Genomic DNA, 144,179 nt, shown 5'->3' with positions numbered 1-144,179 from the left:
ATTGTTATGGAAACAAAGAAACAGAAAGCCTTTAAACCTATATAAGGTGTAAACCCATGTAAACCCTCTATTGTTTCTTCTATGGTGTGTAAATACACATAGGTGTAAGATGTTTATAATGTTAACACATTAGCTTTCAAAGCATTTGCCAAATTTGGGACTTCTCTATGAAGTGGTATATTCCTAGATGAAGTTAAAAGAAATTCTCTTCTGATTCTTCCAGTAATCTTTTACCTAGGCAAGAATGGAGATTCATGAACCTATGACAAAATGCTAAATATGAAACCCCCTGGTCATTTTGAACAGGAGGTAGTGGTGTGCCAGAGCCTGCTCATACTGGCTCACGGGAGCTGATGGTTAAGTACTGAAGAATTTTGTGAGCCGGTTGTTAAACATAGCCATTATTAAAAATCGGATGATAGAAACTTACAACTAAACCAATTATGTTACAAACAAAGGCAGTAAATACTCAAAATGTATTACTTCCTAATTAACTTACTATTTTGTACTATTATCTATGCTCTTGACATAACATATGTCTACTGTCTCTGTATGGTAGAAACGCCATATAAAGTTGTGCTACTGTATATTTCTTCTCCACTCTGCCTCAGGGAGGCATGTTAGTAGCTTGAACTCCGTCATTGTGGAAGTGCTGAAGCCACAGAAACTGGCAAACGCTACATATCATGGTTTTATGTATTGGGGTATTTTTTTTGTCCGATGGCCCAGACTTCAGGCAATGATGGAGGAAATGTTAATAATGCAGATCATATTGAAAAGTATTAGATCTGTGGCTATTCTATTGTGAATAGCGCAAACTTTGGTGACAACTTCTTCTAGTATTTGCAAACTGGTAGGAGATTCAGCAGAGGAAATGTCCATGTCATTGATAATGAGTGAGGTTCCAAAGTATTTCTTCAGGGTTTTTAGTTTCATATTGTTTGTTAAGGTAAAGAAAAATTCTAACCAATGTTCACGTTGGAAATATATTCATTCATGGGTCGTAACCAGAGAACAATTGTGGACTTAAGATTTTGGCAAAAATCGACAAAAAGCCTCCTGTGAACATAAATTGGCTATATGAAATTTGAAGAAGAAAGGGTTTTAGAAACTTCATTACTATTTGTAATTTGTATGCTACACATTCTTTATATCGATAGAATTTATCATAAGCAATAAACATGCACACACACATTTTATTTTCTTCTAGAGAGTCTGTTGTCAAACGTACCAGTATACTACTGACGAGAGGCACATGCAAGCCTTATCCAGATTCCAGTTTATTCTCTCTCAGTTGTAAGTTTACTGTCTGCCTCTACGGGGCTGAGGATTGTCCTTCACCACTATCAGTTAGAGTATTAGTATAGGTAGTTTAAGAAAAGCATGTCTTACAAAGGCTGCTGGTGAAATCTATCGTGGAATATTAAAAGTCTTCTAAATGTCAATGGATGATTTCCCCAGAATGGACAAACACCTCATCCTGCAAATCTCTGGCAAACTTCCTTCCTCCTGGAGCACACATAGAGTGCAGGGTATTTATAACATCCAGGAGAGCTTTAAAAAGCCTGTTGAATTTTGTTTTCTTCTGGGTATAATTAGTGAATTGAAGAGCATGTGAAATTTTTCAAAATACTTCCTTAATCCTTAGAAGCTTTAGTTACCAGCTGTCAACGTTGAAAGTCTTGAGTGGTAGAATCTTGAAGAGATGTTTTCTTTATTTTCAAAATGTTAAATTTCTACCTTTTTTCTTTCATTTTTTCTCTCTACTTTTTTGGCGTCTCTTTTTTCTTGTATTGAAAATGTTCATTCATTGAAGACTTTAACTGAGAACAGAGGCATTGATGATTCAGAGAAACATAAGAATTCATGGAAAATTACCAAAAAAGAGCAAGAAAGCAAGGCATAACTTTAAAAATTATTATTTTAGATACTTACTGTGAAAGGGAAATGGAAAATGATATTTGAGTAATTATTTTAGAAATCTTTCTAACTTGTTTATGTACTCAGAACCCCTAGAACTTTAAACACTGTAGGTAACCTATGAAGAAGTAGTGGTTTCTAATATAAGAATGATGAATGGTTTAAAGGGCCATTCTATTCAAAATTTTATCTCCTACATGCTCCTGGGACGATTTGCCGAAGGGTTAATAAGGTACGTTTTGCAGACACTGTTAGACCATGCTTATCATTTCCAAGACAGTCTGTATGTGTGTGCGTGTGTGTGTGTGTGTGTGTGTGTGCGCACGCGCGCCTGTTGGTGTATATGAATGAATGTGCACAAGTACTTACAATAACTATCTTGAGAATCCTCGTGAGTCTAATTTCCTTTCTGGCTATAATTTGTGAAATGTTTTGTGACATTATACAATGGGAAGAAATTTAAAATAACAGTCCCTATTTGTTTAAAGCAAAAGCAGCTTGGTGCTCATCATGTGGTCAGTAAGGCAAAAACCACTTTTGCTTATTTGTTTGTATGAATCTAAATTCTTATGATTGTCCTAAGATCTGCGTAGTTAAACAACAGTTTCTGTTTTCCTAACAGCAGAAATGTTCTCTCAAGGATAAAATCGAAGTTATCCAACAGTCCTAAAGAGAAAAGTAAAGTAATAATCAAAAGAATGAAAAGTACCGTGATTAAACAGTTGAACCACCTTGATTAGTAAGCTGTTTGGTGTGTGAGATCTAACAGCAAAATAAAGGTAAAGAGAAATTAATTTCCTACTCTAACATTCAGAAGATATTCTAATATGGTTCTAGAAAAATTTCTTGCTGTAAGAATATTTCTGAGAATGAAATCGCTCTTTTTAAAAATTTTCTTGCATCGTAAGTCCTAAAAGCATATTAATATTTGCTAGAAAATATATTTCACTTTATTTTGAATGCTTCTTCAGTATATATTCTCTCCCTACTTTCTTTAGATGACACCTGTTACACGAAGCTTGGCAAGATTTAAGTTGAGGCTTGACACTGAATTGGTTTCCCCAGAAACATTTGCCTCTCTCATTTCACGGACCTAATGACAAGAAAAATATGCAAAATTGGTCACCTTTCCATTGATCCAAGTGACATCTTTGCTTATCTTTCACTTATTCTACTTTTAGATTTCTCTGGTTTTGAGACCCTTGACACATGAACTTAACTCATTGTTTTATCGTCTAAACAGTATGAAACTTGTCCTTTCACTTTCTCTCTTAACAGTGGGGGTAGGTCCAAGGTAAGCCAGAATGCCAGTTCTTGGGGGAAGTGTTGCTTATGAGTCTTCCTACTGGATTTATCTGAGGTAGGCTTTCAGTATTATATGATAATTTGCATCTCTCAATTCGGGTCTTATTTTTCATATGTTCAAGGAATCCCATGATTGTCAGGCATCCTAACATCCCACAAACCCAAACACTTCTTTCTTTAATAAAGAAACTGAGATCTAAAGATCTTAAGTGATTTGCCAACCTCATGAAAATAATTTGGAGCAGAGCAGAGAATAGAATACAGATTTTCAAGCTTCTATTTCTGTTATTTCTACTACTTCATGTGGCCTTTTCTGAGGCCTAAATCATCTTCTGTGTGGTTACTCCTTAGAAATTAACTAAATGCAAATCAGAGAATTTCAGTATTTTTAATATTCATTTGAGAGTCTTAGCTATTGGATTGTTAGAACATGTTCCACAAGTCATAAGTGCAGGGTGGATAAAGTTATGATCTGTGGCAATGATTACTGACTTTCTGAGCCCCAAATAGCCTCTTATGGGAAGAATAAAAATAATTCTAGGTTTTCCTGGATAGAATTAATTGTACATTACAAGTTCCTAAGATACAGAGGCATTTTGATTCAATTGGGTTTCTATCTCCCTTCCCGTCTCTCTTTTCATACCAGTTGAGGTTCTGCCACCAAAACATTCAGTCCTTGAATGATAAACCCCTTTGACTCCAAAGGGAGCCAGCCAGCTTGAGTTTATGGCTTTGTAAAGACTCTCACAACACTAGAAATGGAAAGTACTTTGGAGATAATCTCATCCACATCTTTCATTTTGCTGACAAGATCCAGAGAGTTGAGCTGGCTTGTTAAGACCACAGATATTGATGGTGCCACAGTTACAACCTGGGATTCCTACTTCATAATCCACTTCTCTTTCCACTACTCCATGATATAATGAGATGGTTAATACCCACAGATGGTCCCTGACTTACAATTTTTCAACTTTACGATGGTGAGAAAGTGATAGCATTTAGTAAAAAAACATATTTTGAACTTTGAATTTTGATCTTTTCCTGGGTTAGGGGTATGCCATGAAATTCACTCTCATGTTGCGGTTCAGTGGCAACACGTTGCAGCTCCCCGTCAGCCGTACTAGGGTAAATGACCGATATACACTCGCAGCCATTCTGTACCCATACTACCATTCCGTTTTTCACTTTCAGTGCCGTATTCAATAAATGACATAATATACTCAGCATTTTAATATTAAATGACTTCGTTAGATGATTTTGCCCAACTGTAGACTAATGTCAGGGTTCTGGGCACATCTAAAGTAGGCTAAGCCAAGGCATGATGTTCGATAGGTTAGATGTATTAACAATGTTTTTTTTGGGGGGGGGGGCTCCTGGGTGGTTCAGTTGCTTAAATGTCCAACTCTTGATTCAGGTTCAGGTCACAATCTCACGGTTTCGTGAGTTCGAGCCCCACATCAGGCTCTCTGCTGACAGCGTGGAGCCTGCTTGGGATTCTCTCTCTTCCTCTTTCTCTACCCCTCCCCCACATATGCTGTCTCTGTCTCTCTCAAAAATAAATAAATAGGGGTGCCTGGGTGGCTCAATCGGTTAAGCATCCGACTTTGGCTCAGGTCATGATCTCATGGTCTGCGAGTTCGAGCCCCGCGTCCGGCTCTGTGCTGACAGCTCAGAGCCTGGAGCCTGCTTCGGATTCTGTGTCTCCCTCTCTCTCTGACCCTCCCCTGTTCATGCTCTGTCTCCTCTGTCTCAAAAATAAATAAAAAACATTAAAAAAAATTAAAAATAAATAAAAATTTTTTTTGGACTTATGATTATTTTTAATTTATGATGGGATTGCCAGGACATAACCCCATTTTAAGGCAAAGAATATCTGTACTTTTTTTGTCCTAGGTAAGAAGTAGAAATTAAAAAAAAAAAGTGATAATCTGTACATACTGCAGGCATTTTTGTTTGAATTTACTATGAAACATGGATGCAGATATCTATAATCTCATTTATCCACATGGATACAAATATGGAAAGATTTTCAGTTTCATTACATTCAGCGAATCAATTCTTCAGCATTTTTCAATTATCACAGTAGAAGTTGAAGGCGCTGCTTCTATAATTATAATAGGTACGGTGGAAAGTTTTCGGCAGAGAAAACATCTCTGTTACATTAAATCAGTGATTATTCAATGAGAAGAAAAGTACAATCTATTAATTTGTTTCACTTTGCTCCAAAAACTTCGAGGCAGCTAAAATATATGTAAATACCAAAGGAAAATGATTAGGTGTATGTTGTTTTCATGGCCACTGTGTCAGGGGCAATTGTAAGTGCTCGTTTATTTCCTTTTCTTCCTGAGTATACAGCGTAAGTATATTTCCCAGCTTACCGTACCTTTAGATGGGTTCAGGATACTGAGTTTTGGCCAATGAAAAACAGAAGCAACATATACCTTAAGACCTGGTACCTGGTAACCCGTCTTATGATCCCCACACTATATCTCCTTGTCTTCGGCTGGACGCAGAGGATATAGTAGAGTAACACGAGTTCTCATTAAGGTGGTAAAACCACCTTAATCAAAGACATTTATGTTAATAAAAGACATTGGTCTCCAGTTTTCTCTTCTGTAGGGTGTTTGTCTGGTTTTAATGTTAGGGGATGTCTCCCTTAAACTGCAAATGATTATGGTAAGTGTAAGAAACAAACCCCTGTGGGGTCCCTGGATGGCTCAACTGATTAAATGCCCGACTCTTGGTTTTGGCCCAGGTCATGATCTTAGGGTTCCTGAGTGGGGCTCTGTGATGACAGCGGAGCCTGCTTGGGACTCTCTCTCTCCACTCTCTCTGCCCCTCCCCGGCTCGCTCTCTCTCTCTCAAAATTACTAAGTAAACTTTAAAAAAAAACACAAAACTTCTGTTGTATTAAGAGATTAGGTTGTTAGTTGGCATAACTGTAATGTAATGGTGGAATCTTTATTTCCTGGAAAACTTTGTGTATAATTAATATCATTTCTTGCATAAAGGTTTAGTAGAATTCATTAGTGAATCTTTCTTCTTCTTTTTCTCCTTCTCCTCCTCCCCTACCTCCCCTTACTTCGTCCTTCTCCCCCTCCTCCTTCTTCTTTAAATATTTATGGCACTTTTAAGGTTACTTTTTAATTGAGTGAGATTTGGTGGTTTATGTCTTTCATGAAAACCATGCATCGTTTTCCTTGCCTATTTACTTGTTTGTCTTCCCCATTAGATCATTATAGACTCCCTTAAGAGAAAGGCAACTGTACTTTATTTTTAAGATTCCAGATCTGAGTATAGTGTGCCTACACGGTAAACATTCAATAAATATTTCTTAAACAAATGAAGAGGCGGATGAATTTTTAGTGGGTCTGTGAGGAATTTCATAAGGGAAATCCAGAGATGGATCAAGAGGGATTAAGATAAAAAAAGAAGCAGAAGCCCACAAAGAAAGACAGCAAAAACATAATCAAGAGGAGACGAGGGCAGGGCATGGTGAGGGAACGGCGCAGTGTATATCTTGGGATATTGAGGTAGAACTTAAGCTGGATTAAGATAAGCCAGAACTAAGCCAAGGGGTTTACTGAACAGAGGAGCTTGGATATTAGTCTGTGTACTCTGGGAAGCCATTGAAGGTTTTTGAAAAGGGGAGTTCTAAGAACTCTTCTGTGTTTAAAAAGATGTTTCTGGTGGCACAATGTGGGACTGATTAGAGAACATAGAGACACGAGGCAATGAAAGCAGTTAGGACGCTGCTGAAATACTAGTTTATTGACTAAATATGGGGACTCCAACTTGGCCATGCTGGAGGTGCAAGGAAAAGAAAAGAGATTTTTTTTTTCAAAAGTAAGCTCTTTTTTTTCAAAAGTAAGATTCTTAAGATCTTTTCACTTGCAGCGGGGGTCAATGAAGAGATGACGGGTAATCCTGAGTTTGGGTGGACAGTGATGCCATTGACTAAGACACAACTTGCAGTGAAAGGGCGGTTTTGCTGCAAAGAGGAGCCATAACCACAGCCAAATAGCAGGTTTGGGGACTCAAGAAATTTGAAGAATGTGAAGCCACATGTGTAGTAGTAAAAGCCAAAGCCACTGAGATAAATAAGAACAGTGGATGGGAAGAAGCCCTAGGAATGGACGAAACACTCCATATGCGTAGAGGAAAAAAAAAAAAAAAGGAAAGCCGGTGATGTTCAGGCAGAAGGAGAAGAGACGAGAAAGCACAGAGATGTGATTGCCTTTCAAGAATGCCTTTCAAGGTAATGCTGCGGACTGGGAGTAGTAGAGCCATTAAGAGGCGAGAGCCATGAGTCGGGAAGATTTCCTATGGAATCTCTGCTTTAACGTCTGTACAGTATGAAGGCGATCTTACGACGTATCTCATAAGGCTGTTGCAAAGAATAAATGAGAAATAATACCGTTAAAGCGCTTCTTACATTGTGCGGCATATAGTCAGTCAGCAGTAGTATCTACTATTATCAACAATAGTAAAAGGTGCTGCAGAGAGGTTGAGAAAAATGAAGGTAGAGAAGCAGAGGTAAGTTTTGCTTCTCTGGAAGGCAAGGCTGGTTACAAACCTGTTGGGACTACTCTTACTCAGACATGGGGTTTTCATGTCTTTCTGGAATACAGATAACTTAAAACGCTCACCTGCAGGATGTCTGGATGGTGTGTGTGTGTGTGTGTGTGTGTACCTGAATAAAAATAGTTACTTCTAAATAGGTCTGATAATTTATATGAAAAGAGGTTCCAAGGAAGATATCAAGAAGGTTACTGTTTCTCTATTTCTTCTGGAAAGATACATGAATAAATGCCTTAAAGAACTGAATCAAAGGCAGATAGATTCTAATTTAGCTTTATTTCTTTTCCAAAAATTAACTTCTTTCATCACAGAGTATTACTTTTAAAAATGTGTATTTATTTTTGAGAGAGAGAGGAAGAGAGAGTGCGAGTAGGGGAGGGGCAAAGAGGGAGAGGGACAGAGGATCCGAAGCAGGCTCTGTGCTCACAGCAGAGAGCCTGACGCGGGCCTCGAGCTCAGGCGTCACAAGATCATGACGTGAGCTGAAGTCAGACGCTTAACCAACTGGGCCACCCAGGTGCCCCTACCATGGCATCTTACATTTCTTCTTATTGCTTTAAAGCAAATAAATAATTTAGGTTTTGATCATGATTTGAACTTCGGCCAGTTTGCTTATGAAACCAGCCAGGAAATCAACAAAAGCCAGAAGCCTCTGAATTTTCATGTTCAAATAGAATCTATACAGTTAAAAATCATTTAGCGTTTTGATTTATCATTTGATAGTCTAATCAAATTAATATTTAAACATTTTTTTTCTGTGGAGTTTGGAAAGCAAATTGTGAAATATGAGATAGAATCTCAAAAGTTGGAGCATCGTTCTGAAAAATGTAGTTTAAATGTCATTGAATGTATGGAAAGTCATTTCAGTCAGAAAAGAATAGCAGGCGTACTCAGCTACATCATACAGCACATACATAATTTACACACATGCGTCGTGGGTACTGATTCCTTTTCAGGGTGAATGCCCAAGAAACATGCCTACCTAGTAGAGAGTTTTAAGCTTTCCCACCTATTTTGTGATTTTGGCAAAGGAAACACAACTGCTTACTCACCTTTCTTTCTGTTTGGTTCCACATTTATTTCAGTAGAGCGAAATGACTGGCTTTCCTCCACGGCACCAACATAATGCCTCCAGAACTGAAATCCCTAGTTTCACTCTTCTGGCTAAAAAAAAAAAAAAGATAAAAAAACAAAAGCCATTTTTAAACTTTCTTCTTTGCTAACCTCTTAAGGCACAATAGCAGACCCTACCTTTGATTACTGATGCGGGTCTACTGTGGTCATCAAATATTATACAATAAACTGTTTACATAGCAGTCCTTTTTACAGGTTTTAAATCTTCCCAAGCTGCCAGTTTCTGAAGCTGAGTCTGCCAGCTGGCAGACAGAGAGGTGCTTGTGTGCTAGTTGATTGAGGTAATTAACAGCCCAAACTGTCAGAAGGTGACAGCAGGCAAAAAGTTCTTGCCCCGGGGTCACAGCTGGACTCCAACAACTTGCTCCTGATTTACCAGTAAAACTAATAATGTAAGTAATATTCGTATTAAATTATAAAATCAAGGGTCAAACTAAAATTCTGGTTTGTACCACAAATTCACTAGCAGCAAATTAGCGATAATGTCTTACAGTTACTCTGCCCTCTTAAACGACCGCAGGGAAAAATCAGCAAGTACCCATTTTGGCAACAATCTGTGGATTTGATACACTTAAAGAAGCAAAGTGGTGTCTTTCACTTGGATTTCTTTCCATAAATGTAGCTGTTAATAGGATATTGTTTAATGTTTAAGAAAATACTCCCTCCCTCCCCCCAGGCATTAACAGATCTTGCTTAGAGCAGGTTTGCTTATATGTTTGTGATATTGAATTTAGTTTTCACTGTTGTGTGTTTGGCTGAGCGCAGATATTAGATGATGCTTATCATCAGAGTTATACTCACTTAATTTTGCTTTGCAGCTCACATCGAGCCCTTTAATTCACAGTGTTATATTTTCCTACAGTGAGCTTGGGTGAGAGGTAGGAGAAGGTAGAGAGTAGATGGATGGATAGACACACAGATAGATTGATAGATTCAGATACACATCCTAAGCATATCTTGTAAAGTGGTTTCCATTTTTAAGGTATAATCATTATTATCAGAAACTTTTCAAAATTTTAAGAGAAAAATTCAGGGCCTGGCTAATTTGAATGAAATCTTAACTTCCCAAATTTTGTTATACCTTTCTAGCAAAAGTCACATTTGATGTTACAAGAGACATAAGCTATTACAACTCCATGTAAATATTTTCTTTCACATATCCATAAATTCCTAGACATCATGTAGCATCATAAACTTATGGTCATCTAAAAAACAATTGTTAGGTTTGTTTATTTATAAAATCAATAAAAATTACTTTTTAGACTTATCAAAGAAATTTCATAGGGGCCCCTGGGTGGCTCAGTCGGTTAAGCCTCCAACTTCAGCTCAGGTCATGATCTCACAATTCGTGAACTCCAGCCCAGCATCAGGCTCTGCTGTCAGCACAGAGCCCGATTCAGAGTCTCTGTCTCCCTCTCTCTCTGCACCTCCCCTGCACTTGCTCACTCTCTCTCTTCCTCTCTCTCAAAAATAAATAAACATTAAAAAAAAGTTTTCAAAAAAGAAATTACAAATATATGGAAAATTAACTTTTCTGAAAACGAGTCATGCAATGTGCTCAGTGTCCGCACAGAGATTTTAAAATGCACTTACAGAGGCGCCTGGGTGGCTCAGTCGGTTAAGCGTCCAACTTTGGCTCAGGTCATGATCTCACTGTCTGTGAGTTCGAGCTCCGCATCGGGCTCTGTGCTGACAGCTCAGAGCCTGGAGCCTGTTTCAGATTCTGTGTCTCCCTCTCTCTCACCCTCCCCTGTTCATGCTCTGTCTCTCTCTGTCTCAAAAATAAATAAAACGTTAAAATATAAAAAATAAAATAAAATGCACTTACAAACACATCGAGTCCTTTGAATTATGGTTCCATCTCTAGTCTTAGACATGTGGGGGACTGAGGGCAGAAATCCGGAAGAAGAAACCTAACAGGTTATCTTTAGTCTCCTTATCTTTGGAACCTGAATAAAGTAAAATACTAGGCTGAATCAAACAAGTTAGCCCTTTTCTAAATCTAATTGTTTACTACATATTATAACACTATGCTAAGAACTCTAGGAAGAAAAATAACTTTAAGATGTAGTTTCTACTGTTAAAGAAGTTTAGTGTCCAGGTGGGAATAGAAAGAATAAAATTATAAAAATAAACCAGTATGTAATAATTTAAGTTGTACAGTGAGGCTCATTGGATAGAAAGGCAGGTGAGAAAAGGCCCAGAAGTTGATAAGGTAAGTTTGCCTGGAGTGGAAGGGGCTGAATTTCTGAGGGTGGATTTATCTACAGATATTGATAAGCTATCAAAAGTTTTTCAAAAAGAGAGCACAATGATGAAGTTTTTAGAAATTAGTTTTGCAGTCAAGTGCAGAACAGAATTTGTTGAGCAACAGTAGCAGGTAGAGAAACGATTAGAAAGTTTCAGTGACCATTGTGGAGAAAACAGATGAAAAGATAAAGATATAGGAGAGCCTGGTTGGCTCAGAGGGTGAAGCATAGGATTCTTGATCTTGGCACAGCTCATGGTCTCATGGTTCCTGAGATCAAGCCCCGCCCCCCCCCCCCCCCCCCGTTGGGCTCTGCACTAACAGCAGGGAGCCTGCTTAGGATTCTTTCTCTCCCTCTCTCTGCCCCTACCCTGCTCTTGCTCTAAATAAATAAATAAATAAATACACTTAAAAAAGATATATATGTATATCTACGCAAAATGTAGGATCATTTGTTAGTTGGTTTATATCCCTCTTTGGCAAGTCACTTTTCTTGTACTAGAGGCTTTAAATAAACCTCTAAGCCTTTGAAGACATTTTATTGCCATTCCAGAAAAAGGTAAGACAACCATTTGAATGTCAGCACAAAGGATTTGACACCCGCCACTGAGTCCCCATCCAGGAAACAGCAGCGTCTCAAAGGAGGCTCAAAGGCGGGGGTCTACTAAGGTCCTGGTTTAGATGATTGCCGGAAGTCCTGCCTGGTATGTGCGAAATGATTAAGAACCATTCTGATACATCTGATACAGCCTGATATTTAGGAAGCTCAGTCTCTAATTCAGAAGACATCCTCCCAGACATAGCTGACCCTTCATGAACAAAACTTACTAGATAAAATTCCTTAGCCTTTTATAGAGCCTGGAATATAGTAATTTCAATCCAAAGTGAATATTAGAACATTGGTAAAGACTCTTAGAAATTATAATACTGATAAACAAACACTGGAGTTCAATTAGCCTAAATCTTCAAATGATTGAATTTTCTTTCTTTCCAATCAACTTCAAAAAGGTTTTTTATTATGGACATTTTTATACATAAAAATAAGGAGAAGAGTAGAATGAATTTCCATGTACCCATTAGATAGTTCAATAGCTATCATTTTGTCAATCTTTTTTTTTTTAATTTTTTTTTAACGTTTATTTATTTTTGAGACAGAGAGAGACAGAGCATGAACGGGGGAGGGGCAGAGAGAGAGGGAGACACACAGAATCCAAAACAGGCTCCAGGCTCCGAGCAGTCAGCACAGAGCCCGACGCGGGGCTCGAACCCACATACCGCGAGATCGTGACCTGAGCCTAAGTCGGACGCTTAACCGACTGAGCCACCCAGGCGCCCCTCATTTTGTCAATCTTAATGAAATCAATCTTTCATTTATCCCCCAACTTTCATTGGAAAAAGTTTTTAAATTGTTAAAAGTTAAGCTTTAAATATCATATCCTTTCTTCTGAAAATCCTCCAGACAAAAAAAATGCTCTATTCTTTCATTTTATTTATCAACTTTAAAAACTTATGTTAGGAATAATAAATCTTTGCCTATAAGTAGGATTTTAGAAAACATTATGTTTTTTAATTTGCTTATGTTTTTTTTTTTTTGTCATGAAAAACCTGTGAATGTGTGTATGTGTGTTCAAAATTATCATTCTTTCCTTCTTTTTTTTTTTTTTTTTTTTTTTGCCTCTTAGGCTCTAAAGTTCACCCGTGTCATTTTCTATTGCATATATGGTTTCAAATCCTACATTTGGATCTGATTAGTTTGGAATTTATTATGTGTAAAAAAGATCCAGTCTTAAGTATTTGCATATGATTATTCTCTTGACAACTGGGATCTTTTTGTTGACTCCTGTATCCTGAGATTCATCCAACTTTACATAACCCTTATTTCTGCCATTTTTGCTTCACTTACAATCTTTGGTCACTCGGTATGCCATTAGATTTCATTATAGTAAATGTCCCATATTAAGCAACTGGGATACAGAGAGGAATAATTGTAGTTGTTATAATCCCTATGGATATATAGACAACTAGACAAGAATTGTGATATAGCACATCAGGTCCCTCAGTATGAACTACTCTGTGAATACCATAGACAGACTGAACCTAGACCAGAATAATGAGGAAAAACATCCAGAAGGACATTCAATCTCACTAATTTTTAAGGATAAAGTAGGAATCAATTAAGGAAAGTGGTATTGAAGTTGCAGGAAAAGGACTCTGGATGCCAGTAAAAGGAAGCGGCATGTGTAACGACAGAAATCAGAGACAGAATGATACCTTCAGAGAATTGCCAGCAGTTTCCTATAACTGCAGAGAACACAAGACTGGAGACATAGCAGCTTGTTTTTATGGAGTGTTTACTGTGTACCAGCCACTGGACTAAGAATTTTACATGCATCATTTCTTTTAATCCCTACAACCATGCAAATGCAATAGTACTATTATATTCCTTATTTTGCAGGGTGGGAAATTGAGAACCAGAGACATGAAGCAACTTCCTAGAATCACACAGTTAGGTAGTGGTAGAGATAAGATTGGAATCCACATTGTCTGGATCCAGGGCCCACATTCTTCATGGCTCCACTGTAATGCCTTAGGGAATCTGGTGGGTCACCAAATGGTTTTCAGCAGAAGAATATGTTTAAATTTTAGAAGATCCATCTGGAGGAGAATGTATTAGAAAGGCATTGATAAGTGTGTGGAGATTATTTAGGACCTGAATGCAAGCTGGATGGGAAATGCTAGTTCTAGAGTTGACCTGAATGGTTATAATGGGGAGATACAGGGATGAAGATATTTAATAGGTGAGCCTATTGGATGGGTAAAGGAAGACTGGAAAAATGGATTTGGGTTTTGGCAGCTGAGTAAATGGTGGTACATTAGTTACTGAATAAGCCAAATGATGATAATTTCTAGAAAGAGCTACAACATAAAATTTGGGGTTATCTCGATGGAATGTACGGTCTATATGATCATTGGGGCAGCAGTTGGGAACCAATGAAGTTTAATTGTAAGATGATAACATTTAGTACATAATGTGTCAGATGATTAAGTTTATGTTGGCCTGACATGTTTTACCCAACAGTGTTACTTACTAATAGGACATGTGGGCAATGACCAAACATGACCAAACACAGATGTTCTCTAGAATTCCACAATATGCTGAACTGTCTTTCAGAGTCCCAATCTCTCAAAACATTTTTTGGTTTATAATCCTCCATAATACCTTTCCCTTGAGGATATCTGTAAGATTGTTGGGGATTATTTTTGCAGAATTGGGATTGCCCAATATTTTCTTAATGTAGTGTTTGACGAACATGTCAAAATAAAAATCAGGTTTTATAATTAGGCTAAAGAGGCAGTTTTGTAGTTAAAAAACTAGGCTTTTTGGTCAGCATTTAGTGGTGCTTACCAAATATGGTATTTGTTTAGAACATACTTTCTTTGAATATTCACGTCTTTGTGACTCAGTCTAGACTCTTGCCATTTGCTCCTTATTAGGGCTTTTGAGAAAATGTAGTGGGTAAAGAAGATAACTGTTCAGCTATTTAATGTGCTTTCATATAGAGTGGTGGTTCTAAACAGTTCTATAATAAGATTTCTTTATATTACTTTTTGTATACTCTAGACATTTCAAGGTTTTTTGTTGTTGTTGTTGCTATTGTTTAGATAGAAAGAGTGCACGAGAGTGGGGGAGAGGGGCAAAGGGAGAGAGAGAGAGCAGTGCAGAGCCCAACTTGTAGCTAGAGAGGACCCTGGGAACATGATCTGAGCCAAAGTCAGGAGTGGGTTGCTCAACCAACTGAGCCACCCAGGCCCCTTGTCATTTCAAGTTTTTTTTTTTTTTTTTAATTATACTGTACTTCATTATCAAGTTGTAACTTTTTTCCCATTTCATATCAGAGTTTCTGATCAACATGAAATAACCAATGTTGCCCAATGAACCAATAAAGTTCCAGTCTAAATTTAAAAAAAACATGACCTTAGGATTAGTCTGTGTAATTTCATCTTAGGTAAATGCAATATTTCAATTAAACAACATTAACAATGATTCACCCACTTTTATCAGTTAGGATTTGATTTGGTTGAACTTAACAAGGCCCAAAATAGCAGCGGCTTCAAATAGGTTTATTTCTCTTTAACCTAATATCCCAAAGTAAGGATCCTGGGGATAATATGACAACTCTGCTCCATGGAGTTTTAAGGAAAATATACTCACTACACCAGCATCCCTAGGTGTAGTAGGCCGATAATGGCCCCCAAAGATATCACATCCCAATCCCAAAACCCTTAAATCTTTCCTTATTTGGGAAAAAAGTCTTTGCAAATGTGAGTAAGTTAAGAATTTTGAGATGGAGAGACTATCTTGGAGGATTCATGTGGATCCTAAATGTATCTTATAAACGGAGGGAGAGGGAGATTTGACACATATACAGAGGGGAAGGTGATGCAAAAACAGAGCAGAGAGAAATTTGAAAATTTTGGTCTTAGAGATTGGAATAATGTGGCCATAAACCCAGGAATTTCATTCTCAAATTTGAATTCAAGGAACAGAAGATTCTCCCCTCGAGACTCTGGAAGATGCATGGCTTCAGCCACTCTGACTGGGGCCCAGGGATACTGAGTTTGGACTTCTGGCATCCAGAACTGTGAAAGAATAAATTTCTCTTGTTTTAGTTACCAAGTTTGTGGTAATTTGTTACAGCTGACACAGGGCACTAATACACTAAGAGATGGTACATAGTCTCATGGTTCAAAATGGACAAATATCTCACCTATTTTCTGAAAGAGAATGTGTAGACAGAGGAAGGTATACATCCGTTCATTCACTTACCCACTTCAACAGATACGTATAGCAAGCCTGTTAGATGCCAGGCATTGTTCTAAATGTTTGGAATGCACCAACGAAAAACACAAAGACTCCTCTTTCTTTTTGGACGTATATGCTAGCAGTTGAAGACAAATATAGATAAACCATAAGATAAGCAAATCATATATTATGTTAAAGATAAAAAAAATTCAATACAAAGAAAGAAAAACTATAGCAGAGGAAGGGGGATTAAGATGGTCATTCAGAAGTAAGGCAAGTTGCAATTTTAATACATTCATCATGGTAGGCTTTGTTTCATTGAATAGGTGGGGTTTGAGAAATGACCTGGAAAAGTGAAAGTTAACCAATACAATATATAAGATAAGAGCTCTACAGGAAGAAGAGACAGCTAGAGTGGGAATGTTGAGATATGAGAATGCCTTCTGTGTTTTGGAAACAGTAAAGAGGCTAGTGTGATGGAGTAGAGTGAAAATAGTAGACGATGTCAGATAGGCAAGGAAAGGACAATCAGGCGGGACCTTGCAAAGTATTGTAAGGTCTTTGATTATTTAAATGGAAGGTATGAGCTGAGAAGTGACATGATCTAAGTATAAGAAGGATCATTATAGCTGCACTGTTAAGAACAGATTGGTGGGGGGAAGGAGTAGACTCAGTGACCTAGTAGGTGATTTTTGTAATAATCCAGGTGAGATATAATAGTAGTTCACATCAGAGTTGTAACAGTACAGATGGAAATACGTAGTTGATTTCTGGGTAAGTCTCGAAGACAGAGCCAACATAATTTCTGAAAGATTGACTAGGAGTTCTGAGGGAAAAAAGAGGAATGAAAAGTGATTTCAAAGGCTTGAAGTTGGCCAACTAAAAGGATGCCGTACATGAAGTGAGGGTTTGTTGGGATGTGGGGAGGAGTGTCAGGGGAAGCCCAAGGTTTGAGCTGTTAGATAGCTACATAGAGATGTCAAGTGGGCATTTGACTATATGCATCCGGGAGGGAATCTGGGAGAGAGGTCTGAGATGGAAATATCCAGTAAGACTTTTTGCTTCCAGCAAAAACAGACTTTTTTCAGACCAAGGCATTTACCAAGAATAATTAGAAAATCTGGGCAAAATTTAAAAATAATTGTTTGTAGGTTATTGGTAAGCTAGTAAAGCAGCAAAGATCTGAGAGGATATCTTCAGACAGAAGTGAAATGATACTGATGGAGGCATGGAGACACATTAAGGGAACAAAACACAATAAAAGGTGAGTATGTTAATATCTCTAAACGAAGATTGCATGACCTTTCCTTTAGATTTGAGGTATTCGTAACATTAAAATATATCTTAATAATTACATAAGAAAGATGGGTAATTGGAGTTCTACTATTCTTGAGTCTTTGCAATTTCTGGAAGGAGGTGAAGTTACAAATTTATATCAGATTTTAGTAAGTGAGAAAATCATGCTATAATCTCCAAACTCATCACTAAAAGGAGTAATCTATCATTGAGAGCAAACAAAATAAGATAAAATCTTTGATTAATCGTATAGAAAGAAAGAGAAGAGGAAAATGGAATGTAAGACAGGTAGGGGGAGAAAAAAAAGCAAATGGTAAGAGAGCTGATTTAAATCTCAAGATATCGGGTCTTATATTAAATATTACATAACAAAGACTCTCATTTAAAATATATCAAATTCCTTAAAAAAGCCAACTTTGTGCTACTGATAAGAGATATTCCTCAAATACAAAAACAACAAAGAATTGAATTCAAAAAGGATAAAGAATCATCCACAAAGCAAACTAACGAATACCAACCTTGATTTTAGATGTTGTGTAATGATAACAGTTCAATCCAGCAAGATGATTTAAGAATTTAAAATTTGCATGCACTTCATACACAGCTTGAAAATACACACAGCAAAAGTTGACATAACTAAAAGGACAAACAGAATACCCACCGTCATTTGAGGACATTTTAACGTACATCTCTCAGCAACTGGTAAGATAGGCAGAAAAAAAAATCAGTAAGAATATAAATACAGTTCACTTATTGGATGGAATTAAATATATAGAGCACTGCACACAAGAACTGCAGAATATATATTTTCAAATGTAGCTGTCACATTTATCAAAATTGGCCATAAAAATAAATAAATACAGATTAAGTAGGAAATTTCTAACATAATCACCAATATAATTCTTAAAAGTACACGAGTTAAAAAAAAAACGGATGGAAATTGGAAAATACTTCAAACTGAATAGTAATGAAGATATGATATACAGATACTTTATGGGGAAATTAGACAGAAATTTATAGCTCTTAATTTATATATTAGAGAAAAAGATGAATAATAAATTATTTCAAGTATCCATCTCAAGAGGTTGTGGAAAGAGTAACACATTAAACATAAAGAAAGCTGAAGATAGAAAATAAAAATAGCAGCCATCACTGAAATAATTTCTTTTTGAAAATAAAATAAAACTGATAAACATCTGGAAAGATTGGTAGAGGAAAAACAAAAGTTACTAATGTTGGCTTGAAAGCAGAATGATCACCACATATTCTGTAAATGGCAAAAATTCTAAAATTTGGATGAAATGAGCTACTTCCTAGAAGAACGTGACCGATCAAAAACTAAAACAAAAAATTTAACAAATGTGAAGAGTCTTGGGGCACCTGGGTAGCTCAGTCGGTTGGGCATCCGACTTCAGCTCAGGTCATGATCTCGCAGTTTGTGAGTTCAAGCCCCGTGTCGGGCTCTGTGCTGACAGCTCGGAGCCTGGAGCCTGCTTCAGATTCTGTGTCTCCCTCTCTCCCTGCCCCTTCCACACTCCTGCTCACACTCCATCTCTCTTTCTCTCAAAAATAAATAAACGTTAAAAAAAATTTCTTTTTTAATGTGAAGAGTCTTATATCAGTTATGGTAATTGAATCCGTAATTAAAAGATTCTTTGCAACAAAGTTTCCAGGACTAGTTGTCTTTACTAAAGTGAGTTCTACAACACATTTAAGAAAGACATAACACCATTATTAACATATTCTTCTAAAAATAAAAAGAGAGGGAATATTTTCCAATTTGCTTCATAAAGCCAGCTTAATTCTGACACCAGAATTACGAGGCCTCACAAAAACTAGAAAATTTCAAGCCAATCTCTTATGAACATAGGTGCGACATTTTCTTAACAAAATATTAACACTTTATATCCAACAACATATAAAAGCGATAATATATCACAATGCAATTAGGTTTATTCTAGGAATGTAAGTTTGTCTTAACATTCTAAAAATAAACCAGTATTAATTAGCACATTGACAGAATAAAGAAAAAATGATATCCTTATAAAGGCAGATGCAGAAAAACGTTTGACACAATTCAACGTCCGTTTATAAAAAAGAGATATTAGAAAATTAGAAATGAGATGGAAACTTCATTAATCGAATAAAGGGCAGTTACAAAAGAATATACAGTAAGTATTATACTAAATGGTGAAACAGTGAATACTTTCTGAAATCAGAAACAAAAGGTTTGTGACATACAAATGGTATTCAAAGGCATGGTGCTTGATGATACCAGCCAGAGAATGTACATGGAGGAGAAGGGGACTAAGGTATGAGTCCTAGAGAACTCCAACATTAAGACATCGTAGAAAAGAGAAAAGTACAAAGGAGATTGAGAAGGAATTCTATATGAGGAAGAAAGAAAACAAGAGAACAAGTAAGGGAAAAACATTAAAGAAGAGGGAGGCATGAATTGAGTCAAATACTACTGTCCAGTCTAGATAAGGACAGAGAAATGACAACTTGAGAGCGACCTGGAAATCAGAAGGATGGTTGAGAGTGGTTGTTTTGGTAAAGTAGAAAAGTATTGGAAACAGTGAGTTTTGACATGTCTTCTGAAAAATTTTCAGCCAAGGGGAGAAAAGAAATGAAATGGTAGCTGGCAAGGTAAGTGAGGTAAGAGAAGATTCTTTTAAAAGATGGATGAAATGCCATCATGTTTTTGTGCTGACACAAAATGGTCTAGGAGAAAGGAAAAGTATTAGTGATCTAGGAGAGATGGGGAGAATTACTGGAATGAAACCCTGCAGAAGGCAAGAGGAATGGGATCCAGTGCATATGAGGGGCAATTGGCAAGAGCAAGAGATAGTGAGGAGGGGTCTGAGAGATGCCTACAGATTCCCTTCACACACCATTGACCAGAACTATAGTATGTGACCACATCTAGGTACCGTAAGGAAGATTGAGATTTAATCCTCATTCTCACTGGCTATATGCCCAACTCTCTATTATTATTATTTTTTAATTACTGAGGACGAAACAGATGGAAATTTAAGTGGGGAGCACTAGAATCATCCGATATACTAACATTTTCTCAGCTACTACAGTTTTAAGCATTGGAGAGACTATGGGCATTTTTTAGATTTCTGATATCAATTGATAATTCATTTACACGGAGATGGTTTTAACAGCTTAAGATAAAATAGAGGTGAAGGGAATTAGCACTTATTGAGTGACTTTTAGATGTCAATCCTTTGATAAATTGTCTCATTAAACCTTTAATTATCCCATCAGGCAGGCATTATCATGCTTATTTTATTGATGGATAACCTGAAACTCAGACTGGTTAATAGTTACTTGAAATTATGCAGCTAATAAAGTCAGACATACCCTTAGGCCTATCCAGGAATAAGACTAAACACATTATATCCACAGCCTTTAGATGTATTGGAAATATATATACTTTTAATTCTGAAATAAACCCTGTCCTCCACTAGTGTGAATTAACCTCCCTTTTTTGCTTTCCTGGCATTGCATAGATATCTATGCTATAACATTTATCTCATTAGTTTTTTTTTTTTAATTTTTTTTTTTAACGTTTATTTATTTTTGAGACAGAGACAGAGCATGAACGGGGGAGGGTCAGAGAGAGAGGGAGACACAGAATCCGAAGCAGGCTCCAGGCTCTGAGCTGTCAGCACAGAGCCCGACGCGGGGCTCAAACTCACAAACCGCGAGATCATGACCTGAGCCGAAGTTGGCCGCTCAACCGACTGAGCCACCCAGGCGCCCCTCATTAGTTTTTTAATGTATATTTATTTGTCTGTGCTAATTGTCTTTTCCACGCCTCTCACCCTTCCATAATTGTGTGATGAATTCTTTAGGAACTGAGATTCATCTTGTTCATTTTTGTATCCTAATTTTGATACAGAGGGGCACGGAAATAATGTTGTTGAATAAATGAGTGAATAAGTAGATATACTTTAAACCACATTAAAAGTTTTAATAGGACACAGAATGTGTCCCATTTAGAAAAAGATTGACATATCATGGGGCACCTGGTGGCTTAGACGGTTAAGTGTCTGACTCTTGATTTCGACTTGGAACATGATCTTCTGCTTCAAGAGATAAGCTTCATGTTGGGCTCTGGGCTGACGGCTTAGAGCCTGCTTGGGATTCTCTCTCTCTCCCTCTCTCTCTCTCTCTGACCCACCCCCACTCATGCTCTCTCTCTCTCTCTCAAAATAAATACATAAAAATTGTTTAAGAAAAAAAGGGAAAAAAAAAAGAAAAAGATTAGCATGTCAGACTACATTAAAATTAGGGAATTTCATTCCTCTGAAGACACAAGAAAGTATTACAAAAATTCCCAGGTATTTTCCAAACATCCCTAAAATGTTTTAACTGTTTCACTGTCATAACAGAAATTCATGTTACTTTAAGAATATTTGTGCAGTAATTAAGCCTTAACCCAGACAAAATGTTAAATTAATTGCAAAATGATAGATTCCATTACAAGGATAGCATTTCTTTTGCTGAAAATTCTGCATGAAATTGTTTCCTCAGTCTAAAAAGAATTAATTTATTCCTACTGGGACATCATTACCATTTTAAGTTAATATGCCTTTAATTTTATTAATACTCCCATTTTCGCAATCTCTTCTTTCATTGTTTTTATTTCAGAAGAAGTTAGTTCTTTGTGTAAGAAACATGTTTTAGTTATTTTCTTTGTGATTTGAAATTTAAAGCATTTATTAAAATTATTAGCTATTATGTGACTGTTTGGTAATTTGTGACTATTTATTTCCATTACAAAGTTTAAACTTTGTTGCCTTGAATTTGTGAGTGGAAGAGTCACTTCAGAAATGTAGGCATCTATTTTTTTTTTTTTTAATTTCAACCCATGGATCTTTGACAAAACCAGTTAATTAACAATATTTTCAACTTTTTTGACTTGGAAAAGCGGAACAAAAAGAAAGACTATTTTTTGAATCATGAGATATTTCCCATATGTTATTTTGTTAGTCATCAGACCAGTTTGAATATAGGTACTATATAACTAGATTGTCAAGATGAAAATTTTGAGGCCCAGAATATGTAAGTTTTTTGCCCATAGTCATAAGCTATTAACTTGTGGAGCCTGATTTTAAATCCCTAGATGTATTACCTCAAAGCTCATGAATCTGCTTTTGTCAAGGTCATCATTAACCTCCATTTGCCATTGTCTTTCTCTACCAATCAGTAGTATTTGGCAAAATTGATCACCCTCTCCTTCTCTTTCTTCCCCGAAGTCAGTTCCCTCTATTGAATGTTGATTTTCACAGACCAGAAATACAAAATAAAAGTAGAAATAGGCCCCAGTTAGAAGCGACAGGCCCGACCTCACATGACCCCTGCTATAGCAACTTGACCTGAACAAGAAGCATATATCCTAAAGGTTGGAAATTAGGAGGATTTTGATCCTGCATTACCCTGCCTCTGACCCAAGCTCTCCCAAGTTATAGAGTCATCCCTGAGAAGTAGCAGATAAGACACCTCTCCTGCTTCCCCAAGGAAGGGTATATCATCAGGAGAACTTGTTTGGATGGCACATAACCTGAGGATGACATTTCACACAAGGAGAAACTGGTACTGAAACATGGATGGAGAGACTAAGGTGTGACAGGACAAGTACAAGGAAAGAACATTTCCCTCCTCTCTGCTTATCAGATCCTGTCATGCAATCCTCTGAGCTGGGGAAGTACTGGCTAGTTCCTCTTCTTCAGAGTCCTTTCCTGCTTGTCTTCTTTTTTTTGCTTTTGTTCTTTCCTGAAAAGTTATCTTCACAGGACACAGACTATTTTCTTGAAGGCCTCACTTAGCTGCCTTGAGAATAACTTGGATAATGAGCTCCTAGAAGGTATTGATTTCTTTCCCACATTTAGTTTTCTTTTCTTTTTCTTTGACTTGTCTCTCTTAGAAGACTCACCATGAACCCCTTTATGTTCTTTCATGGTTTTGTCATATTCCCTCTGGTATCCTCAGCCTTGCAATCCCACTTGTCTTTCTTCTCTTCGGACATTCCCCTCCAGGTCTCGTTTGCCTTCTTGGAAAGTTTCATAATACTAATGTTAAGACTGTCTGACTTGATCTTTTCTCACTCAGGATCGAACCACAGCATCTATGCATAAATATGCCTTTTGGGGGGCACTGAGGTCTTTTACCTTCTCCAAAGGCTTCTTGCAACCTTTATGATTCTTGGTCTTTTTGAGGTGTTTCCTCTTCTTCTCACTCCAGGCACAGTCATCCTCATTATTGGAGGAACTGGCAGAGGTCTTGCTGTCAAATCTCTCTGCCATTTCTTCTTCCTCTCCTGAGCTGAATGACTTATTCGTTCCTTCTCTTGAGTCATCTCTACTGTTGATGGCATTCTCTAAGTAGGTATCCTTTTATCAAGTCCAAGTGGGCGTGGTGATCCTCTTCATCGCAGTTAGAGCCCTATTCACTGTAGTTTTGGTTTACCCTCTCTTCCAATATTTCATTTTTGATGTTGAACCTTTTGCATTAACAAAATCAGGTTCCCATGCACCTGCCTCTTGATGCTTCTGAAGGTGCCCTGCTTGGTCTCAATATCAAAGTCAAAGGAGCAAGTGGGGGTGAAGCCACAGGCAAAGTTGACGAAGGAGATCTTGTCAAAGCAGATGTACACGGGTGGCTTATGAACGTAGATAAACCTTGCTCCGGCAGATGCAATAGTCTTGAGCCTGCCTTACAGGAGCAGATGATGCACATGCACTGAGCCCCCGAGAGCCCTTGGAAGTTGCCTGGAAACTTGTGGTTGACCAGTGTTTTCATGACGCGAGTAACATCTCTTGGAGGCATCTTGACATGTTCTTGGTGATCTGCCTGTCAAAGGGCTTCTTCATCTCTTCCTTATTCGTAATAGGAGTCAAGAAAATGTCCTTGTTCTTGGGGAAAAGAAGGGTCAGGAAGTGGCATTAGGTTTGATCCTGCCTGATGGGCAGATTCAGGCTAATCACAAAAAGCCTCTGGTGCTGGTCGTTGTAGAGTAGCGAAAAGAGATTAAGTATCATGGTGTAGGGGATCTTATAGTCAAAGAACTTGCTGTGCAAGTGCAGAAGGTTGGGGTAGATCCAAATGTTCTCACGATCAAGAGAAGTCACACATTGCAGCTTCTGGAAGATGTATCTTCAATGCCTCCAGGATTATGTACATCTTAGCATGTATTGGGCAAAGGCCTCAATCAGGTCCATGTCATCCTCTAGGGTGGGAGACCCACAGAAGTGCACCTCCGTGAGAGAGATTTTGACATCAACATTCTGGTGGAATTCTGGTGTCACCTCATTCTTGCCTGTGGTGCACTGAGACATGTTGCTGAGGAGTATTTCAAAAAGCAGATGGCCACCAATGTCAAAGGAAGGCAGCAGTCCACCAAACTTCACCGTCCCTCAGCTTCTGCCCTTCATAAATAGGACCTTCTCCATTAGTTCGAGGCAACAGTGAGTTTCAAAGAAATCAGAGTTCCCTAAATCCTGATTCTCATATGCCATCATACTTGTAGACGTGGCTGTTCTTTTTGAGTAATTTAAGTCCATGATCCAGAACTACATTGTACTAGATGACCTTCCATTAATGCTCCAGCCTGGATGGTGTCCACTTTGCCTGTCTTGCTATTCTTAAATATCACACCCAGGAGCCTCAACTTTAGCCAATTAGCATTCATAGAGCCTTTCACTTCTGATAGGTACCTTGAACTCCTGACTTTCTGCCACGAGAATAAAGATTTGTCTTACTTGTTCCCCACTGTTTTTTCAAAACAGTACAGAGCCTATTTTGCACTCAGTAAATATTTGTGGAGTAAATGAAAGAATTAAGGAATGTAGGCCTTTCATAGAACAGCTTCATATGGATTGTGTATAGGTTTATGTCCCAGCTATGCCTATATATACGTCAACAATACCTCAGTAATAGCAAATATTGTTTCTATAAATGACTTCAATGTTTACCCTATCATTCACATAAAAAAAAAACAACTAAGGGCTTCCTGTTTCTGGTTCCACATGTAAAGAGCTTGGAAGTTGCCACTCTATCCTAATAACAAGTAAAATGCTGAACAGACAGAAAAATCAACAACTCTTCTAGGATCCAAAGGAGAAATGAGAACACAGGGCCCTCAAGATAGGAGAGACAGACAGGTGAATATAGAAAGTCATAGCTCACAGGAGCAGAGGCTCATGTGTGGAAATTGCCACGTGAACCAGGTATTATTGGAGCCTAACTGTCTTAGAGGGAGGGAAAAACCAAATTCCAGTCGCTCTAGCTTTCCATGTGGAAGAAGGGAATATCCAACTCCAACCCACTCTAGCCATCCTTTACCACTGAAGGATGGAGGAAAAAAACTAAGAAATACTTCTGAACTTCATAGTCCAGGGGTATAGGCTTATTAAAAGTCTGAGACCTAATCTCATGACTATAGAACACTTTCTCTTTCCCCACATCTCACCACCACATTACTAAAGACCTACTTACAGCAACTCCTTTTACCCAAGTACCTCACATGTGGCTCTTGAGAAAAAATTACACGGTATACCAAAAGGCCCCTCCACCCCCCCACAATTTGAAAAGATAGAACGAGTGTCAGAACCAGACATGGCAGGACTGTTGAATTTATCATACCAGGGATTTAAAAAACTATGATTCATATGCTAAGAGCTCTAATGGATAGAGTAGACAGCATACAAGAACAAATAGCGATTGTAAGCAGAGAGATGGAAATCCTAAAAAGAACCAAAGAAAAATGCTAGAGATAACAACAACAATGACAACAACAACCAAAAAACACACTATAACAGAAATGAAGAATGCCTTTAACGGGCTAATTAGTAGACTGGAAAGGACTGAAGAAAAAATCCCTGAGCTTGAGGATATGTCCATAGGAACCTCCCAAACTGAAAAGCAATGAGACAGAGACTGAAGGAAAAGAACAGAATATCAAAGACCGAGGGACAACTACAAAAGGTGTGATATACGTGTAATGGGAATTCCACAAGGGGAAGAAAATGAGAAAGGAACAAATAAATATTTGAATCAATAATGATGGAGAATTTCCCTAAGTTAATGTCAGACACCAAGCCGTAGATCCAGAGAGTTCAGAGAACACCAAACAGGATAAATATCAAAAAAAAACCAAAAAAAACAAAAAAAACAAACCTATACCAGGCAGATATTTTTAAACTACAGAAAATCAAAGCTAAAAATAAAATCCTGAAAGAAGGCAAAGGGAAGAAACACCCTGACTAAAGAGGAACAAAGATGTGAATTACGTCCGACGGCTCAAAAACCATCCAAGTGAGAAGGGAGTGGAGTGAAATATTTAGTGTTGAGAGAAAACAAAACAAAACAAAACAAAACAAAAACACCAACTAGTTTTTTGTACCCTGAAAAATTATTCTTCAAAAGGGAAGGCAAACTAAAGCCTTTCTCACATAAACAAAAATTAAGAGAATTTGTTGCCAGTAGCATTGCCTTGCAAAAAATGGTAAAAGAAGTGCTTTACAGAAGAGGGAAACAATATAGGTCAGAAACTCAGATCTACATAAAGAAGGGAAGAGCACTGAAGAAGAAATAATAAAGATAAAGTTAAAAACTTTATATTTTCTTTTTTTTTTTTTTTAACATTTATTCATTTTTGAGAGACAGAGAGAGACAAAGCATGAGCAGGAGAGGGGCAGAGAGAGAAGGAGACACAGAATCTGAAGCAGGCTCCAGGCTCTGAGCTGTCAGCACAGAGACCGATGCAGGGCTCAAACTCACGAAATGTAAGATCATGACCTGAGCCGAAGTCAGACGCTTAACTGACTGAGCCACCCAGGTGTCCCAAAACTTAAAATTTTCTTATCCCTAATTGATATCACAGATAACAGTTTGTTCAAAACAATACTAGTAACAATGCATTTAATTGAGAAACAATTTGGTAAACATCACCGTGTAAGTTTAAGGTGTGTAGCATGATGATTTGATTTACACATGCTGTGAAATGATTAACACATTCGGTTTTGTTAACATCCATCATTTCATATAGATACAATAAAAAGAAAATAAATCCTCCTTGTGATGAGGACCCTTAGGATCAACTGCATTAACAATTTTCCTAGATATCATACAGCAATATTAACTCTAGTCATCATGTTGTACATTACAACCCTAGAACTTATCTCTTATCACTGGGAGTTTGTATATTTTGACTACATTCCTCCACTTACCCCCCTCCACCCTCTACCTCTGGTAACCACAAATATGATGTCTTTTTCTAGGAGTTTGGTGTTTTTTGCTTTGTTCTCTTTTATTTTGATTTGTGTTTAGATTCCACATATAAGTGAGATCATATAGTAGTTGTCCTGACTTATTGTCCTATTATATTATAGGACAACTATTATAGTAGTTGTCCTTTCCTGACTTATTTTATAATGCCCTTAAGATCCATCCATGTTATTGCAGATGGCTGGATTTTTCTCATTTTTTATGCCATTGTATATATATGCCACATTTATCCATTCATCTATTGATAGACACTTAGGTTATTACCATGTCGTGGCTATTGTCAACAATGCTGCTATGAACATTGTGGCGGGGGGGGGGGTGCAGGTATCTTTTCAAGTTAGTGTTTTAGTTTCCTTTAGATACATTCCCAGAAGTGGAGTTGCTGGATCATATGGTAGTTCTATTCTTAGTTTTTTGAGTATCCCCATACGGTTTTTCCATCATGGCCATGACAATTTACAATCCCACCAACAATGCAAAGGAGTTTCTTTTTCTCCACAATTACACCAGCATTTGTTTTCTCTTGTCTTTTTTATGATGACCATTCTAAGGGGCAGGTGGTGATATCTCATTGTGGTTTTAATTTACATTTTCTTAATGACAGGTGATGTTGAACATCTTTTCATGTACCTGTTGGCCATTCATATATTTTCTTTGAAAAATATCTATTCAGGTCCTTTGCCCTTTTTGAATTGGATTATTATTATTGTTATTGTTATTATTTTTGCTATTGAGTTGTAGGAGTTCTTTGTATATTTTGGATATTAACCCCTTATCAGATACATGATTTGCAGATATATTTTTCTTATTCCAAGGGTTGTCTTCTTTTTTTTTAATTTTTTTTTAAACATTTATTTATTTTTGAGGCAGAGAGAGACAGAGCATGAGCAGGGGAGGGGCAGAGAGAGAGGGAGACACAGAATCTGAAACAGGCTCCAGGCTCTGAGCTGTCAGCACAGAGCCCGACGCGGGGCTTGAACCCACGGACCGAGAGATCATGACCTGAGCCGAAGTCCGACGCTTAACTGACTGAGCCACCCAGGCACTCCCCAAGGGTTGTCTTCTTACTCTGTTGATGGTTTCTTTTGCTGTGCAGAAGATTTTTAGTGTGGTATAACCCCACTTGTTTACTTTGATTTTGTTGCCTTTGCTTTATGTGTGATTTCCAAAAAAAATATTACCAAGACCCATGTCAAGGAGATTTTTTCTTGTTTTCTTCTATGAGCTTAATGGTTTCAGGTATACATTTAGGCCTTTAATCATCAGTTTTGAGTTAATTTTTGACTTTCATTCTTTTACATGTGAATATACAATTCTCCCAACACCATTTATTAAAGACACTGTTTTTTTCTCCATTGAGTATTCTTGGCTCTCTTATTAAATATTGGTTAACTGTATGTGCTTGGATTTGTTTCTGGGAATTTGATTCTGTCTTATTGGTCTATTTGTCTGCTTTCGTGCCAGTAATGTACTGTTTTAATTACTATAGGTTTATAATATAGCTTGAAATCAGGAAGTGTGATGCCTCCTGCATTGTTCTTCCTCGGGACTTCTTTTGCTATCCAGGGTCTTCTGTGGTTCCATATAAATTTTAGTAGTATTTTTTTTTTATTTCTGTAAGAAATGCCACTGGAATCTTGATAAGGATTGCATTAAATCTATAGATGGTATTTTAGCAACATTCAATATTATTTCTTCCAATGCATGAACATGGGATACCTTTCCATTTATTTGTGTCTCTTTCAATTTCTTTCATCAGTGGCTTGTAGTTTTCAGAGTAGAGATCTTTCATCTTCTCAGTTAAATTTATTCCTAATTATTTTATTGTTTTTGATGTTATTCTGGATGGAATCAATTGTTTTTGTTTCTTTTTCAGAAAATTAGTTGTTAGTGTGTAGAAACACTACTAATTTTTGTGTGCTAATTTTGTATCTTGCAATTTCACTGAATGCATTGATTAGTTCCAACAGTTTTTTAGTTGAGTCTTTAGGATTTTTTATACATAAAATTATGTCATCTCCAAATAGAACAGCTTCATTTCTTCCTTTCTAATTCTGATGTCTATTATTATTATTATTTTTTTTAATTTATTATTATTATTTTATCTGATTTTTCTAGCAAGGCTCTCCAGCACTATGTTGAGTAGAAGTGGTGAGAGTGGGAATCCTTCTCTTGTTCCCTATCAGAGGAAAAGCTTTAACCTTTTACCATTAAGTATGATGTTAACTATAGGCTTGTCATATATGGCCTTTATTATGTTGCAATGCTCCTTCCGTGTCTAACTTATTAAATGTTTTTATCATAAATGGATGTAGAATTTTGTTAAATACTTTTTTTGTGTCTATTGAGATGATCATATGTTTCTTTTCTTTCAGAAACAACCTATTTGATTATATGTGCTAATGTATGCATCTTACATATGTATATATATTTATACATATGCTTATGTATGCTATAATAAGTTAAATGAATGACAGCAATGATTCAAGGCATGGGAGAGAGGAATTAAGATTATTTTATTATTATAAGTTACTCACACTACCATGAAGTGGTATAGTGTTATTAGAAAGTGTTCTTAGATTTATAATAAATATATATTATACATTCCAGAACAACCACTACAAAAAGTTTTAAAAAATAGTATAATTTGTACATTAACAAAGGAGAGAAAATGGAGTTATATAAAATGTTCAATTCAAATGCAGAAAAAGAGTAGAAGACAGAAAAGCAAAAAAGAACAGGGACAACAAATAGAAAACAGTAATAAATATGATAGATATTAATCCAACTATATCAATAATCATCTCAAACACCAATGGTTTAAATTGGACAATTAAAAGATGGAGATTGTTAGAGTATATCAAAAAACAAGATTCAAATATGTGTTGTGTATAAGAAGCCCACTATATATATATCAAGACACATATAGACTAAAAATAAATGGATGAAGAAATATATACCATGATAACTCTAAAAAAAAAAGAAGTAGCTATATTAATTACACACAGAGAAAATTTCAAAGCAGGGAAAATTATCAGCAATAAAAAAAGACATTAAAGAATGATAAAGGGATCAATTCTCCAGGAAGATAATGATTTTTAACATGTAGGTGCCTAACGTTGGAGCAACAAATTACATGAGGCAGAAGTGCAAGGAGAAATAGATGAGACCACATCAGAGTTGGAGACTTCAGTATCCCTCTATCAGAACTGGTCAGATAAAAGAGGCAGAAAATCTATAAGGATATAGCTGAACTCAGCAACACCATTGTTCAACTGGCTATAATGGACATCCACAGACTACTTCATCAAACACAATAGACATGCTTCTTAAGCTCACATGAAACATGCAACCAAGGCAAACCACATTCTGGGCCGTAAACACACCATAGCAGATTTGAAAAAATAGAAATCATACAATGTCTGCTCTCAGATCACAATGGAATTAAACTAGCGGTCAATAACAGAAAGATGAGTAGGAAATCTCAAAACACATGAGTTCAAAGAGCACACTTCTAAATAAAGCATGGATCAAAGAAATCCCAAGAGAAATTTAAAAATATTTTCAACTCAATAAAAATGCAAACACAACCAAGTTTGTAGGATGTAGCAATAACAGTCCATAGGGAGAAATTTATAACATTAAATGAATATATTAGAAAAGAAGAAATATCTAAAATAGGTAAACTAAGTCTCTTCCTTAGAAACTTAAAAAAAATAAAAGCAAAGTAAATTCAGAGTAAGCATAAGAAAAGAAACAATAAGCAGATATCAATGAAATTGGAAATAGGAAATCAATCAACAAAATCGTATACTTGTTCTTTGAAAAATACATAAAATCAATAGTCTTGTAGCCAGGCTAAGTAAGAAAAAAAAAAAAAAAGAGAGAGAGAGACAATATAAATTACTAATATGTGAAATAAAAGAAAGGATATCACTACAGATCCCTTGGACATTAAATGGCTAATCAAGAAATGCTATGAATTAACTCTATGCCCATAAACTGATAATCTAGATGAAATTCCTTGAAAAACATAAAATACCAAAAGTCACACAAGAAAGAATAGACAAACTGAATAAGCCTATATTTATTAAATAATTTGAGTCAAAAATTAATAACCTCCTCAAATAGAAAGGTGGGGTCTAGACAGATTCACTTTCGAATTCCACTTCACATTTTAGGAAGAAAATGTATCAGTTATTGACAATGTCTTTCAGAGGACAGAAGCAGAAAGAATACTTTCTAACTCATTCTATGATGCTAGCATTACTCTAATACCAAAATCAGACAAAGGGATTAGGAGAAATAATTTCTTTTTGAGCATAGATGTAAAAATTCTCAATGAAATAATAGCAAGTAGAATTCAACAATGTATAAAAGGAATTATACACCATAACCAAATGACATTTATTCCAGGTATACAAACCTGATTCAACATTCAAAAATCAGTTTATGTAGGGGTGCCTGGGTGGCTCAGTCGGTTAAGCGTCCAACTTCAGCTGAGGTCATGATCTCATGGTCCGTGAGTTTGAACCCTGTGTCGGCTCTGTGCTGACAGCTCAGAGCCTGGAGCCTGTTTCAGATTCTGTGTCTCCCTCTCTCTCTGACCCTCCCCCATTCATCCTCTGTCTCTCTCTGTCTCAAAAATAAATAAACATTAAAAAAATTTAAAAAAATCAGTTTATGTAATCCATTGCATCAACTTTCTATAAAAAAAACCCACATGATCATATTAGTAGGTGCAGAAAAAGCATTTGACAAAATCCAACACCAATTCATGATAAATAATTTTAGTAAGCGAGGAACAGATGAGAATTTCTTCAACTTGATAAGAAATATCTATAAAAAACAAACAACCCCCCCACCCCGCCCCAAACAAACAACAAAAAATCCTTACAGCTAACATAATGATGAGATACTTGAAGCATATCCACTAGTTATCAAGAACAAGTCAAGGAGGTCTCCTCTCATTACTTCTTTTTAACTATCCTATTGGAAGTTCTAGCTATTGCAATAAGACAAGAAAGGAAAATAAAAGGTATACAGATTGGGAAGTAAAAAATAAAACTACCTTTGCTTGCAGCTGACATAATCATATACACTGAATATCTGGGTTTCCCAGATTCAAATCCAATCACGTTCATTGTTCACTTTATTTTTTCTTCCTTCTCTTTCTTTTTAACAATTGAAATATAACTAACATATAATGTTATCTTAGTTTCAGGTGTACAATATGATGATTCAACAATTCTATACATTACTCAGTGCTCATCAAAATAAGTGTACTCTATCTCCTTTATCTATTTCACCCATCCTCCCACCCATCTCCCCTTTGGCAACTGCCAGTTAGTTTTCTGTATTTAAGAGTATGTTTTGGGGGGCACCTGGGTGGATCAGTTGATTGAGCAGCCAACTCTTGATGTTGGTTTAGGTCACGATCATGGTGTCTTGGAATCAAGCCTCGAGTTGGCATCCGTGCTGAGTGTGGAGTCTGCTTAGGATTCTCTCTCTCTCTCTCTGACCCTCTTCCCCCTCCCCTGCTTGCTCTCTCTCTCTCTCTCTCTCAAATAAAATTCAAAAACAATTGTATTTTTTTGTGTGTCTCCCCTTCTCTTTATTCATTTGTTTTATATCTGAAATTCCACATGAGTGGAATGATATGGTATTTTTGTTTCTCTGGTGAGGATGTGGAGAAAAAGCAACACTTGAGTACTGTTAGTGGGAATGTAAATTGGCGCATCCACTGTGGAAAACAATATGGAGGCTCCTCAAAAACTTAAAAATAGAATTACTATATGATCCAGTAATTCCACTACTGGACATTTACCCAAAGAAATTAAAAACTCTGATTTGAAAAGATATATGTGCCCCTATGTTTATTACAGAATTATTTACAATAGCCAAGATATGGAAGCAACCCAACTGTCCATTCATTGTTGCCTATTATCTTCAGATGAAGATATAACAGACTCTTTAAGATTTTGTCCCAGTTTTCTTTTCTAGTGGTACGTCTCCCATTCTATATTCTAGCACCTCATACTTCACCTTTCCAAACTTCTTTCAGAATCCCAAACATGCAATGGTACATCTCACTTTAGAGCATGCTTATCTTATGCCTTGGAATACCCTTACTTTGGTATTTCATTTGGATACTACCTATTTATCCCTCAAAACTTAGCCTACAGGGCACCTGGGTGGCTCAGTCAGTTGAGCACCTGACTCTTGATTTGGGCTCTGGTCATGATCTCACGGTTCATGAGATGGAGCCCCACCTCTGGCTCCATACTTACAGTGGGGAAACTGCTTGGGATTTTCTTTCCTCTTTCTCCCTCACCTTCCCTCACCACTTGTGCTCACTTTCTGTGTCCCAAAATAAATAAATAAATATTTTTAAAAAATTAAAAAGAACATTTTAAGAAAGGTTAATCACATGAATAAATAACTGAGTGAACAAATAAAAATCTTTTCAAATTTAAAAACATTTCTCACATGTGTCTTCCCTCTCTTTTCCTACTGGCACTTTTCATTTCGGGTTTTATCCATTATAAGTAGAACATTGTAATAATGCCTAAGTAACTTCTTTCAATATGAGGTCCCTTCTCTCCCTACTTTTCCTCTCTACACACACACACAGTGTCACAGGGTCCTGGGACACACACACACACACACACACACACACACCTATTCTTCTATCCTGAGCACTATTACATTAGACTTTCTTAAAGATTCTTGTCTCTGTTCAATCCCTTAACTAACATCTTTCTGCCAGTTTTTTTTCCAGTAAATCTCTTTCTCCCCACTTGCATTAATGTAGATTATATTCATCTACCTCATCCGTGAATATGCACTGACTGTTCTTGCTCTGAGATTTGAAATCCTTTCTTCAGATGACTTCCTTCAGCTTGTATGTACACCTCAATTTTTATCATAAATGGATATATAACATGGATTATAACCCCAACTGAATTATTAACCCCTTGGGAGAAAAGCATGCATTTTAGATGCCTATAGCATTCTACAGAATAAAATTCTGAATTAAGAACACAGTATGTAATCAGCAATGATTTAGTGATTGATTCCATGCTAATTTTGAAAATCTTTATTGACATTTTCACTTAACTATTCTTAGATACAAGTACAATTGGATAGTCATGTGTTAAGGTAATCCATCTTATTTCAGTAAAACCTTGTGGATTTTTGCATTTTTGTTTAAGGTATACTACAGTGTTGATTTCCATGGATCTGTATGTATGTTTGATTACAGTATTAATATGTTAACAGCTTAAGATGTAAGACTGTAGAACAAAAAGGTTAAGCACGTGGGTTATGAGCACAAATTAACTTGTATTAATCATAGGTTTGAAATGATCCCTGGGTCTCATTCCAGCTGAATAACCTCAGACAAGCCACTGAATTTCAAAGTCTCAGTTTCCTCATCTGTAAAGCAGAGATAATGAGTTCCTAGTTCATAGACTACTGGGAGAATTAAAGGACAAGGAATGTCTTTCAACTTGTAAGAAAAGAACAGTCAACAGTAAAATGTATATCCAGGAAAACTATCCTTTAGGAATGAAGAGGAAATCCAGACAGTCTCATATGAATGGACACTAAAAAAAAAATGGTCACAAGCAGACCTACCCTTCAAGAATGGCTAAAGGAAGTTCTTTAAATGAAAAGGAAATGACAAATAAGGAATCAGGGAGCATCAGGAAAGACAGAACAATGGAAAGAGCAGAAAGAAGGGCAAGTATAATAGACAATTTTTCTCCTCATGTGTTTTGCAAATACATAATGCCCCTCTTTTGTCCATTATAATGTTTTAAATTTTAATTTAATTGGAATTTGAAATGTTTCTAATTTAGTTGTATTAATAGCAAAAAAAAAGACATAGAGCTTCTAAAATATTTAGTATAGTGCCTGACACGGAACATAAATGTTGATATACACTAATTTTTGTTATAAAGAAGATTTAAAGATCAAATCTAAACTTCTAATTTAATCTATGAGGAAAATGAGATCTAGAGAGGGCAAATGACTTGCTCAAGACCAATAGTTAATGAGAGAAATGGCCTGGATAAAATTCCAGGTCTCCTGATACTCAATGTAGTCTTTTAATGTCCATATTGCTTTGCAGGCTGTGGAGGACTCCCTGAAGGCCTTCTAAAGATGTTCCGCTTCCTCTTATTGTAGGTGTATAGTGCTCTGAGAGCATTTGATATGTAAATTTTTGAAACCGAAAGAATAAAAACATACGGAATCGTTGAATCACCATACAGTACCCCTGAAACTACGATAGCACTCCATGTTAACGAACTGAAATTAAAATAAAAAGTTTTTAATTTTTTTTTTAAAAAGAATAAAAGCAAAAGTATTTATCTCATCGTATCCAGTTCCTTTGTTTTTCAAAAGGAAGGGCCTAGAAAATTGTCCTTTACCGGCTAGTGATAAAAATTTCATTTGAATTTATACTACATTGACTTATATTTTCAGGTTGTAAACATTATTTTGAGTTAAGCATAGTGGTATTTCTATCTTACAGGAGTTCATTGTTCTATTTCAGAGGTTTCTTTTTAAAAATTCTTCTTGGAGTTTAGAAATGCTCATGGTTTTCCTCTTCGAAATAGATCTTACATGCAGTTTTAAAGAATGCTTTCTTAAACTATGAAAAGGATGACTAATTCCATTTTAAGTTTGTGGCCAAATGATGGAAAGCAAAGACATCCTCCAGAGAGTTTACCAGGGGGCTGGGGTCTACAAAAACCTTTTAACAGAGATTTGAAAATACAACTGTATTAATTATCAGGAAGGATACTTTTCCCCTAAAAGAATATTCAGCTATAACAATAATGATTTGTTTGCCTCATTTAGAAGCATAGATTTTTTTGAAAGGAAAATTCTTTTACAAGGAGAGCTAAGCCAACTCTCGTGCATATGTAAGAAATAAATCCCAATTCTTTCTTGTTTCTGTTTCTTTTTTTTCCCCCAAAAAATTGTATAAATGAGGAAGTAGTGCCAAGGACCTATTAGTAATAGTTATTTCCTAATTGCAGTGGGAAGCATCCTGCATGTTTAAATAAATATTGTTAACTCTGACCCCTCGCTTTGCCAGGACTGATAAGGCAATTGTTTGACCTATATGAAGCGCATACAGTATACACAGAGTGGAGTGCAGCAGGAAAACAGGAAACAATAAATCAGAAATTAGAGCACTGATTGTTGTAGCTAATTACATCAGGCTTCTGCTTAATTTCTCACTCTGTCATTCTAACCTGATTTTCTTGCCAACAGACTTTGCAAATTGCTGGTGTCACGTACATTCAGCAAATAATAATCCTTAGTTACTGTGACTGACAAATGAATGAGCAGGAGAAGATAGTTTATTATGCAAGGATGAACTGAGACATTCACCAGATACCTGCCTGGATGCTTTTTTAATTCACTTACCTACATGTGCTGCATGATGCATTTCTCCAGGAGCAGAGATTTTGGCCATCAAGACAGCTTAATTAGATTTGTGGTTTGGTTTGATAATATTGAGCAAGAAGAAAAGACGGTACTGTAAAGCGGAGGGAGGGAAGAGATTGGCTTGGACAAAGAGAGAGATAAAGTGGTAACTTAGCTATTTAAGTCAAATCCAAAAATAATATGTTTAGGGTGAGTGAGATTAGTCAGCATGTTATTAAAGGTTAACCTTGTCTAACATAGATTTGGGGAGCCAACTTGGTATTTTCAGCCTGTTATGGTTTGAGTATTGAAATTCTAAACCACATGTGTTAAAAAAAAAAAAAAAAAGAATAATACAAATGAGATGCTCTTATTCTGAATTAATTGATTACTCCCAGGTGCTACTTCTGTACGGAGATAATGCATGTCAGTTCAGTTTTCCTTGAACCCAGTCCTGGTGTTATTTAAATAGTCTAAAATCAACTTTCCTTTCCTTTTTTTGATTTTATAAAAAATCCTTAAAAAGTTCTGCTATAGACCCTGAAGATGGAATATGGAAGATCTAAGTGAAGAGAGTTTTCACTCTTGGTTATTTAATAAATTTTCATATTCTGGGTATACTCTCTCACCTTGTTATAGTATTTACTAATCAGATTATCCAACTGCTGAGCAAATCCCCAGCTAGATACAACTTCACCCAGGCTCGCTGCTTCTTTGGTGCTTAACAAAAATCGTATTACTTTTTTTAACTGAAGGTTCCATGTATGCAAGTTATTTAAAATGAAAACTGCTTCTCGGTTTAAAATCAAATTTACTTCATTCTTCTTTTCCCCTGGACTCTGACTTTACCCCTGTTTTGCTTTAGCATCATTTTCAGGGGAAGAGAAAGAGAATTTAACACTGAGATGTGAGGGGATCACACAGTGACAAAGGATGTGGCAGAGATGTAGGGTTCCATGTTTGAAACCACTGTTCCACTTGGTAAAGCAAGAGGTCAGAGTTAACTATTTACTTAAACGTGTAGGTGATGTCTTACATTCCAGCGATGAACTTGGAATGCAGGCCAATTAAGCAGCCCGGGAACTGTGGTAGAAGGGCCAAAAACTGGAGTATAACGTGCCAGCATTGCTGCTGGTCCAAAGGTCAGAGGGTGCAGAATGCTTCATTCCTTGTGTCTTCAAATTAATTCCCGTGTATAAAATGTTTAAACCTCTCCAAATCCCAAGCTGACCTTCCAAGAGTCCTTCTTAATGTCATTTTTTTTCATGTTTTCAGACACATTTTATAGATATATATTAAATAACCATCGTGTGCGTATTGTGCCATTGCATTCTTCCCACTGCAGGGGAAGATGTCTTCCACTATAGGGAAGACCGCTTAATATAGCATCCCAAAGTCATCGCCCTCAAGAGCAGTTGAAGGAAGCAAACTTGAACTTATAAAACAAGAATTAAACGACACAAACTGGAACATGATCTTCTAGATTCCTAAATGTGTGGTATTGACAAGGCTATGGAATTTAAAGAGACCAAATTTTTCAGAGAATGGAGACAAATTGACATGGACTTAGATGGATAAATAGCATTTGGATAGCTGGAGAAGAAGGAGGAGACATTTTAAGCAGAGAAAATTGGTTAGAAGAAGTGGGGGAAACACTGCAAAATTGGAAACAGGGAGAAGAGTGGTGAGAAAGGGGTAGGAGGTTGTTGGATGGAGAAGGTGGCACAGATCCTAAGTGTTACAGGAGGGATTAGATTTATTATTACAGGTAAAGAGATCGCACCAACGGATCCAACAGTGAGGGCTTGGGGTGTGGAAAATAGGGAAGAGAAAAGGCTGGAACTAGCACATCAAATGAAGAAATTATTAAAATAATCCAGGTTTGATGTGATCAGGGTCTGCTCTAGCTGGTGATAGTGAGAGAAAAGGAAAATATAAATTCAAAAGCTACTCAAAAGCAGAGATTGGCAGACATGATGACATTCCATGTAGATGAATAGAAGGGTTGAGTCAAAAAAGAGAGATTTGGCACCTGGGAGAATTATCTTTGCTTTGGCAAATATAGAAAAATTGGAAGAACAAGTGTTTCGATGGAGAGATGAAAGGGCATCAGTCTCCAGGGAGAGAAGGAGAAGGGACAGAGCTCTTTTCTGGTCTTAGCTGCAATAAATCTTCCAGATGCCTCATTCCTTATCAGTTACAGACATTTGTATTAGCACAGCTTGGTTTGTGTGAAGTGCACAGACTTGTCCCAAGACAGTAAGTACGACATCTGTGTGAAATGTGTCAAAACTAGAAAGGTGTGTGCGGGGGAGATGACAACCTGATGAAATATTATCAAACGCTACCCCTCAAATACCAGAGGTAGCATGGTATTCGGGGGCAGGGAAGGGCACATACTTTTACAAGAAGCCACCACAAAGAACTGTGCATCCCAAAAGGAGATGCGTTTCTTAGTTTCCTTTTGTCCTCATCAACTCTGGTCAGCTCTAATCTTAACTGTGCTCCAGGACCCTGGTTCTTGCACCTGCTCGGATTGGATCGGGTGTCAGATGCCAGTTGATTGGTATGTGACTGGCCTGTCTCCTGTTCAACTTTTGCTCTAAGTACTAGGCTTTGGGTGGGGACCAGTGTCTGACCTCATGCCACCCTCTAGTGATTGACTTCACAACTCCTGAGGCATCAGTCTCCACTGAAAGGGACTACACAGTCCAGAATGTATAAAAATAATCTTCTATTCTCTCCCACTTCTTTCACACCCATGCACTATAACATTAGCCATAAAAGGCTGATACTTTTGCTTATCACTCTGTTTTCACGGTCTTCATCCTCACTGCCTGACGGCTTGGGCTAAAACTCAAAGTGGAAGCACACTTCAACTTTTTGCACATATTAGCATCTAGGACCATTTTAAACTGTTGTGCAACAGAAAAGGGTACGATTGTGAATGGCGTGCCTTCATTATCTCGCGTGAATACAATAAGGAGCTCAAGCATATGTCCTTATCCAAGATGGTTCTTATTAATCCAGACATTGTTTGTAGCTACAGGGAGATTTCTGAAGATTCACCACCACCTTTGATTGTGATAGGAGCGATCCCTCTAAATGAATCCAAGATCAAATTTGAAGTTGACTTTTGTAGACGAGCCAGTTAGAGTTTTAAGGAGTCCATGGCTTGGTTTACAGTGTCCAGGGAAGCTAAGACTCGAGGTAAGTCATTAAGTTGTTTTCAGTTTTTACCTTGTGCAAAAGCCATTGTTAACAGAACTTATATAAAAATCAAGATACTGGGCCAAACTGTGCTTCTAGAAGGGAGGCTGGTCAAGGTTGGCCCAACTTGACATTACAGGAAAACCTGTTTTATTTCTCCCCTTTTCTTATAGACTTTAAAGCATTCTTTCTCCATGTAATTTTCACTGGTGAATGGTTTGCTGTAAATGGGGTGCACTGTAATAATTCAAAGGTTTGATTTCATTTATGATTCCCAGAATACCTGGCTTAAAAGAGCCTCAAAGCTTTCCTTCTTTTTTTGTTTTTTAACTTGAATTTGTAATATTCCTGCTTTCTTGGACCCTGATGACACCACAAATGAGAATATAACTAAAAGTATATGCTGCTCATTAGTGGAGCTCTAGCACACCTGTGATATATATATATATATATATATATATATATATATATACACACACACACACACACACACTGTTATATATATATATACACACACTGTATATATATATATATATATATATATATATATATATACTGTTATATATATATATATACTGTTATATATATATATATACACACTCTGTTTTATAGATATATCTATATATATATATCTATCTATATATAGATAGATATATAGATAGATATATACACATTGTCTATAAAAGGCTGGCCTAACAGCCTTAGGAAGCACTGCCGAAAAGAGGTTGCTTCAGGCAAGCTCTCTCTCGGGAAGAATATTGTTTTCTCCCAAAGAATATTAGTTCTATTAGTTTCTTCCCACGAGCGCGTGTGAAGAGAAGGAAAGAAGCTAAAAGGAGAAAAGCACAGCTCTGCCCAAATCCACTTAACCCCCCTCATGAAAACTCATTATTAACAAGAGTTTTGATCTTTGTACTTTGCTAATTTACTCCACACGCAAAGAAAACTCGATTTTAAGTGTGTGTGCCCAGATGTTAAAAGCAAAATTATTAGAAGCCGTGGTTCACCTGAAGACTCCAGGGGACTTCAGAATTTCCACACCTACCAGCTCCATCAACGACCTCCCTACTCCTGCAGCCACACCCCAAATATACATGTCATTTCAATAAGAGCAGAGCACTTGCTATGCAGAGAGGCTTAAATAAAATTAAATCAGTTACTTTCCAATCAGATCGTCACCCCCAAATCTTCTCTAGTCAGGGAAGCCGGACTCAACATGGAGGTCCTCTTGGAATGCAGAAAACAATGATCTCTGCCACGGTCCTGCTGGCTCCCACATGGATTCTGTTTATTGTCCTCATCTTCTTACCGACAGAACTCTGCTTTTGCTCAAGGGAGCGTGCCCAACTACAAGATCATCTTCCCAGGTCTCTCTTGCTCTTACAGATGCCATTTAACACAGTTCTAGCCAATGAGAACCAAATAGAAGCTTTGAGCAGAGCTTCTCGGAGAGTCATTTCAAAAGAGTCGACTGACTTTGTTCTTTTTTTTCTTCATTTATGGGCAGAAAATATAATGCTAGAGGTAGAGTACTCATCTTATGACTGGAAATGAGGGGGATGGGAGACAAAACCACATGCCACGGAGAGCCGGATAGAAAGAAGAGATGCAGGTTCCCGAAGGCACTGGAGAGTCAACATGCCATTCCACAAACACATAAAACTGTGCAGCCATACCGATTCCCAAATGGTATCGTCTCAGAAGTGAACTTTTCAGTAATATTACCAGACATGATCAAAAAAACACAATTATGCATGTATTTATCTTGAAGTAATAGATCCATCCCTGGGTTGAGATAATTAATATATTTATTGTGCACTGATTAGATATTCGGCACCTGTTCTTATGCCAATTCATCCAACCTTCATAGCTACACCAGTAGGTGAATGTTACTATCCACCCTTTTTACAAAAGAAGAATGCAATGTTCAGAGAGGTAAAAAGGGCATAGAGCTCGTGCATTGGATTTATTACATTCTCTTTCCACTGTACAATATTGCACTTTTAAAAAATGTTTATTTATTTTGAGAGAGAGCTAGAGGGAGAGGGGCAGAGAGAGAAGTAGAGAGAGAATCCCAAGCAGGTTCCACACTCAGTGTGGAGCCAGACACGGGGTTCAATCTCAAGACCGTGATATCATGACCTGAGCTGACATCAAGAGTCAGATGCTTGACTGACTGAGCCACGCAGGCACCCTTATCCTGGACACTTTTCAAATGTTTTAGATACTAATTCTTTCTTTATTCTGCATTAGGCACTACCCTTTGGCTTTATTTATAGCATCTTTTGTTTAAAAGTGTTTTCACTTTCAATGGAGACAGATATATCCATCTTTACACATTTTTGTGTGTTTAGCAAGGTGTCTGCCTTGTTTAAAAATTTTCCCTATGGGGCGCCTGGGTGGCGCAGTCGGTTAAGCGTCCGACTTCAGCCAGGTCACGATCTCACGGTCCGTGAGTTCGAGCCCCGCGTCAGGCTCTGGGCTGATGGCTCGGAGCCTGGAGCCTGTTTCCGATTCTGTGTCTCCCTCTCTCTCTGCCCCTCCCCCGTTCATGCTCTGTCTCTCTCTGTCCCAAAAATAAATTAAAAAAAAAAAAAAAGTTGAAAAAAAAATAAAAATTTTCCCTAAAAGGAAAACACTCTTTCCTGACTCACATACCAACTTCGGACACACAATGTAATTGTGTGGCAGGGACTCCCACCCCAACCAATTTTCCAACTCTCCCGACACCCACCCTGGTGTCTTATAAGTCAATTCTGACACCAGCTTCCTGGAGTTAGCACAGACCCCACAGGTGTAGGGTTCACTTCCACAACACTGCTCCCCACTGTAGATGCCAGTCACCAAGTCCCAGCCTCCCATAATGCTGACCAAGAGGCTACAAAATCAAGGGTTCCCATGACCCCTTCCTTGGGTTTGATAATTTGCTATAATGGTTCACAGAATTCAGGAAAGCATTTTATTTACTCTCGTTGATTTATTACAAAGGATACAACTCAGAACAGTCCAATGGAAGAGATGCATTGGACAAGGTATGTGGGAAGAGGCATGGAGCTTCTGTGCCTTCTCCACGTTCACCAGACTCCAGGCACCTTGATGTGTTCACCGACCCAGAAGCCCTCTGAGCTCCTCGTGTTAGGATGATGGAGACTTCATTACATAGATATGATGAATGATATCATTGGCCATTGGTAATTCCTGGCCTTCATTACACAGAACCCTACACCTGTGGGGTCTGTGCTAACTCCAGGAATTACCAATGGCCAATGATATCATTCATCATATCTATGTAATGAAGTCTGGGAATCCATTTCCAGCCTCTCTTCCCCAGAGACTAAGGGTGGGGCTGAAAGTTCTAACCTGCTAATCACAAGGTTGGTTCCCCTAGGAACCTGCTCCCCATCATTAGATGCTTTTCAAAAGTCACCTCATTAACATACACTCAGGTATGGTTGGCCAGACTTGATACGATAACGGAAGACACTCCTTCACCTTTGTCACCTTTGAGCTATTTCTAGAACTGGCAACAAAAACAAATATTATTACAAAGGATGCCCCTTTAGTCCTTTTCAGGAAATTACAAGGGTTTTAGAAACTCTGACCTGGAGCTGGGAACAAAGACCAAAATATATATTTCTTATATCACAATATCATACTCCTAATTCAAAATCATAAAGATAGAATCCTATAGTTTTATTTCTAGTGTGTGTCTAAAAAGAATTTTATAGTTTCACTGAGTCAAATTTATCACTCTTTTGCTTCATGACTTTTTTTTGGTATATTTTAAAGAAATTCTTTGCTACCTCATCATGAAGATGTTATCTAATACTTTTCCTCTCAAGATATTATTGCTTTGTTTTTTATATTTAGGCTTTTAGTCCATCTGGAACTCATTTTCATATACAGTATGAGGTAAGGATCTAATTTTGTTTCATTTTACCATACAGATAAGAAATTATCAAACATTTTTCCTTTCAGTATTTTCCAGACTGTTTTGTACTATTACCATTTTTCTGTAACACGTTTCTGTATCTGAGTTTCTGTATCTGAGCTCTCTATTCTGCAACATGTATCCATTCTTGCACGACTTCCATGTTGTCTTAATTACAGATAATGCTTAATTACAGCTTTATCATAAAGCTTGATATCCGGTTGATCAATACTGCCAATCTTTATATTCCTTCAAAATTATCTTACGTATTCTATTTTTTTTCATATTTAAAGACTAATTTTTTAAAGTGGTTTTAGGGTTCACAGCAAAGTTGAAAGTAGAGTAGAGTCTCATCTATTCCTTGCCCCTCCATATGCATATCCTCCCCCCATTACTAACATCTCCCACCGGTGTGGTACATTGGTTCTAACTGATGAACTTACATTGATACACCAGAATCGTCTAAAGGTCACAGTTTACCTTAGGGTTCACTCAGTGTTGCACATTGTATGGGTTTGGAAAAATGTTTAATAATATGTAGCTATCATCAAAGTATCATGCAGAGTATTTTCACTGCCTTAAAAATCTTACACGTTCCACACATTCATTCCCCCAAACTCAGATCCTGGCAACCATTGATCTTTTTACTGTCTCCATAGCTTTGACTTCTCCAGAATGTGGTAGAGTTGGAATTATATAGCATGTAGCATTTTCAGATCGGCTTTTATTTAGTCTGATGCATTTAAAGTTCCTCCATGTCTTTTCATGGCTTAATAGCTCGTTTCCTTTTAGCATTGCATAACACTCCACTGTCTAGATGTACCAGTTATTTTAGTCCTACATCTCCTGAAGGACACCTTGATTGCTTCCAAGTTTTGTTAATTATGAATAAAACCACCATAAATATCCCGGTGCAGGTGTTTGTGTGCATTGAAGTTTTCATCTCCTTTGGGTAAACATCAGTGAGTGTGATTGCTGGATCAGATGATAAGAGTAGGTTTAGTCATGTAAGAAACTGCTGAAGGTCTTCCAAAATGGCTTGTATTTCCACCAGCAGTGAATGAGGATTTTGTTTTTCCACAACCTCTTCAGTGCGAGGTATTATCAGTGTTCTGGATTTTGGCCATTCTAAAAGGTGTAGTGGTATCTTAGTGTTGTCTCAGTTCACAGTTCCCTGATGACATATGATGTGGGGCATCTTTTCATATGATTATTTGCCATCTGTATGTCTGTATGTCTTCTTTGGGGAGGAGATAAGGGTTGTTTGTTTTCTTATTGTTGAGTTTTAAGAGTTCTTTGTATATTTTGGATGGCAGTGCTTAGTCAGATGTGTCTTTCCAAATGTTTTCTCTCAGTGTGTGGCTTGTCTTCTCATTCTCTTGACATTGTCTTTCACGGAGAAGAAATTGTTTTAATTTTATTGAAGTCAGCTTCTCAACTATTTTTCATGGATCGTGTATCTGATATTGTATTTAAAAAGTCGGCACCATGCCCAAGGTTGTCAAGATTTTCTCCTATGTTATCTTCTAGTTCTATAAGTTTAAGTCTGTGATCCTTTTTTTTTTAATTTTTTAACGTTTATTTATTTTTTGAGAGACAGAAACAGAATGTGAGGGGGGGAGGGGCAGAGAGAGAGGGAGACACAGAATCCGAAGCAGGCTCCGAACTGTCAGCACAGAGCCCGACGCGGGGCTTAAACTCGTGAACCTGTGAGATCATGACCTGAGCTGAAGTTGGACACAACCTACTGAGCCACCCAGGCTCCCCAAGTCTGTGAATCATTTTACGTTAATTTTTGTATAAAGTCTGTGTCTAGATTCATTTTCCACATGTAGAGATGTTCAGTGTTGTAGTACTGTTTCTTGAAAAGAATATCTTTTTATATCTTCTCATGCCATTTGAAAGAAGAAAGGAGAACATTTATTTATCAAATTTATTATATTTGCAATTTCTAGTTGTTTTTTTTTCCACCTGTGAATTCAACGGAACATGTGTTGTCATTTCCTTACTCTGAATCAACTTCGTTCCCATCCATCTCCTTTTTGCTGGCATTGCCAATTGCCAAATATATTTCTATATACTATAGGCCTCTCTCTCTCTCTATATATATATATGACTATATATATATATATATATATATATATATATATATATATATATTACCTTTACTGACACTCTTTGTGTGTGTGTGTGCAGATTTGATTTGAATTACTGTCTGGTATCACTTACTTTTTATCTTAAGAACTTCCTGGGGCGCTTGGGTGGCTCAGTCTGTTAAGCATCTGACTTCAGCTCAGGTCATGATCTCACGGTTTGTGAGTTCGAGCCCCGCATTGGGCTCCAGGCTGACAGCTCAGCTTCATATTCTGTCTCCCTCTCTCTGCCCCTCCTCCACTCACACTCTGTCTCTCTATCTCAAAAATAAATAAAAACATTTAAGAATTTTTGTTTTAAAAAAGAACTTCCTTTAAGTGTTTATTATAAAACATGTTTGATAGCAACAATTTCACTCAATGTTTGTTATCTTAGGACTTTTTACTTCATTTTTTGAGAGATATTTTTTGCTGGCTATAAGATCCTTATTTGATAGTTCTTTTCTTTCAGCACTTTGATTATGCCATCGCAAAGCCTTCTGGCCTGCACCGTTTCCAATAAGACACCAGCCATTACTATTATCGGGGTACCTTGAACATAAGTAATTTTTCTCTTGCTGCATTATTATTTTCCTATTTGTCTTTACCTTTCAATATTTTTACTGTGATGTTTCCAAGTATAGATCTCTTAGGGTTTTTTCTACTTGGGGTTTTGAGCTTCTTGGATTTCCAGATCAATATTTTTGATCAGATTCGTGTAGTTTTCAGCCATGATGGCTTGGAGTATTTTTTGTGCTTCTTTTTCTCTTCCTTCTCCTGGTGCTCCCATTACATTTATGTTGCTATGCCTAATGGTGTCCCATGTTTCTCTTAAGTCTCTGTTCATTTTTTTTTCTCTCTGTTTTTTAGATTGTATAATTTCTATTAATCTATCTTCAACATCACTGCTCTTTTCTTGTGCGAACTGAAATCTACTGTTGAGCCCCTCTAGTGAACTTTTCTTGTCACTCCAGAATTTCCAGGACAGAAGTTGATTATTTTTTTTTTTTTATTTTGCCTATCTCTTTGATAATACCTCTATGTGATGAGATATTTTCACAATGCCTCCTTTGACATTTTACTTATATTTTCCTTTAGATTTTTAACATATTTCTAATCATTTCTTTGAATTCTTCTCTGATATCTGGGATCCCTCAAAGACAGTTTCTGTTGTCAGTTTTTTTTCCCCTGTCGGTTGATAAACACCTAGTTCTTTGCACGTCTCATAATATTTGGTTAAAATCTGGACATTTTAGATGATATAGTAAAGCAACTATTGGTACCAATTCCCCTCTCCCACCCAAAGGCTTATCGTTTCTATGTTGGTTGTTTTGTGACTTGGATGTGAACTATTTTAGTGAAGTTTATTTCCCCTCCAGAAAAACCTCTGATGTCACTCCCCAGTAGGTACAGCCTTGACATGGATATAATCACCCTTAGTTGAGAATGGATTTTGCAGTGCTGTGTGTCCCTGATTTCTCTATTAGGGATTGCCTCTGCTGATATCACAAATTGCTGCTGGCCTCCAGTCACTGATGGTGGACTACTCTATTGTTTTTGACTAGGCCTTGGGGCATAAATTGTTCCATAGTCTGATCCAATAAATTTGATCCCCTTTGCAGGCGTGATCTTTGAGGAGAATCTTTGTGATTTGTTTCAACCCTAGGAGTTCTCTTTTTATCTGTCTCTCTCTCTCTTTCTCTCTGGTTCTCCCTTTTAAATTTCTTGTTCATCTACTGTTTAGCTTATTTCCCTCATGGGGTTGCTAGCCTCCTCTTAAGTGCTCACCACCAAGATCTCAACTGTTTTCCACAGCACCCCCAATCATGAATTTCCCCCATACTCTGTTCCAAATAGAATCAATTCACCTTAAGCTGAGCTGTACTGCTCTCTGTTCTTTTTCAATGTTTATTTATTTTTGAGAGAGAAAGTGAAAGAGAATGGGAGAGGGGCAAAGAGAGGGGGACAGAGGATCCGAGGCAGGAACTGTGCTGACAGAAGAGAGCCTGATGCGGGGTTCGAACCCATGAACCACGAGACTATGACCTGAGCCGAAGTCAGATGCTCAACCGCTTAGTCACCCAGGCACCCCTGCCCTTTGTTCTTTTAATCTCTCTCTCCCCCTAAATGAAACTACTGTGCCACTGCGTTGCAGCTGTAGCACGGACAGGAGCCCACTTCTGCCAGGGTGATACCTCTGGTCTGTGATTAGAGCTCTGAGTGGAGACACTCGACCCTGGTCTTCTCATTTAGCTCCGCCTGGCATGGAATACTTGCCCTATAAGTGAGCTTGGGCAGAAGCATGAAAAGTCTCAGTGTTCTCAGCCTACTGTCCCTGGAGTAGAGCTTTTCTATGACTGGGGTTGTGTCAGGAAAGAAGACAGGTTCCCTTGGCCACGTCTGCCTGGAATAGTGCTGGGGGCTGCGGACAGGGCCTATAACGTGCATCCCTAGTTTCACGTCTTCTAGCCGGTCTCGGCCCCTAAGTGGCTTATTTGGGCCTCTACTCAGGAATAGGAAAACTCCACCAAAATCTAATTTTCAAGCACATTTTAGGCCTTGCCCCCTCCCAACAACTACTTACTGCCTGCTGCTAGGTCAGACATTAGCATGACTCATAGTTTTGTGCTTTGGCTCTGTTTTTAATCCATTAAAATGATTATCTTGCTTTTGCGTTCTACTTTATCCTTTTAAATTTTTTTTAATGTTTTATTTATTTTTGAGAGCGAGAGAGAGACAGTGGGAGTGGGGAGGGGTAGAGAGAGAGACACACAGAATCTGAAGCAGGCTCCAGGCTCTGAGCCGTCAGCACAGAGCCCGATGCAGGGCTCAAAACCACGAACAGTGAGATCATGACCCGAGCCGAAGTCGGACGCTTAACCAACGAGCCACGCAGGTGCCCCTCTATTTTATCCTTTTAAGTTTTAGTTTCTGTAATCATATTGTTGCTATGTGTCCAGTGACAGGGGATGCTTCAAAGCATCAACTCACTCTGCAATTTTGGCTGTTAATCTTTCCTGACTTTACATTCCCTCCCCCAAGCCAGCATGTCAAAAGTCATATTGTAAATTAAATCTAATTTTAAAGATGATGCTATGTATTATTGAGCATTTACTTTGTGCCACACTCTATTAAGTTTTTTAAGTACAGTTTCTTGTTAAAGCCTCACACCCATCTCACGAGGTAAGTACTATGATTATTTCTGTGTAATCAATGATGGAACTGAGGCACAGAGAAGTTAACCTGACTGGGTGCAAGGAGCACAGAGTTAATAATTAGGTTTTGAACTAGAATATCATCCAAGACAGTCTGGCTGTGGCATCTACCTTTTGAAATATTACACTCTACTCACCTCCAATAGACAGATAGATATATCCCTATCTCTGTCTGTCTATCTATCTATACAATGTATAGTAACACTATGTATAATATAATAACCAGAGGAGAATGAGCCATCACCTTATAATCCAACACCTCATCATCTCTACTATAAAACACAAGTGACACAAATAAATATAAATCAAAAAAAATTCAGAGTTTTTGTCTGGTAGAAAAGATACATTGATCTTTCTTTAAAAAAATTTTTTTTTAATGTTTATTTATTTTTGAGAGAGAGAGCACGAGCAAGGGAGGCACGGGATCCAAAGCAGGCTCCAGGCTCTGAACTGTCAGCAAAGAGCCCAAAGCGGGGCTCAAACTCACGAGCCATGAGATCATGACTTGAGCCGAAGTCGGACGCTCAACCAACTGAGCCTCCCAGGCACCTGATACATTGATCTTTCAATCTTTCTCTCTCTCTCTCTTTAAAATTATCATTAGTTTTTAATGTTTGTTTATTTATGAGAGAGAGACAGAGCACAAGCAGGGGAGGGCAGAGAGAGGGGGAGACACAGAATCCAAAGCAGGCTCCAGGCTCTGAATTGTCAACACAGAACCCAGTGTGGGGCTTGAACCCATGAACTGTGAGATCATGACCTGAGCCGAAGTAGGACGCTCAGTGGACTGAGCCACCCAGGCACTCCACCTTACTTTTTTCTTTTCTTTCTTTCTTTCTTTCTTTCTTTCTTTCTTTCTTTCTTTTTAGTAAATAGACAACAGATAATTAAGGGCACGGCATAGAATCGGCATGGTGCTTTTTTGATTCACTAGCTATAAAGACTATGTCCTCTGAGACAAAGGCAGGACAGATGTAAGACTAACAAGTAGAATTTACCAAATAGGAATTGAAAAAAAAAAAAAAACACCAAAATATGAAAACAGAAGTAATAAACAATTGGTAAATGGGGAGATTTGGGTCATGTAATATTAATAAGGAAAGACTTCTTGGTGAAAGGAGAAGCATTCAAGATTAAAGGAAGAAAATTACAATGTGTGGAATGGAACAAAAGAGGCTATTACATGTGTAAGTGGAAATCTAGGGAATGTTCAGAAAGAATTCTGCCAAGCCCTTAGAGACCAACAAATTGGGCCATGATTGGAGAAAAAGGAACAGCCTAAATTGTTTCAGGGAACATAGAAGTGTGGTATTTGAAGAATAAACAGAATGGTTTATATAGCCCATTTTGAGAACTATAATCCTGAGAACCACTGAAAGGTTTTTCAGGATGGCTGTGATGTGATCCGAATGACGAACACTGGGCAATTATGTTTGTGGAGTTGTGAGGAATCCCGCTAAGAGATGGAGCCATTGGGTTTCTAAGGGGGCAGGAAACGTGAGCAAAGTACTATCTTATTGGCAGAAATGGGTTACTTTAAAAAAAAAAAAAACAACAAAACATATACACAAAAGGAGATGGTCCAAGACCCCAGGGAATTATCCCTGACATTGATGGAAAGTGAAGCAGTGTAAAATTAAGATACGGAAGCAGTTGTCAAATTGGCCTTCTGGACCTGAAATACATACAGATGGAATTTGAGATTTACAATAGCAGATCCTACAATAACCTAAGGGGCTAAGGCACAGGCTCAGGAAAACCTGGCTACAACTTGCATGTAAGTGGAAAAGGTCAGTTACAGTGATCCAGAAAGGAGCAGAGGAAGAAAAAATCCACTTAAGGGGTGTCCACCAGACGATGCAGGGGAGAGAAAGGATTGCAGAAAGCTGGAGAAGGATAATTCCTCCGAAAGTGCCCTCCTTTCCTTATTGAGTCATATCTCAGATTTTTCATATTCAAAAAACTATGGATTGCATTAAAAGAAATATTTTAACTTTGACAGATCTCCACTAGAAACTTGGATAAAACATACATTATCTTCTGGTTGTCCACTACGGGCAAAAATTAACTTTAACTTCTCAGGGGAGCGCATAAAGTAAAAAAAAGTAAATGAACACACTCGACAAAAGTTCAACTCTAATAGTTTTACTTTGATGTTCTTTTTCTTAAAGTATAATTGTGTTAGGTTTTAAATCGTCGCGTTAAAATATGTTAGAACAATGGAATGATTTCACACAGACCGAATAAGAGGTAGTACATTCATTATATCCAATACATTAATATATTATGGGAAATTGGGAAATTTATTTCTTTACAGTTCTTCCCTCTTCTCCTGCCCCCAGAAGTGTTTGTTTCTTAGGCAGAAGCATCATGGCTGGGGATAATTAGTTTGGTCTTTGGGAACATTTCCCAGATAATAACATCGTGCCCCAGAGACCTGAGAAAAGAACATTGCGCGTATGAAACTCTGAGCTCTAATTGAAGCCTAATCACTGACTCACATTCAGATTCCTTGAGAAAATTACTTAACTCATCTCTGGGTCTCTCCACAGCACAAGGAGAATAATGACTATTTTACAACAATGTGGGATGTATTAGCAATTAAATGGTGGTAAAAATCCCTTGAAAATACAAAGCTACACTATATAAATAAATGTTAAATGAGAATGGAGAAAACAAAAGAAGAAATGAGTTTGGGAATATGTTAGGAATAATTCCTGGAAAAGCCCCTCAAGAGGCCAGGGCTCCCTGCATGGGCTTGTTGGGCACAGCAGCTAAGTCAATAGACCACCCTTCATAGGTAAGAAAGGCGGAGGGACCCTGTGAACTTCACACTGGAGAAGCACAAATTAATTTGGTACAGGTGTTTTTTATACGCTGAGGGAGAATGTTCACAGGGTCCTGTAGCCTTCCTACTCCCGAGGTGGTCTGAGCTGAGGAAATACTAGGCTGTCATCTAAAACCCGTCAGAACAGCAGCTGGACGTAAGCGGTTAGAGCCTTGCATGCTGACTTATGTTTGGTATCTCAAACACATAGAAAAGGCGTGTAAAATATTCAAGAAACATTTTAGAAGACTTATGCAGGCCCATGTTTCCTTACCCCCAAATCTCCAGGCCTCATGTGTTTCAGAATTTTGATAATTTTTTTTGGGGGGGGGGTGATTGGAGGGGATGTACCTACGTATCTATCTACCTACCTACCTACCTACCTATCTATATCACCTATGTATCATCTATCAACACAACCAGGGAGGACTAAGGCATCATTGTGTATAATCCAACACATTATTATCTCTGCCATAGATAGGACATACAAGTTGCACAAATAAAGGCAAATCGAAAACAACCTCAGGTTGACTCAGGTCAAATTTTTCTGGCAACTGATTTATGAAATGATTGCTTTCAGCTTTTAGAATTTGGCTTTTGCACGTAAGAATTGCAGAAAGGAGACTGTGGATCTGTTAAAGAAATATACATACCTCTGAGGCTGAAACTGGAAACTCAGCCTTGTGTAGTGTAGTGTGACTTATATAGTCTGCACTGGATTATATAATTTTGGGAGGAAAACTACTTAAGCGAGGATTATACTTATTACTTAGCGGCCACAATTCATTTAGGTCACCGTTACATAGTTTTTGTGATTTTTCTTAATCTGAAGTCCATGGGCCCATATATAAGCTGCTGGGTGAACATAAAGCTGAATACCTCCTGAGATAGTGTGCACATTTCCATGTATGTGCCTGTTTTTCCAGAGACATAATCCATAGCTTTTCTTTTTCTTCCTTTTTTTTTTTTTTTTTGGTCCCTAAAATCTCCAAACATTCCGAGAGTGAGACAAATTCACAAGCTCTGCTTTACCTCTATGAATGTTAATGACAATAGTATAAAGGCAGGGTTTACATTAGTATTTTAGTAATGCTTTTCATGCTCCTTCTGATGGCCAGGAAGGGCCACATGTGGTCCAGTCCCTTCCAGTCTCACTCATCTTCCCTCTCCTCCCCCTGCTGAGCGTGCTCTGGCCTCGTGGCTTTCTTTATGTTTCTTGTCCTCAGAAAACCTGTTCCTGCCTCAAAGTTTTTGCTCCGGTGGTTCTGTGTGGTGCCCCGCCCAAGATCTTCCCGAGGCTGGTTGCTTTTTGTCATTTGAATCTCAGCTCAAATGCTGCCTCCTCCGAGAAGCCTTCTCTGACTGCTTACTTTAAAATCCTTCCCAGTCATTCCCCATGCACCATTCTGCTTAATTTTCTTCACAATTCTTAGCGTCACAACTTGCGTGGCTAGACACAGTGGCCCTCGGCGCTTATTCCCTATCTGAAATAATCTTTATTTATATATTTACTTATTCACTTTCCGACGCCCCCACCCTAAAATGTAAATTTACTGCTGTCCTGTATGCCTAGAATAGTGGTTGTCATTTAACAGGCCGCCGATGAGTGTTTGTAGAATGAATGAATGATTACACTCCTTGCAGTAGTGATAATGTACTTATTAAGGTGCTTATTGTAGAAAAGAAGAACAGGTAAGCAATAGTCAGTTAAAAGTTACTGTGCTAGGGGCGCCTGGGTGGCTCAGTCATTTGGGCATCTGACTTAGGTTCAGGTCATGATCTCACCGTTTGTGAGTTTGAGCCCCTTGTCAGAGGAGCCCGCTTCGGATCCTCTCACTCTCTCTCTGTCCAACCTCCATTTGTTCTCTCTCAAAATAAATAAATAAACTTAAAAAAAAAGTTACTGTGCTAACCGGGTCAAGTTACTTAACCTTTTTATTTTTTAATTTATTTAAAAATTTTTTTTAATGTTTTTTATTTATTTTTGAGAGACACAGAGAGGGAGAGAGAGTGTGAGTGAGGGAGGGGCAGAGAGAGAGAGGGGAGACACAGAATCGGGAGCAGGCTCCAGGCTCTGAGCTGTCAGCACAGAGCCCGTCGCGGGGCTCCAACTCATGAACTGCAAGACCAGGACCTGAGCTGAAGTCCGGGGCTCAAGTGACTGAGCCACCCAGGTGCGTCACCAAGTTACTTAACCTTTTTAAAAATTGTTTTTTTAATAAGTAAAATAGATATAATAGTATCCACCTTGCAAGTTTATTGTGAAGTTGAATGAGTCACTGCATTAAAAACACTTGACAGACTAGAATACATTTGTTAAATATTATTGTCATTATTATTGTCATTTTACAAAAATTAGAAAATTACTTAAATGAGACCAAAGGCAAATTCAGCAAAATAAGATTAGGTGCCCTCTAAAACGTATTAGTTAAGATTCCAGATAAAACTGTCTAAAGGTATAGATAACACAATGTCATATTAATATAAATTTTAATTACTTATGTATTAAAATGGAAAACCTTTAGAATTTTGGATTGGAATGTAGACTGCTTTGGATTCCAACTTCCGAGTCAATAACATTTGAAACGAAATATATGCTTTACTCTTTTATCGTATACTGACAAAATGCATGAACAGAATACCAAGGAGTTGATTTTCATAATACCTAAAACTCTCCAGAATTCAACACTCTGCATTTAACAACTCTCTTGAGTATTTGTATATCTTGGGTGTTCATTTGTCTTTATAAAAGAAACACTCAGAATACACTGGCTAACGAGATAAATGAAGAATATGATTTGAGAGATATGTTCTCAGGAACTAATTTTATTTTGGAAAATTTTGCTATTGCCCTGTGCAAGCAGAGTTAATGAGTGATTTTTCCATCTACTTAGTACTAGCTAAAAAATCATTTCCATTTCAAATAGCATTTCTCATTAAAGTTTTTGTCAATTAGTTCTCTATCTCATTATGCTGGAAAATGTGGTTACAAACCACATTTCTGAAACCTCTGCGTGTGTCCTAATCCAGTTCACTAAATATCACAGCCTAAATATCTCTTTCTAATGTTTTCATTCAAGCAGTGCAGGCACCAAGTTTGTTTATATCAGCTTTGAAGGAACTGTTTTACAGCTTTATAATATCTTATTTTGCAAAAAAAATATCTTTTTAAATGTTTATTTATTTTTGACACAGAGAGAGAGAGAGAGAGACAGAGAGAGAGACAGAGCATGAGCGGGGGAGGGGCAGAGACAGAGGGAGACACAGAATCCGAAGCAGGCTCCAGGCTCCGAGCTGTCAGCACAGAGCCTGACGCGGGGCTCGAACTCACAGACCTTGAGATCACATCTGAGCCGAAGTCGGAGGCTCAACCGACTGAGCCACCCAGGCGCCCTGCTTTATAATATTTTAGAACTGAAATAGTCCTTAGAACATCATCTATTTCAATTCTCATCATTTAAAAATGAGTGAGCGGAAGTCCAGAAAGGAAGATATGTCAAAGCTCACTAAGTGAATGAATGGAAGAGGAGACGATAGGACTCCTGACTTTCTTTCTTCAGGTCTCTAACCATGAATTCCCAAGGGGCAGTCACCTCCTAATGAGCTCAGCACAGGCTGTAGGCTGGGAGTAGCGTCTTAGTGAAAAAAAATTATCATCACAGTTGCTCTTAGGTTGTCAGTTTTTTGAACAACCAGAAAGATATTGCCCTAAAAAAGGGAGAACCCAAGACAAAAAAATGCTTTCAGTTGCAGAGAAGTTCTCCAGGCTCACTCTCTGCCCTCCTTTTTCTCTGGAAAATTCTTTGCTGCATGAGTTCAGGGTTAGACCCATACTGGTGAGTCCATTTCCTTTCCTTAATTTTTTTTCTTCTCCCTCCTCCTTCTACGAAATATTTTGTTATCTTTGGGTAGAGTCTAGCAAGGAAGTGAAAAGACTTAACAAATACATCCAGTTAAGCAGAGATTTTACATAAAATTTAATGTTAAAAATTGAGTCCATTATTTGGCTAATACATGTAAAGAGAATGCCAAAAGTTTTTCTCCTAAAATAGCCAGGAAGTTAAAATAAGAATTCCATTCTTACATGGATTATGTAATCAGTCAATTCTTTAATTCATTTTCCCCTGGCATGCACCCTATTGTTTATCTCTTTTTCTTTTCATTTTTTTTTAAACAGAGCCTTTTGGTACATATCGGTAGGATTTGTAATAAAATGTTTCAAGAGAAGAGTACTGAAATACACCATTGCCATTGTGTAAATCTTAACGTGTTTGTTCTCAGAATTTATGCCATCTTTTCATCCAGGGATTGTAATCTTAGTTTGTTCACTCTGAAGGCAAGATAAGATTCCAAGCATTTCTAAAATAGTTGGTATAATTTATTGTCACTGCAATGCAGTCAGATTTAAACCCTTTTGGACCCCGATGCCACAAAACAGCTATTCAGAGTTCAAAGGGGTAGGTCTACACATGCGATTAAGTTATCACTAATGGAACTACTCTAACCCTTGCTGTGCCCTGGCTGCTCCTGGTGTTCCAAAGATTAGGTGAGACCCCAAAGCCTTCAGATATTATGCATATTTTATTGCATAAATCACAGGTGTCAAAGTAAAACACATTCAATGAATTGCTTCCTGCCACTAACACAAAAATTATTTTCAAAATAAAAAATCATGTTTCCTCATGAATACGAACTTCTCCTGACAAACCTCCAGTGCCAAATGTGGTTTCCATTTGCTGTTTTTGGATTTATTTGACTGTGCCAAAGTTCAGGTGTGCCAGCTCTTTGTAATAAGCCATTTGGATGAAAGCTTGGCTAGCTCAAAGGATCCTGATGTATTTTATTGCTGCCTTTTAAGATTATTGTTCAGAAATACCAAGTCTAATTTTGAAATCAATTAGCCATTCGGTCTGATGAGGTGTTGGCCCAGCTCAGGTTCACACCCGCTGTCCACAGATTATTGTTCACTTGAGTCAGATCCTTAGGACTGCACTGTTCCCCAGCATCTGGTAGACACATGTTTGATGTTCTTGCAGAATGAGCTGATGGTTTAAATAGCAAACCCTAACGAAGAAAGCTTTGTACATTTGCTGCTGTTAGCCAGGAAAACAAACTTTTTATAATACTCTGTAAAAAAAAAAAAAAGAAAAAAAAAAGGAAGAAAAGAGAGAAAGAAAAGGAGAAACCTTATTTCTTTCATATTTTATTATTTTGTTCTATGATCTGTGTCTAGGGAACTTAAGTTTTCAAAAATATGCATGGTAGAATGAACACATGTAATGAGAAAAGAATCAAATTATCTGCTGCCTACCAGTACCAGACAAATATTCCTCTTTCCTTGGGTCCTCCCTGGACTGAAAGTATAATATCTTTCCCAGAAAGCTGCCTCCAAAAGAGGACCATACCTTTCTATCACAGTCAGTCAGCACTTGTGAAGGTGCAAATTCTGCTTGGCAGGGACAGTGCTTCTGGGAACACCGCCAGAGGCCCCAGCACCACCCATGTTGTTCAAAAGAAGTGGCAGATAGTAAAATATAAAGCTAAACTACCCCTGCCCCGGTTTCCCATTCACCGGCCCCCTCACATTTCGATAGAGCAGGGAGATCTGACCTGCTCGTTCACGAGACGTCGCTGATACTGTGCGTGGGCTCATTATAGAGGTCTCCTGTGCAGCCAGACAATAATGGGGTAGATAGATACTGGGCATGTCCCATGACGTCTATAGGCAAGAACATTTTCTTACTCATTTCCCAGCTCTGCAATAAAGTACAAGGTCACTGTGAATGCAAAATAAAATTCATTTGATATATTATTCGGTATCAGTGGTAATAAGGATGTGGTAGAGTAAGCAGAGATCAAATGGTACGGAGGACTGTCTTCTGTCTGCAGCTCCATTGCCTTCCACTGAGCTCTTAGTGACTCAGGAAGACCCGTGAGGCTGGCTGTATGTTTGTCACATTCAACCCTCACTCTCTTAAGGAGGTTCATTAGTTTTCATTCATTCAATCGACACACACTTGTTGAATTGTTCCTGTGTGTTGGGCAAAGGGAAAGCAATGAAGAAAACACAGACCTGGTCCCTAGCCTCCTCAAACCTACAGTCTAGAGGCAAAGAGATGTGTTCAAGGAATAAAAACCAACTAGTTGAATGTCAGCCTGCAAATAAGAATAATGAGGAAAAGAGGTACCAGTTATATATCTTATTATATTACTTAAAATTTGAACATTTGAACAACTTTTCTTAAAAACCACTGCATACTCCGAGTGTTTTGGATAAGAAAGGTACAGATTTTCAATGAATAGGAGGAATAGCCAATTATATATTTTCTGGTGTATTTTAACCAAGTATTTAAAACCCCACTCCCACTTATTAAGTGTGTATTGTGCATGCATCACTCTATCATACTTTATCACATTTAATCCCTGCCCTCAAACTGTAGCTATTTACCGACGAAGACACCTGAGGATCAGAATGGTTAAGTAACATGTACCCTGTCCTAGAGCCTATAAATTACAGCTGAGATTAAATTAAGGTACTACTTGGCTCTAAGGTCTATGCTCTTTCTAACGTAACTGATTATTTCCTAACAAACTCAATAATGGCCAATGGTAAAAAATCTTTTTACTATTAATTGAATGTACTGATTGAATTGCTTAGCAAATGAGCTCTGAACTTGCCTCTACATGATACCAAGACTCTTCAGTGTGTCCAAATACAAATGGTGGGCACTCGTACAAGCTTCTGCCGCCTTTACCTACGTGTGAGAAAAGGCACCGATGTCTGCGAAATAAATACGATTACAGCCGAGTACATAGTAACATAAAATTTTATACATATTGTGTGTAATCCTGTGCAAATAGCTACCGTTCTTAAGTCTTCAAGCTGGGGGTGTGAGAAGGCAGGCTTTGAGTAACCCCCAGAGGAGAATTTGTATTTCTTCACTAAAATGGAGGAAGCAGGCTATGGAGAGAACTTCTGAAAAGGAGTTCAAGAACTTTCTGTTGCTTTTATTGAATATATTGGTACTCATCACCCTGGTTGTTCCCTAGGGAAGATTTGCCTCATCTTCCAGAAGAAACATGACAAAATATGGTGATTTAAAAGAGAGAAGGGTATTATATGGAACCATAGAATGTGACACTTATTTTTGCTATCTCCAATTTCTCTTTAAAGAATATGTCTGGAGGTTGACGTCATAATAATAAAGCATGGCTTGCTTAATCTTTCTAAAAACAAAGATGAACAACTTGGACCAGAGCACCAAAGTAGGATTAAGGTTGTAACTACTACCATAAGTTACTACTATTAGAAATTCCTGCCGTTGTTAGTTAGGGACTGAATAACAGGCTATTGCAAAGGTTAATGAAGAAATAAATGCTTGTTCTTTCCTCTACCGTGCAAAACATCTCACCGATTTTTATTAAAGATAGGATATGCCTAGATATTCAACAAAAGTGAACGTGTAACATTTCTAAAGCCCCTGTGAAATCTAAGCTTGGTGAATCTTCAAAACCTCAAACACTTAATTTCTGTAATTCAATACTGAAAAAAAATGTAAATATCAGATATTGCTATGCCTTTGATTTTTTTTCTACCCAATAGTAGACCCTCTGATCTCAAATAAGAGAGGATTGTCGGTCGATTAAGAACATCACCACTGAGATTAATATGTTTTCAATGTTAAAAAAGAAACCACATTGGAATAGCATAATGAAGGGGTACATTTATAATTTTCAGCGTATGACTCCTTGTCAAGGTGACTGAAATTCAGTAGTGTAAAATAACGTTACACGCTGTTATTGCTGGCGATGTTATTATTTTTCCAGTTAAATGCAAGTGTGGATCTTCTGAAGTACAGAAGTACTACCTTGCTCTTTCTATTTCCATATACCTCATATATTTCATGCATCCCCTCCATTACCCTTTCCTTAGCATTAACATAATAATTTTAACCTTCATGTTGGCTAGAAATTGGCAAAGAGAAATGAGGGACTACCACATATCAAAACCCATCTCAACGTCTTCTGCTAGACATTAATATACCCTGATTTCTGACCGAAAAACACAACCAATCGTGATCCAACATTTCAGAAACAATGTATCAATGTAAGTAATGTAAAAATGGATTGGAACTTTTCCTTACTAAAGTTCTCAGATTTCACATTAACAAAAATATCTAGAACACCGTAGAAAGGTTTCTTTTTCATGTCAACACCGTGATAGTCTTTCAGCTTGGTTTTAGTTTATTCAAACTAAATGGACGATGTAAGCATTTTGCCATCAGCAACCAGAGCGTGCAACTACAATTAGATTCACCTTCCAGAATAATTCTATTGACTATAAAATGCAAACCATTTTGTGAGCCTGTGTTCCTAATTTTCAGGAAGGTGTCAGAGATGAGTCATAAATGTCTTTTGACTTTATAAAACAACAAACTATGTGAAATATGCGTAATCCTTTTATTATTTTTTAAAAACTGTTTTTAAACTGTTGAACACCTATCTACCTCTGAGAAGTATAGCTGGGATGGTGGGCACTTGCAAATGAAGACCAAACAAGAAGGTAAAGCGACCTGGCTGAGTCCACATAGCAGAAGAAGCTGTGGTTGAACCTGTTTTTGTCTTTCAATTAGAAAGCCAGTCAGATGGGGCGCCTGGGTGGCTCAGTTGGTTAAACGTCCAACATCAGCTCAGGTCATGATCTCACGGTTCATGAGTTCGAGCCCCATGTTGGACTCTGTGCTGACAGCTCAGAGCCTGGAGCCTGCTTCTGATTCTGTGTCTCCCCCTCTCTCTCCCCCTCCCGTGCTTGCGCTCTGTCTCTATCTCTCAAGAATAAACTTAAAAAAAATTTTTTTTAAAGACAATTCGCATTTATTTGCGGATATTTGGAAAATGCAGAAACGTGTGGAGAAGAAAATTTAAATCAACCAAAATCCAAAGTTGATACTTCACCCATGTCAATATGTTCTTAGAGTTCAGTGTAGTATTTTTCTGTGTTTGTTGCTGCTTGAGTCTGGGTACAACATGATGCAAATCAAAGTGCATATAACATTTTGTATCCTGATTTTCTTGTGAGAATTTTGCATGTCACTAAATATTCTGTGAAGAGATATGATTTATAATGGTTGTAGACTATTGCATTTAATGCATGTATTGTAATTTATTCAGCTCATCTTTTTTATTGAGTTTTAAAGTTATCTTTCCTACTATAAATAAAGCAGTTATGACTATCCTTATACATAAATCTTAGTGTGCATCTCTAAATTAATTCCATATGATTAATCCCCAGATACGGAATTGCTGAACCAAGATGCATTGACATTTTTCAGGGTCTGGAATCATATTGGCAACTTATTTTTTTCCAAATGCTTTAATTTAATTCATACTCCCGCCTGCAGTATATGAGAGTGTCTGATCTACCCAAACAACACTAGGTACTATCATTTACTTTTTGATTTTTCCAAAGAGAAAACGAGAAATTGATATTTCAATTAAAGGCAGAATTGAACTTTGTTTTGTATGTCAAATGATTGTTCACGTTTCTTTTTTTTAAGTTGTCCATTCCTGACTTTTGTGTATAATATCATTAGGGTGTTTGTCTTTGTGTTTATTTGTAGTTCTTTATTAGGAATGTGTCCACTAATCTAGCATGTGTGTTGTAATGCTTTTCCGATTTGTCATTTTCTTTTAATACTCTTTTTGTTTGTGTTTTTCTGATTCAGATGTTTCTACTTTTAATGTTGTTAGAACATTCTGCTTTTGCCTTTATGATATTTTTCTTAGCTTCAGGGCTTAAACTCCTCTACACGTCAAGATCAGAAAAATACTCATATATTTTCTTCTTGATCTTTTACATGTTTTTTTTTCCCCATCTTAGATATTAAGATTGCTAAACTGCTGACATGGTTTAGGCGGTTAAACCATATTGATGATTGGTAGGAGTAATGGTATAACTTCATTTCCGCCCCCCCCACCCCACCCCGAAAACCTACATTCGTTACTTTAATGGCTAAATCATTCTTTTCCAATTGTTTTTAAGTGCCGTCTTCATTATGCACAACATTTTATTTTCCGCAGTGTTTTCTGTTTCTCAGGACTCTCATCCGGTCTTATTTTTGTGCCCACATCACCACACTTGATTAAGCATGGTAGCTTTATAACACATTTTTGTATCTTACTGCAAGTCTGTCTCTCATTAGTCTTGTTTTCTATGTAGCTCCGATTTTCATGCCTCCACTTAGGGAAAATTTATGTTGTTAAAAAAAAATACTTCGGGGATGTTGATTAAAATCCTGGACTTGACTTCTTTAACCAGTGTTCTTCTATCTTAGATTGTTGTTGCAAGAGGGTTTATTTTTGTCTTTATATGGTATTTTCAAAAATTTGGTCACACTTCCCCTACTCTATCAGTTCAGTAAATCAGAATAAAAGGAAAACTTAAATCACAGAATCAGTGTGAGATACAGATCTGAGAGAGTATGTGTAATACTTGGCTCCCCGCCCCTCCCAGAGCGTTTATGTCATTCAGCCCAGAGTCCCCCAGATTTTTCTTTCTCCTGAATTAGGGCAAAATTCACTTGGTCCAAATTATTTAGATACAGAAAAGATGCACGTAAACGGATAAAGAAGAACTTCAAAGATGCATGTAAACGGATAAAGAAGAACTTCAAGTGGACAAGGGGATTTGTTTTCAGTTTATTTAGATCTGTAGATCTCTGTGCAGTTTTCAGAGGCTGAATACAGCTATAATACAGCCACCTCTCTGACCAAACTTGTGTGTAAATACAGTTTATTTCACTTGAAGCCTTCCCCCATGACTGATGGAAATCGTAGTAAAACTTCCACCTGGGTTGTCAACTACGGGAAAGTTTCTTATTTATTTTTATTTGTCACAGCAGGTTAAGCTCACAAAGTCCAGGTGTTACATGGCTTTAAATCTGGACACAGGCGCAGGAATAGTCTGTTGAAGGTAGTTTATTTAGGATCCCTAAACATGAAGGGACTTAACAAAATGGATTTTATCCAGCTCTGTGGGTCAGGGTGTAAATTCAACATACAATGACCAGAAACAGAAGAACACGAAAGTTGTACCAATAGAACAAAGTCCTGGTCCACATGCTGTGACAATGGTACTTTTTTTTTTCCCCCTGAAGATAGCAGGAGGCAAGGGAGCAAGGAGGCAAAGACGCAGTAGATTTTTCTGCTAATTTACCTGATTGTTTACAATTTAGTTCAAGGGGGCCATCCCCTTCAGCAATCTTTCTGGTTTTATGTGAATTAACATGACTGCTGCTAACCAGCAGATAGAAGAGTCCCCCCCACCCCCATTTAAACATAAAATTTTATAGACCTGAATCCTCCATTATTTTATATTTGTTCCACTGTATGTTTTTTTTTAAATTTTAATTTCCAAAGCTGTGATTTGTATACTCATTTAGAAAATACATTGTCTTCATACTTATTTAAATTTTTGTTTTGTTTTCTAATGACTTTGCCCAAAATAACATGGTATTTCTTTGTACAGTAATTGCCAATATCTAATTTATTTAACTAGCCGATCATATTTGCCATAGTTTCTCTGTTTCCTTCCTAAAGCAGCTGAAAATAAAATTATCTTTCTGCCTTTGCCCACACTCGAGCAGATGTCTGCATCATCCATCCAAATGCTTCCACTTGTGAGTATACAACTAATTTGGATCCCATTAATGCACAACTAATTAAAGTTGATTTTTGTATGTTATTCTAATTTTCATCACACTGTGCTTGTATTTCAATACTTTGCTATTTCATAAGCTGTCAGCTTGTGAGACATTCCAGTTATAAGAGACTTTAGTCGACTCTTGTAGGATGTATATATGTGCATGTATCAAATTGACCCATCTGGATAGCACAAAATTCCCAGACAAGCCCGTTTGAACCGAGCCACTTTCGTGATCTGCTGTAATAGTTTATTCTGTCCTGTTTTACATTTATATTTGACATTTGCTTTCTACTTCCTGTACATCATACAAGAATTTAGGAATCTTTTTTTTCCAAGTTACCTCTTAGGCTAAGTCTACATTTGCCAATCTATACGCTCTCTATCCACCCAAAATTTCACAGTTAAAAAAGAAAACAAGAGTTAAAATTTCAACTTGATTCCACTATTATCATTTCACCTAATGCACTTAATTTTTTAAAAAGGAATTTGGCCCAATAATGCATTAGCATATTTCTAATAAACCACTTGAGTTGAGCTAAGAATTGCTAGAAAATTCCCTCAAAATGAAGCTCTGAAATTCAAGATGGAATTTTGCTTTGGAGTTCTCATTCCAGATATCTTCAGAAACACTTTTAAAAGGTGATAAGCAAGGAAGAACTCAGCAACTCTATAAAGGACATGGAGGCAGTCATGAGAAAATGTCACTTTCATCTAACTAGTGGCCACTCTAAAAATTTTACATTTCACAACCTGATTCTTTCAAAACTGTATTTTATTTTTTATCTTATTCACTAGTTCATAAGAAAGTGTGGGGCAGATTAATATATAAAACTATTTTATTTATTTTTTTTTAAATTTTTGTTTTAACGTTTATTTATTTTTGAGACAGAGAGAGACAGAGCATGAACGGGGGAGGGGCAGAGAGAGAGGGAGACACAGAATCGGAAGCAGGCTCCAGGCTCTGAGCCATCAGCCCAGAGCCCGACGCGGGGCTCGAACTCACGGACTGCGAGATCGTGACCTGAAGTGAAGTCGGACGCTTAACCGACTGAGCCACCCAGGCGCCCCTAAAATTATTTTAAAATGAGTAAATGAATGAATATTATCTTGAAATCTATGTTGTATTTTATATGTATACTTTTCCTCATTTCCATCTTAATGATTAGTGTATTATAGTGGAAAGTTGGATTAATTACAGGTATCTGTTTTCTTCTATTTACCAGCTGTGTGGTCTTGAATATATCATGACATCTTTCCACTCTTCAATTTTCCTTTAGTGATAAATGGAATAATATCTACCTCTCATATGTCACATGACTAGATCATAATACAGACATGATGAATGTAACTTATACCTGGAACCGCAATATGCCTATAAGATAATGTCGCTTACATCTTGAATTCATTTTTTGTTATCTTGTGGATAACCGATGGGTTTTGTTTTCAGTAATGCAACAAACTATAAGGGAGTATTTTCTGATTGGCACATATCTAATTTTATATTTCATAGCCCTTGGGGATTTGCAACTTCCTTAAAGTGCTTTGTAGTATGTATAATTAAAAGAGAATTGAATTGAAAGCTTTTAACTTTGAAAATGTTGGGGTTGTTTTATGATACTTCCTTAGGGGGTGAAATGTAACTAACCTGAGTGTTTCATAAAAACCATGATTTAGAATTAATGCTCCAGACTTTTTCTATCCTCCCCTGACCCCCACCTCGTTCCCACCCCCAACATGTCGGTGGATGGAACAGAATGTCACATTGGCCACTCACTTTGTTAAATCATCTATCATTTCCTTGGCAAGTTAAATTGGCCAATGTATACGATGAATTGGAGCTGAGGCAGTTACCTCTCTTTGAAGCCCCAGGGCATTTGTTTTCAAATAAACTGACTGAATTAGTGAGTCCCCGTGTAATTTATGATTTTTCATTTACTTGACTTATTTCCATGATGATTGGAGATTAGTCCATTTTAAAGAAGACAAGAGAAATTGGGTTGGAGAAACATTAAAACGAGACCAAAAAAGCATACCAAGATCAAGTAGTTCAAAGTTATGGTGACAGATTGTCCTTAACTCATGACCTACTCAAGAAAGAGAAAAAAACTTAAAAATTTTTCATTTTTACTAAAATAGGCTTGAAGAATCTTTATTTTATTTTGTAGGGATGAAAATCTGAGTTTTATATACACTTGAGTCACAACAAACTCCTGGGTATGCTGGGTTTACGGTCTGAAATGTGAAAAACTCCCAGTGTTTATAGTTGGAGTAGCGCCTGCTTAGAGATTAAGGTTTGAAGGCCATAGTGATGTCACTGGATCAGAGTTAGGAAGATACATTTTGGCAAGACTGAAACCAATGCCAAATCCATGACTCCCAAATTTATGCTTGAACTCTTAGACTGCCTGCAAATTCATGACTCCCAAATTTATGTAACTTTCCAGCTTACAGACTTAAGTGCATGCACTAATAAATAAAGATTCTTGAACCTCAAAGGAAGTTCAGTGGACATCAACGTGCAGTTACCACTTAAAATCCTGACTTAGGAACAGCCACTGCAATGACAATGCATTGTCATTGGGTGTGGGTGAGGGTACTATAGCACTTTATAGGCTATTAAAATATTAATGTTCATAAAATTATACAAATCAGAATTGGAGTGGACTCCTTTTATATTAAAAGCCATCTGATTTTGTGACATTGTTTAATAATTTATTTTCTTAACTGTGGCCCTTTTTTAAGCCTCAAGGAATAGTGGTAAGACTTCTCCCCTTGGGAAAAAAAAAATTCCAACGTCAAATTCAGATATTCCTTGACCTTTGCCCAAGGGTTATGTTTCTTCTTTTTTTTTTTTTTTTCTTAAAACTCCAGCCAAATTCTGGGATAATGCCAAGTATCTGGATAGAAAGATCAGTCAAACAGATGTTGTATCTAAGGTAATAACAAATAGCTCTGGACTGGCCTTCAAGGCCCTTCATCACCTTAATCCAGCTTACATTTTTCTTTATGCTTCCATTTTCTCCAAATAACAATCTGTAGTTCAGTAAAACTGGAAAATTTACTCTTCTGCCTCATCCATTCCTTAGTTTTATTTCATTTGCCTCAGATTGTCTTCATTTATTTTTGTCTACCAGCACAAATGACTTTCTCCCTTGTTCTTCTCTCACTTGATTTATAGCATTTCTTCAGTAGTTATCATATACCTCCTCCTATGATGACTGTGTGCTTATTGTGGACCTTTCCTGGGGAGCATGGGTCACCATGCCTTCTATAATCTTGTATTCCACTCTATATCTAGCCTATATAAGAGGTTTGATCACAATTTATTAAATTGTCCATTTAGCCGACGGACAACAAAATATGGGTTGATCAATCTGGTGTTTTCCCTATTTATTTTCTTCTGGTGGTGAACAATTATGGGTTTTATAATTTCTTCTTACAAATATCTCCTCTTTATTTAAAATATTTCATCTTATTCAAAATATTTCATCTTTAAAATATTAATAGGCAGGACGCCTGGGTGGCTCAGTCGGTTAAGCGTCTGAGTTCGGCTCATGTCATGATCTTGCAGTTCTCGTGGGTTCGAACCCTGTATCGGGCTCTGTGCTGATAGCTCAGAGCCTGGAGCCTGCTTCTGATTCTGTGTCTCCCTCTCTGTCTCTTGTGCTCTGTCTCTCAAAAATAAATAAATGTAAAAATTAAAAAAAAATTAAAAATATTAATAGGCAAACCAATATCCACATGTAAGGCATATTGTATGAACAAATGCTACATTTGTGGTAACTTTGAAAACCGAGGAGTCAACAGAAAAATAATTCAAAGGTTTTAATTTAATAAGGTTGCAGATAGAATCGGTTTTGTTTTAGATCAATGCTATTTCAAAAGATGAATTAAGGAACAATTTACAGAATTGCAAAACGAAAAAGAAATGATTGCTACACTCTTTAGTAACTTCCAAAGTTGTCAGAAATTAAAAAAAAAAGAAACTTGAAGGCCATCAAAAGGCTTGCATGTGCCACAACTGCATAAAAGCATAGCACAGAGGTGTTGTTTTAGGATGGGCTTCTTCTCAAAAATTTTATTTCAAATACATGTTAGGATATCTTGTAACTTTTACTTTTTTTAGCAGACCTAGATCTATTTGTCTTAATGAATCTATATAATATTGCGCCCCCAAATGGCCATCTATCTTCCCAAAATGTACTTGCCATTTTCAATGTTATTTCTCTCTCCTTGTACCTCCTGGCCAGAAGCAAGGGAGTGTCAGACCTGACATATGGGACGAGGAGTGACGTCACCACAACCTCCCACACAACGTGGGGCCTTCCATGAATTCTTTACATTGCATCTTCTTCTCCAAGCCAATGCTCTTCATCTCTGAGGGTTTTCATTCCCTAATGATTTTCCCAAGACAGTCCTGTAAGCTCATTCTTATTTATTAAAGAGACATTTATTAAACGTATGTCCGTTTGACTAGTCACACAAGCACATCACCAGTTAGTTGTTTTCCTTGGGAATCAAGAGTCTCATGGGCTTAAAAGTTGGCTCTCCCTCCTACCTCTAGTTGCATATCGTTGGACAAGTTATTTTCATCTCTTGGTAGCTCAGTTTTCTCCAGTTTCATATGTCAAATATGGCTAATAATAGTATCAGTCTCGTAAGAGTCATTGGGGAATTAAATACATTAATACATGTGAGATGCTTAGAATTCTGCTGAATGTGTGTAAATGTTTATTTTTCATTAGCAGTTCTTTTTTCTCCCGTTGTTAGCGTTTAAAAACAAGAAACTTTCCTATTGACGTAGTATGTAGGTTGCTTAAAACATTAAAAATAGAATTGCCATATGATCCAGTAATTTCACTGCTCGGTATTTACTCAAAGAAAATGAAAATACCAATTTGAAGAGATATATGCATCCTTATGTTTATTGCAACCTTATTTATAATCACCAAGCATTATCTATAGTAGTGAAAATATGGTAGGTAGCGTTGACAATTCTTAAGAATGATTAACCTGTTCAAAGATATCTCACTGAGATCTAGCACTGTTGTAATCATCCTCCTGGGCCAAACAAGAAGAATCCAGGGGTCACACATAAGAAGTCAACAGGGAACAAGCAAAAAACAACAACTTGTATTTATACCCCTTCATTTTTTGGTTCAACTAGTCTGCTAAGTCTTACACTCTCACTTTTGGAATGGAAGTGAAGGCCCATTTCATTATTTAAGTTTTTAATTTAAAATCACACTTTCATACTTATTTTTCCAGAGTTATTTTATTTTTTTTGTAATGAGACAAGAGTAAGCTAAGGATAGTGAAGGCTGTTTCTTTATGCTCTTCTACCGAGTAATAAACCATGGGAATTTTTAAAGGCATGTTTTATTAAGATTTACGTATTTCTATATTATTCGTGTCATAGCTGTTTAAACGTTGCATTCGGGGTAAGTAATTCACCTTTCTACTTGATAAAATGAGTCTCTCTACGTTCAACCACAGTGCGCTGTTACAAAGCTCCAATATATAGGGCTATTCCCCTTGGACCATTTGTTTTACAATCCCTGTTGTATGTATTTATTTACTCTAGGAACCATCATAATCCTGCTATTTTGAGGGAATGTTGGAGGCTAATGTGTACCTTGCAACGTCTGCTTTTGAGGTCTGTTTACCTTTGAGTGATTCGGTCCAAGAACTCTTTGCAGGGAATATGTGTGTCTGTGGTTTTACTCCCTTCGGGCGGTCTCCATTTTGATTTTTGATACAGCCGATGCTCATCTTCCTCTTCATTTTCAGATCCTCACTGCTTGATAACTGATGGCAGGTCAACTCTCAAGTCCTTGGGACACAGGTAACTAATTCTTTGATGTATAGCTACAGGTTCCATCTCTCCCTCCTCCCTTCTTGGGATCTAACTCCCTCCCTCCTCCTTCTCAACCTTTTTCTCTTTCTTTTCTTTCTCCTTCATCCATTTTCCCACCTCTATGCCCTCCTTCTTTAGTTGCGTGTGTGTGTTGGCTTGTTGAAACATCTACATTCTTTTTTTTTTTTTTTCAAATTTTTATTCATTTACTTTTGAGACACAGAGAGACAGAGCATGAGCAGGGGAGGGGCAGAGAGAGGGGGAGACAGAATCTGAAGCAGGTTCCAGGTTCTGAGCTGTCAGCACAGAGGCCAATGCGGGGCTTGAACTCACAGAGCGTGAGATCATGACCTGAGCTGAAGTAGGACGCTCAACTGACTGAGACACCCAGGCACCCCCAAACATCTACATTCTTGACACGGTGGGGGGAGGGGTAATTTATTTTTATTTTCTTTTTTAATTATTATCTTTTAATCCCATTTTTGGCCATGCTATCTTTGTAGGTCCCACTTGCCAGAAATCTCATCGTATTCTTAACGTCATACAGAACTGTATTTTAGACACCATCTCCTATGTATAGGTTCAAGTTCTTTTTTTTTTTTTAATGTTCACTTATTTATTTTGAGAGAGAGAGAGTGAGGGGAGGAGCAGAGATAGAGGGAGAGAAAGAATCCCAAGTGGGCTCCACACTGCCAGCACAGAGCCTGATGAACAGCTCAATCCCACAAACCATGTGATCATGACCTGAGCCAAAATCAAGGGTTGGTCTCTTAACCAACTGAGCCACCCAGGCAACCCTATTGGTTCAGAATTCTTTTTTAATCTTTGCAGCAAATATGATCTTTCATAAAGTAGTACCTGCTAGTATGTACAGTTTTTTTTTAACTATCTTGGATTTCATTCTCAACATATTATTGCAGATAACATTTTGGGTTCATAAATTTTTGTAACATATTACATTTGGGTAGGACTTGAGGAAGAGCCATAAAGTTTCCCACGTGAAATTTATTCTAGATTCTACTGCATAAATTTGCTAACATGGAATTTTTTCTAGATTTGCAACTGGATTGTAGGTTCTGTTTCAAGGGCTGTGGGGCATCCCAAGGAAATCGATCAGGTTCAATGGATTCTTCTTTTTTGTTATTGAAATATAAATTATTAAATGTTTAAGATCTTAACTGGAAAGAGAATCTAGAGTTTTCCATGCAAGGTTCACCTTTGGCTACGTGTTACTGGAGATTTATCATGTCTTTTAAAGATGCTCAAGTTGTCAACATTAGCTCATTTACCCTGTGTAAGAATCTCTCAATTTGTGGAGGCACCACTCTTAGGAAACTTTTGTCAAAATTACTGGGGAGCTTGATTGATATTTAATGGGCAAGTATGTAGAATGCTTAATGTTCTGTAAAACATGAGCCAATCCTGTAAACGGGTTATTCTGAACAAAATACCAATAGGGTTTCATTAAACACTGAGGAGTCATTCCAGTTTTGCTAAAATGTAGATATATAAAAGAACTGAAAGAAGGATATTCGTTACTGGTTTATTGAACAAATTGGATTTTAGAAAAATAACCATAACCCACTTTATTTTCTCCCACTGTTCTTTCAAATCGGTGTCATGACTTATTTTTCCCTACCCTGGGATGACTCTCAGACTTGATTTCTTAACTTCTGGACACTCGGAAAATAGGAAGACTTGCCCAGTACAAGGTAATAGCAAAACTCTAAACTGTTAACCAAATTAAATGTCTCTTTCCCAGCAGCTCAGGTCTGACTGAAACGGGAAATATTTTAGCAGGGGAAAGAGGACATGGTTGTCCTCCCTCACCCATTTCCGTCACCACCCCCTAATTGCTCTTTACACAGATGTGATTAGGCATAGGTGTCCCCTGCCACTAGGGAATATCTAGAAATGATTTTCATAGGGTGTGCCCACTGGAGACCTCTTACTGAAGCTCTCCTTATGCCTGATGTCTCCTCTCTGGCTAGCCATTTAGGAGACTCCATTCTGCCACTTGGTTTCCTGTGGCCCATTCATTTATTAGATCAAATAAGTGATCTTGAGTGGATTGATTGTTAAACATGTATCCAAGCTAATTTATTGTTGCAGAATCTACATATAGTCCGTAAATGTCTCTGTACCACTGCTGTTGGAAGGCAGTTATTTCCCAATGTAATCTTTTGTCTGACGCGTGGCCTCAGCCAGACTCTCATTTTCACATTCCTCCTGGTGAGAGTCCTACACCAATCAAGGCCCATCAAGACCCTCTCCATCCCTTGAATTCCCTCTTTGGAAGATCAGAATACTGACATATTTCTCCAAGACACTTCACAATGTCAGAATTTTCAGCCTCAAAATTCTATACTCTGAAGTTGAATAAGGGGCAAAGGCTGGAAGAACTGGCGTAATTCTTCCAAGTGTTGATTATATGGCCTAGACTTTGCTTTAGAATGTGGGCCCCATTATTCTCAGATTTGGGAGGTTTAAAAAACCGAGACAGAAAGAATCCCATTTGATAGTCTGTCATGTTAGATAGGCAAAACTTATTCATTGAACCACCAAGGTTATGCAAGGAAGTTTGTGATCAATACCTACGTGAGGAATAGCATGTTGGTAATAGGTAGTAGTATTTACTCCCTATGTGTGTGTGATCTGGCTTCAGGGATGCTAGTCAGAATAAAGGGCAAGAGATATACAAAACAGAAACAAGTGCTTCCTTTCATAAATTCTTCTTTGTATACATCAGACAGACTGGTAAGTGTTGGAGGCTCTGGGTATGAGTCAGTAGAGCTCCTTCTCAAGGTCTGTGCTACTTTTTGTCATGTTAGGCCGACAGAACTGGACTCACGACCCCCAACTGAGTTAAACCCTAAGACCTAGTTTTCAAAGACCGGATGTACATGCCACCACATGCTATATATAATATGCAAGATAACCTCCTTCAATAATGGAAATGAAGAAGCTCCGTTGAACAGAGAAGAGCACCAGGAACATGGACAAAAGCTCAGGTAAATAGGCAATAGGTAATATGGGCATCCAATATTCATAAAGTGATGGCTGCTGTTTTAGTTCAGTTTCCCTAGAAAATAGAGCTTGGTTTAAACATTATGTTAGTTAGCCCAGACTGCCTTAATAACATACCATAATATTGGGTGGTTGGAACAAGAGAAATTTATTTTCTCATAGTTCTGGGGCCTGGAAGCCCAAGATTAGGGTGCCAGGTTCTGGTGAGGAATCTCCTCCAATCTTGTTGATGGCTGCCTCCTCACTGTGTCCCCCCTGGTGTCTCTTCCTATAAAGACACTAATCCTTTCACAAGGGCCCCATCCTCATGACCTGATCTAACTTTGAGTAGTGCCCAAAGGCTGCATCTCCAAATACCATCACACTGGGGGTTAGGGCTTCATTATATGAAAAAACATTCAGTCCATAGCAAGCATCAAGTGCTAATGCTTTCATTAGAAGGCAAAAAACCCAGGGAAGTGACAGGAATATGGGAGGTGAAGCAGATGCATGGGAAAAATGGAAAGAGGTGTATTAGTGCTCTGGCCATGCTTTCTCGTGACCTGCAAAGATACCCAGCAAGTATCTCAGCAGGAATTTCCTTGCAGGACTTCTCCAAATGCAGGCTATAGGGAAATCTGTGCTCTGGAGCGGTCCTTTGAAGAGAAAAGAAAATTTATCTTCTAAGATTCCAAGGAAGGTAACTGGACTGGGGATCAAATGAGGGATCCAGACAAAGAAAACGGTAAAGGCAAGTTGCAACAACCCCATTGTAAACTCAGGGCAGAATAAGAAACAACAAGTCTGACCAAGGAGCAACCATCCCATCTTCTGGGATTCTTAAATTCCCCAAACTAGGAATGAAATAAACTCTGAGCCTGGAATTTATTCATTTTTTAATGTCTTCGTTTACTTAAGAGTACTGATTAATACCATGTTTAGACATCAAAGATTCAGTGGGGATAGATCAAAATAACACGGAATTTAAAGAGAAGGAACTGTATACTGAAGCTTTGTGATTCAATAGAGAATTATCTACAGTAAAGTCTGACAAGTCCTCTATTTCTAACTATCTTTTGCCTTGTCTTGCTTATCATTCTCAGTTGACACTGTATCTTGCAACTTATGCCAACCTTTCTTTAAATATATCAACAAGTTAGTTTTTTAACTTAATAGATTACTTGTTTTACAGAAGGTTTAGGTTTATACAAAATCAAGCAGATTAGTCACAAAAGGCCCATATAGCCTCTGGTTCAATACTATCAAACTATTCATATAGGTTATATGGTCACCTACCTGGATTCAGAGAAAGTATTTGACAAAATCAACATTCATTTTTGTTAAAAACACTCAACAATACAGTAATCATTTTGTACTTGTTTTCTTAATTTGATTATATGGAGATATATGGATATATATTTAAAAGCCAGAGTCACACTGAATGATGAGATACTATAAGCATTCTCGCCAAAGTAAGGACAAAATTGGAAAGGAGGAGGTTAAGCTCTTACTATTTACAGTTGCTATAATGTTATTTGTGAAAAACCCAAGACACTAAGAAAATAAGACACTACGAGTATAAGATGATGCAGTTCTACACTAGAATATAAAATACATATACATTAAATGAATAGAATTTACCTAAATATAAAGAAACCAGTTCAGGGGCGCCTGGGTGGCTTGGTCGGTTAAGCGTCCGACTTTGGGACTTCGGCTCAGGTCATGATCTCACGGCCCGTGAGTTCGACCCTCGTGTCGGGCTGGCCCGTGAGTTCGAGCCCCGCGTTGGGCTCTGTGCTGACCGCTCAGAGCCTGCAGCCTGTTTCAGATTCTGTGTCTCCCTCTGCTCTGCCCCTCCCCTGTTCATGCTCTGTCTCTCTCTGTCTCAAAAAAATATAAACGTTGAAAAAAAAAATTAAAAGAAAAAAAAAGAAACCAGTTCAAAGATACAATGGAAGACCCTTTTTTTAAAGTTTTTTTTTAAGTTTATTTATTTTTAGAGAGAGAGAGAGAGAGAGCCAGGGAGGGGCTGAGAAAGGGAGAGAGAATTCCAAGGACAGTGCAGAGCCTGATGAAGGACTCAAACCCACAAACCGTGAGATCATTACCTTAAGTCAAACCAAAGGTTGGATGCTTAACTGACTGAGCCACCCAGATGCCCTGGAAGACCGATTTTTAATAGCAACATAAAAACATAAAACTAGGCCCAAAACTAGAAAGAAATGTACAAACCCTGTATAGAAAAAATTAAAAAAAAAAAAAATAAAACAGTAAACCATTCCTGAAGTACATAAAGTTACACTTAAATTAATAGTAAAGGCATACCATAATCTCAGATAGGAAGATTCAGTGTCAATGTGTATATTTTCCTTAAGTTCTTTGTTTGTTTGTTTGTTTTAATTGAATGTGATCTTAAATTTGATATGAATTGAGATTAGATAAAATTATTCTATTCTAAAGTTCAAGTAAAAAAAGATAAGCAAATATAGCCACATGAACTCTGAAAAACAATGAGGGAAAACTAGCCTAGTAGATATGAAGTATACTATAAGCCTCAAAAGGTAAATAACTCTCCTACTTTCACACGAGCTGACACATGAAACAGAAGAGTAAGATCGTAAATAAACAAAATACACACAGGAATTTAACATATGATAAAGATGTCATCAGAAAACAACGAAAAAAGATAAAGCTTTCTCTTTTGATGTGTTCTAAAGTATCAGTCTCAACTTTTCATAGCTACTGGATTTTGTAGTATGGTTAGAAAAGTCTTCCCCAATCTGCAGTTACAAGCAAAAATTAACCCACGGTTTGTGTTCATTAAAAAATTAGAACTTTTGTTCAGTGGTGCTGGAACAATTTAGCGAAGCCATCTGGAGTAAGTTAATGTTGCTCATCCTACACCAAGATAAATTCCAAATGGATCAAAGTTTGCAATTTTGAAAATGAAACCATGCAAATGCTCCAAAAAAAGCACTGAATTTTATGATAGCCTTGCAATGTGGAAGGCCTTGCTTAATATAATGCAAAATCCAAAAGTCATTAAAATAATGATGATTTTGACTAGATGGAAATCAAGAACTTCTGCATAAAATGAAAACTATACTATATGCAAATGCAAAAGATAAATGAAAAATTGGTGATGGCTGTGGAGGGGGGATTGTGACTCATATTATCAGCAAACGCTAATTCCCTGATATATAAATAGCTCTTAGAAATTGAGGTGAAACAAACTCACAACCCCAAAGAAAAGTGGTTAAGATTGTGCACAGATAGGGGTGCCTGAGTGGCTCAGTCGGTAGAGCGTCCGACTTCGGCTCAGGTCATGATCTCATGGTCCATGTGTTTGAGCCCCGCATCAGGCTGTAGTGACAGCTCAGAGCCTGGAGCCTGCTTCGGATTCTGTGTCCCCCTCTCTCTCTCTGCCCCTCCCCTGCGCACACACTCTCTCTCTCTCTCTCAAAAATCAATAAACATTACATTTAAAAAAAAAACAACAACAGATTGTTCACAGATAAATATATAAATGCCCCCTCAAACATAGATAGGGAAACAACACCTCAATGGTAATATGAGATGTGCAAGTTTAATTTACATTGAGATATCATTTTTTATATTTTATATTGGCAAAAACCCCAAAGGTTGACATATTCTTCTAGCAAAACTGTGGGAAAATCAGTACTCTCGTACATTGTTTTTAGGATTCCAAAATGAAAACCCTATAGGAAGGAAATTGGATCTCATGTACCCAAATACATTTAACCTTTCCTAGTAATCCAACTACTGGGAGGTAATCCTACAGATACATATGAACATGAAAAGAAATAACATATAGACAATAGCAGTAATTGTAGGATTGCTTAAAATGCTACAAGATTGGAAACTGATCAACCAGCCAACATGAGGGGCTGGTCATATGAACTCTAGTGTATCTATACAACGCAGTCCTCGGCAGTTAGAAGAGTGAAATGACAAAGAAATGTGGGGTTTGTCAACATTTTTTCTTAAGTGATATAAAAAAAGTAATCGAATAATACTTATAGTAAGCTATCTTTTGTGCAAGAAAGGGGAAGATCTACATATTCCTATTTGTTTATGGATTTATAAAGAAATAGTGGGAGGATGCACAAAAAAAGAATACAATCACCGTTTGTAAGGCAGAGGAGGGGGACAGAGGTGGACTCTTCTTTTTGTATATTATGTTTTATATTGTTTTGATTTTGAGCCTTTTGAACATAGTTCTTCAAAAGTGAAATTACATATATGTGTGTATGTGTATGTATGTACTGTATAGAATTTAAAAAGTCTAGATTCAACATCCTCCCCTGGAAATCTGAGTATCTGAATAAATTGCTCCATTGTCTTCTGGCATCTGACTCAGTCAAATCTAATGAAGTCAGACTCTTGTTTCTTTGTAGGCATATATTCTCTCTTTCAAAAGGCTTGTAGAATGATTTTCATTTTGAAATTACAAAACGTCACCAGGATGGCTGTGCTCATCATTTTGTGTGCTGTCTCAGTGTGAATATGAGTGGTTGTTTGTAAAGCTTGGGGTGATTTTTAAGTCCTATTTATTTGATTATATTTCCTCTTTGTATTCTGGAAGATTCTCAGGTCTTTATCCCCTATTTCACCAAACCTTAATTTTACTGTGTGAATATTGCTTAGACATGTGAATAATTCTTAAATGGGCTATACACTGTCCAGAGAAAAATTAAGAGATCTAAACAAAGGGGATTCTATCCATACTATGGAATTTATAGCCAAGATATATGTTCTTTTAAATTTCACACTCCCTACTATTTATCATCTCCTCCTCAAAACCCAAGGATCTCTTTTATTAAAAGGCAATAAAAGTGTAGGAAAACCTCCTAAAAATAACTCTGTTGTCTTTATTTTGACTCCCCCCCCCCCCAAAGATGTATAAACTAAGACAAACGCTTTTTCCTGAAATTTCACATGCAGAGATTCAGCACATTCATCAAAAGTAGGGGAAGATCTAAATCAGAATGTATATAAGCAAAGACAGTTACAAATTATTATGATACCATTACTCTTTTTCTAGCATTTTAGCAGTGATGTGGGAAACATTTCATCCGACAACTTATATAGTTACAACAAAATTCTTCTATTGGTTTAGAAAATTAACATGGTTGGGGTGCCTGGGTGGCACAGTCGGTTGGGTGTCCGACTTCAGCTCAGGTCATGATCTCATGGTTTGTGAGTTCGAGCCCCGTGCCAGGCTCTGTGCTGACAGCTCAGAGCCTGGAGCCTACTTCCGATTCTGTGTCTCCTTCTCTCAGTCCCCCTCCCCCACTCTCACTCTGTCTCTCTCAAAAATAAAAATTTAAAACAAGTTTTTAAAAAAAAAAAAAAGAAAAATTAACATGGTTGATTTCAGAGTTAAGACCAGAATAAAAGTGGGCAAATGACACTCTAACACTGAACTTCCTTTGTCCTGGCTTTTGTACTCCTTTTTAACAGATTTGTTAAAAAGTTTTGAATTTTTACCTAGTACCATTCTTTCAGTGTTATGACTTTATGAGGTTTTTTTTTAGGCCGACTTAATACTTTGTAAATGAAAAAAAAAAACATTTCAAAGCTTATCAACTGTGTATATGATATGAATTAATGCACTATACAATGTAATACAACGTAGTATACTAATTACTAAATGTACTCTCTCCCTTCCTGTGACAGTCATGCATTTTCATTTGAAGGGATCTTACCCCAGTTTCCTTTTCTCTATTTGGTTGAACGGAAGCATTCAGCATACAGTAGCATTCATCTGCATTAATAAATTCTTTTCTTTATCAGTGTATATGAGGGGACATGTATTTATATTACTTAGTGATTTTACCTTATCTCTGAGGCTATATTCTCATACTCAAAATCTCATAATCTCATTTATTTTGTACCTTAGCAAATGAAGAAGGTTGTTGAATCAAAATCATACTTATTTTTCCACCCTGGATTGATTTATCACTCTGTAACATAATTTGACCTTTCTCTCTGGATTCACTATATTTTCCACCCATTTCAGCCCCTAACCTGTCCTATCCAGATCAGTCCACTGTTACCCCTCCAGCTCTGTGCATTTGTTTTTCACCATGTCCTCTGCTTAGAATACATTTTTCTTCTCTCCATTCATCTATCCCACCCTCCCTGAAAAACCTAATTCAATCTCCCCTGGAACTCAAGCCTTTTCTCAATCTTTTCTCTGTCTTTTTTTTTGAATATTAATAACTTTGCCACTTATTAAGAGCTTAAACCATGAGAGCTTGTAAAATTTTTTCACCAAAGTATCCCTGTTTTTCAGAGGAGAATAAATACTGTTGCAAAGGTGGGTGGAAGTAGGGAGCCATCTTATATATTACTTTAGAAATACATGTTTGTCAAACAATCAACAAAACTAAAAGACAACCTATAGAATTGGAGAAGACATTTGCAAATGACATATCTGATAAAGGGGTAGTATCCAAAATCTGTAAAGAGATTATAAAACTAAACATCCAGAAAATAAATAACCCAGTTAAGAAATGGGCAGAAGACATGAACAGACACTTTTCCAAAGAAGACATCAAGATGGCTAACAGACACATGAAAAGATGCTCAACATCCCTCCTCATCAGGGAAATACAAATCAAAACTATGATGAGATAGCATCTCACACCTGTCAGAATGGCTAAAATTAGCAACACAGGAAACAACAGATGTTGGTGAGGATGCAGAAAAAGGGGAATCCTCTTACACTGTTTTTGGGAATGCAATTGCTGTAGCTACTGTGGAAAATAGTGTGGGGGTTCCTCAAAAAGTTAAAAATAGAACTATGCTATGATCCAGCAATTGCACTACTAGGATACAAAAATACTGATTCAAAGGGTACATTCACCCTGATGTTTACAGCAGCATTATCACCAATAGTCAAATTATGGAAAGATCCCAAATGTCCATCGACTGATGACTGGAGAAAGATGTGGTATAAATACACATGGAGTGTGTACTCCATAATGATGGAGTACTACTCTGCCATCAAAAAGAATGAAATTGTGCCATTTGCAATGATGTGGATGATGTGGAGCTTAGAGTATTATGTTAAATGAAATAAGTCAGAGAAAGACAAATATCATATGACTTCACTCATATGTGGAATTTAAGCAAAACAGATGAACATAGGGGAAGTGGGGGGCAATAGAGGGAAGAAAACCATAAAAGACTCTTAACTTTAAGGAGGACACTTATTGTGATGAGCACAGGGATGAATCACTAAATTCTACACCTGAAGCCAATTTTTACCATATATGGTAACTAACTAGAATTTAAGTAAAAACTTGAAATAAAAAATACATATTTTTCTTAAAATACGTTTTAAACATATTCCCATCAGAATTGAAAGAAAGTGTGGGTCATAGGGGCACTTGTCTGGGAAATGCAGCTATATGGCCTACTTAGTATCCACAGAAGGAATCAGAATTAGGCTACTCGATAACTTTAAATTTCTAAACACATTCCTCCTTATACAATGAGTGAGATGTAACTTAGTACCACTTTCAATGAAGCAGAAACGGCCTTTGATTTGAAAACAAGAAATGAAATAAAAAGAAAAAAAAAGAAAGGACAGAAACGAGGAAGGGAGGAATTGAGGAAAGAAAGGAGGGAGGAAGGAAGTTAGTTGGCAAACATTACATGCAATTTCTCGTATACTCCTTGGAACACTTCTTTAAATGAAGGATACTTAAAATCTTTCAGTAGATTGTAATCATGCTCAGGTCAGAGTCTAACCTCCTTATGGTGGTTTTCCAGACCTCTGTAATTCACTGCCTGTCAAAATCCTTGGCCTCCTCTTCTGCCCCGCCCCCATCCGTCTCTGCTTCTGTTCCTTCCTTAAAGCCATGACTGCCCCTTCACTGGGGCAACTCTTCTTACCCATTTCAGGTCTCCTTTAAAAGGCCACTTCCTCAGAAGTCTTTTCCTTTTAGGTTTATTGTTGTTTGGTGCATTCTTATATCTCCCTTTGAGAATACTTACCGTAGCTTTGACTCCTTGCTTACTGTTTAATGGGGGCTGAGACTATCTTAATCATCGTTGTATTCCAGAGTCCAGCATACGGCAAACTCTCAAATATAACTGAGTAAATTAGGTAATATGTTGATATTTATCTTCAGGATGAGGTACCTGGAGCTTGTTTGAGGTACTTGGCACTTGGAGGTACTTGGAAGAGGGTTGCACAGCTAGTAAGTTGCAGAGTCAGGATCTAGCTCTTTCTGACTCCATGGACAAAGGGTTTAATTACGTTCTATAGGTTTAAAATTGCCAAACCCTTATTGCTTGTTTAGCTTGTGGTCCCTCTCATTTGCTGCCTTATAATAATTTCCACCCCAGGGGCACCTGGGTGGCTCAGTTGGTTAAGCATCCGACTCTTGATTTTGGCTCAGGTCATGATCTCATAGTTACGTGAGTTCAGGCCCTGCACTTGGCTCTGCACTGGCCATACGAAGCCTGCCTGGGATGCTCTCTCTCCCTCTCTTTCTGCCCCTCTCCTGCTTGTGTTGTCTCTGTCTCTCTCAAAGTAAATAAATAAACTTAAATTTTTTTTAAATAATAATTTCTACCCTATTTCTATCATAGTCTATTGGTAAGTACTTTCCTAATGTCCCATTTCCCCAACTCCTCTCTTCAGGAGAACATCATGTTTATTGTCATCATTTTAAAATATTTGTTTCTAGGGGCACCTGAATAGCTCAGTCAGTTAAGCATCTGAATTCAGTTCAGGTTGTGATCTCACTACTCGTGTGCTTGAGCCCTGCATCAGGCTCTGTGCTGACAGCTCAGAGCCTGGAGCCTGCTTCGGATTCTGTGTCTCCCTCTCTCTCTGCCCCTCCCCTGCTCACTCTCTCTCTCTCTCTCTCTCTCTCTAAAAATTAAATAAGCATTAAAAAAAATTTTAAATATTTGCCTCTGTTTTACATATTGCTGAAATGGGTACCTTGGACAGTGTAGTCGCTCAGCAAAGATTTTATTGCACAATGGACAGAAAGAAGCAACATACTCTGCAAGGAGGCAAAAATGTAACCCTAGAGGGTGGAAAAGTAGTTCTTTCAGTTATGAACATATATTAGTCATTGGTATACACTGTATTAGGATTATGAGAGAAGGGTAAACTCTTTGCTTTTCTTCATGAGTAAAAGGTTGAATAGTAATAGCAATAAGGGAGAATTAATTTGTTTAATTTGACCATAAAAGGCCAAGGGGAAATTTACTTGCCTTCCCTTGAGTGAGGAAGGCACCATTATTCACTGCAGACACTTTGAAATATAAGAAGATAACAAGATTACTGAGATTATCCTTGTATCTGTTCACCCTCCTTTTCAACATCCTTTCTCATCCTTCTCATTTACCCTCTAGAAATCCTTATTCTAGATCCCATTTCCACAGAGCTCAGCAGTAAATGGTAGTAGCTGGTGATAGTTTAATAAGGTACAGTGTATCTTTGGTTTTTTTGAAAAAAAATTTTTTTGAGAAAGAGAGAGAGAGTGCAATGCACATGAGCTGGGGAGCTGCAAAGAGAGAGGGAGAGAGAGAATCCTAAGCAGGCCTTGCACTGACATGGGGCTCCATCCCATGAACTGTGACATTATGACCTGAGCTGAAATCAAGAGTCCGATGCTTACCAGACTGAGCCACCCAAGGGCCACAGAGTTATCTGAATTTAAAATTTTTTTTTGATGTTTATTTATTTTTGGGAAAGAGAGAGACAGAGCACAGGCAGGGAAGGGGCAGAGAGACACACACACACACAGAATCCAAGGCAAGCTCCAGGCTCTGAGCTGTCAGCACCGAACCCATCTTGGGGCTCAAACTCACAAACTGTGAGCTGTCAGCTCACGACCTGAGCCAAAGTCAGACAATTAACCGACTAAACCACCCAGGCTTCCCGAGTTGTTCGAAGTTTAAAAGGAAAATTTGCAATTCTTGAAGAAATGTATGTAGCCCTATAATTAGAAAGATATTTGTCAGGCCTCTGGGGGACAAAAAATGTCTCTCATTCTTGATTTCTCCTATAGAACATCGCCAAAGGCCTTGCACATAGGAAATGATGATCACACACACTAAATTCTGCAAGGTGTTCCATGCCCACTTGCTCTCCTCTCTTTCTTCCATCTCTTCCACTTCTAGAAGAGAGGGGTGAGATCGGAGTCAAGGCCAAAATGGACTCCTCAGGGATATTCAGATAGGCACTGCAATATTTGCTTCAAGTACAGTAAAACCTTGAATGGCAAGTAACTTGTTCTACAAGTGTTCCACAAAGATAAGCAAACATTTCTAATAAATTTTAACTTGATAAACGAGCAATGTCTTGCAATACGAGTAGTACATGATACTGAACATCGCATGATCACAACTGAACCAGTGGTTCTTGAAATTTGCTTTCATATATGCGTGCTGTGGTTACAAGCATGCTTCTGGAATGAATTATGCTCACAAACCAAGGTTTTACTGTATTTTTTTTAAGTTTTAATGTTTATTGATTTTTACCAGAGAGAGACAGAGACAGAGCATGAGTGGGGAGGGGCAGGGAGAGAGGAAGACACAGAATCTGAAGCAGGCTCCAGGCTCCGAGCTGTCAGCACAGAGCCTGACGCGGGGCTCAAACTCACGGACCGTGAGATCATGACCTGAGACCAAGTCGGATGCACAATCGACTGAGCCACCCAGGCACCCCAAGGTTTTACTGTATCTCAAGGGAAGTGGCAAATGAAGGTATTTTCTCACATTCATTACTTCTCTCTTTTTTGTCCCATGCCATGACTGAGGAATAGTAAGCCTGTGCCGGTTTCCCACCAAGAAGGCTAAGAGGGAGACAGGATGAACCCAAAGTAAGGCTGTGCTGGGGAGAAAGTGCAGTGCTAGGGGTTCACCCTCCTCCCGGCCTGAGTGGAGGGACCAGGGTGAGGGACCAGCCACAGACGTGGAGAAAGTCTTCACTGGTGATAAAGGGTTAGCATTATTCCAGGTACCTCTGCACATGCTCATTCACACCCATCACCAAGGGCAACAACAAACCAATCCTGGAACCCAACAGTGGTGGCTGTAGTCCTGGTTCACACTAGGTAGGGACTGGTAAGCCCCATCCCAGACCTAGCTTTGGAAATACGACTAACAATAAGATAAATATGTGCTCAGGTTCCCTCCGATTTTCTTTTGATATTTATCAAAATCATACAAGCACATAGTCAAAAAATAAGTTCTACATTGAGAAGGCAGCATTCTACTCTACCTACTTCCTCACATGTGATTCTACTCCCCAAAAGTAATCACTTAAAATGCTTTTAGCTATTTATTCTATATTTATCTTTACATTTCTAAATAATATACTTCTATTATTAATATATATATACTTTAGATATCACTATTTGACATTCTGTGATAGCAGGTGACAATTGAGCTCTCTTTCACGCCCCCCATCTCTTTGTCCCATTCATTCTCTCAACATGATAAATCATAATTAAAAAAAAAATTAATGTTTATTTTTGACAGAGAGACAGAGTGTGAGCAGGAGAGGGGCAGAGAGAGAGAGCGGGAGACACAGAATCTGAAGCAGGCTCCAGGCTCCAAGCTGTCAGCTCAGAGCCTGATGTGGGGCTCGCATTCATGAACCATGAGATCATGACCTGAGCCAGAGTCAAATGCTTAACTGACTGAGCCATTCAGGCATCCCCTAATTTTTTTTCGTTTTTAAAGCAGTAATCAGTATTTTCACTAGTTTAGTCATTAAAAAATAAATATTGCTTGTTGGAGAAGCAAGGAGTGTATTATGGTTATATTTCCTTTTGGGGAGTACAATTTTTCATTTTTTCTTGAATCAATAAACTTTTTATTTTCATGTATATTGATTATGTTCTTTTCCTTAGTCTCTTCTCCCAAATGCTCCCTTAATTCTCCACATTCCTAAAAATAGTGTTTATTTCCCCCAAAAGCTGTATCACATGAATGATCATACCACATCCTTCCTTTCCCTGGAAAGGGTCCTCCTGGAACCATTGTCTCCTGTTGTTCTCCAGGCCGCTGACAACTATCATCTCTATCATCTTGTCTTCTCTTTGCTGCCCTTCCCCCCACCCCACCCCCAAATTGAGTCCCCTGTTGTTGTTTTTTTTCTTTTTTTGGAAGGAAGACTCAAGTCTTCCTATTTCTTTTTTTTTTTTTTTTTTAACATTTATGTATTTTTGAAAGAGAGAGAGCATGAGGAGGGGAGGGGCAGAAAGAGAGGGGAACAGAGGATCTGAAGCAGGCTCTATGCTGACAGCAGAGAGCCCTATGTGGGGTTTGAACCCACGAACCATGAGATCATGACCTGAGCCCATGACCTGAGCCTAAGTTGGTCGCTTAACTGTCATATGCTTAACCGACTGAGTCACCCGGGCACCCCAAGTCTTCCTCTTTTTTTGAGTACTCCATCATTTGGTGGAGTACAACCTCAGAAAGAATGCATGTGAAGTAACATTTTTGGTCTTCTGTATTGATTGACAATTTGGTTGATACAACTTTGAAAATATGTTTTCCTCAGAATTATTGAAGGCATTTCTCAGTTGCCTTCTGGTAAAAATAGTGTTGCTGTAAGAGGGGTAATGACAGTCTACTTCTCATTCTTTATATACCTGATTTTTATCCCTGAAAGCTGTTATTTCCTCTACTTAGATATTCCTATCTGTTACAATGATGTGTCTTTGTCTGACTCTTCGTTTATTCATCATACAAAACACTTGGTAAGATCTTCCAACCTGGGAACTGGTTGTCTTTAGTTTTGGAAAATATTCGTCTCTTTCATTCTCCATTTTCTCTTTCTGGAATTTCTATTTGTTGTAAGTCAGGCTACTTTCCTTATCTTCTCTCTTATATTTTCTGTCCCTTATATCTTCTATCCTTTCTCTTCTGTTTTATATTTTCCTCTCTTTGTCTTTTCTACTTTTGAGGAAATTTTCTTTATCTTTTCAACCTCCACTGATTTCTAAATTTAAATTTTTGTGTTTTTAATACCGGAAATTGAGTTTCTGTTCTCTGGAGATTTTATGTATTTAAATATTTAAAATATTTAAATACTCAAGATTTGAAATATTTAAAGATTTAAGTTGGGTATAACATAAACCTTACTGGATTTTTGTTAAATGAGCTAATATAGGTCAACCGCTTATAACAGTGCCTGACATATTGTTAATGTGTAGTAAATGCTAAGAAAATAAACGTTAGCAATTTATAATAGTTACACTGATTACTGTTGGCTGCACAAAAAGGTCCCAAAATTAGCTAATGATTCTACAAGTTGGCAGGCTGAGCTGGGCTCACCTTGCCCAGCAAAGCTGGATTCATTTGGGCTCACTCCTGGATCTGCAATCGGGTGGTGAGTTGGGTGGGTCAGGCTGGGTGGCTCGGGATTGGCCTCCACTGGGGACAGCTGTGCTGACTAAACCTCTTTCCATGTGATCTGTCATCCTGCAGCAGATTAGCTCAGTCTTGTTCACAAGGTAGAGTGTTCCAAGCGAGTCTCATATCTCTTTACCTTCTCATTTGCAATTGCCCACGGGCCAAACAAGTCACCCGGCCATACCCAGTATTGTGCGGAAGCAGTGACGCAACGCATGCATACAAGAAGGAGGGAACAAATCTGGAGTGTTTACTGCAGTATTGCACAATCACATAAAGCCATGGTTTACTAAAGTCAAGAAACAAACCTTTTAGTTGAAGAGCATGGCTTAAATAAATGTGTACATCTCCCTTTTCCTCCTGAAACCCATTAAAATAATAAAAAAATAAATGAGCCTACAAGGACAAATAAAAAAGAGAAAATATCCGTGCAAAGATTTCAACACTGTCTTTAACTTAAGCAAAGCAAAGGAGGCTACTCACCAAATACCTACAATGAGAAGTAATGGAATTAACTTTTCAGGACCCCTTTTCCCGGGGCTGTGGACTTGGAGGTTTCAAGGACTGGAAAGGGTGAGGGGTGCAGGGAAGGGCTGAGACCTGGGAGATTGTTTTGAAAGCCTACACAGAGAGCAGTCATACCTCAGTTCCCTCCCTCTTCTACATTCAGACAGGAACTACCGGCTCTTAGGCAAGAAACAGGAAGTCTTCTGTCTGGAAAATTTAAGCTGAAGATATTTAGGAGTTGGAGATACATGCTAGAATTACATGAAAGTCTGCTTATTGCAAAGTGGCACGGTCAATCCCAGTCTCCTGCCTCACTTCTAGAATAGAAACAACCAAATATTCCTCCCCCAGGAAGAAGATAGACAGGCTCTTCTTTGAAGAGACTACTTGATTCCAGAAAAATGACATATTGACATTTAGGGAGGCAGGCATTCTCTATTCTTCTCCTGAGCACACAGAATTCCCAATCAGTTCTTCACTGATGAATCTCAAGCACCTACCACAGTGCCTGACACATAGTAGACATTCAATAAATATTTACTGAATATCAAACAAATGAACTTTAAGTACTTCATTCTAAACACAGGCAAATATTACCAAATATTTAAGGAAAGTCTCTAACCTGAAAAAGAAAGTACTAGGAATAACCAAACACAAACTGATAAAAGCAACCGAGAGAAAACAGATATATTGGAAGGGAAAGAAGAAAGTATTACAAAAGGTATACCTAATTAAAGTTCTCAAAGAGATAAGAGATACAGGACCCATAAAATTATAAAATAGTATCTGAAAACAAGATTATATTTGAATTGCGCGTGCACGCGAGCGCGCGCACACACGCACACTATTCCTTCCTTCATTTTACGGATGAGAAAATCTGTATATCTCATATAGCTCTATCTCATAAAGCCCATTTGGATAACACAGAGACAGACTTTGCGTTGAACCCAGGAAACGCTCTGCAGTGCTAACCCTCAGATGCAATTACTTGATATTTACACATTTGCCTGAGCCACACTCCACTTTCAAGTCTTTACCATCCCCCAACCAAATTCTCATTTCCCAAGATCTGCTCCCCTCATAAACCCATCTCTGAACACAGCTGATCATACTATCTTTACTCATCAATCACTTACAATCTGTAGCATATATTTTATTACTGGGTCATATGATTGTTTTGTTATCTAGTTGGCTTTTTAAAAATATATATTATTCTGTCCTCCCCAACAAGAGCAAATCCCTAGGGACAGAAACTTCTCAGGAGTCTTTATCAAAATGCTAAGTACGTAAGAGTCACTTTAGAAAAATCTGCTGACTTTTGTCTAACTAGAGCATTTACTGGATTATTTCATGGCTCGATATTTGGAACATTCCAAAGTCATAAGATCTACTTGACAAAAGTGTCTTGTTACTTCAGACCCTGGTGTAATTGATTTGTTATTATCATACACTAGTCATGGTCTGGCCATAGTAGACAAAAGTGAATATTCCTACACACTGTGTAAAGTAAAACAAGGATGACCCGGATAAACAGTATCACTTTGTAACCTAAGTCTCTTCGGAAAGAGAAGGTAATTCTCCATCATTCCAGTTGGTTCGTGGTGTAGATGGTTGGATGGTTCTTGCTGGTTTTATGACTTGACCATTTATCAAGATTTTTCTGGACCAGTGTTGTGCATACTATAAATATATATATATCTCAGTATCATGAGTGGTAACTCAATTCCTCTCAGTCAAACACAGAATCCTATTTTTGGAATATAGCTGAAACATATTTTTCAGCCAACCACTCATAAGTGTAAATGTTTATTAAATACCCACTTTGGACTTAGCAGTATCCTAAGCTCTGTGGTAAAATTATGCAAGACACAAAAGGCCTAATCCCTACCCTCAAAGAGCATGCAGTTGAGTTTATTTGTATTTTATACGTTAAAACATGATTGCAAGTTAAAACACTTTTTGGAGAAGTTAATGTGAAACATCTTTGTTTCCTAAAACAACAATGCATTTTTTGGCAAGATCTAAAAACTGGACATTATACAAAGCCTGTACCTAATTTTGTCTTTTAAATGTGTGTGTGTGTGTGTGTGTGTGTGTGTGTGTGTGTGTGCCTATGTGTGCATGCAAGTATGCATGCATTTTCATACAGCAGTTATACATAGTTATGCCTTTTGAAATATTGCCTAGCACATGTATGTGAAAACCAGAGAAGATTTGAGACAGTCATCTTAAATTCTCTGGTAAACATTTTAGGATTTACAGTTTTCCATTTACGGAAGGATTTGGGATGGAAAACTATAGATGATCAAATGATTGCTTGGAAATGTCAGGGAAGAATCAGATAAGATATTTCTAAATGGATAATTCAATGTAATCGTGCTGAAGAACCAGCTTGCTGCTTAGGTCTACCTAAATCTATACATAATAAATCTTACATTTTAAGTGTATTGTAAAGCATAAAGTACTTTCCCATAGATGATCTCATTTTGATTCAGGTCCAAACACATATAAATATATTCTATTATGTATATATCAACTAGAGGTACACATTCATGTCAATTCAAGATAAAACAGAATATAGTCATATATCAAGTCTTATTTGATGAGATATAGCCAATGGAAATATTATTTTTTGTTCATATGTTTACATGTTTTGTCTCTCCCTTGGCATTAGAGGTCTGAGGTACCATCGTTGAGAGATTGTCTTCCTGGGGCGCCTGGGTGGCTCAGTAGGTTAAGCGTCCAACTTCGGCTCAAGTCACGATCTTGCGATTCGTGGGTTCCAGCCCCGCATTCGGCTCTGTGCTGACGGCTCAGAGCCTGGAGCCTGCTTCAGATTCTGTGTCTCCCTCTCTCTCTGCCCCTCCTCCACCTGCACTCTGTGTGCCTCTCTCTCAAAAATAAATAAACATTAAAAAAAATGAGAGATTGTCTTCCTAATGTTAAACCCCCAAGGTTTTGTAGATCTTTTTTATGTTTCAGCTGAAAAGAACTGCCATTCTGGGAAACGTCTTGTTTTCTCTATGATCTAAACCAGGAAGCCCTTCGTCTCTTACCTAGAATAACACTATCAGAACTCAAAGCAACATCAATATTTGGACTCACTGATCATGGGAGGGAGCAGCAAGGTGGACCCAGAGTTAGTCATAACCACACCTGGAACACACCTTCCCGTGTTATGTTCTAGCGATCATGTTCACATCTACCATTATCGTTATTAATAATCATGACCAGAAGAGTTTTCAGCAACCTAATGATAAAATGTGAAGAAGACATCTAAGCTAAGTTCACAAATCACACCTCTACTGTTGAACATTAAAGGAATAAGCAGTCTGTGACAAAAGCTAATATTAAGGAAAACTTTCCTGGCCAGAATAGAGGTTCTTAAAGCCAATCATAACATCTACCGACTGTTTAAAAAGAAACAGGAGGTGTAAACAGCTCACAATTGTGATCTTGTTATACTGGTGAAAAAGACAGACTCTCAAGCATTATTGAAATGTTTTTAGTTTAATTGTAAATACAGGTCTCTAAGGCCAGACTTTTACTAGCATTCTGTTTCTTTATAGCTTCCTGATATGCCATAGCCATGTCCTAGGACAGTATAAATGGAAACAGACAAGCTCACTACAGTTACAAATGCACTTTGGCAAATCACGGGTTTGACTAGGCTGCATTCTCTGCATGCATAGATACAACACACAATCTTCACAGCATATGCTTCAGGAGTATATGCTTATGAACCACAGCGAGCATTCACACTGAAGGGTAGAAAATATTAGGGAGTTGAAAGTTGAAGTTTGTTTCTTCTTGTCTGTGGGGCCCTTTTTGGTCATTATTTAAGGGAGTCAAAGACCATTAGAGAAAGCTAATAGGCTTTAGAACCCTCAGATTATACTGATATTACTGATGGGAGAGTTAAGGCAAATTGCATTCTCAAAATGGCCCTGGGAACGTACCACTTCCAGTAATGGCCCTATCAACCAGACCTAAAAGCAGAGAAGGCAGGGATGCACTTAAAGGCAATTATCCATCAACATTGGAAAATATGGTTACTAGATTAAGAGAGTTGAGTATACGCAATATATCTTGATTGCAGCAAAGCAGTTGATATAGCATTATTCAATTTACTGGTTAGATTAATTTAAATTGGTTTAGGCAGAAGTATAGTCAAATGATCTACCCACTATCCAGAGGGCCATAAATAATAGATAACAATAAACACATTTGTTTTACATGCTCCTAATTTAGTTATTTCTCCCCAGAACTCTCCTTCATTTCAGAATATGACAGTTATATAATATATGCCACCCTCCAGCTATCTTTTCTTAAGATCTTTTAGGAATCCCATCTGTTCTATAAAGTTGCAAGGACCAATTATAGTGCCATCAACAACTCCCATTATTCAGGGCTTACTTTATACATTTTCAGTTTCAGCTTCCTTTTATATTTCTGTTTGATGTCTGGACTTTCTCTTAATGTAAAATGTCAGGAGCAGAAGTATAAGGCAGTGGAAGTAGTCTTTGTTTCCATACACAAAAAAGATTTTCCTAGGTGCTTTGGTACAGGTGACAATGACAAGAAATTCCCATATGGACAGTGCTTTCCTTTTGTCCTTGCAACGTCTGTCTTAACCGTGGAGTAGTTTTCCTGAACCTGGGCTTACCTATTCAAATGTATGTTGACCAAACTCATTTGTTGATTTAATCCTTGAAAGTTCAGAACATGTAGGGGTGTCTGGGTGGCTCAGTCAGTGAAGCATCCGACTCGATTTGGCTCAGGTCATGATGTCATGGCTCCTAAGTTTGAGCCCCACATGAGGCTTTGTGCTGACAGTGCAGAGCCTGCTTGGAATTCTCTCTCCTTCTCTCTCTGCCCACCCCCCTCCGCTGGCTCTCTCTCTCTCTCAAATAATTAAAACTTTTTTGAAAAAGTTTTAAAAAAAAAGAAATTTCAGAACACGTAACAAAGATGCACACTTGGAGATAACATGACCTTATTATACAATGGGGAAAATGTAAGGGCCAAGAAGAAATGTCTTCCATATTTTTTAAAGACATGAACTACTCCGAGATTCACACAAGCACTTTTAGCTACTCTCCAGGATGATAATTCTCAGCTTGGCAATGGTAGCTGTGATCATGCAGGCAAAGCTAGGAAGAGAGGACACATCAAAGAGAATTTTCTGTACTCTTGGTGCAATGGGACTTGCATTTTCTAAATATATTGAATCAATGTTTATCATATTGGAAGGAAGAAAAAAATCTCTTGATTTTATAATACAAACTGTAGAAAGTGAGGCCTGGAAAAATTGTTTGGGGTTGAAAAAAAATGCAGTGATTCTCAACAGACACATCTTCCATGGTGGACAATGGGGGTGGGGAGAAATATAAGAATCCCCAGACACAGATGCCTGAGTGGCTCAGTCGGTTAAGAATCCGACTTCGGCTCAGGGCTCAGGTCATGATCTCTCAGTCCATGGGTTCGAGCCCCTGCTCCGTCGGGTTCTGTGCTCACAGCTCAGAACCTGGAGCCTGCTTGGGATTCTGTGTCTCCCTCTCTCCTCTCCCTCACCCCTCCCTGCTCACGCTTTGTCACTCTCTCTCTTAAAAAGAAATGAAAACATTTATTTAAAAAAGGGAAAAAAAGAATCCCAGTTGTTCTCCATAGATTCAAACTGAGGGTTAATGGAGGCAGGTGGAAGGTAGGGGAATCCCTAATGGGGAAATGGGTGCTGGGCATTAAGGAGGGCACTTGTCGGGATGAGTACTGGGTGTTATGTGTAAGTGATGAATCACTGGGTCCTACTCCTGAAACCAACATTACACTCTATGTTAACAAACTAGAATTTAATTAAAAACTTGAAAAAAATGCAGCTAAGAGGGAGAGGGCACAGCAAAATAGGAGAAATTTATTTCCTCCCTAACTTTTGACATGGTTTTCGGCAAATTAATTTGAATGGTTTCCCCATCTGTAATCTGTTCTTTTAATTGATGTAGCCTTCTGAATATCAACCAGTTGGCCAACTAGGCTGGGTTTGTATGTGTTTCTTATTTTTTAAATACATTTTCCCGTTTCAATTCTGAAAATAAGGCATAGTTATTATTTCAAAACTCTGAAATTGTGCAAAGCTTAAAACAAAAATAATAAATTCTAGGGTAGTTCTAAAGTAATTCTAATACTCTTCATTCACAGTTTGGTTACTTTTTCACATGTATTATTGCCTTTAATTTTGCTGATTTCATTTTTATTGTTGCATTCCGATTTTATCACCTAACATTTGAACTTCCGGAATTCCCCGCTTCCATTTCATAAAGTACATGATTTTGCTTGGTATCTTCCTTGACTAATGTTTCATATTTTTACTCATATTTCTAGTTCCTAGTTCTGTGCTTAATCTATGATCTCACCAAGACTACACTCTTTGTTTTCCCTTAATGAGCTTTAATATATATATATATTTTAATTTATCAGTCTGTTCCCCTGAAAGTTTTTACCTTTGTTATCTTTTCTAGCTTTACCTTCCTTTTCCTTCGGGTTGGTTTGGTGCTGTTTGCCTTTCTCCAGGTTCATTCTCTGCTCTTCTGGGCCCCATTTCATGCCCTGAGAGGCTGGGATGAAGATTGGAGTGGGAGGAGAGAGGCCAGGAGGAGAGGCCCCTCATTACCTGACCACACAGTTCCTTTACCTTAGGTGGACCTTGCTCTTAGCAGTGACCCTCCCCAGCTTTGGCAAAACCATTTGGAAACACCCTTTCCCTTTCAAGTCTGGAAATGTTCATTATTTCCCACTCCTCACCAGTCTTTCTGGCTCTCTAACTCTCACTCTACTCTGTATGTTGACACCCTTTGAGAATGCCATTTATTTTGTGCTGAGGTGGCAGTGGAGACCATGGTTATGCTTTTCATCTTTTAAAAAATGTTAAACATTTTTGATGTTCTGCATTGTAGTTAAATTCTCTTGTATCTACTACAACCCCTTTAAATAATGTTAAAGCATGTAACATTATCTTTTGTTGTTCTTATTTCACTTTTAATTAACTATCCATTTGTATATTTAAATTTTTGCTTCTCTAATTTTGTGACTTATGTTTGGGTTTTATGATGACCTATCAAAAGCATAACTAGAAAGAATGACAACAATAGAGAGCACCTGCACCACAGACCTTTTCCTTCATTCTCCCTGCAGTCTTCTATCCAGTTTCCTCAACTGATTTCTAATCCCTCTTAAAATTATGTGCCTTCAAAATACTAACCCTGGGGCACCTGGGTGGCTCAGTCAGTGACGTCTCTGACTCTTGGTTTCGGCTCAGGTCATGATCTCATGGGTTTTTGAGTTGGAGCCCCGTGTAGGGCTCTGCACTGACAGTGTGGAGTCTTCTCAAGACTCTCTGTCTCCCTCTCTCTTTGCCTCGCCCCCTCTCTCTCTCTCTCTCTCTCTCTCTCTCTCTGTCTCTCTTTCAAAGTAAATAAATAAGCAAACAAAGAACATACTAACCTTGAGACACTCAGGGACCTACAGATTAATCTCCACAGGGCCATTTATTCTCTTTATGCAAGTTCTATACTTTTCTAACACTCTATGTTTTCTATACTATGCAATCTTTATATTTGGAACTTTTTAAAATAACCTGTGGTCTCTGACACATAGAACCAGTGGTTTTGGCAAAGTGTATTGTCGTGTTGCAAACAAGCACAGCCTGACATGAACCTTTATCCTCCAGGGCTAGAAGGAGGATAAAGAATTGCCAGCAATGCATTGGAGCAGGAGGCGGGCTGGATAGGGAGTGGCACTTGACATTCCAAGATATGAAATCAGTTGCAGGAACAAGCTGAGCTTGGAAGAGCTGAAAGTGGCTCATGTAGGGATTATGGGTCTTTATTTGCTGATTCTGGCAAGAGAGATGTGAGGCTGCTTCACAATAACCAGACATGAACTCTACTATTTACGGTAAGCTGTCCAGGAGCAGGGGCACACGAAGAAAGGGCTATAACCCTTCAGATAGTTGACTTAAGGGATACATACATCAAACAGCACCAAAGGAAAAGGAGTCATAGAGAATCTACCCACAACTGGATGGACTTGAGTTTCTTCAAGAATGAGTTACTACAAAAGAAAAAACAAAAAGCACCTCCATTATTACTATAAAGATGGGGCATATAGTACTTAAGGCACAGAGGAATAGTGTACTTGCGGAAAAGACTGGCTGAAGGCAGTGGAACTAGATATCGTATTCTCAGTACAAAGTCAGTGAAAAAGAATAACCAGAAATCTAAAATAAGAATAAGGCAGTATGTTGAGTAAGGACTTTCTGGGATCCAAGTAGCCAAAGACAGAGTTAATAGAGAGATGCTGGGACACAGCTCATTGACACCAAGCTGGGATGAAACTCAGCAACCAGAATGACCTATTTGAGCACTGCGGAGGCTTCTTTTCTCTCTTGATTCTACTCCACCCTGTGCACCTGCTTCATTCTACACCCTTTATTCTCTCACCACAGACCAGGCTACGTGGCAGTGAAAGTTACCAGAAGCGTCTCTTACAGGCCCACATACCCAGAGACAGCTTAACTTGTGTTTCCTTCCCTAGTTGTCTCCGGTTCTCAAGGGAGAACACACTGATTTTTCCCACCTGGGGTCTGGTACAACCCAGCCAGCCCCCAAGGCAACCCCCTGAAGACATAGGCAATTCATGGGAAAGAATGTTGGGCCCAGGACAGCATCCATTGGGGATGATAAGAAAAAAGCACTGAGATGGAAGGCAGGCATACCTGAAAAGGTAGCTGAATGAGACTGGGAAAGAACATAAAGAAACTCCATAAAAACCGATGTTAGAAACAGTTCAGAGTAGAACCAATACTGAAAAATAAGCACTGTTATGATAGAAACTTGACTTTACTTAGAATGAGTTAGAATAGAAAAAAGAAATAAAAAGTAAGGTCAAAAAGCCTTAGCAAGTCTTCTTGTCTATTTTAAAATAATTGTTTTACTTTGTTTTCAGAAGTCCTTCCTTGTCAGTTTTCCTTACTTTTTACTTATTAATACTTCTTGAAATGAATAATTAGTTTATTTATTTCCATTCTTTCTTGTTTAATATTCAAAATATTTCAGGCTGTTAATATGTGTTTATTTACAGATTTGGCTTCATCCCATAAATTTTGAAAAAAAAGTCTTATTTGTTATTTTCTTAACATATGTAATTTTAGATGAGGATATAATCTTCAAATCCCAAGATTTTTGTCCTTGTAAATACTTTTTTTTAAAGTTTATTTTATTTGCTTTTGAGAGAAACCATGAGCGTGCATGAGCAGGAGAGGGGAAGAGAAAGAGAGGGAGAGAGAGAATCCCAAGCAGGCTCTATGCTCAACACAGAGCCCCACGCGGGGCTCAATCTCACAAACTGAGATCACGACCTGAGCTGAAACCAAGAGTCGGGTGCCCTAACTGACTGAGCCACTCAGCCACCCCTCTAGTTGTAAATACTTATTAGTTCCCTGATATATTGAATTCTAGACAGTGACCTGTACAAGATTTAGCTTTTCAGAGTTCATTTGCACTGGGATCTGAATATGATGGGTTGTATTTATTAACTCTAAACATATTCCGTATTTGTATGAGAATAATATAAATGCAAAACTAAATATACGTGTATTCCACTTTATCTTATTGTGCAAATTCTCCGAGCTTGGTTTTTTGTTCGGTGTGGTTTTGTGGGCGGTTGTTGGCCTTTTATTTTCTAAATTCATCAAAGGCTGAAAGAGTTCTTTAAAAGGCATCTATAGCATTTGTAAGTCTTTTTTTCTTTATGGAGTCTGATGAAATTATTTGCCTCATAAAGATCCACAACTGTTGTTTTTTCATGATGAAAACGATCTCTTAGAGTTATTATGAAGATTAAATAAGACAATGCTTACAAAGCACTTATTCAGTAATTGGTATATGGCAAATGCTCTGTAAATGTTAACTATTACTATTGTTTCCTAAATTAGTAATTTCTGTTTTTATCTTTATTAATTTCCAGCTCCTGTATCTTTCCTCTTTCTTAAATTGAATGGCTATTCCATTTGTTTTCAATCTTTCTCATTTAACAGGGAAATCTTTTAAAGCCATGAATATCCCCTTGAGCCATATCCTACATGCAATATCCTTATTTTTACAAATCTTGAAATGACTAAAAATTTTAATTTTTAGTTTTATTTTATTTTAGTTCAAATTTGTCATGAAATAATGCACTGTTGGAACAGTATTAAGATTTTTCTCTGTGACCAAGGACATAGCAAACTTTAAAAATACTCCAGGGATATAAGAAAAAAAAATTACTATTCTCAGTTTTTATTCTGTAGCCAGCCCATATATCAATTTATATTCTCTAAATTCTTTACATGGGCTTACATATTCTTTGTCTCCTTAATTACTCAAATTCTGTGAGATAAGTTTTAAATTCTCTCCCTCACCCCTGAGTTACATCCTGGCTGCCTATAGGATTTTATCTTTTTGCTTTAGAAAACTATAAATATTATTTACTCTGTTGCAGCTTCCTTTCTGAGTTGCAGAGGGAAAATCTCTTCCTATTTTTGTTATTGGTAAACTCTTCTCCATTTGGAAGCTTGTGAGATCTGTTCTTTGTCCTTTCAGTTTAGAGAGTTTTCCATGTTATATAGAAGGTCTTTTTTGTTAACCTGGGCTGACAATCAGGACCCTTAGTCTGACTCAACTCAGAAATATATTTTCTTATTATTTCTTTAATATTTTAATGTTTATTTATTTTTGAAAGAGAGAGAGAGAGACAGAGCATGAGTTGGGGAGGAGCAGAGAGAGAGGGAGACACAGAATCCAAAGCAGGCTCCAGGCTCTGAGCTGTCAGCACAGAGCCTGATGCAGGGCTTGATCTCATGAACCGTGAGATCATGACTTGAGCTGAAGTTGGACACTTAACTGGCTGAGCCACCCAAGCACCCCTCTTATTCTTTCTTTAATTGTCTCTCTTCCTCATCCATTTCTTTATCTGTTTTTGCAAGCTTTATTAGTGGGTCATTTGGTCTCCTGGATCTAACTTCTATTAAGTTTATCATTTTTTTAATTTCCAAATTACCACTCATTGTCTGTTTACTCTATGTTTTAGAATAATTTTACTATTTACTCATTTACTATTACTCATTTACTATATTATTAGTGAGTTTTTTCATCAGTATTTATTCCATTTTCACTGCCTTGATTGGATTTTTCAATTAAACACATCATAATTTTTGCTAATAAACAATTCTTTGTTATTTTAAGACTTCCCTTTTTCTTTTGTATAATTTTCTCTTCAGGTAGCAATGAATTATTTTTAGTGCTTTCCTGTTTCCTTCACTATATTTCTGCTATATTTTTTTTTCCTATTTCAGTGAGATCTATCTGTTCTAATAATTTCAACTTCATTTCTAGCCTTAAAACTGTGGATTATTCTGAAATGTTTACTAACTTTTCATTTCCTGATTAATATCGGTACTCACCAGGCCTATGGTGAATGTCCTAGTTATTCCTTTCTTCTGGACCCATTTAGTTTTGCCTGGAGGGCTAACCCTAATGTAGGGTTAGCAGGTGGGAGAATGTAGGTTACAAATCAGTTTCTTACTAAGAGGACAGCAGAAAGGGAGCCAATGGGCTATGGAAATTCCCCCCAAATTTCAATCTTAGAGAATGATTGCCCTCCCAATTTTACAAGAGTATAACAGCTCAGTTAATATGGAAGAGAAGAAGCTGGCATCACTAGCGTTAGAAAGTTCTTCCCTTGACTCTGTAAAACAAGTAGGCAAGACAGCAGAAATAATATTTATTAAGAATTGCTTGAAGTAGCTGGACATTCTCAGGAATTCATCGGGTTAGTTGTTGTCACACTAGGCTTTACCAAAGTGGCAGACAACCGTCTCGTTATGGACCACTCTGCACACAGTGGTGCACAGCTACTGACCGGAAGTATTTTTACCTGTTTCGTATCAAGGATCCAAAAGGCTCCAAACTCCAGAATCAAATCAAACATCTTCTCTTATATTAACAATTAGCCAAACAGCTGTATTACCTCCGTGGGGGTAAGATGGGAAGAAATCAAGGACAAACACTGTATTTCCTCATATCCTACCATAGTGTACTGAAAAATATAAGACGATACGGTTGCATTATCGTAAACTAGGATTAGCTTCAAAAGACAACTGGCCTTGCTAGAAAATTTTCTGCATTAAAGAAGATTCTGGATCAAGTCTTTCAAAACCAGCATCATAATTCTGTTAGATGCCCCCAACATTTGACTGGCCTATTACTTAGGATCCTATCACTTAGGCCTATTACTTAGGATCTCTAAGAAATGAGTTAGCACAATCCTGGTTTTGGCAATGCAGATGAGATAGTGACAAAGACATGACTTTTATGAAAAGGAAGGAATGGGGGCCTCATGGTCTGATTAATAGGAATCTCTTACTTAGAGATTCATCCAGTTATCTAGCAGTATATTTTACAAATACTTTATTTTGAAGGGTTTACCATAAAGTTATATTTCAATAGGTGTTCCATTGATGTCTTACTGAAAAAAAATCATAGCTACAGTGAACCCAGATATTAGTTGGTGCCTCATCTCCAGCTTTCTGCTGGAGTTTGGTTTCTCCAGGAAATTTGACCCAGGAGGCCAAAGCTCTTTTATAGCAGGTAGGACTCAATGAAAAACAAACAAACAAACAAACAAAACCCTTTGAGATCTTTTACTGTCCTTTCTGAGGGATGTAAGGTTGACATGGTAGAATGCAAAGGGGTCGAGCTGCAAGATGGCCAAGCTGTTGTCATTCTTCCCTGGGTATTACATCCCACCATCCCTTGTCCCCCTCCAGAACCAGCCAATATTCTAAGATTTGCCTGGTTTCCTTCTCTACTGGTTGAGGATTTTCCTCCCTTCACACTAAATTTAAGTGAGTATCACTGTCACTATTGTCTCCTGATGGGTGGAAACTACCCGAGATGAGACCCAGTACCAATTTTTACACGAGGGCAGACCTGAAGCTTACTGCAGGATCAGAGAGGACATCTTCCTCTCCCGTCACCCCTCATGGAGCGGGGGTTAACAACAAGCAGGGAAACACTTGGATTCTGTCTTTAAACCTCCTTCCTTGTAATTGACCTAAGGCTGCCTCTCCAGTTCATCCTCACTACCAAGCAGTGAAGAAGAGGACACCATTTATTGCTACGTTGGCCACACAATTAGGTCATGTTCACTACCGATTCCCACAGACTCCCCTCCATTCCTGCTAGTTGGCCTGAGAGGCTCTCATTCTTTCTTTTCCACGAGTGATATGTCTGTCAGCATGCCACCCTCATTGCCCGAACCATCAAAACTTGTGAAGGAAATTCACAAGATAGTAAGTCACTTTGCCACAGTTTCATGGATGTTGAAAAAAATACACGATTCTCTGACCTGGAGACAAAGGACTTTATTACTCACAGCAATAGCAGGAGCCAAAAAATCAATATTGCTCTTAGTTTCCAAGCCCCAAGTCCCACAGGGTGACTCAAAGAGGGCCAGGTGATTCAGGCTTCGGGTTGTGTCAGAGGGAGGAATCCGTGCTTAGGGAATATGTGCTCTGGAGGAAGGCGCTATCTCTATCATCCAAGCCTTTTCTCCTTTCAAACATCCTTAGAAAGATAATCTATAACAAAGGAGACCAGTATTTCTGCTTGGAAGATGTGCAGAAATGCAAGATAGTCTTGGACACTGTTCTCCAAAACAAATTGGTCAAGAAGGATTGTTGGAACAAACAGTTTGTGATACTTTGAAAACATAAATCAGTTCCTGCTCCAATAACTACGGGCCATACTTTGAATAAAATCCAAGATCCTTACTGTGGCACACAAGGCCTGACATTACCTGGCCCTGGCTGTGTCTCAGACATCATCTTTCTAAATTCCAGCACACTGACCTCTTTGCAGGCCTTGGACAAAGTTCTCTTACATCTTGACATTGCTGTTGCTGGATTCGTATATGGCTCCCTCTTTCCCTTCATTTAGGTCACCATTCAAACATGTAGTGCTACCTGCCAAAATCAATGTCTGTTAGTTTACTTCTTTTAATTTTTTTTAATGTTTATTTATTTTTGAGACAGAGAGAGAGGGAGGGAGAGGGAGAGGGAGGGGCAGAGAGAGATGGAGACACAGAATCCAAAGCAGGCTCCAGGCTCTGAGCCGTCAGCACAGAGCCCGATGTGGGGCTCCAAATGATGAACCATGAGATCATGACCTGAACCGAAGTCGGCTGCTTGACTGACTGAGCCACGCAGGCGCCCCTATTAGCTTATTTCTTTACTATCATCCACCCTTCTAGGTTATTACCTCTCTGAAGCTAGAGGTTTGTTAATTTGTCCCTTTTCCTTAAATTAGAGCCTGCCTGTCACTTGGTCGTCCCTCAGTTACTATTTGTTAAGTGAAATATGATGATGTCAGCTGTTTCTTTCTCTCTCAAAAGATCTATTCATTTGCTTACTATTCACAAGCCAACATATACTGAATCGGGCCCTAACACACCCTGAAATGTAGACAGTTATAAGGATTGATTCTTTGTGAAAAATGATACTTTCAATTTCCCAGAGTGTGTGTTTATTTCTGCAGATAGCCAGTAGACAATGAAGCTTAGCCTACATGTCTGGACTACTGCAATCACTCCGTACCCTGTCTCCCAAATTTCCTTCTTGCTTCTCTATGACATATTTTCCCTACAGCAGTTAGAGTAATATTGCCATAAAATTCACATCATATCACATCCCTCATTCAAAATCTCCAATGCATCCCATCACATTTAGAATAATATCTAAAGTCTTAATTATGGCCTGTGGGCCAGGTTCTAGTACCTAGCTGGCAAGCAAGACACAGTTCAAGGTTGGCAAAACAGCTGGAGATTTAGGAGAGAATTCCTGGAAGTAAGGGATGGCTCACAGAATCTAAACATAAACTCTCCAAATCCCTGGGTGACTGCAACTGCGCATGTGTGGGGGGCTTGGGAAATAGCAGGCAGAAATAAGGGAAGAATCTTGCTAGGGAGGACAAACTGCACTAGGTGAATCTGTGAGTTTGCTGTTCTTTCAGACTTCAAGACAAAGAGGTTACTAGTCACGAAAGGAGACATCTCACAATGATTAAAGGATCAACATATTACAAAGATATTACAATTATGCAACAGAGTTTCAAAATATATGAAGCAGAAACTCACAGGAATAAAGGGAGAAGTAGTCAAATCCACAATTTTAATTGGAAATTCTAAGATCCTCTTAGTAGTTGTTAGAAAAACCGTATAAAAAATTGGTAAAGATACAGATCAAAATGACCCTGTCAACTACCTTAACCAAGTTGACGGTGAGAGAACGTTATGCTTAATAACTAAAGACTACATTTTTTTTTTCAAATGAACATGGAACATTCACCAAATTAGATCACATCCTGGGCAACAAAATAGTTCTCAAATTGATTTTAAGAGACAGAAATTTGCAGAGAATGTTCTCTGACCTCAGAGAAATTAAGTTAGAGAGGAATAGGGGTGCCTGGGTAGCTCAGTGGGTTAAGCGTCTGACTTCAACTCAGGTTATGATCTCATGGTTTGTGAGTTTGAGCCCCGTGTCAGGCTCTGTGCTGACATCTCAGGGCCTGGAGCCTGCTTTGGATTATGTCTCCCTCTCTCTCTGCCCCTCTCCTCCTTGCACTCTGTCTCTCTCTCTTTCTCTTTCTCTCTCTCTCTCAAAAACAAACATTTTAAAAAATTTATAAAAGGAAAGAATAATAAAATAACACCTAGAAAGACCCCCAATATTTTATAAACTGACACACTTCTAGATAATTCATTGAGTCAATAAAAATATCACAAAGCCAATCAAAAAATATTTTGAACAAAATGATAATGGAAATGTAACACATCAAAGTTTGTGGGATGTAGCTACAATTGTGTTTGGATGAACTACATAATTATAAGGGCTTAATATTGGAAACTTTCAGTGGTCCCCATCTGCCACAGTTGTAGGACAAAGCCTGAAATGCATAATGTGGTGCATTAGGAGTAACCTGGCTCTGTCTGTCATGTTCTGACCTCGTCCTCTGCACCTTCCAACAGTCTTTATACTTCTTAACTATGCACTTTTGTGGCATGCCTTGTAGCAATCCCTTTAATAGAAAGCCCTCTTGACTCTTATTTCTTAAACTTTTCTTGTGAAATTCAGCTCGGGCAATGTCTAATCCATGACCAGTCAGGCTGAAGCAAGTGTCCTTTATTCCTCTATTTTTTGCTTCAGTATCACTGCCCAGAACAACTTATGTTTTCTTTAGCATTGTGGGGGGAGAGGTGAGCAAGCCTTGCTTCATCAGGTGTCTTCCTGACATTATTTCTACATGTCCTCACCACCCTAGTTCACGCATCCTTTCCTAGCACCCAGTTATCTTTTTTTTCTCTTTACCTTTATGCTTATATTAATTTTTTTGAGGTCATAAAGGACTACATATTATAATCTTCTCTTATTTGTGTCTCTCTTTTTATTCTTCATCACCAAAAATTGCATTTGTGAAGTCTTACATAGCTTCTCAAACATTTCGGATTCTCCTCCGGGAATTCATGCTTTGGGGTCAAATCTATTTTTTTTTTCTCTGAAGTTTTTTGGACTCTGATCTCCTAAAACTGTAACTACCAGGTCTAACTCGCTGTATGTTTTCACTTACTGGCTATCAAAGGCTCCAAGGTGACTTTCTTGCTTTTTACAGGGATTTTAACCTTTTCTTTATGATACTCAAGCAGATTTTTCTTAGGGCTCAGAATCAGTCCAGAAGTTCATTTCTGTTGGTTTTGGGGTCTAATTTTCAAGAGATGCAAACGATATCAAGAGAGACTTAGCTTACTTCAAAAGTCATGAATATGGACTCCAGGCAGGCTACACTTGCCAGCCCGCAAACTAACTTTGCTACATATTCGTTTGTTCAACATTTGCTCGGGGCGGGGGCGGGGGCGGGGGGGGGGGGGAGGGGGGCGGGGGCGGATAATAAGTTAATTTTATGTGAATTAAAATGTTCATGTCTTTATATTCAAAATGAGATATTATTTCTAAAGCTATTTTTTTTAATTTTTAAGTTGGAAATAATAACAAACCGAAAGAAAAATCACAAGAAAGAGAATCATATACAGAATGCCTCAGGATATAGTTCTTAGGAATAAGAATATTTATTTATATAACCACATACATTTATCGACTTTAACCCATTTGAATTTTGTCGAATCCCTCTTTTGTATTCCAAATCTATTAGTTGACCTAATAATGTCCTATCTAGCATCATTTTTCCTTCAGTACAGGACCCACTCTAGGATCTTGTATGACATTAGTCATCACATTTCTTTAACTTCTTTTGATCTGGAAGATTTCCTCAGCTTCTCTTTGCCTTTTAATGACATTGACATTTTTGAAGAACAGGCTCGCATTTTAAAAAATTGAATGCTCCTTATTTTTTTTTAACTTTATTTATTTATTTTGAGGGAGAAAGAGCAGGGAGGGGCAGAGAGAGGGAGAGAGAGAATCCCAAGCAGGCTCTGCTCTGTCAGGGCAGATCCCAACGTGGGGCTCGATCTCACAGACTGTGAGATCATGTCCTGAGCCAAAATCAAGAGTTGGATGATTAATTGGCTGAGCCACCCAGGCGCCCCATAGACGGCTCCTCATTTTTTATTTGTCTACTATGTCTTCATGATTAGACTGGAGTTATGAATATGTAGCCTTCCCTGAAATATTACACAGAAGAAGTTATAGCCCTTCTCAGAGCATCATGTCCACCTGCCTCTTACTGGTGCTGTTAACTTTGATCACCCCGTCAGGGTGTTTTTTGGTTTCTCCACTGTTATGGGTATTACTTTTTTCCTTGCAAGTAACAGCAATCTGCGGGACAGACTTTCAAGTCCACACAAATGCCCTGCTCCTCATCAAATTCCCCGTCTTGATTTAGCTGCCATGAATGATTTTTTTTTCCCCGAACCACCCTTTACTATGTTGGCTGCAAAATAATGATTTTCCAGCTCTATTATCAGCTCCATATTTACCAGGTAACACTTGATATTCTACTATAAGCAGGAGACCTCCCTTAGATTAGTTCTCTTCCTTCCTTCAGTGTGATTATTTACTCATTTGAAATACATTCTAGCTAGCTTATTTACTTCCATTTGCTTTAATATTAGAAACTCCCTTCTCATCCTTGCTGATTTAATTTTATTCTTCAATTACTAACAACATTAACATGCTTTCAGAGAGTCAAGATTTATAAAAACTTAGAGAAGTGTCACTTCTTTCTGTGGTCCCTCTCATTTTCCTCCACACCTTATAGATAATCAGGTTCATTTTTTTTTTGCTGGTTTACCCTTTATGTGTGTGTTTTTTTATGTAAAGATTTTTAAACAACTGCATAATGCTGCATTGAATGTTTATAATATGGTTAATTAAACTATCTCCTATACTTAGACATTTAGATAATTTATAATATTTTTGTAATTACAATTGCTGTAGTGAATAATCTTGCATATGTATGTGTGTGTATATGTGTGTGTATATACGTTGTTTTTTATTCTTCTTCATATAGCTAGGGTATATCTTTTTGGTAAACTCCTAGAATATTAAATGAATAGTTTTGTTAGATGTTGGCAAATTTCATTCTAGAAGAATTGTGCCATTTTGCATTCCTACCAACAATGTATGAAAATGTCGGTTTCTCAACATCATCATAAGAGTGTTTTGTCAAGCTTTGTTTTTTGTTTTTGCCACCCTAATGGCTGGGAAATAGTATTTCTCTGTAATTTAGTTTGAATTTCTCTAACTCAAATGAAGTTAGATATCTTTTTATATGTTTAAAGGTAATTTTTATATCTCTTGTTGTGACTCATCTGTTCATGTTGTTGGATTTTTTCTTCTATTGGATTCCTCATATTTTATAATTTCTTTGTATACCAGGAAAATTAACCTTCTCTGTGATATTTTTGCAAATATTTTTTCCAGCTCATCGTTTGTTTTTCAAGTGTTGTTCATGATGTTTGGATTTTTTTCTTTGTCTTGTTTTTTTCAGTTTTTGTTTTTTTGCTGTATAATTTTTTAAAATTTATGTAGTACAACTTAACATTCCTTTCTATTGCATCTGGACTTTTATTCATAATTAGAAATCCTTCTTACTCAGGTTAGAGAAGAATTTACCTACTTGTTCATCTAGTGTTGTATGTTCTCTAAGAGAACTTGGAGTTCTCTTATTGATTGGGGATTAGTCTTGCCTATGATGCAAGAAATTGGATCTAATTTTATTTTTCTCCAAATGGCTATGCAGTTGTTCCAATACATTTATTAAAAAAAAACCACAAACTTTGCCTCAGTGATTAGAGAGCCACCTTTATCATACATTGGATTTCTGTGTATAGCAAGATTATTTCTGGATTTTCTATCTATTCTATTGGTTATCTGTTCACACATTAATATCATACTGTTTCAGTTACAGGTGCTTTGTAATATGTTCTATTATCTTGTAGGCCTTCCTCTTCTCTTCAGTGTATCTAGCTAATCTTCCATATTTATTATTTCACATTAACCTAAATACAAATCTATCTAGCTTTGTTTAAAAAAAAAGGCCATTGGGTATTTTTATTAGGATCACATCAAATTTATAAATTAACTAATAAAGAATTGGCATCTTAATATTGAGATGTACAGTCCTAGAACAAGGAATGTCTTTCATATCTTTAAGAATATTTTGCTTTAGGGGCACCTGGGTGGCTCAGTCAGTTGAGCGGCTGACTTCGGCTCAGGTCATGATCTCGTGGCTCACGAGTTCGAGCCCCACTTCGGGCTGTGTGCTGACAGCTCAGAGCCTGGAGCCTGTTTTGGATTCTGTGGCTCCCTCTCTCTCTGCCCCTAACCCACTCGCATTCTGTCTCCGTTTCTCTCAAAAATAAATAAACATTAAAAATATTTTTAAAAAAAAGAATATTTTGCTTTCAGGGATGTCAGTTGAGCGTCTGATTGAGCTCAGGTCATGACCTCACAGTTTCATGAGTTCGGGCTTCATGAATTGAAGTTCGGCCTTCAAAATTCAAGGGGTACCTGGGTAGCTTAGTCAGTTGAGCATCCTGAGTCGGTTTGGCTCAGGTCATGACCTCGTTGTCTGTGAGTTCAAGCCCCGCATAAGGCTCTGTGCTGACAGCTCAGAGCCTGGAGCCTGCTTCAGATTCTGTGTCTCCCTCTCTCTCTGCCTCTGCCCCACTCATGCTCTGTCTCTGTCTTTCTTAAAAATAAATAAACATTAAAAAATTAAAAAAAGAATATTTTGTTTCCAATAGTATTTTATGGTTTTCTCTAGGATTAGAATATTTCTTGTTGAATTTATTTCTAAGCATGTTTTGCTATGTGTTGCTGTTTCTATCATACATAAAGTTTTCCTAGCCAATAAAAATATAACATTTTACTATTCTGGAAATTATCTTTTAAGTTTCTTCATTACTCACTACAGGAAGCCATGCCTTGCATAGATATAATTACAACGTTTAGTTCTAAATAACATAAATGTTTGCTTTTCCACGGCTTTCATGTGTGTAAAACCTTCTCATTCACCTGCATTTTCATTCTTCAATTTGCATTTTCAGTGTTCTGAAATAGACAGTTTCTCAGGAATTATATTAAGCAACTTAAAATTTAACTGATTCTTTCAATAATGTCATAAGTCAGCTTTCAGTAGAGCCTTGTATTACTTGTTTCTGGATTTCGGCACACTGCCCCTGGCACTCCCTGACAACTGTGAATCACAGCCAAAATAAAATACTCAGAGAAGTTCGTATGGGCAAAGAATGTTTTTATTTTTACCAAGAGTAGGACCCTGTTACTGTTTATGAGTTACGTACGAAGCGTTCTGCAGAAACCCTAGTTTCCTGGCATCATTTTATGATTCATTCCAGTGATCAATATAGCTCAGTGCCCCACACAGATTGCTTGATTTGCTTGTTTTTAAAAATCTGGCTCAGTTTGTAATTTTCTTTGGATACGTTTTAACTATAGAATGATGTTCTGTTTCTATCTCCCCATTTATCTGATGACTTACAACAAATAGCTTAAAATTAGCAAGCATAGGAGTTTGAGGTAGAAAAGGCAGACTCACTCAGCAGACCTGGATGTATCATGAGCTCCCATGATAACCAGTTAGGTGAACTTAAAGGAATCATTTAACTTCTTTGATTCGGTTTCTGGCTCAGTAAAATAAAGAGATTAACTTGAAAATGACCAATTCCAAATGTAAAATGATACACTTCTAATTAGGATGAAACAGTGAGAATGTCTCCCTTTTTTGTGACAAAAGGACATAAAGATATAGTCATTAATAAACTGAGCAAATCATTCCAGCGAGAATGGATTAATTGACCATGTTTCATAACTTTTTAAGATGTGTAGGGCACATTCAACAAATGAATTACTATAGTGTACAAGAGTGAATGACCACCTCTACTGCCCTGCCTTTCATACACACACACACACACACACACACACACACACACACACACGCACGCGCACACACACTAGTGAGCTTACTTTCTTTGACCAACAGGATAAGGTCAAACAAATCCGTTTCAGATGACATGTGGGAAATATATTTTTTTCTCAGAATGAGCATGAATTCCAATGATATATAATATGCTATTCAGTCCAGGAAATCTACTCCTTATTATTGAACAAGCCTGGTTATAAGAATGATGCTGTTTAAAAGAATGATACAGAAAAAGCTCTTTGTTGGTATATTAACCTCTTCTGTAATATGCAGGCATTTCTGAAAGGAGATTCTTTAAATAATTAGCATCATTCACAATTAATAACTATTGTGAGCCTCAAAGGTGTGAAGGACCCTGGCTCTAGCATTCAAGCAAATTTTAGCATACTAGCCGGGTTGTATTTTGCACAGACAAAACTAAAAGAATAATCAGCCTTTCCCAAAACACAGTGCCCTGTCACAGGAAAGAATCATCTCTGATCACTATCTGATCTTATTTCAGAACACCAGGCATTGCAGATTACCGGAGAGATAGTTTATTTTTTCCCATAAGTCCTATTGCCCAAATTTAAAACCCAAATTGGATTATTAGAACATCACAGCAAAACCCTATTGCTGTATATTTTGAAAGGAGAAACAACAGAAATAGAAAAAGCAGCTGCAGGGAGCGTTCTTAATTTTCCTCTACATTAAATATTGATTTGTTTAGCTCCAATGTTAGGGTACAATTATAGCCCTAAAAATTAGCTATAAGAGGGGTGCCTGGGTGACTCAGACGGTTGAGTGTCCGACTTTGGCTCAGGTCTGATCTCATGGCTCGTGGATTCGAGCCCTGCATCAGGCTTTGTGCTGACAGCATAGAACCTGCTTCAGATTCTCTGTCTCCCTCTCTCTCTCTCTGCCCTTCCCCTGCTCACGCTCTCTGCCTCTCTCTTTCTCTCTCTCTCTCAAAAATAAACATTTAAAAAAAAAGTAAAAGAAACAAACAAAAAAATTAGGTATAAGAACTTAAAAGCTTTTACTTTTGCCGACTTGGACTGTGAGAAAACACACGGGTTGTACCACTAACATGAAAAGCAGCACTTTTACCACTCATATTTAGAGTTTCAACCCAGGTTATGTGCTCCTAACAGTGTCTCATCTGAGGAAGAATGGCTGCAGGCCACCAAGTATTTAAATATGCAATGCACAAAAAGGCTATCGGCACATATCTAGAGATAGAGCATAACACCAACAAAGTATGCAAATATATGAATGAATGAGTCTTTATCCGGACATTCGGTGGTGTTCATCATAGCCCCTGGTAGCACAAGAGGCTTCCAGAAATTTCTGTCTGAAATCGAAGCTTCCCTAGGTTCAGCTAAGGATGGTGTGGGATTTCCATTTGGGTTCCATTTTAATGACATTCTTGTGTCGCAAAAGTACTAAAACAGGAAACTTTTCTGGGAAGGAAAGTATTTGACTGGGAGAATTTGTCTTTGGCTGTCACAATCTTCAGCTACCATTCAGCTAAATGTTGTTTGGAATAATATGGCCTTAATGCCCCTATCTCCTGCTGAATTGCTCAGACGGGGAGGAGATTAGAGTGGAGAGAGGTGCCGGTATTATCTGTGCGAGTGCTCCAGAGGTCATGCTACACTAACAAGGCCGCCCCAGTCAGGGTGACAGAACCCAGCTGCTGACTCGCAGGGCCCCGTCGTCAGAAGGTTCCACTTACCGCGGGGCTGTGTCTCCAGAGATCGCGTATTCGAACTCGGGTTTTTTTCCACCCCTGAAAAAGCGTCTAGCTCATCATTTTTGTCCTCAATTTTTAGGAAGGACCGACATGTGAAACCACTTACCTGTTTAACCCTCTGAACTGAAAGAAAACATGAAATGCCACTTAAAATACCTAAAGTCAGGTTCTGCCTTCCCTGACTTCTAGTAGTAGTGCCCTAATGAGCCATTTACCAAGAAGGTAGATATCGAATATATATATATATATATATATATATATATATATATATATATATATATATATATATTTTTTTTTTTTTTTTTTTTAATGTCCACACATTCTCAGCCATGAGATATGATGTGACTGTATTTTACAAGTGGCTTCTTTTTTACTGATCCTGTGAAAAGTCACACTCTGCAGACACAGCATTGACTGTATCTGTACTTTATCTTCAAGAATTGTCCTGGTACTTAAAAAAAAATTTTTTAAGGAAATGCTTCCTTTTCTTTCATCAAGGAGTCTTTATCCGTGGTAATCACTTTTCTCTCCTCCTCCTCCCTCTTCCTCTTCCTCTTCCTCTCCTTCTTCTCCTTCTCCTTCTTCCCCTCCTCCTGTTCCTCCTTCTTGTCCTCCTCCTTCTTTTAAGGTGGAAAGAAAATTCCCAGGCTTGTTTGGCACAGGGCTGCTTCTGGAAGCCTAACACACAGCCAGAGTAGCTTTTTCTTCCTTGTTTGGGGGAGGGGGTATCAGTGAGGCTTTAGGTCACCGGAACTCAGAAACTGGATGCTAATTTAGCCAGTAGAGGGAGATAGTGCTATCTCACAGCTTTGCATAGCACAACCAAAGGACATACACAAATTTCTGTATGACATTGATTCTTAATATACTACAGAGAGTAACTCTTTAGACATCATTTTTACTATAAAATAAAGAAGTAAATGAAATCATCCTTGCCTTTTGAGGACACCAATAAGTCAGGAGAAGATTGTTGGTTTTCAAAGTAGCTTTGGAAGAGTGAATCATTTTTGAAAGACAAATAATCTTTATACTTATGTTCATTAGACTACCATAGTTTAAAAATAAATTTTGAAACAAACTTGTATCTATACAAGGCCAAAAGTGTGCGTGGGGGGTGGGGAGCATTCATTTGGGGCTTAGCTCAGAGAACTCAGATTGAATACTTGTTACGTGTTTGGAATTTAAATGGTCTTGCCATGTTAATGCATGACTTAGATTCTCCTCATCAGCCAATGCACTTGCACTGGGGAAAAAAGGCAATGAAAGCATTTTGGTGCCCTAGTTTTTTCATTTATCAGCATTTGTAATTAGAGTTAAGTGCTTCCAAAATAAGGTCTCAATCTATGAAAAGCCTTGCATTTATATGATGCTTTTAACTTTTCAAAGTATTTTTATATGTACCATCTCATTTTAAAGTAGATTTGACACAGCTCCAATCTATCAAGGAAGTGACCCTTTAAACCCAAGAACACTCTGGAATTTTTTTTTTTTTTTTTTTTTTTTTTTTTGCTATACTTATCTTAGCCACCATTGTAAAACTTAATCAACGTAATGGTGATACTAAACCTTGCATAATCAATATCAAAATTATCTGAGAAGATTTCCAAAGAGCCATTAAATTATTTTTTAACATCCAGAAAGCTTTTACATTTTTATTTCAGTTAATTAAAGCTATCTGTTGTTTGTGTTAAGAGTAATGCTGTCAAGAATTTTATCATGGCCGCCAGTGTTGAGAATTCCGCAGAAATAACACGTTTTGTGAGTGTATCCAGGCTTGTCCCTAAAAGTAGAGGAGGCTTGAGATGTCATTCTTAAAAGATATTTTTTAAAATATAATAAGTCATATTAAATAAATTAATAAATGGGCTCTCTCTGTGGTGTCTGAAAACAGTTGATACTCAAAACACTGTTTCTGATGGTCTCATTCGCAGTAGCTGGGAAACTGGGTGTGGCTATCCTGGTTCTTGTCCATCCTCTGGAGTAACAAGGGTATGTTGTGAAAGGCCAGCAGAGATATTAACTCTGTCAAAGTTGTTGATTCAATTCTGAATAACCATTCGAATGCGCGTGAATGAGCGAGCATGCATTCAGCAAGGAAACTTGAGGATACTGGATGCAGTCAGTAAACATCAATTGCTTCAGCTGGGCTAAAATTTCCTGGGGGAAATATTTTTTCCCCCCAACTTGAGCCAAGTTTGAGATAAAAAGCATTATTATCATCTCCTGAAACTAAATTAGCGGGAATCTGGGCTGTTTCCCTGATCATTCATTCCAAAGGCTGTCATTTAATTCCTGACTGGCTTCTTTTCCTAAGTTTGTCACCCTTATAAATTACATACAAACAAACCTTGTTTGTGAGGCTTTGTGTAGTTAACATGCAGACAAATTCATGTTCCTTTTTTTTTTTTCTAATTTAAGAAAGAAAACAAGGGCAATTTGAGTTAGTTGGAAATTAGTTTAGTTGTGAGTTAGTGACCTTTGCCACATTGCATCTTTATCACAGTGTAAAAGAGGAAATTATTCTAACAGCCATTGCTTTTTACATTTTACCTCTATTCGGACATTCTTTATTCGTTAAGCTTAAGAAAATAACAGATTGTGGAAAAGTGGAGTATCTCATGTAAGGAAATACTCATCTCAGAAAAATGTAATTATTTTCTATTTACACCTTATTGTTAATTGTGCTTTCGTGTCAAGATTGGAGTATTTTAGGTTGGCAAATTATATTTATTTTATTATTATTTTAATTGTTAAAGTCAGCTATAATCATATCCTGCGTGTCTCTGTAAGTATCTCCCTCACAGGGCTTTTATAAGGATTTAACAGAACACATAAAAATAATCAAGTTGTGTACAGAAGTTATTAATTACCATTACTATGATTATTTTATTAAACATATTCAAGGCATCTTTGGGGTTCACTACAAACTGAGAGATAGACACAAAGTAGAAAAATACTCTGCTGTACAAATTACACAGGTATACTCTTTGAAATTAGCAAATTGTTTGCTACTCTTTTATGTGAATAAAGGTTATAAACTTTAAGATAATTATATGCAGATACTTTTGAGATATTACATTGCCTTTTTCACATATTTAAGTTTCCAAATCCCTATAAATCTGAAGTAGGTATTTATGCTCTACTGAGCCAAGAAAATTGAGGCAAATAGGGAGAAAATTAGTTGTTTATTTCAAAAACAGGTTAGTCTCAGAACAGCAGTAAACATAAAATCTCCCAGTTTCAGGTCTCTGTTTCCTTCCATAGCTTATTCAGTATGCAGTCCCTAGTCGTAGAGCCTCACAATGTTAATTATTATAAGATTGATTCCTTATATTCTGTTAAGTATTTACAAGGTGGTGTTTTAAATGGGAAGTCAGATGCCTGAGTTTATACATTTATTTTGCCTCTGATTCCCTCAAAAGTATTAACTGAGCATTTGCTATAAGCCCAGGCACTATACAAGGTACAGAGAACAAAACAGACAAAAACATCCACTGTCCTGGAGCTTACGTTCTGAAATTGGAAGGACAACATACAGCATTAAGTAAAATGCGTAAAATGCTACAAGGTTCTGAGGAGAAAAATAAAACAGGAAAGGAGGATAAGGGGTGCGAAAGTGAAGGAGAAGATGCAGTTTTGTACAGGGTGGCCCAGCAAGGCATTGCCAGGATGGGGCCATTTGAGGCAACATAAAGGTGAGGGGTGAGCCTTGGGGAGAGCTGGAGGAAGAAAGTGCTAGACTGAGGAATCACAAGTGCCCGGAGGTGCGAGCATGCAGGCCGTGTTTAGAGCCAGGTGGCCCATGTACAAGTAGGAGCTGAACTCAAGAAATAGCAGACCCTGGGGCGCCTGGGTGGCGCAGTCGGTTAAGCGTCCGACTTCAGCCAGGTCACGATCTCGCGGTCCGTGAGTTCGAGCCCCGCGTCAGGCTCTGGGCTGATGGCTCGGAGCCTGGAGCCTGTTTCCGATTCTGTGTCTCCCTCTCTCTCTGCCCCTCCCCCGTTCATGCTCTGTCTCTCTCTGTCCCAAAAATAAATTAAAAAAAAAAAAAAAAAAAAAAAGAAATAGCAGACCCAACCCACGTGCTTTTACTCCAAATGAGGTGGGAAGTTATTGCGGGGTGAAGAGCAGAAAAATACCCTGCTCCCATGAGTTTTAACACCATCATTGGCCGAGATGTGAGTAGATTTAGGGAAAGCAGAGCAGAAACAGTAACAACAGTTACAGGTGATGGAAGATGGGGACTTCCAGTGGCGCAGGAGGTCAGCAGAGGACGTGAGAAGTAACTGGAGACTGAATCTATTTTGAAAATCTAAACTCATGGCAGAGAACCCTGGCTGTCCTCCTATATCTATTCTCTCCTTCCTGGGCATAAGAATGCCCAGCTAGAACCTAGATTTCCAAGCTTGCTGCGCAGTGTCCATAGGACTAGTTTCTCGCCAATGGGATGTTTCTTGTTTTTTTTATTTTTTTTAAATGTTTATTTATTTTTGAGAGAGAGAGAGAGAGAGCACATACATGCGTGAGCGGGGGAGGACCGGGCGGAGGCAGGTGGTGGGACAGGGAATCTGAATCAGGATCTGTGCTGACAGCAGAGAGCCTGATGTGGGGCTCAAGCTCATGAACGGTGAGATCACGACCTGAGCCGAAGTCTGATTCTTAACTGACTGAGCCACCCAGACGCCCCACTCACCAACGGATGTTAAGTGGAAATGCTATGTCAGCTCCTAGCCATCTTCCTAAAGATGGCTGCCTTGCATTAGCTTCTCCTTTTTCCTACATTCCTTCTGGAAATGAAGCGCCTCAGAAGGTGCTTAGAATGGCAATGACTGGAGCACCTTAGGCTGTGTTGAGGAAGGCATATCTGCCACTGCCTGGGAGACCTTGGCTACTTTATTGAACTCTTATCCAACAAAGAACTAACTTTGGGGGTCTTAAGCCTCTATTTCGTGGTCTCCTTATTAGAACAGCTCAGCCTCTGCCCCAGTAGGAGTTCATAGGATTTGTGGATGGATCAGCCGTGAATGTGGGAGAATGAAAAGAGTCAACAATAACCATGAAGACTTAGGTGAATGTGGGAGAATGAAAAGAATCAGCAATAACCACGAAGACTTAGACTTAGCTCAGGTAGAAAGAGATTGCCATTTACTGAGATGTAGGTAACTATGGGAAGGAAGAACAGTTTGGGCAAGAAGATCAAAAATATAATTTGGCCACATGGTGCATTGAAGACATCTGTTAAGCATGCCTTTTAAAAATAATTTTTCACTAGACTAACTCATGCATTTTAAAAAACTAAACTCTCTAAGTGCACTAAGTACTGTACAAAACTAAAAAGAGATATTCTTTTTTTCTCAAGGGGTTCACGGTTTAATGGAAGTCATTTAATGGGCAGAGTGTCAGATTAAAATTACTCCCCACAATAGGAATTTCTAGAGAGAAACTCATTCAAGTTTTAATGGCAGTGGTTTTATTACTTAACCCACTTCATATGAATCATTCTGCTAGAATGCCTTTATGATTGTAGTGATCTTAAAGTATAAATATTTGTCAAACATATGCAAATGGCATCCTGCATCTCTCTTTTTTTGTGTACAAGCTGATTTTAAATGACCAGATGATCTTACTTTTGTATAACTGAATTTAAAGGGTTTTTTGTGGTTTTTTTTAGTAAAATTTTGAATAGTTTTGGTCTAATCCAAAGAAGTGATATTGCTGTTTGCTACATTTCCCATCTTTGTCTTCTCTATAACTGGCCCCACCCAATTAATAACAAAGTCAAGGCTGGATATCAAGAGGCAACACAGGGGCAGCTAAGGAAAATGTTTTTGAGCGCTTTAGAATCACCTCCTTTTACGTCTATCGATTGTGTTTCAGGTACATGTTTTGCATTCTTCCACTGAATAAAGTTCTCTCAAAGTCCAAGACCACCACTGAGGCTGCTCCTTTAGCCTGTGGACCTTGTTTTGACGTGAGACGTGACCACTGTTCAGTAAATACTTGTTGGTTGAATAATTAGTAAGTCCGTAAATAATTTTCCTGAGCTGGCCATCATTTTGTGGAAAAATTTCCCATGATGGATTAAAGCAAATAAATACATACAGAAACACATAAATACATAAATACCTTAATAAACACAAAGTCAGCGCATACATAAAGTAGCCTAATTTTTCCTGTGTACACAATACTTAGATTAAAGCGTAACGGCTAAAATAAAATTAGATGAGCCTAAGATTATTGTTTACTGGGTTATTAATGTCATGACTGCCGGGGTGACTATCTGAAACTGAAAACTATACTGTCTATTACAGCAACTCTCCGTGTACCATTTGAACTATTTTAATGCTCCAACTTTCTACTGACATCTTTTTTGCTAGAGAGCTTTTACAAAATGTGGTACCCATTCCATCTTGGGCACTGCTTCCCTGAGCCTTGACCCAGAGGCATTTTTCATTGTGTCATGGGCTGGAAATAGAGTTGTTTTGGATCAGAAATCTGCATGGTCTGGAAGCATGGTATGATGAAACTCGTGTCCTTTTAGCCAGGAAGAATTGAATAGCCTCAGTGCAATGGCAATGGAAAGAACACAGTGCCAGAATTTCACTCTGTTCTTCCCTTCCCCCATCCGTATGCTTCATGGGATTTTTGTTGTTGATGTTGTTGTTTTTAACCCAAGAAGGAGATACATTTATTATTTCCCACAGGGAGCTCTTAAAGTCTCTCTATCTTACTCCAAATCCAGCTGGCTGAACTCAGTGGTGCCGTCACAAACATTTCCTATCCTTTCATACCTATTTGTCTAATGACCCTAGTATGATATATTGTCATGTTCCATGAACTGGTATTGGGCTTTGGCCATATGCATGTAGTAATGAAAAAATACTTTCTACTTACACTTTCCTGGAAACTTTGCTTTCTTGCTTTATTAATACTTATAAAAGTTTACTCAGTTTAGCAGAAATATGATATTCTAAGCAATTTAAAAAAATTGAGTAAATTTTGCACTTTGACAAGTATTGTAATGGAAGAAAATAAACTTCATGCTTGTGAAGAGTAGTTTTCGAACGTCTTCCAAAATGTGTATATATATAAATGTATATATCTATATATATATACATTTTAACTATAAGAACAATTTTCACAATGACCTTATTGTAGTGTATTCAAAATAAAAGCATGAACGAATAACTAAAGAGCCCAGTAAAAAATGGAAGCATATATCAATATTTGTATGAAATTATAAAAGGTTGTCTGAGTGAATGAAGAGACTGGAGATGGGTGGGACTGCACGGAGATGTTTTGAATTTGGCAAATAGAAGTTAATTTGAAAGAGTCTGTTCCTTGTGAATGAGCCCCAGTTAGAAAATAATTAAGAGGGCTAAAGATAGCGTTACATAAAATTCCATAATTTTCCTATACCTGGATAGTATGGATTAATGTTTCTAAACACGATTGTGCTTCAAGATTATTAGGATAAAATTTTTTTTTAATATGCATTCCAGTTTCTACCCCTACACCTTGCCCCAAGAAATTCAGTAGGTCAAAGAAAGTACTTACCTAGATCTTCCTAAGTGCTTCTCATATATGGCTGGGGTTGGAAATACTGAACTGGGGATATTTTACAGAACTTGTGACTTTTTGTTGTTTCCCCAGCACTTTTTCTTTTCTTTTAACATTTTACAATAGGCCTTACGTAGTAATTGCTTTCTTATATTTTATCTCCCCACTGTTTATATGTTCTCTGTGAATAGAGCTGGACATTTCTAATTATATCGTCCCATAGAGTACCTAGTATAATTTTTAGTAAACAGTAGGTACCTAAAAAACAAGTTGAATTGAATTCCTACCCATCCTACATTTTGGTGCGGCTTGGTATTTCCTGTTCACTTATCACTTGACCCCAATCCCTGAATTCAGAACAATATTCAGTTGTTTTTCCAAGACACCAAACCAGAATAAAGTTGAGTGTATAGGGAGTTGTTTTCCAGACCTCTCCTTAGATAATTGCTACAGAAGAAACAACAAAGCCTCATTTGGAGGCGCTTTAATATCATGGTAATTGATCTGTTTTGTTTTCTGAATAAAAATAATTAGGCTGGGGAAATCTCAGTATACTTATGGAAACAGAATACTGGAAAATGAGGGTCTTAGAAAGCGCAGGACGTGTGGTCATTAAGCTCCAAGCATGTTTAGGTGAGTTCATCTCCCATCAGATACACACATGCAGAGTCTAAGCCTAAAAGAGTGTTTTTTTTTTAATATAACAAACACAACATTAACAACAACAAACAAAAACAAAAATTGTTTTTTGTTAATTTTTTGTTTTTGTTTGTTGTTGTTAAACAACAACAAAAAAATCATTTCTGTTTTATAACACATTCTGTGGCCAAAAGTGTTCTAAAAAATTTTTATTATCTGTACCACTCTCATCTAAAAGTAATAAAGTAATATTAGAATACCAAAATTATTGAGAAAGTATGTTTACTTTGGAGACCACTGAAGTATAATTCTTTCCATTTTTGTGAGTTATTTTTTACATCTCTTATTTGTAAAAACAAGGGAAATTACATAGAAAAATATTTCATTTTCAACATGTTAACTACATTACCCATTACATGTTTAAAGGGTCTTCATAGTAAATAAAGCCAAATTTTACTAACATCTTTGGGGGAAATGTAAAATGTAGTGGAATTACAGCTTTAAATTTGTTTGCATAATTGTGCACCTCTGGTGAAATAAAAAAATTATATTTAAAAAAATTAAGAATGCAAATCAAAAGTATTTTCAAGATATAAATACCTGAAATTGTATTGCCATATTACCATGGTCTGCCTTAATTTTACAAAACTTCAAGGTAGACTAACCATGAGAATGATTCAAGTAAACATCGCCGTATATATTGTTTTATTTTAAAACGTAATAGAAAACTTAAGGGAGTGGGAGGAAAGTGGTAATTTTAAACATGCTTACCCCAGCTCAAGTCTGGTTTAGGAAATGTAGCATTTCTTTGATTTTTAATTATTCTTGTATTACTTGTGAATGTGACCACATGACTATAGTTTATGCTATTATGTTGTCAGGCTTCTGATAATGGGAAGGAATGTTTGTTTAGACTGTGTAGCTCTTCACTTTAATTCACTCTGGCTCCAGTGTGACATGTTAAAACTGCTATCAATGGAAAATCCAAATTTCCCAGAAAGACTTAAAACAACAGCAACCCCTGTGAACCAAAATTATCTCCTATTGAGGCTAATTACCTTAGTACACTTAGGAAAGTACTGCCATAGGAAATCTGTTGCCTCGGAGTCTCTCCCCTTCTGCAAAGTGCTTTTAGTTGATACGAGGTTGTATATTTGCTGATTACTCTATTGTATCTTTTAGTACTGGTATAGGTGTGACGAGCAACAAAAGGCTGCAGTGACATATTGTGCCATAAACAAACGTACGACGTAAACCTGTTCTTAGAGAATTGAGCACATTAGGAGGTGAGTTTTAAATGAAAAAAGAATTGGAAAGCTTAAAATATTAGGGGACAAAATAGAACTTACTAAATAAGAAATTGGCTAATCCTGAAGAATTTACATATAGCAAATAGCTTACATAAGATTTGATCAGTAGGTTGTGTTTGCTTATGTGTTCCCATTGTTGTGAACATACTCTTACCATTACCTTTAAAAAGGCCGTTCTACAGGCATGATTTCATGTACAAGATGATGGTTACCCTACTTGTCACTTACAAAAACAACCATAAAATGAAACGTGCAGGCTCAAAATTAACAAGGTACTTCTTGATAATTTTGTAAAAGTCTATTGCTTACTTTAAGTTAGAGTAAAATTGAGTGTGATTGAAATCAACATTTAGTGGATGTTTAAACCAATTATTTCTGGATTGTAGACAGACACATATTGTACTCTTCATTCACCACTATACATTTACTTCCAATAATTGTTGCAAACTGGGCAAACAGGATCTGCCCAGTATGTCTATTCGTGGCCCAGATATGGTACCTAATGCCTCAATATAGGGCATTTTTGTTTATTTGTTAGGGTTTTACCTGTCAATTTTGCTGTCTACTTGATGATTATAATTATTAAATAAATAATTTTCTATAATTATCAATGGGATTGTAAACACATGGGCAAACATGAGAACTGAACTTGAGTGGCCATACTCAGATATAACATGGTCATATACACAATCCAGTATATACATATGTTAATTTTTTAGCTTATCATTAAAACAGAAACACAAAATGTACGTTTTCTTTCAGAGAACTCAGTGATGCCACTTTGAGGGAAAACATCTAATGTAGGTGCTCAATGAATGGTGGCTGTCAAAAGTCTTTGGTTTACAATACTTCACTTGAAATTTTTATGACATGGTTTTTTTATTACTTCTATTCTAATGATATACATCGACTTCGAATCTGCTTTTGGCATTGAGTTTATACGATCAAAATAAAAACTAAAATAAGTATCTGTTATGGTAAAAGGAAACAGTTGTGACAATGCTTTGCAAGGATTTGTAACACTAAATTAGAATGTTTTAAATGAATTAATGAAGATAATATATCTATAGCAGATGCTATGGGTAGAAATGTAAAATACTAGTAACCAGACAGAAAAGCAGAAGTAATCACTCTCCATCAAAAGTAGAGTCAGCTTGTGAAAGTCCTAAACTGTCCACCATACCTCTCGCACAATCTTTCCTTGCACATGAAAAAGTAGAAGCCATAGAAATTCTATTGTAAAGCCTGTCTCTGTCTAAGTGTAAGCTATGTCCAAAGTCATGGTAGCCTCATTCCTCCTCTTTATGATCTACAACCAGTCACTGGTGTTTGGGAACCCTGTCTCAATCTGCCGATTTCTTTTAGAATAATACTTGCCAAACTCCTCCCCCAAGGCCTTTATGAGATGAAGTGTGAGTCGTAAGACCCCGAGTTTCTTCTGCTCATATGTCTTGACGGTGTAGAATGAATATGTTCAAAAGTTATATACATGTGTGTCTCATTTCTTTACATCCTTGAATGAAGGATCAGCTTCTTAAGAACAACTCCCTACATGTATTGGTGCATGAAAAGTGCCTCAAAACTTAGCAGTTTAAAACAAAACGTGTATAATTTTATACAGTTGCTTGTGGGGTCAGAATTCCAAGGACAGATAAACTAGGTGTCTGGCTCATGTCCTGTGCCTGTTTTCTCATGAGGCTGCGGTCAAGGTGTCAGCTAGGGTTGCAACATCCGAAAGCTTGACTGGGGCTGGAGCCTCTGTTTCCAAGGATGCTTACACATGCCTGAAAAGTGAATACTGGTTGTTGGTGGAGACCTCAGTTCCTCTCCATGTGTGCTTCTCCATAGAGCTATTGAAGTACCCTTGCCATGTGGTTGGCTTCCAGAATGATCAATTCGAGAGAGAGGAAAGTGAAGGCTTCCATGTCCATTTTGTCAAATTAGAAGTTACACTGTGATATTCGTAATGTTTTATTGGTTACACAAGTCAGCTCTATTTAAAGTAGAAGGGACTGTTTTTTTGTTTTTTTTTTTTAATTTTTTTTTTCAACGTTTTTTATTTATTTTTGGGACAGAGAGAGACAGAGCATGAACGGGGGAGGGGCAGAGAGAGAGGGAGACACAGAATCGGAAACAGGCTCCAGGCTCCGAGCCATCAGCCCAGAGCCTGATGCGGGGCTCGAACTCACGGACCGCGAGATCGTGACCTGGCTGAAGTCGGATGCTTAACCGACTGCGCCACCCAGGCGCCCCGAAGGGACTGTTTTTGAGAGTGCTGCTATAAACACTGGGGTACAAGTGCCCCTATGCATCAGTACTCCTGTATCCCTTGGGTAAATTCCTAGCAGTGCTATTGATGAATGGTAAAGAAATTGTGGTTTATATACACAATGGAGTACTATGTGGCAATGAGAAAGAATGAAATATGGCCCTTTGTAGCAACATGGATGGAACTGGGGAGTGTTATGCTAAGTGAAATAAGCCATACAGAGAAACACAGATACCATATGGTTTCACTCTTATGTGGATCCTGAGAAACTTAACAGAAACCCATGGGGGAGGGGAAGGAAAAAAAAAAAAAAAGAGGTTAGAGTGGGAGAGAGCCAAAGCATAAGAGACTCTTAAAAACTGAGAACAAACTGAGGGTTGATGGTGGGTGGGAGGGAGGGGGGTGTGAGTGATGGGTATTGAGGAGGGCACCTTTTGGGATGAGCACTGGGTGTTGTATGGAAACCAGTTTGACAATACATTTCATATATTGAAAAAAAAATAATAAACTAGAAGGGACTGAACAACTCTGCATACTATCAGCTAAGAAACACTGAGGACCATCATGGAGGTTGGTTACCACACTCCCATCGTGTGGCAAATTCTTTCTTCCATGGAGCCTCCCAAATCTAGACTTAGGGTAAAAGTATTGAGGCCTAGATGTGGCCCCTGATTCAAGTCACACTCCCCAATTCTGCTATTCTAGTAAGTTACCTAGTATTTTGGTACTGAATCTTACATGTGTCTCTTAAATAGTTCATCTCAGAAGAGTGAGCATATGAGTTCAATTTCACAATGAGCTTCCAACCACCCTTAAGGCATATCTTGATTTTGTCTCCGTCCATTCAATTTGTATTCCCAGTGCCATTCTTCTTACATCAGACCCCTGTTATCTCTTTGGGTGACTGTGGAAATAGCTCCTTAAATGATTTCCCTTCCTCTGATGCTTGATGTCATTGGTCTATTCTCCATACAAACACTGTCCAATAAACCTTTCTATAATGATGCATTGTCCATATGTGGCTGAGCACTTGAAATGTAACTACTTAATTAACTCAAATTAATTTTGTTTAATTTTAATTAATTTAATTTTAAATTCAAATAGCCTCATGTGCTTGTCACTACCATATTGGAGAATACAGTTTGTTCTTTCTTAAACATAGATCTGATTATGCCATATTCTTGCTTAAAATACTTCTATGACTTTTCATTGCCTATGAGGTACAAGTCCAAACTCATTAGCATGGCATTTACCAATCGCCTCCAAAGGTCACAGTCATCTCTTATCGTAGGCATATCTGAATACTCATAATTCCTTGAATCTGTCATGTATTTTCATGCCTCCACTTCTTTGCTGATGCTCTTCCATAGTCTGGAATGTCTGTTCTCTAGCTTTTTTTCCAAAACTACTACCTGTGTTTTAAAACCACCCCAAATTTCACCTCCTTCTCTCAGTTTTCCCTGATGCTCTAAATGCCACACGCTCCCAAGTTAAAATGTTTGCTTTTCCATGCTTTAGTATCGTGTTTATATTTTCCTATTATCTCTTTAATATTACACTTGTCATACGCTGAGTTGCATTAGAATTGTGCAAAGCTTACCTGTGTGTAACTCACACACAGGCCTACCTACACTGAGGCTTATTCACAGTTGATTTCCTCGGTGCCTACCACCTCGAAGATTCTGACAAAATCAGATATTCAGGTCAAATTTTATTTAGCATTTCAGCCTTGCTACATAAAACATTCCCAGGCACCACAATCATTTTGCACATGAAACGCCTCCAGTTTCTGGCTCCTGGAAATCATCTCTTGGACATGTAACTGGGTTACACTCTCAGGATGGCTTCCCTCTCCCCAGACTCAGTTCCATGACATGGGATTGGGGGGTAGAAGCGGGAGTACCTTTGTGGTCAGCTTGAACATGGGAACAAAATAACAGCATCTGCGTTTTAAAAGACTCCACTCTTGAGTCAGTGCCTTCATTCTTCCATCACAGCAAGCATCTTCCCTAGCTTTTGCTGCTTGTGGAAGCAAGCTGCATGAGCATTTCAAGCTCATTATATGTGGGCTATCTTTTGCTTCTTGTTTTACTTAGGAATTAAACCCGTGGTCAGAATGCAAAATAGTGCATTTACTCAATATTTTAAGTAAATTTTGTTCAATATTGATTACCTGAAATGCTCATGCTGCAACAAATGTTTATTTATAAAAGCTTAAATGTTTTATTTTCTCAATATGCCAACTATTGAAAAAAAATCAAAATGATTACATATATGCATTTTCTTCCATAGACTGCTTAAAGCAATTGTAGACTACAACACATGTAAAGAACCTAGAACTGTCCCAACTTCTGTATGCCCAGCCAGAGTTCCTTATGCCTCAGTGATCATCCAAAAAGAGACAGGCCATTTTATTTCCATTTTGTTTGGGCCCGTGGCCCGCTTGATTGACTATTCACTGACTTACAAACCTTCATCACAGACATATTCCGTCATTATCACAATAGCATGCTTGAAAACATAGGTTACTGTCTGAAACTTTTTTAGAACAATTCTCTTATTGGATGGCTGTGGTGGTTAACTTCCTGGACAAATATGTTCAAAATAAGGTTTATGAGAGTACAGCTCAGTGTGAAACCATTTCACATGGAGTAATAGTTCCATTATGAGACCAGTTTTTCCTACTCTCATTTTAGAAACAGTCTTCTGTATTGCTTATCTCTTTCCTCTCACATTTTACCACAGGCAGGGAGGCTGGGTGTTACCTTCAACACACTGCCTGAAAATCCGCTTAGACAGATTTAAACATTCATTAGGTGTATTTTCTATTGTTCAAATTACCACAGGTAATAGTGTTGCCAAACTTCCTCCCACTACATACAAAACTAGGTTCACTTTTCCCAACTTTGAGTCATGTTTTTTTTTACTTTTTCGTACACCTTCACAATAGCCTGCTTGAAGTCCTAACCCTTTCCTTGATGCCTTTCTAGCTTCTTCCGGCCACCCCACCAGATCATAAAGTCAATTTTGTTGTAGGCTGTTGTTAAAGTAGCATCCTACTGTATTTTTCAATCTGAACAGCCACACATAGAAGCTTTGAGATGTTAATGAATACTTGACTACAGAATAACTTAAAGCATAATTTGTTTAAATGTGATTAGTACCTTTTTTATTAACTCTGAAAGTTAGTATTTGTCTCCTTCTTTTCTGATGACTTAAAGAGATGGATGTATTTCATTTCTTCCCACCTTGCCTTAATACTGGAAAACATGTTTATATTTGGCTTTCATGTTTTGAAGCATTTATTGGAGTTAAATTTTAGTTCTTATTTCTTTTGCTTCTTTCTTCTTCTTTTTTTTTTCCTTTGTAACAATCATTTATTCAGAAGTGAAGAAGTACACATGTTGTATTTAAAAGACAGAAATAAAAAGCTGTCCAACTGGGGTGCCTGGGAGGCTCAGTTGGTTAAGTGTCCGACTTCAGCTCAGGTCATGATCTCACAGTTCATGAGTTCAAGCCCCACAACAAGCTCTCTGCTCTCAGCACAGAGCCTGCTTCGTATCCGATGTCCTCTCCCCTCTCTCTCTGCCCCTCTCACCCCTCTCAAAAATAAATAAACATAAAAAAAAGAAATGGTTCAACTTAGGGATAAATTTGAGGATTAAAATTTTCATTCAAAAGAACAAGGACACTAGAAGAGATACTGTGCCTGATCATTTCATTAGCATTATCTTTAAATTTTTGTGTATTATGCAGAAAAAATCTTACAGAATTTGGTTCTGAACAATATCAGTTCTTCAACAGATAAATAATTCATATAATTTGTTTTGTTTTGTTCTGTGTCCACTCAGATAATTTTAAAAGTGATCAGAAATCCCCCCCACACACACCTAATATATATTGCCTAATGATGATGATCAAAAGATTTCTACAACTCAGAAGATTTTATGCTTTTTTTTTTTTTTCATCTTTTCTGTATTTGCATTTATTTATTTGGTATGGTGATTTATTTTCAATTTTTTTTTAAATTCTGGCTAATTGTACAGCACAATATTGGCTTTAAGAGTAGAATTCAGTGATTTATCATTTACATACACCATCCAGTGCTCATCATAACAAGTGTCCTCCTTAATATCCATCCCCCATCTAGCTCATCCCCACCCACAGCCCTCCATCAACCCTCAGTTTGTTCTCTTGTCATAAAGAGTCTCTTACAGTTGTTTCTGTCTCTCTTTTTCCCCCCTCCCATATGTTCATGTGTTTTGTTTCCTAAATTCCACATAGGAGTGACATCATATGGTATTTGTCTTTCTCTGACTGGCTTATTTCACACACTCTAGCTCCATGCATGCCATTGCAAATTCTTTTGCCTCTTTCTTGATTAAGAACCATATAAAAGAGAAAGTGTTGATTTGCCTTCTTAGCATTGTCCTAAATAAATATTCCCCTCATTCTTATTGTCGATGAAAATAAAGAAGAAATAAGAACAAACGGTTAGATACCTTATTAATGCCCTTAAATATTTATGAATGCTCCATGAAGTGTTTATTAAAATTATAGTTGATTTCTCCAAAGAGCACTACTCCTTGTCTTATTTTCCATGTTGAGAGAATATAATTCCTCTTCCCAATTATCAAGGATATGATAAAAGAACAAAATGAAGTCTTTTCACTTTATGTAAACTGATAGTCTAAAAGACATTTCTGGAAAAAACTTAAACTAACAGACTTAGTAATTTCTTATGCTTCTAAGAAGGCAGAAACTTTTAAGCAAGTTTTTTAAAATGAGAGTTTCAAGGGGCACCTGGGTGGGTCCATTGGTTGAGCGTCTGACTTCGGCTCAGGTCATGATCTCATGGTTCATGAGTTTGAGCCCCACATTGGGCTTTGTGCTGACAGCTCAAAGCCTGGAGCTTGCCTCAGATTCTGTGTCTCCTTCTCTTTCTATCCTTCCCTTACTTGCATTCTGTCTCTCTCTCTCTCTAGAAAATAAAAAACGTTAATTTAAAAAAAAAATTAGTTTCAAAATGGTTTGATGTCACCAAGTAAACTAAACAAATTCCAATTTTACATATCTCATGCTGCATATCAAAGGAGAAAATAGCTCTTACATAGTATCAATAGAGAGGGCACAAATTGTAATCTTTTAATCAGTTTTAGTGAGAAAAGAATGAACACTCATGGATGTCAGTGCCATGGAATTTTGAATATACTTTTATTTTATGTTTTGGTATCGTATATTAAAGGGTAGCCCCTCCTTCAATGCCCCTATGACAGTCAAGACTTTTCTCGTTATTTGTATTTCATCAGAATTCCTTACTCATGAAGTATTTCTATAATAATAATAATTAGAAACAAAATATCACCTGCAATTTGATGTTGGTTGGTTGGTTCTAGGTTGACTTCAAACACTTTTATTTACTCCTGTCCTGATTATCTATTACTGCATAACAACCACACTCACACTTGGGCATTTAAAACAGTTTTATTTTGTTCACAATTTTATGTGTAGCTCATCTCTGCTCCTCGTGGGACTAGGACAGCTCAACAGGGCTGGAGAATCCACTTCCAAACTACTTCTATGGCTAGTCAACTTGTTCTGGCTGATGGTTGAAGGCTCAGTTTGGGCTATTGTCTAGGACCTTGGTTCCTCTCCATGTTGGCCACTCCTAGAGTAGCCAGCTTCCTTGGGCAAGTGTTCCTAGAGTTCTGGGCAGAAGCTGTAAGTCCTTTATGAACTATAGTTGCAAAAGTCCCATCTGTACTGCGTTCCACTGTTCAAGCAAGTCTCACTAAGCTCAGACCAAATCAGGGACAAGGGAAGTAAAATCCAGTTCTCAATGAGAGCTGTATACAAAAATGTGCAACCATCTTTAATCTATGACAACTGCAGAAAATGAAAAAAAGATGGATGAGGACCAGAAAAATAAAACCGTTTTACTAAATTGGAAGATAAATCTTCCTTAATCACCTCTTTAATACTCATCTTTTTATTCGTCACTTCTACTATTTTCCCCCTATGTCCTGGTAATAACTACATGTCTACATTATGTTAGTCTTCCTGCCTCTATTATCTTTCCTGCTAATACATCCCAAATGTTAATGTTGGATTACTCTTTCCAAAACACTGCATTCCTCTGGTTTTTTAGTGCCCCCCCACCAAAACTTATGAGACTGAAATCACCTACCTAGGTCTAGAATATAGAAATTATCATAAAAGTATCTACCATCCTCCAAATCTGATCAAAACTTGATTTTCTTTTTATACCTGTTTCCTATTATCTTCCTAGACTTGTTTATTATTCAAGCTTATTCAACTTACTAATTCTTATTCAACTGACTAAAGTCTTCTTAGTCTGGTCATTGTGTCTTTTCTCATTCCACTAACTGAAATGTTCTTATTCCTTCCAGGTTAAATTCTTCCTGGAACATGAAGACTCTCCTAAACAGTAGAGAACTACTCATTCTCTTTTCTAAAACTTCAATACACCATCCTCTCAACTGCATTCAACATTGAATTGTCATAAATAAACATCATTCATGGAAGCATACATTTTCTATTTAGCAAATTGAAAAGTCTTTGATAACTGACACTACTTTTTTTTTGCATTCTACATTTAGAACAGTTTTGGTGCATGAGAGAGACTTAATAATCACTTGTTGCATTGAATTGAATGTGTAGTTTTTCTTGCTACTTCTGTTATACCCAGATCTATTACCTCTACAGTAGTACCTTTCCTGTAGACGTGATAGCGATAGAAATATTTCAGAGTGTTTCTAATTTAGAAATTTAAATCCCCAGTTATAACAGTTAAAATCAATTTGTGTCTTGGGGTGCTTGGGTGGCTCAGTCAGTTAAGCATCTAGCTCTTGATTTTGGCTCAGGTCATGATCTCAGGGTCTTGAGATTGAGTCCCACATTGGGTTCCATGCTGACATGGAGACTGCTTAAGAATCTCTTTCTCTACCTCTACTCTCCCCTGAATTAATAAACAAATAAATAAATAAAATCTGAAAAAAATCAAAAATTCAAAATCAAAAAATCAGTTTATGTTTCATTGAAAATAAATGTTACAATCCAATAATAAAACTTAGGCACAGATACCACCTGAACAGAATAATGCAGTATGATAAAATATTTTTATGACTAAATAAACATGTTTACAAAGTTTATGCCCTACTTTAAGTGCACTCAAAGATAACAGGAATTTATATTTTCCATTTTTACATTATTATTAAATTTTAAAAAATGACTCACAGTCGACCTTTACACAGATGTCCGGTGGTCTCATTAACTTGGTAGTGTTACAGAAATATTTCCATAATTCAGTGATAAAAAAAAAAAAAACAGAATAATCATAGAAAACAGAGCAGAAAAAGAAAAGGAAGGCAATTTTAAGATAACTATAGATAAGTCAGAAAAGTTCAATAAGATTTGGTTCATTTTGATTTGGCTTCTAAATAATATTTAAATATCTGTTTCTTACAATTCAATGATTGCCCTTTCTCAATTGCTTTGCTCTTGAGTTACAACATACAATTATTTAATTTTATAAATTTCTTGCCAAGCAATCCTTTATAAACACATACAACAAACCATAAAACCTTTTCATAAACACAATTATAAAGTTATTTTCATGTCCAAAAACTTTAGAAGAGATTCTTTTTTTCTTTCTGGAATTTGCAATATGCCTTGTTAGCAAAACTTCAAAGTAGGAACATGATTTTGCATCTGGCACATCATAAATAATCGTGCTGGCTGCCAAGTTTCCCACTGATTGAGTTTATACTAACTTAGTAATATGTTTTAGTTAACTAAACCACACTTTGAATCATCATTCCTTTAAGAGACTGAAACCGTAATGGGGAAATAACTGACGTGCCACAGTTAAAAAAATTGATGTCACCCATTTTTACTGCATCAGTATCTCAGTTTCCTATGTTGGGAATCCACAGATTCCAGTTGATACAGAATTTTCTTCACATCGGGATGGCTAATTGGAAATTGTAGTCAAAGTGAAAACCGAAGAGTAAAAACCAGAAACAAGACAAACTGTGACAATTACTTCCATGAACACCGTCTAAAATAATATTTTATCCATGGTTAGAGTAGATGTATATTTATGTACAAGAGCTATTAAAGCTACTAAATCTACTTTATTTAGCTCTAGAAACCCTAAAATAAGATATTCCCTCTGATTACATGTTTTTAATAACTGATGTTATTGGATTCTAAGTCACACACACAATAGCAAGAGCATTAGGCTTTCCCTAGGCTTTCTTCTAGCTCTTTAGGTAATTTATGACTTGGTTTGAAATTGTTTTATTTCTAGTATGTTTTACCAAAACTATGCAAAGAGACGGTAGTAATGTCATTTATCTAGAGCATATTTCTCTAACTAATAATGCTTTAGCTTGTATTATACACTATATTTGTTTTGAACAAAAATTAAACTTTTTTCTACAAAGACAAATAATTATTAAGGATTTAACTGTTTAAGTTTTCTATGAAAAAAATAAAACTACATTTTTTACAATGTGGTTGCCTTTAAAGAAACCCTATTTACATTAAAAGACTAACAACTCCTTTGACATCCCACATAACCAACAGCAAAGAAAGTTTCTGAAGGGAGAGGGGAGAAAGACGATTAAACTCTTCATTACATTCTGTGTAATTTAAATCCAAGATGTAGCATCACATTTCAGGGAAAAAACATTATCAACAAAGAACATTCATCAGAGTTTATGAGTCTAGCGGCACCTGGGTGGCTCAGTCGGTTAAGAGTTGGACTTTTGATTTAGACTCAGGTCATGATCTCACGTTTTGTGGGATTGAGCCCTGCATGGGGCTCTGTGCTGACAGTGCAAAGCCTGCTTGGATTCTCTCTTTCCCTCTCTTTCTGTCCCTCTCCCACTCTCTCAGAATAAATAAATACACTTAAAAAAAATAATAACTCAATTGCATACAGTATTAGTTTCAGGTGTAGAATTTAGAGATTCAACACTTATATACAATACCTGGGCTTGATCACAACTGTGCACTCCTTAATCCCCATCACCTATTTAACCCATTCCCCCACCCACCTCCCCTGTGGTAGACATCAGTTTGTCTTACTGGAATTTAAATAAAAACTTAATGGAAAAAAAGAGAATAATGCAATGAATTGTCATGGCAGTCCTCTCACACAAATGTTACAGTGTAAAACGATGCACGCTCCTGATTGCACTAAATTCCAGTGCGATGGAAATAGTTCCCATAAAAAACTAGCCAAGATCTATTATTGAATTATGCAAAAACAAAGTTCCCAAATATGTCTGTTTTCCTCACTAATATCTCCAATCCTAGAATTCTGTCTAACACATAGTAAGCACTCAATGAATACTGAATGAGAGAAATAAATATTCTTATAAATAATCATAACTATTAATTTTGGGGGAAAAACATACAAAATTTTAAAATCCACTCTATAACTAGACAAATGGGTTAGGCTTTCTAGCTGCCAACAGGATAGCTGAATTAGAAATTCTATAAACTGGTTCTGAAGGCCATGATGATTCAGAGGTTTATCCTGTGGCAATCAGGAGGTTTAAATGCAACCTCATAATTCAGACGATCTAAAGGGCATGTCATTTTAGAGATATGCAATTCATATGCGTAATTTATTTTTTTAAAAAAGATGAAAATGGATGAGCTACATTGAAGGTCTAAAATAATCAGAATTTTGAAAGCAAAGGAGATGCCTCCCTACAACCTATTTACAGTGGAGTTAGAAAGACGGACCTTGAGATTTGCTTGTGAAAATGTTTAAAGCTGTAGGCTGTGAATTGACGGGGTGTGGTAGTGCAGAAGAAAAGACGTGTGTGGACAAATTATGAGGCTTTCCCAGCCCAAGTGCCACTTATTAAGAGTTTATGATCTGCCCACCAAGTGGCCAGATATAGTCCCTACGACCTTCACCACACACTTGGTTATTGGCATTTTGACACCTTTTTTTTTTTTTTTTTTTGCACAGCAGGAGGCATTCCTGACACTATCAATGTAATATACCTGTTTCAGATCACAAACATTACTCATTAACCTTAGGGCAGGAACCTAACAATCAAATATCCTCTGTCACCTAATTCAAGCCAACAGGGGACTAGATAGATAAGAAAACATAATGTAAATAATAGAGAAATACTCAAAAAAATATTGTAGGGCTTTCCTGCTTTCAGAGTCCACAATCTGTTATAGTTCTAGGTTACTAATTATTTTGTGAACACATTACTAAAGAGGAGTTCAAAATACAGACACTATGATGTAGGGGAATTACACTCTTTAGTAGAGCGGCTTTAACTAGTTTTTTCTTTCAGTAACAAAATCTCCATGGTCTCAAATATCACAGAAAAAAGTTTTCAAGAATTAAACATCTTTTTTTTTTTTTCATTTCTTCTCCCTGAAATCTCAACAGTTACCTCTTAGAATCAATCCAAAGTATAATGTTCTCTATTTGGGACACGACCACTCTTCTCTCTGAAACCTGTATTTCCTGTCTTCATATTTTTCAGTTAACCAAATTTGACAATAGTTATCTTAAAAGTTTAGGAGGGATGAGGCTCTTTCTCACTTGTTTTATTTCCCTAACCTCTTGGTAACCAGGGCGAGGACCAAGTTCATGTTATTCCCTGCTCTGCTGATGACCAGATGCCAATTACGTCCCTGTGTGTAATACTATCTGTATTTTAAGACATAAAATGATGAGAATTACTAATACTATTAGATTTTTAAATTCTAAAACACTATTGTATCATTGCGTTGTCCCTAAAGATGACTTTCCGCTTTTAATCAGATGTGATGATAAAAATTGACTTTACCATTTGAGTAGAGCTTATCCCTCAAGATTTTTATGGAAATTAGTTTAGATGAAAGATCTCACATCATATTCTTACCATAGCTCTTCACAAGTTGAATCATGTTTAAAGAGCAACTTTCATAATGCAAATGCTTGTATTACAAGTAGACTGGGATTTTTTGCATATGCAGAGAAGATAAAGGGAAATAATGCAATGCTTTATTTTATTTTATTTTATTTTATTTATATATTATTTATAAAATTTTAATTATTAAACAGGTATCTTATTTTGGGAAGTCTTCAGAGATAACACTTATGTTCATTATATATCATCATAATAAAATTGTTTAGGGGTGCCTGGGGTGGCTCAGCCAGTTAAGTGTCTGACTCTTGATTTCGGCTCAGGTCATGATCTTGTGGTTCATGAGATCAAGCCCCGCATTGGGCTCTGTGCTGATGGTGCAAAGCCTGCTTGGAATTCCCTCTCTATCTCTGCCTCTCCTCTGCTTGTGCTCTCTTGCTCTCTCTCAAAATACATAAATAAACTTAAAAATAAATGAATAAAGCTGTTTAAATGTTGCTGGATCACACTGAAGGAAAATACTCTCTCTTTTCTAATGAGATGTAAGATGCAGTGATGATGGCAAGATGACAGCAGCTGGTTCCTTTCATGACAAGGAGAAGGGTGTGGCCAAGAAAATCTAGGGCAGTATATTTAAAAGCCAGATACATTTCCGAGTCTCCATCTAACTCTCTGCTAGGTGTTCCACTACTGATTTCTTCAGGTCTTGACTTCCGTGCAATCATGTCACCTTCTCCTAAAGCAGGTTCGAGAACAGACAATTGGCAAATCATCCACCTTCCAGGCTGCACCCAGGAGCCTGTAGAAACTTCTGAGTGGCATCTGGGCCATTTCTGAGGTATGACCTAGAGCAGCCCAAGGAAGCTGAACATCCAGGCTTCCCTCTGTACGACTACAGGGAACCACCAAATCTATTTTCATGTAGTCATGTTTCAGAGTGGCTTGGGGCAGTCTAAAGGGAAATTTTTCTCTATAAATTTGAGAGGGAAACAGGAAAAAATAACTTTTCTCTGTGTCTCAATTCCTAGTAAAGACTCTTGAGAGACTAGTTATAGACAAAATAAATTAACTATATTATTTTTCCGTATGTCTAAAGTGCAGTGTGAGTAAATTTGTGTAAAAGTGTAGTGTTAATAAATCTTCTATGTTAGTAATACAGCCAGTCTTCAGGTCTGAAGCCAGAAGCATCGTCAGACTTTGTCCCCAAAGACCATCCCATTCCCAGATAGAATCCCAGTGGCTTATACGTTCTCTGTGGAGGTAATTAACTTTTTTACCCTGCTGCCCATGGAACTTTCATTCGCTCACTACTCGCTGGCCGTGATAGATTGCTAAGGTTACCAATCAACCAGTCTAGACCCTCTTGGTGAGTGACACTATTTCCCTATCAAGCCCAAGTGAAGGGACTGTGGTTGGGAATGCCATCTCATCCCCCAAGGTCAGCCCTAAAGCTAAAGTACATAACTAGGTTAGTTCATGAACTTTCTTCTGCCCTTATAGTTTGTTAATAAAATTCCCAAATTGAGTTCTCCCTCCCTGATTATGGTCCAACTAGCTCTTCAAGATTCCAGTAAGGGTGACCTTATTCTTTTAGTTTCTGGATTCCTTGCCTTCAGAGAACTTGTTATAAGTTTTCCCAAGGATGAGTTGGAGGATATTTGAGTAGAACCTAAAATCACTCACCTAAAAGTGTAGTGCGCTCTCTGCCTTCAACTCAGTGAGCAGCCTAGGGTGAAGCTCAGACATCTGCTCAATCCGTATTTCAACATGAGTTTCTTGTTTATCTGAGGTACTCCTTGAAAGCCTCTTCTATCATCTTTGTAAAGTCTTAATTCCTGTGTCTGGGGGTCCAATAATTAATTCCTAAATCTTCCTTGATAATGTTCCTAGAGGGTTTCACTGAACCTCGATCTCCCCCCTACTCCAAGTTTTAAACACATGTTATATGCTAAGCACTGCACTAGGCATTTAGGCTTTGATTCTTAACCTGAGGGAATTCATAGGGCTGAATGGGAGGCAAACACAGAACACAAGAACTCCAAAAATAACTTATATCTTCACAAAATTAATAATAGAAGCACAAATTAATTCTGAGTCCAGTAAACAGGGAACGCTAGTTACATCCGTCAATATTTTTTTGCTTATAGGAATTGGAATGATCACCCCAAGTATCGCACTGGTTCTGCTCAGAACTGTTAACAATTTACCAAACTTTTACAATTTCTGAGCTACGGCTAAAGCCAGTGCGTCTCTAAACACATCTGAAATGGTTTATTTTGATATTCAGTCCATGTTCAGAAACACCTTGAATCTAATGAAGGATGAAAAATGCATGGCATCTATTGTCTCCTGGATTACCAACTAATGGTAGCACAGTTGACATAACAAAATGAATTTTGCTTAAGGAATCAGACACAACTGGAACTGAGGTTTGAGAGGTGAAAAATGAGTGTTTTATCAGCTAAAGTACTCGGCTCCAAACTCCCCTGCTTCTTAAGTACGGTGTCATCTAGGTAATCTATTGCTGGTTTTCATGCTACATTGCATGCCTACCCATCCTGTCATAATTAAAAATCTCTGAGAGACCTAAAAGCTGTTAATGGCCATCCAAATGCCCACTAAGTGAAATATACCCACTAAAATGGATTTTTGAGAGTCACTCAATTTATAAAAGCTAGATATGACATGTTATCACATATAGGGGTTTAAAAGATGAACTGTGATGGAGATAATCTCCAATGATTAATACACTGATGTTCCTTCTGTTGATTTTTATTTTTAGATAATTCACTGTGTTAAATCTGATTATATTCTAAAATAAAGAGGTGAGATGTACGCGTTTATATTTTTTACCCTTAAAAAGGATTCATTTTGACATGTGATGGCATGGTCTAATTACCAGCTACAGTGTGGTGTCATAATCTGTAATTTTAACACCCTATGTTGGAGTGCTTTCTAATTTATGGACCTGAGACACCAGAGTAGAAGCCAGGAGCTATCTTAACCAGCCTGCCATGCTGCTAGGGAGCTGGCATGTGTCCAAAGCTTTGCCATTCAGATATGCCCATGAAAGTCTTAGATTTAAAAGAGAATGAGGTAGGGATAACATATATAGGGGCATCATGTCAAAGGTTAAACTTCAGAGTAAATATTATGTTTCATTATAGTCAGCTTTCATAGGTCTTTCAGGTGACTTCAGTGAAATCCATGATAACTTTTTAAAAAATACTTACATATATTTTATTTTTATTTTAGAAAGAGAGAGAATGCAAGTGAGGGAGAGGGACAGAGGGAGAGAGAGACACAAAGAGAGAGACAGAGACAGAGACAGAGAGACAGAGATACAGAGAGAATCTCAAGCAGGTTCCACACTCAGTGCAGAGCTCAACATGGGGCTTGATCCGAGCTGAAATCAAGAGTCAAACGTTCAACCAACTGAGCCACTCAGGCACCCCTATGTGATAACATTTTGGCTTTACTTCACTTATTTAAGAAATTAGAATGATCCATTGATTTTGTTTTCTAAAGTTGAAAAAAGATCCTAAAGTCATTGTTGCAAATAAATATTTTATAATTTTATAAAAGTTGAAAAAATATAGCTTTAAAGAAATCAATAGGAGTTCATTTGGATTGACCTCTATGTGAAAAATGAATAAAATCATGGCTCAAATACATTTAAATTTTTTTTTTACTTTATAATGTTAAGTTCTATCTCATTTTTTATCTCCTTGCTGCCTTGATTTCACTACACACTTAAAAATTGTTAGACTTGAACTTTATTCTAGGTTGAACTAAAAATTCCCCGAGAGAAAATCTAGAAGGTCTGTGTGTTTAAACTCAAGGTATACGGTTATAAAATGAGGACCACCTCATGCCAGGTTCCATTTTAATGCACACAATAACTATGATAAATGTCAGTTGCCATTTATCTTGGGATTGTGTTGTAGAACAATACAAGCTCTTCACTAATCTCTTCTTTGGCGACTTGCTTGATTACATAATGCCACCATGCTATAAAAAACAAAACAAAACAAAACAAAACAGTGCCTTCAACTTGGCACCCACAGAAAGCTCCCATCCCACCTGGGGCCTTTTGCCCCAAGGTCTCAGGCACTCTTGTGGCCACCAGCTGAGTCCTCTTGAAGCCAAGCGTCAGCTGTGTTTTCTAAACCTACTTATGTCAGCTGTACTCATTACCGATGTAATTTAGTTAGATATTATATAAACCAATGAACTGCTAGTGAAAAAAAGAAAGCTACCTTTTAAAAAAATGTTTATTTTTGCAAGAGAGAGAGAGAAAGCATGAGTGGGGTAGGGGCAGAGAAGGGGACAGAGGATCTGAAGCAGGCTCTTTTGCTGACAGTAGAGAGCCTGTTGTGGAGCTCGAACTCATGAACCATGAGATCATGACCTGAGCTGAAGTCAGATGCTTAACTGACTGAGCCACACAGGCACCCAAAGAAAGCTATCCTTCTAAAAAATACTACAGGGAACGGTTTGGAAATTTTTAATAAATCTAGTCACTGAAATGATTGCTATTGAATATGGTTGAATATGGTGTATGTGAAACAGCTTTGAGGGACTGGGGTAAGAGAAGCAAAATGTAGATGAATTTTTCAATTATAGTGTCTTGTAACTGTTTTTCATTTACTTGAAAAAAATCTGATATTGTAAATAACGCCCTAAGGGTGTGATCTATACAACACAGATGATATAGAAGACTCCAATAAACATATCCGGCAAAGACAAGACTTGGTATTGCATCACATATTGCTAAATTCACGAGCATTTATTATTTTCAAACTAAAATCTTTAAACTGCTTATCTACATTATTTTCCTCATGAATTCCACTCTTTAACTGACTCAGAAATGCAACCAAACACCAGTGACAACTGTGTCAGATACAATATAGAATCAAATAAATTGCAAAACAACTTTCCAAATCAATTATCACTGAAACTTTCCACTATATCTCATAGTTTTAATGAGTCACCAGGTTCTGATCCCTCCTTTACATGTGTGCTCTCATCTTTTGAGCCAGATTTTGTCACTGCAAGTCTAAATTGCCCTAATTATCCTCTAAATCGTATCATCATTTTTGGGCCCTTTCAGTCCTACAATATTTTTCAATACTTCCACCATTATGATACTTTAAGGTTCTCATAATGGTGAGAACCTTAGCTCTCATAAGGTTCTAATATTATCTTCTTTGCTTACATCACTCAATCCAGACTTTCCACCTATCATACCAATCCTGAGCAATTGGTCATACCCGCTGCCTTCTCACTACTTTTTGATTCAAGCACATCTGCAATGTGGGAAACCTTCCTAATGTCACCTGAATGCAGGATAATGAACTCTAACCCCAACTTGGTGATAGATTCTGTATTCTTCCAGTATTTTCTTGCCCATCCTTGAGGGCCTGATGTAATTGCCCTCTCCTTCAGGAGATTTTTCCATAAATTAGTACTGACCTCATTTTCTTTATTCCTATTTGTCTGTCTCACGTTCTGTTTTATAGGGTGACATGATTACTGAGGGTGTGGGTTATGTATTTTCTCTTTCCAACTAAATTCCCATTGTTGAACATAGGAACCAATTTTTTCCATTTCTCCAGTGCCTTTTCATAAAGCATTGTATACACTAAGACCTCAATAAATCTTGTTGGCTGAAAAATGATGATGTGGCACCTGGGTGGCTCAGTTGTTTAGGTGTCCAACTTTGGCTCAGGTCATGATCTCGAGGTCTGTGGGTTTGAGCCCCACATCAGGCTCTGTGCTGACAGTCAGAGTCTGGAGCCTGCTTCACATTCTGTGTCTCCTTCTCTCTTTGTCCCTCCCTTGCTCACACTCTGTCTCTCTCGCAAAAATGAATAAACATTAAAAACAATTTTTTAATGATGAATGATAAATGATTTAAAAAAATGATACCAAAAATAAGTAGTAAACATGAAATATTTATAAAGCACTTTTGGGGTACCTGGATGGCTCAGTCAGTTTAGCGACTCTTGATTTCAGCTCAGGTTACGATCTCACGGTTTGTGAGATTGAGCAGTAAACTGGGCTCCACACTGACAGCACGGAGACTGCTTGGGGTTCTCTTTCTTCTTCTTTCTCTACCCCTCCTCCACTTACACTCTCTCTCTCTTTCTCTCAAAATAAATAAATAAACTTAAAAAAATAAATCTTCATAAGGCACTTTTATATTGGAAAATCAGAAGTTCTAGTTATTTATATCAAGGATAAAAATCTCATCTCTTGCCCTTATAATGAGTGTGATTTCCTTAGTTTTAACAATTCCTTTGTTTCCTTTTCCTTATAACTTACTATTTCACGTGCTTATTATGAGGGTTAATGAAATAATTCAAATAAATAGTGCCTGAGACATCAAAAGTTATCAGGTTATTGAAAAATTAATTTCCTTCCCATCACTTATTCTCATTCACACATTTTTAAAAATTTCGTTTGAACATAAATGTTTAAGCTATAATCCAGCATAACTCCAAACATTTTTCTGAAAGTGATTTATATCAAACATTCTTGGTGTATGTGTGTTGGGGAGGGAATATGTCAGAGAAAGAAATGGTTAGCTGAATAAATATAAATATTTATTATATTTATCTAAAAACTTCAGGGCACCTGGGTAGCTCAGTCGTTAAGTTAAGCCACCGACTTCGGCTCAGGTATGATCTCATAGTTCGTGAGTTCGAGCCCCGTGTCGAGCTCTGTGCTGACAGCTTGGAGCCTGGATCCTACTTCAGATTCTGTGTCTCCCTCTCTCTCTGCCCCTCTCCCACTTACATTCTGTCTCTCTTTCTCTCTCAAAAATAAACATCAAAAATTTTTTCTTAAAAGTTAAAAAAAATAAAAATAAAAACTTTGTGCAGCTCATACTCCTTAATACAAATGAGAAGCAAGGGACACCTGGGTGGTTTAGTCAGTTAAGCATCAGACTCTTGATTTTGGCTCAGGTCATGATCTCACAGTTTGTGAGTTTGAGCCCAGTCCCTGCTTGGGATTCGTTCTCTGCCTCTCTCTCTCTCCCCCTCCCCTGCTCGCAGTCTCCTTCAAAATAGATAAGCATTAAAAGAAATTTTTTTAAGGGGCTCCTGGGTGGCTCAGTCAATTGAGCGTCCAACTTTGGCTCAGGTCATAATCTCGCAGTTTGTGACTTTGAGCCCCGGGTCGGGCCCTGTGCTGACAGCTCAGAGCCTGGAGCCTGCTTTGGATTCTGTCTCCCTCTCTCTCTGCCCCTCCCTCACTCATGCTCTCTCTCTCTCTCTCTCTCTGCCAAAAATAAACAAAAAAAATTTTTTTTGAATGTTTTAATGAGCAGACAAGGAATTGATAATGTGACTGAAAATTTACAATTGAGGAAAAGGCAGGCACCTACCTTAAGTACCTGCACACCACATTTCCATGAGTCAAAGTGAAGGGGTGTGGACCCTTCAACAGTAGGTTCTGTTGAGAAGATACAGAAATAAATTTCTGTTTAGGACTCAGATCTGCAAAGATTTACATATACTATCACATAGACCCAGAGTGATATGCCAAAGGAGATTTATTTTATGTGTTTTATTATTTTATTTTATTTTATTTTATTTTATTTTATTTTATTTTATTTCATTTCATTTCATTTTATCTCATTTTATTTTATTTCATTTTATTTTATTTTAATTTTATTTTAGAAACAGGAAGTTTCACTTGGAGCTGGTGGAAATCAAGGCTAGGATGCACTGTGGTGAAGGATAATTTGGAATTGGTAACTAAGATTGTTAACTGGGGAGGTAGTATTTCTTCAATCTCAATTAGTTACACTGCTCAATACATCTCCTCACTCTTCTTTTAGCACCTCTATAAGGCTGATTACTCCGTCCAGAATTCCAGCATCAAGGTACTATTTATGTGTCAGAAGGACATCATGATTACATAGAGAAAACCTGAGAAGCAATGGACATTTTTAAATAGATCCTATGAACCTAAAGCAGCTAAATATAATACAAAATAATACAGCCACACATAAGGGTTTTGGTAAGGGGGAAATCGAGCCCTAACAGTATGATGACCAGGATTATTACATCACTCAAGAAAATAAATATTCAACAGTGAAGCCTATTTTCTTTCGCATTTAGAGGCCAGACCCAACACCCCAGATTTCTGAGAAGGTAGATAATTGCCTACCATTAAACTCTTAGCAGAACAGCTTGAAACGAACTCCGAGGCACTTAGAGCTGTTAGCGGGGCTGTGGTCTCTGTTCTGGAAGTCACTGAAGCACAGACCTGACTCTCCCTACAGGTGAGTGAATTAGAAAAGTCTGAACCAGACCCAGAAAAGCCTGAAATTTACTATGAAAACTACACATCCTTTCTATGTGTAGAATTAGGGTGAGCTGATCCATTATAATGTTTGTGAATTCACACACAGTGTGTTTCATTCGCCCCTTCACACACGGAAAATTGCATTAAAGGCCATTGCCTAAAAGAAACCTCCCTCTTAGCTGTGCTGTTTCTCCCCTTTATATTAATAGCAAACGAGTACATAGCATTTACTGCATACCACACCTTGTTTTGAATAGCTTAGTAATTAATCCTTGAAACAACCTTATAAGGCTGGGCTGTCATTACTATTATTACTCCTGATTTGCAAATGAAGAAACAGAGGCAGAAATGTTGGGTAATTTATCCAGGGTAACCCCGCTATAGTGGAGGCAGGATTCAAACCCAGTCTTCTGGCCCCAATTTAATGGCATTGGCCTGTACACTAAGAAAGAAGGCTTTCTGTACTTTATAAAAGATGGGAAATAAAATGCCCTTCCTGTAGCATGTTCAAGAATAGCAGCAGAACTTCCAATCACATAAACCGCTTCTCTAATTCCAGAATCTCTGCAGAGAGTAGCTTACGTGGGTATAAGCTGCGTGCATATAGGCATGCCTGTGGGTTTATGTGCTCGTGTGTGTGCATGTGTATACCTGCATGAGTGAGAGCATCTGTGTACTTATGTACATGCATGCGAATCACCTGTGACTCTATGAGCTCACACGTGAGCCTATGTGAATGCATACGAATGTGTGTATGAATGAGCTGTGCTCAAACGTGAGTACATGGCAGAGCGAGGATCCGAGTCCAAATTTGTCTGACGCAAAGCATGTATTCTTATGCTCTCCTTGCTCAGTAAGTGGAGAAAATAGTAACTGATATTTCTGTTTGACTTTAAGGTCTGCAAAACTTTCTGTGTGTGTGCATTGCTTCAACTGAATAAACAAAAGGTGCACCACGGAATCGCAAATCCTCAGATCCAAAAATTTGCCTGGAGAGTGGAAATGAAAGTTGGGAATTGTGATGAGTTTTGTGTATGGAGCAGCTGACAAGCCAGCAGGAGGAAAGGGGGGAAAGAAAACAGGTTACAGAAATAATACTTTTATGTGTATATCATCCTTTCACCAAAAAAATCTCAAAGCACATTTTGGTGTTTTCTACCCAATGTTTCCATGCATCAGTGAAGTATATAACATTTCCCTCATTATTTAAGGCAAATAAAGTGCCACTGAGAGAAGTTATGTGATTTTCCAGAACCAGGCAGTGGGTCAGTGGCGTGGCCAAGTTGAAAATTTAACCTTTAGAGCTAAAGGAATACGGCCGCTTTGGCTTCTCGGGAGGCCCCAGTGCCTCCTTTAAGTAAGTCAGCTATTTTACCACATTTGTATATAATCGTCACTGCATATCTGCATCCTTCAGGGCACCTTCACTCCTAAGTTTCCTGTGGGAAGCACATCTCTACCTATTACCCAACTCTATAAATAGCTTCAAAAGATTCTCTTGGAAAGAATCAAAGGCAATTCCAGCTGAAGCTCTCCAAAGGAAACTTACAGCAGACACTCTCACCTTCTGGTAACTCTGACACATTAATTTCCCTCAGCCACCTCACTTAAAGAGTGAGTCTGGCACCACTGTGGCGGGGAGCCCTAATCAGATACCAAACCAGCGCTGGGTCAGAAATGATGTCAGATGAACGGCAGTCCCTGGGCCACTGCCTCATTTGGAGCAAACACTGAAATACTTGTGTTTTAGGCTACTTTATGACTTGCCTGAAAAATGACTTTGTTCACCATGGAAGGCCACTAATGTATGAGGTGTTACCCCAGGATTTTAGCACTTTTCCTTTATGCACAACATTCTTTTCATATGCATAGCTCCACAAACAGTGGAAGTATCATAGAACTACTTCCATTATCAATGTCATATATCAGGGGAGAAACTCCATGGCAAAAGATGTGTTAATACTTTTCTGGATATAAAATCTAGCAAGGAACAATTTTACCAAAGGCAGAAGAAGAAAATGTTTTCATTTTATACCATATGGTTTGGCTTATATCGGATTTACACATTTGGGTTTTCTTATTTATTTTTAATGGTGGTCCTTCACCTCGGGTACGTGAATGTGGTTTTCACCTCGCCTCTTTGGGACCGTGCCTGTCGAAGGCTCTGTAGAATGGGGTTCTGAGAGTCAGCTGGACCTTCTGTTAGCTGATTCTTCATCTCCACCTATCTCCTCACGATAAGCTCCTTCCCTTGGGGAGAAGCCACACTTAGCCTGTACTGGGACCGGGGGAGAGCTGCCTTCTCCAGACATCACTGTTGTTCCGATTATCAGTCACTGAAAATATCGCCGTGCGACTGCGCAGAGAATATCACTTCTCCTTCTCAAACTCTCATTTCCCTCTGTACTGCTCCTGGAAAATCAGGCACACAGTCCGGTCTCCTTCTGGAAATTATTTGGTAATAAGAAACAGACCCAAAATGGTGTTGTGAGGTGAGGTTGTGACCTTTCACCTTTCAGAGCCCTGGGTTCCAAGCCTGTCTAGAGGTTGGTGGTCTTTGCCTAGTCAATACCCGCTAGTTTTCAATGGCACACAACCGTATGGGGTGTGGGAGCCACATCACATTATTCCCCAGAAGGAGTCAGCAAGCGGATGTGTGGGTGCAGAATCTAGCAGACTTTCTGTTTTGACTTCAGTAACTTCCAGTTTTGTAGAAAATAATCTGTAGCAGGCTGGGTGCTGGTGGGGATAGTAGGTCAACTTTTTGTATGTAGGTCCTATCAGATTGTTTATGTACTCTCAGATTCGTGGCTTTGGTTTAGAATCTTTCTTTGTATACTGTGATTAGTCCAGACTCGAATCTATACTCCTAATATGAACCTCATTCCCTCGACGGATACCTTTCAATCTTTATTCTGGTGTTCTCACAAATTATATCTCAGACACTTTAACTGATGCAAAATGCAGTTGCTTTAATGGTAATATATAATTTTCCAGTGTATTTATCTTCGAAGACAACCCAAGGTGTCAACTTTATTTATCAG

General features: G+C 37.6%; 1 long non-coding RNA gene and 1 pseudogene across 1 annotated transcript; one reads left to right on the top strand and one right to left on the bottom strand.

The window, feature by feature from the left end:
- Window positions 1-22,836: 22,836 nt before the first annotated feature.
- LOC132692952 (FACT complex subunit SSRP1-like) lies at window positions 22,837-57,368 on the bottom strand (annotated as a pseudogene).
- A 14,933-nt stretch (window positions 57,369-72,301) lies between these two features.
- On the top strand, window positions 72,302-128,453 carry LOC144616020 (uncharacterized). Its single transcript, XR_013554875.2, has 3 exons — window positions 72,302-72,921; window positions 119,507-119,610; window positions 128,314-128,453. It is a non-coding gene; the product is annotated as an uncharacterized LOC144616020 (long non-coding RNA).
- Window positions 128,454-144,179: the final 15,726 nt, after the last annotated feature.

Source organism: Panthera onca, chromosome B1 (assembly GCF_046562875.1).
Source record: "Panthera onca isolate mPanOnc1 chromosome B1, mPanOnc1 haplotype 2, whole genome shotgun sequence".
Lineage (NCBI taxonomy): Eukaryota > Metazoa > Chordata > Mammalia > Carnivora > Felidae > Panthera > Panthera onca.
The sequence above is the reverse complement of the archived record's forward strand: the minus strand, read 5'-3'. Positions and strand labels throughout refer to the sequence as shown.